The sequence below is a fragment of the Hyla sarda genome, chromosome 7 (assembly GCF_029499605.1).
Source record: "Hyla sarda isolate aHylSar1 chromosome 7, aHylSar1.hap1, whole genome shotgun sequence".
In the NCBI taxonomy this organism is placed as follows: domain Eukaryota; kingdom Metazoa; phylum Chordata; class Amphibia; order Anura; family Hylidae; genus Hyla; species Hyla sarda.
Window position 1 is genome coordinate 56,571,633 of NC_079195.1, and position 144,179 is coordinate 56,715,811.

The 144,179-nt window shown below is 44.7% G+C and overlaps 3 protein-coding genes across 5 annotated transcripts; 1 reads left to right on the top strand and 2 right to left on the bottom strand.

Moving 5' to 3' along the window:
* Positions 1–2,592: 2,592 nt before the first annotated feature.
* On the bottom strand, positions 2,593–72,070 carry CUZD1 (CUB and zona pellucida like domains 1). 3 transcript variants are annotated; one of them, XM_056529116.1, is made up of 12 exons: positions 71,851–72,070; positions 71,349–71,564; positions 30,396–30,593; positions 28,194–28,262; positions 21,322–21,451; positions 18,721–18,923; positions 13,057–13,204; positions 10,503–10,714; positions 8,906–9,078; positions 6,476–6,861; positions 4,310–4,575; positions 2,593–3,007 (listed from the first exon to the last, which is right to left on the bottom strand). In XM_056529116.1, exons 3-12 carry the CDS (start codon positions 30,589–30,591, stop codon positions 2,841–2,843), a joined length of 1,950 nt encoding a protein of 649 aa, XP_056385091.1. In that variant the 5' UTR covers positions 30,592–30,593; positions 71,349–71,564; positions 71,851–72,070; the 3' UTR covers positions 2,593–2,840. The 3 variants fall into 3 exon arrangements, with proteins under 3 accessions (XP_056385091.1, XP_056385090.1, XP_056385092.1); XM_056529115.1 differs by lacking the exon at positions 71,851–72,070 and adding an exon at positions 57,413–57,522 and having other exon boundaries at positions 2,595–3,007; positions 71,349–71,576; XM_056529117.1 differs by lacking the exons at positions 28,194–28,262; positions 30,396–30,593; positions 71,349–71,564; positions 71,851–72,070 and adding an exon at positions 24,548–24,629 and having other exon boundaries at positions 2,596–3,007.
* LOC130281662 (deleted in malignant brain tumors 1 protein) lies at positions 66,008–98,472 on the top strand. Its single transcript, XM_056529120.1, has 8 exons — positions 66,008–66,071; positions 69,028–69,054; positions 72,264–72,572; positions 75,655–75,687; positions 79,427–79,744; positions 88,072–88,101; positions 96,818–97,147; positions 97,985–98,472. Coding segments are annotated over exons 4-8 (684 nt in total). The 5' UTR covers positions 66,008–66,071; positions 69,028–69,054; positions 72,264–72,572; positions 75,655–75,686; the 3' UTR covers positions 97,990–98,472.
* A 3,121-nt stretch (positions 98,473–101,593) lies between these two features.
* LOC130283126 (alpha-2-macroglobulin-like) lies at positions 101,594–112,652 on the bottom strand. Its single transcript, XM_056532316.1, has 7 exons — positions 112,632–112,652; positions 111,732–111,947; positions 110,750–110,874; positions 110,526–110,616; positions 106,675–106,743; positions 105,508–105,610; positions 101,594–101,740 (listed from the first exon to the last, which is right to left on the bottom strand). Exons 1-7 carry the CDS (start codon positions 112,650–112,652, stop codon positions 101,691–101,693), a joined length of 675 nt encoding a protein of 224 aa, XP_056388291.1. The 3' UTR covers positions 101,594–101,690.
* Between the last annotated feature and the right edge of the window lie 31,527 nt (positions 112,653–144,179).

Genomic DNA, 144,179 nt, shown 5'->3' on the forward strand with positions numbered 1-144,179 from the left:
TTGTGTAGTTACAAAAGACCAAATCTAACAAAGAGTCACATGTTACATGGTGGCACAATGACAGAGCCTGGAGGTGGCATCAGTATGAGAAGACCATATAGTGTTTGACTGGCCCAGCCTGGAGTTGGCTGAATCATGAGGAACATGAGGGAACTTGCCAGCTTCAGTGCATAAAGAGGGAAACACATAATCATGTAGCAATTTTGCATATCCAGCGGCCTACATGATGATATGTTTCCCTCTTTATGCACTGAAGCTGGCACGTTACCTGAGTTTTTCCAGCAAGATGGTGCACCATCACATTATGGGTGTCAGGTCCGAGTATTCCTAGATGAACAGTTTCCTGGAAAGTAGATTGGTCGTCGTGGGCCAGTTGAATGGCCCCCAAGGTCTCCCGATCTGACGCCCTTAGACTTTTATCTTTGGGGTCATCTGGAGGCAATTCTCTATGTTGTGAAGATACGAGATGTGCAGCACCTGAAACTACGGATACTGGAAGCCTGTGCTAGCATTTCTCCTGCGGTGTTGCTATCAGTGTGTGAAGAGTGGGAGAAGAGGGTTGCATTGACAATCCAACACAATGGGCAGCACATTGAACACATTTTATAAGTGGTCAGAAACTTGTAAATAACTCATGAAAGAATAAAGTTATGTTAAAACCAAGCACATCATTGTTTTTCTTGCGAAATTCCCAATAAGTTTGATGTGTCACATGACCCTCTTCCTATAGAAAAAACAAAAGTTGGATTCAAAATGTCCGACTTCAAAATGTCCGCAATGGTCACCACCCATCTAGAAAAGTTTCCCCCCTCACATATACTAATGTGCCACAAACAGGAAGTTAATATCACCAACCATTCCCATTTTATTAAGGTGTATCCATATAAATGGCCCACCCTGTACAATGCGCTTCAGTACGCTAAAAAATTTATTTTTGTACAACACCAGCAGTACACACCAGTGCTGCAGCACACAGTCGCTGTGTACTACACCCAAAATTGCACTTTCTTTCTCAATCTCATGCTCTTCCCTATCAGTGATTCTAGGCAGGATTTGGGCTTGAGTTGAATTGCTGCTGTTCTGTGCAACTCACTGCTCTCTGTCCCTCTCTCTGTGTAATGTATGTAGTGACTGGGAGGTGAATCACTGCTGGAAGAAAGCTTTTCTGGCCGACACACAGCGCTGTCTGTCCCTATCTATCTCTCTGCAATGAAAGGCTGAAGTGACTGGCCGCTAAATGGCTGCCAAGTATATAGGGCTGTGACATCACAGGGGGGAATGGCTGGTCATAGGCTGCATGCTGCATGTGATTCAGGGTCATCCCGCCTACCCTTGTTCCCGCATTCCCAGGATTCCTTGCCCCATGTCCTCACATGTGAATCTGCCATTTTTGATGCCCTGGAGCCTGGACCACACTAAACGGAGTTTAATGAAGCGATTTGCGCTATCGAATCGTGGCGATATTCGCATTCGTTGCAAATCCAATTTTTTCCTGAAATTCGGAATGAATTTCGGATTTGTCAGATTCGATTTGCTCATCCCTATTTATGACATATTATGTAATCCATTAAGTTGGTCATAAATGCCCTGGTGCACTGTGCTCGTTTGTCCCAGAAGTTTTAGAATTCATCACTCACTGCACCAAAGTGGCAAAATTGCTAAATTTTTTGTACACATTTTTTTGGGGGGTTGGGGAGCTTGAATGTCGCTCACCTCTGGCATAGGGAATGATAACTTACCCCCTTAGTTTTTACTGTGCATGTAAGCAAAGGGGTAGGTCCCTGATCTGCATTTAGAGAACTGTCTTCCAGTTGAAATGGTGTTCCCTGTACATGCTCTTTGCCTTTATAGGGGTATTCTAATCTGGGACATTGGGGAGATGTGCAGATTGCTGAAATTGAAAGAAGCGATCTGATTGGTTGCTATTGGCAACTGCTCCACTTTTCCTCTGCACAGGTTTTGATAAATCTCCCCCATTGTCCACAAGATTTGCCAGAAATATGTGATAGATGCAGTTCCCACCTCTGGGCCCTGCACTTATCTTGATGTTAAAGGGGTTATCCACCATAAGGTAATTTTAGTGGTACCTGCCAGACAGTAATGGACATGCTTAAGAAGGATCTGTGCTTGGGGGTGTCTTGCGGCTAAATGGCTATGTTGTGAGATTACCATAAAGCTGAGGCTATCCTTTAGTGAACTGGCTATTTCCTGTTGGTGTTTGATCCCTTAAACTACAAATCCCATGATTCCCTGTTTGTAAGTGTGAGGTCACTTTTCTCCCTCCCACACATCAGCCACCCAACCAATTGAAACATGGGCTTTTAATTTCTTCAATGCAATAGACAAGTGACCAGGGTGCCTCCAGTTGTTGCAAAAACAGAATGATCTTCCTCCCAACCAGCGGTCCCTCCACCCATTGAAGCAAAGATAGGCTCCCTCTGATCACCTGACTAGTGATGTGATGTCTCGAGCCGCACTGCAACCTGAGAAAACCTGAGACGACACTCCTTTCATATGCTGTTAAAAATAAACCTTGGGGCAAAAATCACAGAATTGCAAGACCACCATAAAACACAGGTACAGACACTATATTATGAACTGCACAAATTTTCCAGCCCCTGTAGCATCGTCAAATGATAATAATAATCATTAAAAAAAAAAAATAGAATACCCCTTTAAGTACATATTAGACAAAATAAGTCTAGTGACAATTGTGTCATCTAGTATCTCGGCCACCCAGTAATTTATAGAGAGAAGTTCATGATTTTGTGCTTTTATTTTTGGAAGGTGTTCTGCCCCCATATAGAGCCTTGAAGAGCAGATTTGTTCGGAGGTGCGGGTTATTGTGTGGGAACTGGGAGGTATCTGTACTCTGTCGGTTCCTTTCTGTAATATCTCATCAGCACCAGAGCTAATATGAGAACATTGACCACCAGAACAGAAATGCCCACAACATACATGCTGCCCTGATCTGTCTTGACAACATCTTTAGTTTCACCGATGGAACCTGTATGAAGAACAAAAAATCTTAGAAGATATTCTTAGTAGTTGCATGTACATTACACAATACATTCTGTTTCTTCAATTTATAGGGCAACATAATGGGGGGATGCTGAGCACTTCTGGTTAACTGGCTCACTTTGGCTAAATGTTGCCCAAGATTTCTCGACATTAAAGCACAACTGTCATAAGTTTTTAGCCCCCCAGACTACTACTGTGTTGTTACAGTTGTCCATGAGTGTAATCATACCTTTATCACTTTTCCTCCTTCTTTTATAACTTATAAAATACATTTATCCAGTGGTCAGGCACAGTCGGATAGGCGTTGCTTGGGGTTCGCAAAGCCCCGCCGCCGCCATGCCTATCCTCTCCTTTCAATGCTGGGACCGCTGTGTAGTAAAACGCAGCGCATGCGCCCCTCCCTTCCTCTAGTACGCGGTAGTTCCCAGAACCAGCGCAGTGAGCACATAGGCAGCGGGAGCAAGTGCTCGCTCTGTCAATGCAGGGCGGTGGCGCGCGCACGTCAGGAGGGGCGCATGTGCTGTGGATGCGCTGTGTCTTACCACAGCAATCCCAGCGCTGAAAGGAGAGGATAGGCGCGGCGGGGCTTTGCAACCCCCAATCCATGCCTATCCGACTGTGCCTGACTGCTGGATAAATGTATAAGCGGAAGAAAAGCGATAAAGGTATGGTTACACTCACATTACTGACATCTGTAACAACATTGTAGTAGTCTGGGGGGCTAAAAACTCATGATAGTTGAGCTTTAAAGGGGTATTCTGGTGGAAAACAATTTATTTTAAATCAACCGGTGCCAGAAAGTTAAACAGATTTGTAAATAACTTCTATCATAAAATCTTAACCCTTCCAGTACTTATCAGCTGCTGCATACTACAGAGAAAGTTATTTTCTTTTTGAATTTCTTTTCAGTCTGACCACAGTGCTCTCTGCTGACCCCTCTGTCAATGTCAGGAACTGTCCAGAGCAGGTGAGGTTTGCTATGGGGATTCACTCCTTCTCTGGACAGTTCCTGACATAGACAGAGGTGTCAGCAGAGAGCACTGTGGTCAGACGGAAAAGAAATTCAAAAAGAAAATAACTTTCTCTGTAGTATGCAGCAGCTGATAAGTACTGGAAGGGTTAAGATTATTCAATAGAAGTAATTTACAAATCTGTATAACTTTCTGAATTAATGATGAAAAATAACTCAACACAAAAACATTGGATGGCAAAAACCCACTATAGGGTAGTTGGGTCACTTGGCTCAACACAAAGTTCTTCTGCCCCTCCCTGCTGCAGAGTATCTCACCTGCAGCGTCGGATTCACTGTGACGTTTCAGACGGATCGGTCCGAGCACAGCATTTGTTTTCCACCCTTTGGAGGACAGATCTCTGCGCTGACGGGTGATACATCCCTTGTTACAACGGGATCCTTGGTCATTGACGTCACATATTACAACCCGGCACTGGAGGTATACAGAGATATGCGCATTAAGGAACCTGAAGGCATTGAAGCTGAACCGAGCATATCCACTGCCTGAGGGGAAGGTGCTGTAAGTGTTGTCTCGTACACATCTGTAAGAGATAAAAAATAAAGTTAGCTGCATCTACACTTTGGTTGTAGGCTCCATCAACAGACCTCTTTATAAGACAGCCGTTGGCTGTCCGGGCATGCTGGGAGTTATAGTTTTGCAACAGCTGGAGGCACCCTGCTCGGAAAACACTGTCATAGGACAATGGGGTCAGGCATTGTGGTTTCTTTTTATGATGGGAACCACAATGCAAATGGCAACCTAGTCTTAGGATATGTTCACAAATATTTGTAGTAGCCCAATCAGTTATTTTATGCCCCATCTGATCAAAACTGATGCAAAAAGGTGTCATAGGGCTTTATTTTATCTGTTTTCCCAATAGGTGCTTTATAAAAACATTCTTCACAAGAAGTTCTTTTAATTTTGAATTTCCTTTCTGTCTGACCACAGTGCTCTCTGCTGACACCTCTGTTCATGTCAGGAACTGTCCAGAGTATGAGGAGCAAATCCCCATAGCAAACCTCTCCTGCTTTGGACAGTTCCTAAAACTGTGGTCAGACTGAAAGAAAATTCAAAAAGAAAAGAACTTCTTGTGGATCATACAGCAGCTGATAAGTACTGGAAGGATTAAGATTTTTTTAGTAGAAGTAATATACAAATCTGTTTAACTTTCTGGCACCAGTTGATGTAAAAAAATAAAAATAAAATAAAAAATAACGTTTTCCAGTGGAGTACCCCTTTAAATAGATTTGTAAATTACTTTCATTTAAATATCTTAATCCTTCCAGTACTTATCAGTTGCTGTATGCTACAGGATGTTCTTTTCTTTTTGAATTTCATTTCTGTCTGACCACAGCGCTCTCTGCTGACACTGCTGTCCATGTCAGGAACTGTCCAGCGCAGGAGAGGTTTGCTATGGGGATTTGCTCCTACTCTGGAGTACCCCTTTAATGCAAATATAAAAGCCCACATTTACCATTGCAAATGCGACAAAAAAAAAATGCCTTGCACCATATTTATTCAGAGTTTTAGACAAGTTTCCACCAGGTCCATCAAAACAGGGGTGGCCTTTGTAAGAGGGTGCGTGACCTAAAAAATCAGTCTTCTGATGCACCAGATTTACCAAGCAGCCTGATACAGTGTGAGAAATTCGGTGCATTTAAAGGGGTACTCCACTGGTCAGCGTTGGGAACATTTAGTTCCGAACACTGTGTGTGCACGCTGCGGGGGTTGACCACGCCCATCGTAACGTCATGCCACACCCCCTCAATGCAAGTCTATGTGAGGGGGCGTGGTCACGTCCCCTCCCATAGACTTGCATTGAGGGGGCATGGTGTGATGTCACTAGTGGGCATGGGCGTGGCCGACCCCGCAGTGTTCCACAGTGTTCCGAACACTGGCCAGTAGAGTACTCCTTTAAAGAGTGTCCAGACACAACTAGTGTTGAGCGTCATAGGCCACATTCGAATTTGATATTTCACGAAAATATGGACGAATATTTGTCATATATTCGCTAAATTCGCATATTCGTAATATTCGCGTTTTATTTTCGCATATGCGAAAATTAGCATATACAAAAATTTGCATATGCTAAAATTTGGATATACAAAAATTTGCATATGAGAAAATTCACATATGCAAATTTTTTTTCATATGCAAAAATCCGCAAAAATTACACCACACAAGCTGGAAGCAGAGAGGGGTGATCACTGTGATGTGTACTGTGAAAAAAAAAATAATATTCGTAATTGCGAATATATAGTGCTATATTCGTGAATATTCGCGAATCCGCGAATATGCGATATTCGCAAATGAAATTCAGATTGTGAATATTAGCGAGCAACACTAGACACAACCTGGTGGACACATCTGCCACTGTTGCTTCCCATATAAACCAACTATGAGCCATAAATCTTGGATGGGTTTGGCGCTTCCCTTCTTACCCATTTCTAATAAGATCATAGTTAGGTGTTTGGAAATCTGCTGTGGAGGAAGCAAAGCAAGTTTCTACAAAAACAGTGAGGTCTGGGTCCTGGGTCTTCACTGACGCTTGGAGGAATACTGTCTCATTGAGATCAATTAAATAAGGAGAGTCCAGCACCGGGTCGATGAAATCCTGTGTTGGGTAGAAAGCCAGGCTGACGTCATATTTGCCGCTCCCCTGTTGGTTATGGATGATGTCATTTGAGGTCATGTACATAATCTCTACTGTAGAGTTACTGTCCAGCTCACAGGTCACAACGAACTGCAGCTCCTTAAGCCTTGTGATCAGTGCACCACTCGGGTTAGCCTGGATGGTATTTGTGTAATAGATGAGGTTTTGGTCTGTCTGGGAAAAGGGAACAAAAAGATTGAATAAAAAAATGGAGCATTCCTTCTTTTAGCACTGATATGTTGATCTATTCTGATATCCCAAACTTAAAGCGGTACTTCGAAGGGAAAAAAAAAATGCTTCCAAATTAACTGGTGCCAAAAAGTTAACCAAATTTGAAAATTACTTCTATATAAAAATCGTAATCCTTCTAGTACATATCAGCTGCTATATGCTCCACAGGAAGTTGTGTAGTTTTTGTTCCAGCCTGACCACAGTGCTCTCTGCTGAAACCTCTGTCTTCAGTCAGGAACTGTCCGCTGCAGGAAAGGTTCGGTCTGGGGATTTGTTCATGCTCTGGACAGTTCCTGACATGGACAGAGGTGGCAGCAGAGAGCACTGTGGTCTGACTGGAAAGGACTACACAACTTCCTCTGGAGCATATAGAAGCTGATAAGTACTCGAAGGATTAAGATTTTAAATAGAAGTAATTTAGAAATCTGTCTAACTTTCTGCTACCAGTTGATTTGAAAGCTTTTTTTTCCCCTCCAGAGTACCCCTTTAACAATTACTCTGGCTTTGAAAAACTTATCACCTATCCACAGGATAGGTGATAAGTGTCTGATCATGAGGGGTCCGACTGCTGTGTCCGCCGCGATCTCCTGCACAGTGCCCCTGCTTTCCTCATGCACGGAGCAGTGATCGAAGCACCCTCTCCATCTCAATGGAAGAGCCGGAGGTACACGAGTACAGTGCTTGTTTATCTCCGGCTCTCCCATAGATAGTGCATGGAGGGGGTGCGTCAATCGCTGCTCTGTGCACAAGGAAAGCAGGGGCACTGTCCAGTAGATTGCGGCGGGCTCAGCGGTCTGACCCCCATGATCCTGTGGATAGGGGATAAGTCTTGTATCCAAAATAGCCCTTTCAACCTAAAATTGAATTGAAACAAATGGTAATCATGTCCATGGTGGCCTGCTAAAAATATAAGTTAATCTGACAACGTCTGGCCCCCCTCGCTGCTCTTTGCTTGTAGCTGCTCCCAATGCAACATGGTGGAGCAAGACCTGTCCAGAGAGGGGACACCGCTGGGGCCAACAACTGGCTGAGAGAAAGGTCCTGCTCCAATGTGTGACCCTACCCTTAAGGGACATGCAGAAAATCTTGCCAACTGACAGAGAGTCGTCTAGCAAATACAAGGGTTTAAGGGACTGTCTGAAGGACTGGATTATAAAAAAAATACACAACCTCACCAATCCCCTGCCATTGCTGCCGTCCTGACACTTAAAGGGTCCACACTGATCTACAGATCACGGTGCAAAAAATGAGCCCTTACACATTCCCGCATACAGGAAAATCTAAAAGTTATATGGGTTAGAAGAGAAACATTTTAAACATGCTAATTTTCTTACAAAAAGTTATACATTTTTAAAAAGAAGTAAAATAATATCAAACCCATATAACCTATACAATGTACAGACAGTCCAGATCTGCAAAACATGTCAGTGGCTGGAAGAACTGACCAATCAGAATGGGGTATTCACTGGTAAAACACCTGTATTACTGAAGTGTATGCACTGACTGGTGTCTGGTAGCGCCCCCTAAAGTACAGGGAGGTACTACATGTTCTGTACTACTCTTTACCTGTGCCAGGGTTAGCTGCTCTTTTGGACACCAGGTGAAGGCAGCTCCATTTTACCTTTTTTTAGGACACTGTGTGTTCTGTACAGGACCCTGAAGAAGCTCCTGTCCTCTACATAGACAGTGATTACAGCTCCCAGCAGATCTGTAAGGACTTGTTTTATCTGTATAAGTCATCTACTTATTTTTCTTTAATCCTCCCTTTTTCCTATTTTTGGATGACATTTTGGGGCTTCAGAACCAATTACCAGGTTTCCATAGAGTTATGGTTTCAACATACAATGGTTTTAACCTACAATGGTCGTCCTGGAACCAATTAATATTGTACTTTAGGGACCACTGTACTGATAACATTAGTATAGAGATAATATGAAATGACACACTTAGTGCTATGACCAATGACAGTGAACACTTTTCTTCTTACCTTTCTGATTGTGCCGCATCCATAGAACGGCACCTCGAATACTATAGGGTTGGCTGACTGGGCAATACAGGAGGAATTACTTAGCGTCAAGTCAGAGGCGCTATATCCCAGGGAGATAATATAAGCGGGATCGAGAACCACAGTCATGGAGTCACCCAAACAAGACAAGGCGGCTGCAATATAACAAAAATGACATAATGGATTGTGGTTTATACTTCAGGAGTCATGTGATTGGAATTTCATAGCTTCCAGTTATCGGAGTATTTTTCGAGAGACCTAAATAGCTGCTCTATACAGGGTTATTATAGAGCAAGGGGCTATTTACTGCTCTGCTGTCTGTGTTCATAGTTTTTTTTTAGGGAAAAAGATCATCCCTGAATAATAAAGCTTATAATACTTACATTATAATAGTTCACAGCAAAGCACTTAAAGGGGTACTCCCGTGAAAAACTTTTATTATTTTTTTTTTTTAAATGAACTGATGCCATAAAGTTAAACAGATGTGTAAATTACTTCGATTAAAAAATCTTAATCCTTCCAGTACTTTTTAGGGGCTGTATACTACAGAGGAAATGCTTTTCTTTTTGATTTCTCTTCTATCACAACCACAGTGATCTCTGCTGTCCATTTTAGGTACTGTCCAGAGCAGGAGAAAATCCCCATAGCAAACATATGCTGCTCTGAACAGTTCCTAAAATGGACAGTGGAGGTCAGCAGAGAGCACAGTGGTCGTGACAGAAGAGAAATAAAAAAATTAAAAAACATTTCCTCTGTAGTATACAGCCCCTAAAAAGTACTGGAAGGATTACGATTTTTTTGTAGAATTAATTTACAAATCTGTTTAACTTTCTGGCACCAGTTGGTTTAAAAAAAAAAAAAAGTTTTCCACGGGAGTAATCCTTTAATGCTATATGGCACCCATAGAGTCCCTATAAATCAGTGTTTTCCAAACAGAAGTGTGTCTCCAGCTGTTGCAAAACTACAACTCCTAGCATACTGGGAGATGTAGTTTTTCAACAGCTGGAGGCACATTGTTTAGAAAACACTGCTACCCACTCAAAATATAGAGGGTATACAATTTGCTAGGTAAGTCCCAACTAAATATAATGGGTGATTATTACAAGCAGTGAAGTAACAAACCTCAAGTCTAATTCCCAAAAGCAAAAACACCAGTCCCAACGCATTTCCTCTATGATACAGGGTTCACCAGGGGATATTATTGGGATAAGACAAACACCAGACAAAGAAAAGTGAAATAAAGACCATGATTAATTGTACCACTGACCCTAAATGAGAAAAGACATGATACCAAGGCTCATGAGACCTTTTCAGTTTAAGAGCCTTGTGCTTGGTATTATTAACCACTAACGGGGAGATTTATCAAAACCTGTTCAGAGGAAAAGTTGACCAGTTGCCCATAGGGACCAATCAGATTGCTTCTTTCTTTTTTGAGAGGCCTTTTTAAAAATGAAAGAAGCAATTTGATTGATGGCTGTGGGCAACTGGGCACATTTTCCTCTACACAGGTAGATACAGCTCCCCCTAAGGGATATTTTAGAGATGTACGATAGTTTGCACATACTGTCACTGTACTTACCGTCATTATCTTGAGGTACTGCTGTATAGGTAACAGAGAAACCAAAATAGGAGTTTGCGTAATCTGCGCTAAATAGCAAAGTCAATGAATTGGAAGTCGTCTCCAACTCAGCAACTCTGCGGCCACACAGTACATCCAGGAGAGGCGCGTTATTGTCAGGACCATCATAGAGAGCAATGAAGTCAAATCGACAAGCAGGATCAATTTCTACGCTATATTGGGAGAGCAAAGAAAAAAAAATTATAGCATTTAAAAACTGCAGCAAACTATATTTTATAGGCAGAAACCTGTACAAAGAGATACAGAATGATCATTTAATGGGTATGTATTAATTTATTGCTACGTTACTTTTATTGCTCCAGTGTTTCTAATCTAAAAAAAGTAAAGCAACTATTTAAAGTGGTCCATGTACCTAAAATGTAGGTGCACGGATCTTTAAAGAGGTATGTCACTGACCCAGCGTTCGGAACATTTGGTCCTAATGCTGGTTGAAGGCTGCAGGGTCGTAATGTCACGGCCACGACCATCATGCGTCATGACCACGTCCCCTCAAAGCCTTCCCAAAGACTTGCATTGAGGGGGCGTGGTGTGACATCACAAAGGGGCGTGGCCATGACATCATGACCCCCGCAGCCCACATCTGGGGCAGTGGAGTACACCTTTAAGGATAACACTATGATTGTGCCCTCTGTGGCACATATACGGCAACCATCTGTCCAAATAGGATGCATATACATCATAGACAGGCACAGACCCTATTGATTTCAGTGACCAGAATGTAGCCAACTGGTTACTATGTTTGGGTCCTTTTCCAATTATATGTGTGTTTATACATGGAGCACACCATAAGTCCTCGTGAAAACACGTGCAGGAAATTACCCTTACTTTGCCATTAGCTGACTACATTCTGGCCAAGTAAATAGGGTACATGCCTGTCTGTGCTTGTATACGTCGTCGCCCCATTTTGACAGATTGGTTACTTATACGCACCACTGGGGGGACAATCGTAGTGTTAACCCGGGCTGAGACATATCATTAAGATTTGAACAATCCTGCCAAAAAGTATGGACTCCCCAAATGGTCTCCTGGCTTTACTATATTTTATACAAATGATCAATATGTCACCACACAGTGGTCCAGAGTCTGCAACCTAGACTGAATCTGTCTGAGCCATAAAATTTCTGATTTGCCCATAACAACCAATCACAGCTCAGCTTTTATTTCACCAGAGCAATTTGGACAATGAGAGCTGAGCTCTGAACGATTGCTATAAAGAGAATTTTACTATAGGACCACATTGACAAATCTCCTCCCACTTTTTTTTTTTTTTTAAATTCCCACCATAATTTTTGAATTAGGTTAAGTTCTGGACTCTTTGCTGCCATCACATTTATGGTACTTGTTTATTCTGGGTTCACAAGTAGTATTTAGGTTATTATTTGGTTTATGTTAGAAGCTCCCTTGTAGCTTAACTCGAAGTGGATCCAAAACACAGAAAAAGGTGCAAATATTTCCATTATAGTTTTTCACAGCTTCGGTCTCACTCCTGGCTTTGGATAAAAATATTGACCAAAATACTATGGATAAAACCAGCCTTCTCTTTAGCCTACTGAAACCTTGTTTTCTTTTCGTCTGGTGTTAGTGTTGGTTTTCATTTTTCTTTTTCTATATGTAAATTCCTTTTTTATATGTACATTCTGCCAAATTGAATTAAAATTGCTTTATTTTGTATTTTGTATTTTCAAAGCATTATGCGTTGAGATTTCTATTCTGATGCTTTGGCATCTTCCTTGGCCAACCCATATGTTTTCTTTTATAATCTTAAAATGTTTTCTATACTTTTATCAAAATTTACACACAGCTGATTGGGAACAACCAACATCTTTTGACACAATCTGTTGTTCCATCTCGGGGGAATATTATAATTCTTTCCATCTCTGTATCCGACAGCTCTCTTGTTGGGGCAATTTTTTTTTTATCAATTAGCCAAATATGAAAGGTCTTTAAACACTTTCCTTCATAACTGCAGAATATTTCACATTTTTTAGACTTGTGCCGGGATTTGGTTTTGAAATGCAAATCACAAGGTAATTTCCATATTTCTTGAGGACTTTTTTCCTCAACATTGTGTTATCCCATAATTTTTAACTCTTTCTGATTCAACATCTGCCATTATTTTAAATATTTTAATATGTTTGATTGATGTCTCATTAAGTCAGAGTGTTCAGCTATTAAAGGGAACCTGTCATTACTTTCATGTTGACTTGAAGCACAAGTCATTAAAGTAGTATCTAGTGGCTTTTGCCTGTCCCACTAGCCTTGATCTCTCCCTATAACCAAAAGGGAGAGATCTATCAATAAAGGCTGGTGGGGGATGCAGAAAAGTGGCTGATGACACATGGTTCAGGTGGCATGAAAGTCATGACAGGTTTCCCTTATGCATATCTGTGATTTTTCTGCATTTGCTAGGAAGTAAAAGAAACTCTATGAGTGCATTTCCATAATTTTTCTAAGAGCTCTATTAATTTAGAAATTGCATATTAAAGACACTTACAAGATTTCAGTAAAAGACAGCTTCACTTTTGTGTTCTTTGGTACTTCTAGGTGCCACAAACAATACGCAAAGTCTGGATGGCGATCGGGATAATTGGGACTGGAGATGGTGCCTGAATAACCTTTGAGGTTTCCCCCACAGTTAATAGCTAAGGAAAAGCAAAGAAAAGGGAAAAATCAATACAAAATATGTGAGCAAATTGATAGAATATAGTCTTCAAGTCAGGAGTGACCACAACCCTAATAGCTGAACCTGTTTGGGCCATAAAGGGGTACTCCACTGCCCCAGCGTTCGGAACATTTTGTTCCGAATGATTGGTGCGGGCTGCGGGGGTCGTGATGTCATGGCCATGCCCCCTCAATGCATGTCTATGGGAGGGGGCGTGGCAGCCACCACACCCCCACCCATAGGCATGGATTGAGGGGGCGTGGTCATGACATCACGACCCCCGCAGCCCGCACCCAGAGTTCTGAGCAAAATGTTCCGAACACTTGTACAGTGGAGTACCCCTTTAAATGGTACCTGTCATATTGAAATGCAATACCTGATAAGTTGAGAAAACATAGTAACTTCGACCCAAGATGCAACAATGTGTTGTTAGAAGGTTTTCAGCAGGTGGTTGTTGATGAGGTGTGTAAAGAGTGGGATAATGAAAAATACAAAAAGAGATCAAACTTGAGTAAAAAGGAACGAGATGCATTAAAAAGTTTGCAGGAAGATGAAAGGATTATAGTGAAGAAAGCCGATAAAGGTGGAGCGAGAAAGAAGCCCTGACTAACAATTCTCCTAGGGTGCCCGTATTATATCAGCTGCCGAAAATGCTTGAGTCGGCCCCCGGGACGACCAATCGTGTCGGGGGTCGACTCAGTCCTTTATCCATTGGCCGTGTATGTAGATAACTATTTACAAAAAACTTGTAAAGAATTGATCAAACTGTTTGAGAGACACTAACGATTTTCTGCATAGGATACAGGAATGTGAGGTCACTAAAGAAATGTGGTTGTGTATTATGGATATAAAAAGCCTGTACACAAATATAACAACGGAGGAAGGAATGCAGGCGATCAAGGAGGAATTGATGAAAGATAGTGATCTGGATAATAGGAAAATTCGTTTTCTTATGGACTTGCTGGAACTGGTATTAAATAAAAATTATTTTCGTTTTGGAGAGGATTTTTTATGCAGCAACAAGGAACATCGATGGGGTGCCCAGTGGCCCCTAGTGTAGCAAATATTTTTATGAATAAATTTGAAAACCAACATGTACCAGCAAATCCACTAAGCAAACATGTCAAAATTTGGCTCCTATTCGTGGACGACGTGTTTATGTTGTGGTCGGGCACGCGTCCCGAATTGGAAGAATACGTCCGATATCTTAACAACTGTCATCGATTGATCAAGTTTACATGTGAGAGTAGCATGCAGGAAATACACTACTTGGATGTATGGGTTATGAAAAATGATGATAAAATTGAAACCTCTCTGTTTTCCAAGCAAACAGATCATAATAACTTGCTCCATAGAAATAGTGGGCATGCACCACAAGTGTTCAAGGGTAGATGGTAAGAGCGAAGAGAATTTGCAGTACCCAAGAGGAATTTGAAAAGAATAAAAAGAAGTTAGTAAATAAATTTACACAGAGAGGGTATAGTAAAAAATCAGTTGAAGAAGCAGGGAAGGTGGTGGGTGCAATACCAAGAGAAGAACTGAGAATGAGAAAAGAAATGGACATTCGAAGATGGTTAAAAATGTAATTTCGAAGTACTGGGGGATGCTGAAAGCAGACCCGAAATATGGTATATTGTTTAAGGAAAAACCTAAGTTTGTAAACAGGAGAGGCAAATTGATAGGTGACATGTTGGTAAGGTCGGACATAAAGAAGAAGCGTGTATCTAAACAAACATTTCTGAGAGCTAGGAAAAATGGTACATTTGCATGTGGTTTATGCCAAAACTGTAATGGGACCATAAAATGGTAACCCATCCAATGAGGGGAACGAAAATTCCCATACGGGGATGGTTCACTCGTAACACTGACCAAGTAATATATCTTATCAAATGCCCTTGTGGCAAGATATATATCGGGCAAACTGCTAGGTCTATTAAAGTCCATATTAATGAGCATAAAAGTATAATTAGGAACATGGCAAAAAAGAGTGTACAGGAAAAAGAAGAAAAAGGAAATTCTAAATATTGGGAAACGAGTGTCGCTAGAACCAACACCAGGTTTGCGATCTAAAATGGATGGTATTGAAAGAAATAAATGGGACAAGAAGTGTAGAAATAAAAATAGGTTATTGAAAAGGGAGGTATTTTGGATCATCAAGTTAAATGCGATGTCCCCAAATGGTATCAATGAATATTGCAATTTTAATGTATTCTTATAAATACTGTTCCGATGTAATTTTTGTGGATGTACAATCTACCACTATATTTATTTTATAATGATTTTAACTTTTACATATGAATTCTCGCGAGACTGAGGTCTATATAATGTGGTGTGGGTTATTCATGTCAGGCTTGAGAAAGGGAGTGATCCTGAAACGTCCCCAATCAAGCTCACCGGCTGGTGAGCCTTTTTTACGCTGGTCTCAGAAGAAAGCAAGGATCACAGCACTAATGGACATGTCCACATGGAGCTCCGACTGGAGCCGAAGAGGTCTGTTGTAATGCTGTGACCCCGTATCGGCGAATATGCACTGGGTGATTTTACATTGTGTTCAAGTACACTATTCCTGTATGAAAATAATCTTTGTATGAGAAAGTATTGGAAGTAAAAGTGTTAAAGTCTTGGAACACATCTGTTGTACGAGTGCTATTTATGCTGGACTGAAAATGCAGTCAGACCTTTAGGCCTCATGTTATAGAGTAGGAGAAGCTTTTATGTGGCAACTGTTCCAAGATAACTTGTCATTTATTTATGTACATATCTTCTCATTCTGGGCTAGGTAGTCATATGGGCGGTCCTACTTATTGATTTAGCTATATGGGAATTGATTTACACATAGAGAAAGAGCTGTTAATCCCTAGAGTAGGACCGTCCACTTGACTACTCTTCTGCCCAGAGTGATCAGAGATTTAGATGAATAAATGACAAGTTATCCTAAAACCTTTTCTAGAAATCTATACATTAATCTGCCCAGCTCCTCCTTCTCTATGACAAGATGGCTGCAGATTGGACTGCATTATCAGTGTCACAGGTCCTCATTTAAGGGATCGGGATTTTTGGCCAACATTGAAGTTCTTGTCCTCTCTGTGGGGTTTGCTGATGTGCTGTGCTGGTCTCAGTGCTATATATGGCACCAGGTGTTTGGGTCAGGACTTCACTGGAAGTGATGTCACTGGGGATTTATTATTTACAATTTGTCACAAATCCTTGTTTTACCATCCACCAAAATAAATAGAACTTAACTTTTAATGTCTCATTTTGATTAAAAAACTTCCCACCACGTCACTCACAGTGTTCTATATATCAGTGCAAGAACTATGCTTGCTACATATTTTTCATTTGTGGTGGTGTGGCTGCAGTCCACACACTACCGAACTGATCATAGAGTGATGCTGGAACTTGCTAAAATCACTGACGCAAAAACCGTCCGACGTTTCACCACATCAGTGGCTTTGTCAAGGGCAAGGGGAAAATGGCGTCCAAACATGCCTGTCCTGAGTTTTTATAACCTCCTACTAATGATGTCACATTATCCTTTGCCCAATTGTTACCTGTGCCGTAGTTTATTACTATATTATTGGTCAGCAATTGATTGACAGCTCTATCAGCCATACCTTTGTTGTCATTCCAACCTAACCGTTACTCCCATAATACATCTCATCTACTTCTGACAGGGATTGACACTCCGTCAGACCAATCAAGCCTACTCACGATCAAGTCTGTATATTATTGGTTCCTTGTCAGATGATGTGCGTACGTTATAACAGATAACTGTTAGTGTTACAATTAGCTACATAGAATTTACTGTGCAGTAGTGAGTTGTGCGAGTAGTTGGAATCCCGACGTTCTTATGTGAATGTGGTTTAGCCACACGACCACAAATGAAACAATATGTAGCAAGCATAGATCTTGTACTGATATATAGAACACTGTAAATGAATTGGTGGGAAGTTTTTTTAATCAAAATGAGGCATTAAAAGTTAAGTTCTATTTATTTTGGTGGATGGTAAAACAAGAATTGTGACCAATTGTAAATAATATATAGAATTGATCCTCCATCCACTGGTCCGTGTTTCGAGTGTCACTGGCGGTTTGACACGCCGATGGAGCGCAAAATGGAGCATTGTATTGAACTGTTTGGGAATTATTTATTTTATATGGACATTTTTTTTTAATGCTATGAACGTATGGGGCCTTATTTTAGGCAACATGACATGCTTTTTTGTGCAGTTTGGCACATGGATATAAAAAATGTATTTCAATTTATTTTTTATATTGCTCCCATTTTATTTACAATTGCAACTAAATAACATATTTAATACATTTTTAAGGTTATTATAATAACGTGGATGAGCTAAAAAAAATTATAGAAAATAATTGTTTTTCTTTAAAGTCAAAATATTTTTTATACTTTTCTTTTTATCCCTTTTGGAATTTTTTACGTTTATTTTACAATTAAAGTACATTTACATACCACTGTATTAAAATACATTATGATCTGTGTCACTGTGACACAGGCTGATGTTAGGACAACACTTTAGGCCACGTTCACACAACAGAAATTCTGCATGATTTTTCCACACGGAATTCCGCTCTAAATGTTTTGCCCATTCACTTGCTTGATGAGTAGCAATGCGGCGCTGACGTCACAGCCACATCACGATGTCATGAACCTTCGGTGCCACAGCTGCCATTCTAAACAAACGAAGGGGATAAGATGTCTAGGGGCGGAGTACCCCTTTAACTCCATTTGGGAAGCCAATATCTGCAACAAATCTGCAACATTTCGGTCTTGTGTAAAAGTAATCTTAATGTGTTCTGATTGTACAGACAGGTTTGGGGTCCTTTTTAGGTCCTAAGGGTGAAGGTATGTTCTCCCCCAATGACACCAGGAAATCTTGTGACCCCACTGAAGAGGGTAGTTTGTGGTCACGCCTGAACATAGCAGTCAAAGGATTGAAATATCCTAGTTAGAGCAGGAACTAGATGGTAGAACATATGTATTAAACGTCTTTAACAGATTAGAGGGTTTGTTCAGGGTTAAAAAAAAGGTTTTGTCCTGACTGTGTCAGGTATCACAACTATGCCTGATTCAGTTAAATGGGAATAAGCTGCAGTACCAGAAACAACCAGTGCACAAGTGTGGTGTTGTTTCATGGGAGTGGGGTTTGGGGCAATGACATTGCACCATTTCGAATGTGGCCATTGGCATGTTTTCAAAATTCAAAACAGCAGGTTTTGAGCCCATATGAATGTACACAAGAATCATACATGCAGTTTTTGGCTAACCAAAAAACTGACAAAAATTATATTTGTACTCAGTGTAATGTCAAATATGTTTGCATCTTCTGGCTGGAAACAACTGTTCTTTCCACTTCTCAGGAGATTTATCATTACAGTTGACTATAGGTCGTTACCGTTATACAACTGCAGAATTATTTGCCTTTTTGGTCAAGAGTTTTAGGTATTTTTTACCATGTGATGTTGATCTCTTACCATTTGCTGGGGTAACAGAATAATACAGGACATATGCTGTCCTCACACGTGCTGTGGAGTCAGTGGACACCCGAATATTCACTCTGCCCTGAGATTCATACACAGCGATCTGGGGAGAATTTGGGCACAGGACTCCCAAAACATCAAAGTTGTCATTAAAGATGGTGATGTTTTCTTGGGAGCAATCTGCAGATGGGTTCAAGCTGAGAAAATACAAAAAAAGTTATACAGGGTTGTAGACACGTGGTGTGAACCCAGCCATATAACCCCATACATACACTGAATACATACAGCTTTTGCCTACATAGTTGCCAGATGTACAATTGGTCTTACTCCAGTATGAACCATTACTGGTTGACCCTACATGACTATCAGTTCCAAGGCATACTGGTCATAGATGGCTTAAACACACTTATTATCCTTGCTCCAAGACCAACACTTAAAGGGGTACGCCGGTGGAATTATTATTTTTTTTTTAAATCAACTGGTGCCAAAAAGTTAAACAGATTTCTAAATTACAGTATTTATTAGCGGCTGTATGCTCTTTCTTTTTGAATTTATTTTCTGTTTGTCCACAGTGCTCTCTGCTGACACCTCTGTCCATTTTAGGAACTGTCCAAAGCAGCATATGTTTGCTATGGGGATTTTCTCCTATTCTGGACAGTTCCTGACATGGACAGAGGTGTCAGCAGAGAGCACTGTGGTCAGATAGAAAGGAAATTCAAAAAGAAAAGAATTTCCTCTGTAGTATACAGCAGCTGATAAATTAAGATTTTTTAATAGAAGTAATTTACAAATCTCAGTAAAAAAGATGAAGCGGAGCACTCACCAGACCTAGAATGCAGATGGATTTTATTGACCGGTTCGATCAAAGGTACATCAGGGGGGGAAGAGGTAGTACAGACAGGGGAGTGTGACTTAGAGACGCGGAGGATACCCCCACGTCTCTAAGTCACACTCCCCTGTCTGTACTACCTCTTCCCCCCCTGATGTACCTTTGATCGAACCGGTCAATAAAATCCATCTGCATTCTAGGTCTGGTGAGTGCTCCGCTTCATCTTTTTTACTGGAATTTCATATTGCCTATCAGCGTGGTAGCACCTGTATGTACCTCCAGCAGTTGCAAGGGGAGAAGCAATCAAGGGTCCTAGCCTTTCCCGTCCTTATCATATATAGAGAGTGGTGCCGAGCTCCCTTCGATACAGAAATTTACAAATCTGTTTAACTTTCTGGCACCAGTTGATAGAAAAAAAAACGTTTCCACCGGAGTACCCCTTTAATCTGTACGCCCTTCGCCCACTCCCTTTCTATAACGCGAGGCCACACCGCAGCCCTGCGTCATAGATGGTCGGGCCCGGCCTCCAGCAACAGCCGGGACCCGTGGCTAATAGCGCATGGCATTGAACATGGTGCCGCGTGCTATAAACCCTTTAGACGCGGCTTTCAAAGTTGATCGCCGCATCTAAAGTGAAACTAAACTGCTGCCGCGGCATCGCAAACAGCTGTAGGACACGAGGGTGGTCCCTCTACCTGCCTCACGGTGTTGGATCGCTGAATGACTGCTCAGTGCCTGAGATCCAGGCATAAGCAGTAAAGCAGCAGAATCATCGATCAATGATTTCCTATAAGAAAATGTAAAAGATCAGTGTGTGCAGTATTATAGCCCTGAAACCGCCCCGTATGCGGAAAAATAAAAAAGTTATAGGGGTCAGAAGAAGACATGTAGTTATGATTTTTTCCTGAAATACGACAAAATCAATCCTATATAAGTAGGGTATCATTTTAATCGTACGACCTAGAGAATAAAGAGAAGGTGTCATTTTTACCGAAAAATGTACTGCGTAGAAACGGAAGCCCCCAAAATTGGTCAAAATAGCGTTTTTTCTTCAATTTTGTTGCACAATGATTTTTTTCCGTTTTGCTGTAGGTTTTTGGGTAAAATGACTGATATCATTACAAAGTAGAATTGGTGATGCAAAAAATAAGCCATCATATGGATTTTTAGGTGCAAAATTTAAAGGGTTATGATTTTTAAATGGTAAGGAGGAAAAAACGAAAGTGCAAAAATGGAAAAACCCTCCGTCCCCAAGGGGTTAAAGTGTACCTGTCATCAAACCATATTTTCTAAACTAATTCAGATTATATTCCCTAATTACTCTTAACACTCCTCCTGCCCTTTAAAAAGCTGTGCATCATACCTTTCCCCTTGCTCACATTGTGTGAGCTCCCACCAGAAAGTAGGCGTTGCCCAGCAGGCGTGATGTCCCTGAAGTGTGTGAGAGCTGGGCCTCACCATGCCCTGCACCAACTTCCTGAGTTTGGACTTCTGCAAGTCTGGATGGAGGCCAAACTAACTGTTTGACTTGTGCAGGGAACAGAACAGAGCCACCTAGTGTCTGTTTTTTCAGTCACATTAAAAATATATAAAAGATTGAGAATTTTAACAGCAAGTAAATAGCAAAGTGTCTTATAAATACCTAAGGACAAATATATTAAAAGTTTAGTTTGGTGACAGGTAAACTCTTTAAGAACCTTTCCCCTGAATGCAAGCTACCAAAAAGTCTACAAGGAGACCAATATAGAAAGTGCAGGGTTTCTTACTCAAGTAAGGAGAAGATGACTCTTGTGGTTTCACTGCCCGTTCCTTCTATGTTATAGGTGCAATCAGAATCTTCATTTGCTTGGATTTGGATAGGTTTGTAAGGATCTGCAAAGCTGGCTCCACATCGTGCTGCATGTGTGAAGGAAAAGGCGAATTAAGATTTCTCTCTTTGGTACATTACCAACCTTTTAAAGGGGTACATTATTTTTTTTTAAATCAACTGGTGCCAGAAAGTTAAACAGATTTGTAAATTAAAAAATACACAATGTAGCCCGGACCTTCTAGGTGAGTAAATGAAAATGGATATACGCGGATCGTGCTTCAATAATAATCAATATTTATTATAAAATATGAATAAGATTAGGTACTTCTCACAGGGCCCTTGTGAGAAGAAACATATTAAAAGGCAACCTAACAATATATTTAAGCATATAATAGTTAAAACTATAATCCTGGCATAGGATAATAAAATAGCAGAATATGATCTGTACCAAACAAATATGTTAAAGAGTTGCTCTTCTGGGTATTTAGGGTAGATATGTCCCTTTTAGATACAGTAGCAAACAGTCTGTAATATTAGAAATTGTTACCGGTCTGTAAATGGTAACTCGCGATGGGTGTTGTTCCCGCAATGGCTGAGTGTCCGTGGTCCGCACAGTCCTCTGTGGGGCGCTTCCAATCGTGAGCCTGGTCCAGTATTGTCTGATTGAGAGCAGAGGCAGTGTCTAACGGCTGAGGCGCTGGCAGGTGCCGAAGATCGCAATAATGCCCGGGGACTGCTGGCGCTGGCGTGCGCTGGAGTTGGTATTCCTCACCGTTTTGCTGGTTGGTATACAGGACCGTATACTGGAAGGCTGGAAGTTCACCTCGTGTTGCCGGCGTCTGACGTCAGCTTTAGTCAGAGCCGGGATGGCTGCCCGGGATGGTTGCACCGGAATTGATCTGGACTGCTGGACCGGGTAGGTAGCAGAGTAAGAGCGCTGATAATGGTACAGTTCATAAAAGAGAACCTGGCGGACTCAACTCCAACTTCGAACTTTTTGGATTCTTATAGGGGATGCAATCGGCCCATGGGGACACCCCTATTTTGTCACTAAGAGGGTTGTCCCATCGGCTGACTTAATCCCCTATAGATTCATCTACAGTGATGTTATTTAAGTCTGATCATATGTTTGTTTGTTTTTTATATATTTTTCAATTTTCCCTGTGTTTATTTCATTATTATTTTTATTTTTATTTCTATTAGTATTATGATTTTTATTTTTATTTCTATTATTATTATTTTTAATTTTATTTTTATTTTATTTTTATTTATTATTTATTTTATATTTTTTTATTTTTATTTTTATTAAATTTTTTATTTAATTTTTATTTATTTTTTAATTTTATTATTATTATTTTTATTTTATTTTATTTTATTTTTATTTCTATTTTTATTTTTTGTTTTCATTTTATTTCATCCTTTTTATCTATCTATTTTCAATACGCTGTCTGTGATTTATTTTTATTTCTATTATCTCTCTTTATTTTAAAAAATACATCTGTTTTGGGAAAACGCATTGTTATACTTTTCCAACAGAATTCACACATGACTTTATGCCTAGTACTGCTCTCTAAGTGAACCGATCCATTGAATCCATTTATGTTTTTTATTATTATCTATCAATGTGTTAAGGGGTGGGATCTGTGCCTATATAAAATAACCGATGATTGATGGCAACTATCATGACTACTGAGGAAAGGGTTATATTATACAACCCTGAAACGCGTCTGGTCGTTTATGCACATTTATTGGCATAGTATTACCCTCGAAGAACTGTGCCCAAACCTCAAGGCCGGTTATCTTTTATGAACTGTACCATTATCAGCGCTTTTACTCTGCTACCTACCCGGTCCAGCAGTTCAGATCCATTCCGGTGCAATCATCCCGGTGCAGCCATCCCGGCTCTGACTACAGCTGACGTCAGACGCCGGCAACACGAGGTGAACTTCCAGCTTTCCAGTATACGGTCCTGTAGACCAACCAGCAAAGCGGTGAGGAATACCAACTCCAGCGCACGCCAGCGCCAGCAGTCCCCGGGCATTATTGCGATCTTCGGCCGTTAGCGACTGCCACCGCTCTCAATCAGACAATACTGGACCAGGCTCACGATTGGAAGCGCCCCACAGAGGACTGTGCGCACCACAGACACTCAGCCATTGCGGGAACAACACCCATCGCCTGAGTTACCATTTACAGACCGGTAACAATTTCTAATATTGCAGACTGTTTGCTACTGTATCTAAAAGGGACATATCTACCCTAAATACCCAGAAGAGCAACTCTTTAACATATTTGTTTGGTACAGATCTTACTTTGCTATTTTATTATCCTATGCCAGGATTATAGTTTTAACTACTATATGCTTAAATATATTGTTAGGTTGCCTTTTAATATGTTTCTTCTCACAAGGGCCCTGTGAGAAGTACCTAATCTTATTCATATTTTATAATAAATATTGATTATTATTGAAGCACGATCCACATATATCCATTTTCATTTACTCACCTAGAAGGTCCGGGCTACATTGTGTATTTTTTGGTTTTCCCTTTTCTAGCAATTAAGGTATAGTTGCTTGCCCAGTTTGACCTCGGTGCGTATTAGTTGTGAGCTGCACATACCTATATAATTTTCTCAGATTTGTAAATTACTTCTATTAAAATTTTTTTTACCCTGCCAGTACTTATTAGCAACTGTATGCTGCAGAGGAAACTCTTTTATTTTTGAATTTCTTTTTTGTGTTGTCCACAGCGCTCTCTGCTGACACCTGATACGTGTGTCAGGAACTGTCCAGAGAAGGAGAAAATCTCCATAGCAAACATTTGCTGCTCTGGACAGTTCCTGACTCGGACAGAGGTGTCAGCAGAGGCAGGGAGCACTGTGGACAAGACAAAAAAAGAAATTCAAAAAGAACAGAATTTCCTCTGTAGCATACAGCTGCTAATAAGTACTGAAAGGATTAAGATTTTTAAATAGAAGTAATTTACAAATCTGTTTAACTTTTTGGCACCAGTTCATTTAAAAAAAAAAAAAAAAAAAAAAAAAAGCTTTCCACCGGAGTACTCCTTTAAGGAAAACAATAGAGTCAGAATAAGAACCTATCGAATTGTGAAAATGTTGAATAATCTCATTGTAGACCCTGATTTATCTAACCAATTTTGAGGGTCCACAATAAAGATAATTACAGTTGTAGATGACCGCCCAGGATTTACAACACATCCATTGTAAGGAGTATTAGTAATAGTGGGGGAGATTTACCAAAACCTGTGCAGAGGGAAAGTTGCCCAGTTGCCCATAGCAACCAATCAGATCTATTCTTTCATTTTAAAGAAGGCCTCTGCAAAATGAAAGAAGCGATCTGATTGGTTGCTATGGGCAACTCAGCAACTTTTTCTTTGCACAGATTTTGATAAATCTCCCCCAGTATCTTTCATTAAAATAATTATGTATTAGAACTGTGTTAGGCTGGGTTCACACCACGTTTTTCAAATGCGGTAACCGTATACGGTTTTCCGCAAAAAAACGTATACGACCGTATCCAAAACCGTATGCATAGAGAATGCATTGTAAACCGTATTCCAAATGTTGTGTACGGTTGCATAAGTTTTTCCTCGGATACGGTTTTGCCGATTTTTCAACCGTAGGCAAAAACGCTTTCGACCACGTTCTTTTAACATTGTTGTCTATGAGAACCGTACACAGAATTTCAGAATACGGTTGCACACGGTTTTTCTAATACGTTTTTGGAGTTGACACATGCGCAGCTCTTTCTAGAATTCATCCCAGACACCCCACTCCCACATTCTTTGGAATTTCAGTAGAACAATAGTAACTTTATTAAATTGCAAAATAAATAAATTCCAACAAAATAGCAAAACCGTTGGCAAAAACTGACGCAAACGAATAGAACCGTACATACGTTTTGGAACCGTATACGGGGAAAAACCGTATACATTTTAATTTGGAGTCATACGGTTGTACACGGTTTCATACGTTTTTTACCATACGTTTTTTAGTGGAAAACCGTATACGGTAACCGTATTTGAAAAACGTGGTGTGAACCCAGCCTTATACAGTATTATTATTGTTACTACATATTAACATGTAACGTGCTGTTACTGTTGCCCAAATGCCATTGGTGAAACATGGGTCCACGTGCCCCTGTCCTGCCACTCCCATTGATTTGCCATACACTGATTAGCCACAGTATTAAAAGAGTAGTCCAGTGCAGAAAAACGTATCCCCTAAGTTTCAGATCGCGGGGGGGGGGGGAGTACCCCCCTGTAATCTTCTGCACATGGCCCTGGCTCGCTGGCCAGATAGTGGGTGTCGACCACTGCACGAAGCGGCGGCCAACACGCCCCCTCAATACAGCACTATGGCCAAGCTGCAGATTGCCGAAGGCAGCACTCCGGCTCTGCCATAGAGTTGTATTGAGGGGGCGTGTCTTCTCACGGGCTGCCGGGTCCCCGTACAGGAGATCGCGGGGTGCCCCAGCGGTCGCCCCCCCGCGATCCGAAACCTATTCCCTATCCTTAGGATAGGGGATACGTTTTGCAGCACTGGACTACGCCTTTAGAGAGACAAGGGGGGAGATTTATTAAAACCCGTGAAGAGGAAGAGTGGTGCAGTTACCCCTGGCTACCAATCAGATTGCTTTGTTCATTACCAGGCGCCTTGTGCATTACCACTTAAAAAAGTTGGCAAAAGTGTGAAGCAAGCCGTTACGGGGCGCAAGCCACCCTTAGGTAGTGGCTGCTACCTAGAGCGAATGGATAATTCGCTTATCAATCCAGCATGTGGATTACCAATCAGAAGAGACAGAACTGCTTCTAAGCCCAGGTTCCAGGAGACGGAGAAATCCAGTCCTGATGCAAGTCAGTGAAGGAGGAAGAAAATAACCCTTAAGAACGCTCTGCTGGTTCCAGCATGAAGTTGAAGCCAAACCAGAAGTATTGTCAAACACTGGATTGGTTTATTAGGTAAAAAAAAACAATAAAAGTTACAGGGATGACGCATTTTGGGGGAGGCACCCCCTTCCTCAGATCAGTATGGGTATAGCAAGTACAGACAGTGTATAAATATGTTTGAAACTGGCACCAATACACACAGGGGGAGGAGCCAGTGGGTGACATCAATGTACTTTGTAATGTCCCCCATTGGCTCTGCCCCCTTTGTGTATTGGCGCCAATTTCAAACAAATTTATACACTGTCTGTACTTGCTATACCCATACTGATCTGAGGAAGGGGGTGTCTCCCCCGAAACACGTCATTCCTGTAACTTTTATTGTTTTTTACTTAATAAACCAATCCAGTGTTTGACAATACTTCTGGTTTGACTACAACTTCTTACTGGAACCAGCAGCACCTTCTTAAGGGTTATTTTCTTCCTCCTTCACTGACCTACTCCCCATAATGCATTCAGTGCAGGTAAGTGGGGCACCTGCACCCTGTCATCCACATGATGTAAAAGAAAGCATGCTTCACCAGTGCAGGCCACGGAGTGGATGACAGGGTGCAGGTGCCCCACTTACCATTGATACTTGGTCTGGTTCTGATACATGCCCAATGTAGGCACTTTTTTGCAGTACACTGCCCCATATGCAACAAGCTACAAAGCACTATGTGTTCTGACCAGTTTTTTTTTAGAATATCCAGCATTACCGTTTTTAGCAGTAGTTTGTTCTACAGTAGCTCTTGTGTGGGATTGGACCTGACAGGTTATGCTTTACTCCCTAAATACATTAATATGTAGTGGTGAGCAGCAGGGGCCATATTCGAATTTGCGATATTTCGCGAACCTATTGATGATTATTCGCCCTATGTTCGCGAAATTCGCATATTCGCTATGTTTCTTACTTTTTTCCATGTGAAAATTTGCATAAAATTTAGCATGTAAAAAAAATATGAATATTCAGCATTACGAATATTCTAACTATTCTATATTCTAAATATTCGCATAAAAATTTGCATGTGAAAAAAAAAACAATATTCATCATTACGAATATATAGCACTATATTCTAAATATTTGCGAAATCGCGAAGTGCCATTATTCGCGATAAAAAAATTAGCATTACGAATATTCGTGCTCAACACTATCATAAGCCTTGAGCACCAATGATCCTGTTTGTCTGTTCATACAGGAAAACCCCACAAGACCACAAGATGCTCGGACACCTTCCGTAGCCGTCACAATCTGGCACCTTTCACAGTCATTCAGATCTTTACACTTTCCCATTTTTCCTGCTTCCTACTGATCATCTTCAAGAACTGACTGTTCACTTGCAGGTTTATTATATTCACCTGTCATTGACTGTAATGTTATGGCTGATCAGCGTACAGTAGATGTCCAAGATGGGAAAAAATCCCTTTAGGGTACATTCCCACACGGCGTATTTGCTGCGTATTTGCTGCTGCGTATTTTATTTTCTCTGTTGAAGTCAATACGCAGCACCAAATACGCAGCAAATACGCAGCAAATACGCAGCAAAATACGCCGTGTGGGAACGTACCCTTAAAGTGAGGAGTTGGAGCAGGAGCGTGCACTCGCAATGTCCTCAAAGGAAGCACCACTGCAAAACTCCAGGACTACCAGTATAAAGAGCAATTCCCAACCAATTTACCTAAAACACATAATAATATTAACCCCTTCAGGGTACTCCTACAAGTAAGAATAACAACTCTTGCCATTGGTGTTGTTCAGAAGACCACTAACCAAGGTTACAAGGAACACCGGATTTCCATTAAACTATGGCTAGTTATTTCTGGCGTAGAGTAATATTACAATATATAATGATTGGGTTTATAGTTTTTTATGGGTATTACTTACCCGCGGGTGCCACGGCTTTCTCTTGTGCTAAAGAAGTGGTGACTAAAAGGAGCAGGGTTACTAGATGCCCTGCAGAAGACATGTTGGAAGAAGGTGTTAGTCAAAAATCTTTGTGTAAAGGTAAGCAAATAATTATATATATATAGCAGCTTGTAGACATGCCCCGTCCTTCATAAGTTTTCATTGTGCCGCACCATGATAGTGACAGATGGCGATTCTCAGTGTATATCGCAGCACAGTTATTGGCACGTTACTGAAACCCACAGCTGCCGGGTTCTCATGGTTTGGTACAAACAGATAACATGTCTATACTTGATAAAGTACAATTCTAATAAAGTGGTGGAAGACAGAGCCATTTAAATAAAAATTCAGACCCTGGCAAAAAAAATGTCATTATTGTTATGTCATTATTTTAATTATTTGTAGTTTTTTCCTCAAGTCGAAAAAAAAATATGGCCTCAAGAAGTATTGCTCCAGATTGCTCCCCTCGGCTTTTATCATGAATAAATTGTAGGAGACTTGGATGGCACTAATGATAAACAATATGCTATCAAGCTGTTCTAGAACTTTGCCGGCTGGAATCTTGTTATGGACTGATTTTTTTTTTTTAATTGTGACCATACATTTTCAAATGTACAGTGGTCCCTCAACATACGATGGTAATCCGTTCCAAATGGACCATCGTTTGTTGAAACCATGTTGAGGGATCAGAGAAACCATATGTTGAGGGATCAGAGCAATGTAAAGTATAGGACAGTGGTCTACAACCTGCGGACCTCCAGATGTTGTAAAACTACAACACCCAGCATGCCCGGACAGCCAACGGCTGTCCGGGCATGCTGGGTGTTGTAGTTTTGCAACACCTGGAGGTCCGCAGGTTGTAGACCACTGTTAGAGGAAGTTGTACTCACCTGTCCCCGCCGCTCCGGACCGTCACCGCTCGTCACCGCTGCCCTGGACGTCGCCCTCCATCGCTGTCGCTGCGTCCCCGGCTGTCCCCGATGCTCCGGCAAGGCCTCTGCTTCCCCGGCATCCTCACCTTCCGTTGCCGCCATCACGTCGCTATGCACGCCGCTCCTATTGGATGACGGGACGGCATGCGGAGCGACGTGATGACGTCGATGGAGAGCGCTGACGATGCAGGGGATCCCAAAGAGGACGCGCCGGAGCCCCGAGGACAGGTAAGTGATCGTCAGCGGACCACATGGGGCACTGTAAACGGCTATCCGGTGGCAACTGAATCAGTCTGCGCTGCCGGATAGCCGTTTATGCGATGGCCCCGACATACAAAAGCATCATATGTTGATGCTGCCTTCAACATGCGATGGCCTCCGAGAGGCCATCGTATGTTGAAATGATCGTATGTCGGGGCCATCGTAGGTCAAGGGGTCACTGTATTAGGATTCAGATTGCTTGCTGTCCATTGAGGTCTTAGAAGTACCTGTGAAGACTCATGCGGCGATCTCAATCTCTGTGCGGCACTGTTGGGTGGGTCATTCGGTTACCCTGGCTGGCTGGCCTATCAGAGAGTTAGAACACCCAGCTAATCAGGTGTGGTACTTGTGTTTCACACTGTCGCATGGTGCCAGATTTAAACGGGCAGCTGCTGGTCACAGCCACCTGTCATTAGAGATTCTACTGCATTTTTGATCCTGTGCTGCTATTGTTGCCTGGATCTATGATCCCTGCCCAGGTTTTATTTATTTATTTATTTATTTATATTTAACAACTCAGATTTTTTCAATTTTATAAACAAGCAAGGAACAACAATAATGTTGCAGAATGCAATAATTAACATAAATTGGTGAGTAACGTTGTCATGCCCCCTCCCATAGACTTGCATTGAGGGGGTGGAGCGTGACATCACACGGGGCAGAGTCATGATGTCACGATACTCCGGCCCCTTGGTCATCACGCTACACACTTGGAGCCTCCAGTGCTGCAGAGAGCTCACAAAGGAGGGTGCGCAATGACAGATTGCAGGGGTCCCCAATGGCGGAACCCCCACAATCATACATCTTATCCTTAAAGGGACTGGAGTACCCCTTTAAGATCTTAGTGGACATAGACTGAAAATACTGTTTGTTATCCCCATTCGGAGCATAGCAACACGCAGTAGAATTTTAACACACCTCCCATTAGCATCCACTTCCTTAGACAGCACCACGCCACCAAAAGTCCTGTTAAGAAGAATCAGGGTACCTGCCTTACCACACACTGCTGGGGCCCCTATTATGTCCCCAACCCAAAGTTTAGACATATGGACCAGATCCTCGGAGGCCAGGGGGGTTTCTTGCAGAAAGACAATATCTGGATGGAGGTGCTTCAAATGACGTAAGATCTGTATTCTTTTATTGGGGGAGTGGATGCCCTTCACGTTCCAGGAGAGGATATGCATGTCTGAAAAGAAAGAGAAGAGAAAGAGGGAAGAAGGGAGAGAAAAAAAAAACACGCAAAAATCAAACACTCACACTACTCAATTGGAAGACAAAGATGTCCGCTAGGGGGAAGGGAAGCGACAAGACCCAAGCAGAAAGCAGGAGCCGCAAGGGCAAGTACAAGGACAAAACAAAAACAGGACTAACAAAAAGGCAAAGGACATACAAACACATAGTGTAGTACAGGCACTCAGGGAGCGCCTTCACATCGTGTTACTGACTTCACTTTTTTCTACTAAGCCAGCAAAGCATTCATATCAACATTAAGGGCCACAGTGGTGACCCACTAGCAGGGGCAAGCAGAAGAAACATCCATGTCTCATCCAGCCCATCAAACAAACAGGTATTATATAACCCCCCTCTGGCTAGTATGGAGAACAGTCCCCAACAGTCAGCCTCAGATCATCCAAATGGTAGGAGCATAACAAGGCAACAGTGAACACAGCACCCCGTAGAGTCCATCAAAGGCACTCCCATAGAATCATGGATGGGTAAGAACATCAAACAGGGTCCGTCTGGGGCATCACGCGGAGAACACATCCGTCCAGATGAAGGAGATAAAGGGTCGTCTCTAGCCGGGCGAGGGCCGTTATATGTGCGGACAGATCTAGCCGGGCTATGCATAGCCACCTCCGCTGGTGTAGGGCTATAAAACACTGAAGAAGTGCCATCTTCATGGTAAATGCGCAGCAAGGCAGGGTACTGAAGTTGGAATTTGACCTTGCGGCAAAATAGTTTGGTGTACAACCCGTTGAAACCCCTGCATCGCTTGGCAACTGGTGTTACGCCGAGCGCTCCGGGTCCCCGCTCCTCCCCGGAGCGCTCGCTTCACTCCCTCCGCTGCAGCGCTCCGGTCACGTCCTCTGACCCGGGGCGCTGCGATCCCGCTGCCAGCCGGGATGCGATTCGCGATGCGGGTAGCGCCCGCTCGCGATGCGCACCCCGGCTCCCCTACCTGACTCGCTCCCCGTCTGTTCTGTCCCGGCGCGCGCGGCCCCGCTCCCTAGGGCGCGCGCGCGCCGGGTCTCTGCGATTTAAAGGGCCACTGCGCCGCTGATTGGCGCAGTGGTTCCAATTAGGGTTTTCACCTGTGCACTTCCCTATATTACCTCACTTCCCTTGCACTCCCTTGCCGGATCTTGTTGCCTTAGTGCCAGTGAAAGCGTTCCTTGTGTGTTCCTTGCCTGTGTTTCCAGACCTTCTGCCGTTGCCCCTGACTACGATCCTTGCTGCCTGCCCCGACCTTCTGCTACGTCCGACCTTGCTTCTGCCTACTCCCTTGTACCGCGCCTATCTTCAGCAGCCAGAGAGGTGAGCCGTTGCTAGTGGATACGACCTGGTCACTACCGCCGCAGCAAGACCAACCCGCTTTGCGGCGGGCTCTGGTGAAAACCAGTAGTGGCTTAGAACCGGTCCACTAGCACGGTCCACGCCAATCCCTCTCTGGCACAGAGGATCCACTACCTGCCAGCCGGCATCGTGACAGTAGATCCGGCCATGGATCCCGCTGAAGTTCCTCTGCCAGTTGTCGCTGACCTCACCACGGTGGTCGCCCAGCAGTCACAACAGATAGCGCAACAAGGCCAACAGCTGTCTCAACTGACCGTTATGCTACAACAGTTGCTACCACAGCTTCAGCAGTCATCTCCTCCGCCAGCTCCTGCACCTCCTCCGCAGCGAGTGGCCGCTCCTGGGATACGCTTATCCTTGCCGGATAAATTTGATGGGGACTCTAAGTTTTGCCGTGGCTTTCTTTCCCAATGTTCCCTGCATCTGGAGATGATGTCGGACCTGTTTCCCACTGAAAGGTCTAAGGTGGCTTTCGTAGTCAGTCTTCTGTCCGGAAAAGCCCTGTCATGGGCCACACCGCTCTGGGACCGCAATGACCCCGTCACTGCCTCTGTACACTCCTTCTTCTCGGAAATCCGAAGTGTCTTTGAGGAACCTGCCCGAGCCTCTTCTGCTGAGACTGCCCTGTTGAACCTGGTCCAGGGTAATTCTTCCGTTGGCGAGTATGCCGTACAATTCCGTACACTTGCTTCAGAATTGTCCTGGAATAATGAGGCCCTCTGCGCGACCTTCAAAAAAGGCCTATCCAGCAACATTAAAGATGTTCTGGCCGCACGAGAAATTCCTGCTAATCTACATGAACTTATTCACCTAGCCACTCGCATTGACATGCGTTTTTCTGAAAGGCGTCAGGAACTCCGCCAAGATATGGACTCTGTTCGCACGAGGCGTTTCGTCTCCTCGGCTCCTCTCTCCTCTGGTCCCCTGCAATCTGTTCCTGTGCCTCCCGCCGTGGAGGCTATGCAGGTCGACCGGTCTCGCCTGACACCTCAAGAGAGGACACGACGCCGTATGGAGAACCTCTGCCTGTACTGTGCTAGTACCGAACACTTCCTGAGGGATTGTCCTATCCGTCCTCCCCGCCTGGAAAGACGTACGCTGACTCCGCACAAAGGTGAGACAGTCCTTGATGTCTACTCTGCTTCTCCACGTCTTACTGTGCCTGTGCGGATGTCTGCCTCTGCCTTCTCCTTCTCTACAGTGGCCTTCTTGGACTCTGGATCTGCAGGAAATTTTATTTTGGCCTCTCTCGTCAACAGGTTCAACATCCCGGTGACCAGTCTCGCCAGACCCCTCTACATCAATTGTGTAAATAATGAAAGATTGGACTGTACCATACGTTTCCGCACGGAGCCCCTTCTTATGAGCATCGGATCTCATCATGAGAGGATTGAACTTTTGGTCCTCCCCAATTGCACCTCGGAGATTCTCCTTGGACTTCCCTGGCTTCAACTTCATTCCCCAACCCTGGATTGGTCCACTGGGGAGATCAAGAGTTGGGGGTCCTCTTGTTCCAAGAACTGTCTAAAACCGGTTCCCAGTAACCCTTGCCGTAACTCTGTGGTTCCTCCAGTAACCGGTCTCCCTAAGGCCTATATGGACTTCGCGGATGTTTTCTGCAAAAAACAAGCTGAGACTCTACCTCCTCACAGGCCTTATGATTGCCCTATCGACCTCCTCCCGGGTACTACTCCACCCCGGGGCAGAATTTATCCTCTCTCTGCCCCAGAGACTCTTGCCATGTCCGAATACGTCCAGGAGAATCTAAAAAAGGGCTTTATCCGTAAATCCTCCTCTCCTGCCGGAGCCGGATTTTTCTTTGTGTCCAAAAAAGATGGCTCCCTACGTCCTTGCATTGACTACCGCGGTCTTAATAAAATCACGGTTAAGAACCGCTACCCCTTACCCCTCATCTCTGAACTCTTTGATCGCCTCCAAGGTGCCCACATCTTCACTAAATTGGACTTAAGAGGCGCCTATAACCTCATCCGCATCAGAGAGGGGGACGAGTGGAAAACGGCATTTAACACCAGAGATGGACACTTTGAGTATCTGGTCATGCCCTTTGGACTGTGCAATGCCCCTGCCGTCTTCCAAGACTTTGTCAATGAAATTTTTCGTGATCTGTTATACTCTTGTGTTGTTGTATATCTGGACGATATCCTAATTTTTTCTGCCAATCTAGAAGAACACCGCCAGCATGTCCGTATGGTTCTTCAGAGACTTCGTGACAACCAACTCTATGCCAAAATTGAGAAATGTCTGTTTGAATGCCAATCTCTTCCTTTTCTAGGATATTTGGTCTCTGGCCAGGGACTACAGATGGATCCAGACAAACTCTCTGCCGTCTTAGATTGGCCACGCCCCTCCGGACTCCGTGCTATCCAACGCTTTTTGGGGTTCGCCAATTATTACAGGCAATTTATTCCACATTTTTCTACCATTGTGGCTCCTATCGTGGCTTTAACCAAAAAAAATGCTGATCCCAAGTCCTGGCCTCCTCAAGCAGAAGACTCCTTTAAACGACTCAAGTCTGCCTTTTCTTCGGCTCCCGTGCTCTCCAGACCTGACCCTTCCAAACCCTTCCTATTGGAGGTTGATGCCTCCTCAGTGGGAGCTGGAGCTGTTCTTCTACAAAAAAATTCTTCCGGGCATGCTGTCACTTGTGGTTTTTTCTCTAGGACCTTCTCTCCAGCGGAGAGGAACTACTCCATCGGGGATCGAGAGCTTCTAGCCATTAAATTAGCACTTGAGGAATGGAGGCATCTGCTGGAGGGATCAAGATTTCCTGTTATTATCTACACCGACCACAAGAACCTCTCCTACCTCCAGTCTGCCCAACGGCTGAATCCTCGCCAGGCCCGGTGGTCTCTGTTCTTTGCCCGATTTAATTTTGAGATTCACTTTCGTCCTGCCGATAAGAACATTAGGGCCGATGCTCTCTCTCGTTCCTCGGATGCCTCAGAAGTTGATCTCCCTCCGCAACACATCATTCCACCTGACTGCCTGATCTCCACTTCTCCTGCCTCCATCAGGCAGACTCCTCCAGGAAAGACCTTTGTTTCTCCACGCCAACGCCTCGGAATCCTCAAATGGGGTCACTCCTCCCATCTCGCAGGTCATGCGGGCATCAAGAAATCTGTGCAACTCATCTCCCGCTTCTATTGGTGGCCGACTCTGGAGACGGATGTTGGGGACTTTGTGCGAGCCTGCACTATCTGTGCCCGGGATAAGACTCCTCGCCAGAAGCCCGCTGGTTTTCTTCATCCTCTGCCTGTCCCCGAACAGCCTTGGTCTCTGATTGGTATGGATTTTATTACTGATTTACCCCCTTCCCGTGGCAACACCGTTATTTGGGTAGTCGTTGATCGATTCTCCAAAATGGCACATTTCATCCCTCTTCCTGGTCTTCCTTCTGCGCCTCAGTTGGCTAAACAATTTTTTGTACACATTTTTCGTCTTCACGGGTTGCCTACGCAGATTGTCTCGGATAGAGGGGTCCAATTCGTGTCTAAATTCTGGAGGGCTCTCTGTAAACAACTCAAGATTAAATTAAATTTTTCCTCTGCATATCATCCCCAGTCCAATGGACAAGTAGAAAGAATTAACCAGATCCTGGGTGATTATTTGCGACATTTTGTTTCCTCCCGCCAGGATGACTGGGCAGATCTCCTTCCATGGGCCGAATTCTCGTATAACTTCAGGGTCTCTGAATCTTCCTCCAAATCCCCATTTTTCGTGGTGTACGGCCGTCACCCTCTTCCCCCCCTCCCTACCCCCTTGCCCTCTGGTCTGCCCGCTGTGGATGAAATTTCTCGTGACCTTTCCATTATATGGAGAGAGACCCAAAATTCTCTCTTACAGGCTTCTTCACGCATGAAGAGGTTCGCGGATAAGAAAAGAAGAGCTCCCCCCGTTTTTTCCCCTGGAGACAAGGTATGGCTCTCCGCTAAATATGTCCGCTTCCGTGTCCCTAGCTACAAGTTGGGACCACGCTATCTTGGTCCTTTCAAAATTTTGTGTCAAATTAATCCTGTCTCTTATAAACTTCTTCTTCCTCCTTCTCTTCGTATCCCTAATGCCTTTCACGTCTCTCTTCTCAAACCACTCATCCTCAACCGTTTTTCTCCCAAATCTGTTCCTCCCACTCCTGTTTCCGGCTCCTCGGACGTCTTCTCGGTCAAGGAAATTTTGGCTGCCAAAAAGGTCAGAGGGAAAAATTTTTTTTTAGTAGACTGGGAGGGTTGTGGTCCTGAAGAGAGATCCTGGGAACCTGAGGACAACATCCTTGACAAAAGTCTGCTCCTCAGGTTCTCAGGCTCCAAGAAGAGGGGGAGACCCAAGGGGGGGGGTACTGTTACGCCGAGCGCTCCGGGTCCCCGCTCCTCCCCGGAGCGCTCGCTTCACTCCCTCCGCTGCAGCGCTCCGGTCACGTCCTCTGACCCGGGGCGCTGCGATCCCGCTGCCAGCCGGGATGCGATTCGCGATGCGGGTAGCGCCCGCTCGCGATGCGCACCCCGGCTCCCCTACCTGACTCGCTCCCCGTCTGTTCTGTCCCGGCGCGCGCGGCCCCGCTCCCTAGGGCGCGCGCGCGCCGGGTCTCTGCGATTTAAAGGGCCACTGCGCCGCTGATTGGCGCAGTGGTTCCAATTAGGGTTTTCACCTGTGCACTTCCCTATATTACCTCACTTCCCTTGCACTCCCTTGCCGGATCTTGTTGCCTTAGTGCCAGTGAAAGCGTTCCTTGTGTGTTCCTTGCCTGTGTTTCCAGACCTTCTGCCGTTGCCCCTGACTACGATCCTTGCTGCCTGCCCCGACCTTCTGCTACGTCCGACCTTGCTTCTGCCTACTCCCTTGTACCGCGCCTATCTTCAGCAGCCAGAGAGGTGAGCCGTTGCTAGTGGATACGACCTGGTCACTACCGCCGCAGCAAGACCAACCCGCTTTGCGGCGGGCTCTGGTGAAAACCAGTAGTGGCTTAGAACCGGTCCACTAGCACGGTCCACGCCAATCCCTCTCTGGCACAGAGGATCCACTACCTGCCAGCCGGCATCGTGACAACTGGTTCCGAGAAGTCCAGGAAAAGTAAAACCTGACAGTCCCTGAGAATGAGAGGAGCATTGTGTCTCCGAAAGGCCTGGCGGTCATTGAATTTTAGCAGCTTGAAAATGACCTGGCGTGGTCGGTTCCGCTGTGAAGACTGTGAAAGTTCCGCATTGGTATCACAAATTCCAGGATTTGGCCCTAGCCTATGCGCCCTCTCCACCCTACAATAGTGATCCAGGCCCAGGGCATCAGGCAATTCCATTTCACAAATCCGCTGAAGATCAATTGCTTTCACCTTTTCCGAGAGCCCAACAATAAGTAAGTTATTCCGCCTGGATCTGTTCTCCAGGTTGTCCAGTTTAGCCCACAAGTCCACATTTTCCTGTTGAAGAGCAATCCCCTTTCAAGGGATTTAACATAATTTTGGATTATAGCAGCTGTAGCGTTAGTTTGCGCCAAATCAGCCCGCAACTTATCAAAGGATGCCTGCAGCGTCGCCTCCAAGGACTGTTGTATATCAGGTACTATGCGTGCCATCACCTCCGCTGCCAGAGATTTTAAAACAAAAAGAGGGGAAGTGGCTGAGAGGGCATGAGTTATGTCTGTATATGCAGGAACACTTGGGAGCAGGCAGAGTAAGGCATGAGCGCTGGGAGGAAGAGGAGGCAGGAAGGTCCCCTGGGTTATGGGTGGCCTGCAGTGTTCCCAGCAGGGAGAGGGAATTCACTCCAGGTGCCACACTGTTTGGGGGAGGCAGGGGGAGAGAGGAGATCATAGGCTGCACTGCATGCTGTTGCTGCCCGTGCTGCGCTGCCGCCGCCATCTTGGGCTCAGCCTCGGGGAGCGCTCTGTGCAGAGTTGAAGATTTCTGACTGCTCTGCAGAAGAAATTGCTCCATACAAGAGCGGGGTAACTGCCCGCAGGTCCGGGGAGCGCCGAGCCTCCAGGGGATTCACTTGCCGGTCAGCGAGTAAGCGGTGAGTAGCCAGGAGGTGTGGGAGCTCGCTTAGCTGCGACCATGCATGGCAGGGTAGGAACAGAGTAACTGATCCCTGCCTATTTCTGTGAGTTATCTATCCTGATGCTTTTTCCTTGGTCTACCTGTATGTTTTACTTTTACAACTTTCCGATTATACATGCACAAAATTTTACATACTGCTGACTGGGAACAACCAACATCTTATTCAACGCTAAGTGTTACTTATCATTTATATTGATAAAATAAACAGCTCTCTTGTTGGGGCATTTTTTTCTTTCAAATAACCACGTCTATAGCTTGACAAGATCTGTAAACACTTCCCTTTATAAATGCAGAACAATTAGTTGTTTTTTTTTTGCCAGTATTTTGTTTTAGAAATGCAAGAGAAACTTTAAGAGGATTTCATATTAGTTTCTCAACATTGAGCAATCCCCAAATCTTTCTTCTACTTGATCTAAAAAAAATTATAATAATATGCCATTCATAAAATAATCTCCCTTCATTTGTTTGAGGATTGTTGTATGAAGCCAGAAGTAAATAATCTACCATAGGTGAGCATCCGATAAGGGTGGGGAGTCCATTTTTTTTCCAGGAAGTGTATACTGTTATTTCTCAATGAGACCTTGACCATAGAAAGATTGATGTTTTTCTCAGCTGAATTCTGCCAAACCTTGGTGTAGTATTTACTTATGGCTTGTCACGTACACTGTGACATACAACAGGACAAAGTTTTTTTTTCTGAAGATCAAAACAAGGAGCTGAAGTTCATGTTTGGTTTTTACATCCTCTAAACCTTTGTTACTCTAAATATGGAGACTTGGGGATGCAACCGGACTGTCACTAACCAAAGTGAGACATCGTGTATAAGGGATCCTTCCATTTTTCACCAGGCACCCCTGCAAAGAGGTTTGGGTTCATCTGTTGTAATTGGCAGGCCAAGGTCTTCACAGTAGTCACTAGTTGGCAGTGGAGATAAGAATGATATGTATACAGGTGGATCTGTTGGTCAGAACAAGATAACTAACGAGAAGTGAAGGAGCACGTCTGGGTTCAGGTCAAGAGTCAAAGCCAAATACTTGGAGAACATCAATCCAAATTTCCAGTATCCAGTATGTCACGGTGACATTGTACTCATAGATGCCATTAGGGATGGCTCACTATATTTGCCAAAAATGCATAAAGCCTAGTGTGAACGGTAACCGGTATGCTAACTACTGAGGAAGAGACCAGTACCTCTACCATCATTAGAAAACAGACCACAAACCATACTGGGAATATCCGCCTGATCTCGCTCGTATACCACTTAAATCGTAACCTTTTGCATGTAGGGAGTAACAAAGAAGGACCATCCGAAGGTCCTATACAGCGCTGCAAATCAGAATGAAAATATGGCATTTTTGCTTAAAAAAAAGTGATATTCTCAGCATGCTGTGCATTGGTGTCGCTAGGGGGGGTCATGACCCCCCTAGATTAGGCCGTGCCCCCCTTGTGCCCCCCCAATTTGATATAAATAGGGATGTCCCGATACCGATACTATCAGTATCGAGGCCTATACTATCCATTTGCATGGTATTGGGGACTCGTTTAATGTCCCCGATACCATGTCTGATATCCGCTGCCACTCCGCTGCCCTGTTCTCCCATCCTCCCGTCCGCATCATAGTGTTCCATGGAGGAGCATGTGACACACACGTCACTCCACCTCCTCCACTGCGCCCAGCGTAACGCTACCAAGGAAGCAGAGTGATGTATATGTCACATGCTCCTCCACAGGACACCATGATGCGGTCGGGAGAACGGGGCAGTGGAGCAGCAGCACCCGATTGAGGGCAGCCGCAGGTGAGCTGTCTGCAAGGAGGGGGGCTGCTACTAATGTCTACAGGGGGGCCTGCTGTCTACGGGAGGGGGGGGGCTACTGCTGTCTACAGGGGGGCCTCTGCTGTCAACAGGGGGGCTGCTGCTGTCTACAGGGGGGCTGCTGCTGTCTAAAGGGGGGCCCTGCTGTCTTACAAAATCCCTCTGTCCTTTTTATTTGTGTCCAGTATATGAACAGTGAATTTTTTTATTGTGTTTAGAATGCAATTTTCCTATTCAGATATAATATTTGGTGCAGTGCTATGGCCGGCCTTGCATAATGATGATTTAACGTGCAGTGTAACTTCATCATTAAAATACGCCCTGGTTTTGAAGCCACAGCAAAAAAGCCCTGACAACTACTTATTTGGTCAACCTTGGGGATGAGGGGATGAACTTTAGAATACCTAGTATTTTTATTTTTTGTAGGTTTTGCTTTTCTATTTGAAATTGAAATCTGGTTTGTAGGGGAATGTCCTGTGGTTGCAGTTTAGGTGCTCATGATCTTTAGAGTTACCAAGATATAAATGCTAACATGTCAGTGAATATTCAAACCTGGAATAATCTAATCTAGATGTGAAAACTGCAGTAAAATGGCATAATCTGCCTTGATTGTTTTTTTTTTTTTTTTCTACATAAAATGCAAAATTCTTCAACATAGAGATTTTGTTAATCACCCCTAATTTGCTAAGAATTGTGCAATTTACTGTTAAGTGAATAAACCTGCTTCTTCTGTTTGGTTTGCACAGAGCTAATTCTTTATAAAACAAGTGTGTTTATGTACAGTACAGACCAAAAGTTTGGACACCTTCTCATTCAGAGTTTTCTTTATTTTCATGACTATGAAAATTGTAGATTCACACTGAAGGCATCAAAACTATGAATTAACAAATGTGGAATTAGATCCATAACAAAAAAGTGTGAAAATATGTCATATTGTAGGTTCTGGCCACCTTTTGCTTTGATTACTGCTTTGCACACTCTTGGCATTCTCTTGATTATCTTCAAGAGGTAGTCACCTGAAATGGTCTTCCAACAGTCTTGAAGGAGTTCCCAGAGATGCTTAGCACTTGTTGGCCCTTTTTTCCTTCACTCTGCGGTCCAGCTCACCCCAAACCATCTCGATTGGGTTCAGGTCCGGTGACTGTGGAGGCCAGGTCATCTGGCGCAGCACCCCATCACTCTCCTTCTTGGTCAAATAGCCCTTACACAGCCTGGAGGTGTGTTTGGGGTCATTGTCCTGTTGAAAAATAAATGATGGTCCAACTAAACGCAAACCGGATGGAATAGCAGCCGCTGCAAGATGCTGTAGTAGACATGCTGGTTCAGTATGCCTTCGATTTTGAATAAATCCCCAACAGTATCACCAGCAAAGCACCCCCCCCCCCCCAACACCATCACACCTCCTCCTCCACACAAGCACACCTGTGAAGTGAAAACCATTTCAGGTGACTTCTCTTGAAGCTCAACACTTTCCACCTAGAATGACTGCACTTGAGAACACTTTCCACCTAGAATTTGACATATTTTCAGTTGTTTCACACTTTTTTGTTATGTATATAATTCCACATGTGTTAATTCATAGTGAATCTTCAATGTGAATCTATAATTTTCATGGTCATGAAAATAAAGGAAACTCTGAATGAGAAGGTGTGTCTAAACTTTTGGTCTGTATGTCTGTGTGTGTGTGTGTTTGACGTCGAGTGTGTGTATATATATATATATATATATATATATATATATATATATATATGTATATATATTTACACACATACACAAGTGTATATGTACATATGTATGTGATGTGTGTATATGTGTAAATATATATACATACACAATGGCCCTCCTTTACTAACATGATTCCAACTCTTTTTGTCAGGTTTTGCACCTACATTCTCTCACACGTTGCGACAGAATGTGCGACAGAAAAAACACGACAGAATCTGAATCACTCAAAGTAAAAAAAGACCCTACAAAATAGGCATTGTTTTCGGGAAAAGGCTTGTCTTCCCTACATTGCAGCCAAAATCACTAATCTTTTCCTAAAACCACTCTGAAATTCATGTGAATTATCCGGGAAGAAAACCCAACACTTTAAAGCATGTATAAAGTTTCAGAAAGCGGAGTCAATTCTCTGGCTGTTTGCTCCTTTGCCTCCCTCGCTTTTTTCAAGCAATTCTTACTTGTAATTTTTAATTTTTTTTGCACAATTACATTTTTAAGTAAGGTTTTAGCTTTATTAACACTTTTTTCCCCCTATCATTTCAGTAATGATGGTGATTAAAAAAAATATTAATAATAAAAAATAAAAATATATATACTCATTTAATACATCTATCTATATGTGTCTACCTCCTTCCTCAGGTCCGAGTTACAGTGTGTGGATACAGTACTTTATATATACATATTTCCATGAATACATTAAACATTTGAAGTTTGCCGGGTCTGAATGCCATTGGAGGCTGAGTATGACGTCATCCTCCAAGGTCTATTGGTGGTGTATAGGAATGAATGGGCTAGATCTCTAACATTGTGATTTTTTTACCCATTGAACTCAACAGGCCCATTGTGGTCTATGGAGATCTTACGGCAAACGGGGAAGAAAGCTAAACAGCCAAGTCCTGGTAGTAATGTGGATGGGTTCAATTCCTGGGTTGATATACAGTGTTGGGATTATACTTTAATTAGGATAGACATATATGGGACAATAGATAGTTAAGAAAGTGTTTGAACCGTGTGAACTAGGTCAATTGGATGCCATAAAGGGGCAACTAGGTTAATTGAAACAGTAGGTAATGTGTGGTATCCAATTGAACTAGTTCCCACGGTTCAAAAAATAAAGTCTATCCTAATTAAAGTATAATCCCAACGAGGGGGCGTGGCCTGGACGCGCATGGCGGGGGTCGCATAATCCCTGTGCCCCGCTAGTCTCCGGCAATAGAGCGGCTCAACCCGGCTCATCTCTGCTAATTTAACTACCCCCGAGTTTGCTAACTCCTGCTGCACCGGGTGTGCGATGGCTTGGACAAAAAAAGCCAAGAAGAGAGCCCCCTGAAGCTTACATAATTCTTCCCGGCAGCTGACCTACAAGATGGCGCGGGCGGCCTGCCAGCTGCGAGCGCAGGAACATCTCCGAGAGCCGGGAACTCCCCTACCTCTGTGGGCTCCGGTCTTCCACGCGGACCTTCCTCCCCGGGCTCAGCTAGCTCGGTTTCTGGCGGCTCTACCCATCACTCTCCTCCGGCTTCCCCTGGAGTTACCTACTCTTCTCCTCAGCATACCTCTGTACCTGCTGGCGGATCTCCAGCTGGCCCTTCCTCGCCGCTCACGGAGGCCGCGTTAATGGCAGTCGCAGCGGACCTCATATCCACCATCCAAAAGAAAATATGTGCTGCCGTCTCCAGTCTCCAAAAGGAGCTCCACTTGCTCGGATCCCGCACTTCCCATGTGGAGAACAAAATGGGGGAACTTACCTCGGCCCACAATGCTGTAGTGGACAGAGTTTCCTCCCTCGAAGATGAGATTGCTGCTATTAGATCCAAAATGGCGGACATGGAGGATCGCTCCCGGAGGAACAACCTCCACATTAGGGGAGTACTGGAGGAGGTCAAAACGGAGGACTTGGCTGGCTTTGTGACGGACTACTTTGCCTCACTTCTACCAACTGCTTCTTTGCAAGATCTTCTCCTGGACCGGGTCCACAGGCTACCTAAGCCAAAATCTGTTCCGCAGGTGGCACCGAGGGATGTCATTCTGCGGGTGCACTTTTTTCATGTTAAAGAGAAGATTATGTTAGCAGCCAGGAACCCGCCTGCTCTTCCGACAAGGTTTACTTCTCTCTCTATTTTCGCTGGCCTCTCGCCCGCCACCATGGCTAGATGGCGGGAGTTTCCCAAAGGTACCAGCATGCTTAGAGCTAATGGAGTTCCCTACAAGTGGGGATTCCCCACTAAAATCATTGTCACTTACAACAGATCTAAGCATCTGGCTACATCTCCTTAAGACCTACTGGAGCTGTGTTCCACACAGCACCTCACTCACTGCCTCTTCACCTACTTCGCCACAGATACCTACAGAGGTCCCCACATCACCTCAACCACCTCCAGCGAAGATTACAGAGGACTGGACTGTGGTACAGTATGGAAAGCGAAAGTCTTCTTAATTTTAATTCTAATGTCATAGTCGGGGTATAGTTATTATATTGCTGGAGTGGCACATTTTAGATATGGGTATGGTTTCTCCTGTATCTCCCCCTAAATGGCTCTCTCCTGGAGTCATTTGTCACTCTGCATTCTGTTTTAGGGATTGTGTCCTGTTGACACATGTATGGTGTATGTCTGTTTATTTATGGTTCTGCACAACCCCCCTGCACGTACTTACAGTATTGAGAGCATATGTCCCTTTTTATTATAACTATGTAGTCATTGTCGTATTTTTGCCCAGCGATCCGCCTCCCTCTCCGCCATGGTAATGCAATTTGTCTCCCTTAATGTGAGGGGCCTAAATTCCTCCTTCAAACAATCTATGGTTTGGGCTGAAGCCCAGCGCTTGCAGGCGGATTTACTCTGCCTGCAAGAAACGCATTTACTGGAGACAGATTCTATTTGTCTCCGCCATAAAAATTACCCACATATTTTCTTCTCCCATGCGCACCAGAAAAAAAGAGGTGTTGCACTTGCTATCAGAGATACTATTGCTGTCTCAGACATGAGAGTGGAGGCGGATGAGGGCAGCAGATATTTCATTGTCCATTGCCTTCTTAATTTAGTTGAGTACTCTATTGTTGTTATCTATGCACCCTACACTAAACAACATGCTTTCCTCAAACACGTCCTGTCCAGGATGGCGAGATCCTCTCCAGCTGAACGTTTACTAGTTGTGGGTTACTTTAATGCCACCCTCTGGCATTCTATGGATTCTACTGCTGGAGGATACAGCATGCTGGCGAGCGAGATTTTTCATTTTTTTCCCACCCCCATAGTTCCCACACCAGAATCGATCTTTTCCTAGTTATCAACCCCCTTTTACAATCCAAATCCGCTCGCAGATTTACAATATTACGTGGTCTGACCATGCCCCTGTAACCATCACTGTAGAGGAGTCGTACTCTACATGCCGATCGTCACTCTGGAGGGCTAAGCCATATATCCTCCAACATCCCACCAACCTGCTATGCGCTCCAGTATTGACTCCTTTTTTTCTCTCAATAAGAGCTCTGTTTCTTCCGAGGCAGTTTTGTGGTGTGCCTTTAAAGCCACTACTAGAGGAACTCAAATTTGTCAATCAGCCCATCATACCAAACAGATTACCGCCAAAAGGCTCTCCTTACAAAAGGATCTTGCCAGCCTACACGGGCAAAACAAGGTATCCCCCTCGCCCTGCCTACGCTCGTGCATATCTGCGTTGACCACAGAACTTCACTCTTTAGATTTGCACAACTTCGACCTAGCACTCCGTCATCTGCAGCTCCAGACCTACTGGCTTGCCAAAAAACTGAGGAAAATCTTAGCTAGGCAAATCAAAACAAGGGCAGCCAGGAGCCGCATCCCATTTTTATCTTTATCTGATGGCACGAAAGCTTTCGACCCCCAGTCCATTGCCAACGCCTTTGCTTCCTATACAATCTCTCCTCCGAGCCCTCCTCAGCAGCGCCTACCCCTCACTCCATTTCTTCCTTTCTTTCTTCAGTTTCGCTACCATCTCTATCCCCAGACACTATTTCCTCTCTAACTCTACCCTTTTCGTCCGTAGAGGTTTCCGAGGCGATCAGGACATTGAAAGGAGCGAAGTCACCAGGACCTGACTGGCTGGTAAATGAATTTTTTAAAATCCACGCGGACGCATTAATACCTCACCTGACAGATCTCTTTAATGATATAGCTCAAACGGGTCAAATCCCACCTGAGATGTTGGAAGCGGTCATGCGCACCCTCCCCATGCCAGGGAAGCCCCCTACATCACCCTCCAATTTTAGGCCGATCTCTCTCCTAAATTGCGAACTCAAAATGTACTCCAAATTGTGGGCGACTCGCCTTTCGGCTGTTCTTCCGTCCCTAATCCACGCTGACCAAGTGGGATTTGTCAGAGGCCGTCAGTCCTCATATGGCACCAGGCGTTTTCTTAACATCATTGCAGCTGCATGTCGGGGTCGGACGTCTTCTCTTCTCCTTTCTTTGGATGCGGAGAAGGCGTTTGACCGTGTGCACTGGGGTTACCTCCGGGAGGTCCTTGCCATGTTTGGATTTCCCACTTCCATTATCACTAGCTTGATGGCACTGTACTCCTTGCTGTCCGCTAGGGTATTTTCCTCCAACGCTCTATCCTCCTCCTTCACCATATCGAATGGGACTAGGCAGCTATGCCCCCTGTCTCCCATCCTCTTTACCCTGGTTTTGGAGCCCTTTGCAGAACATCTCAGGTGCAATACCAGCATCACAGGCATTAAAGTAGGCAGCGAAGAGCACAAAATTGGACTGTTCACAGATGATGTCCTGATCCCCTTGTCCTCTCCTATGCAATCTCTACACAATGTCTTGAACCTTATCTCTCTCTTCAGTGTGGCTAGTCTTTATAAACTTAATACCTCGAAATCGACTATTCTGCCTCTCTTCCTGTCTCAGACTGATGCTGTACAACTTAAATCTATGTACCCCCTTCAGTGGGCTAATGAGGGCATTACATACCTTGGTGTCTTTCTTACACCTTCCTTATCTTCTCTCTTTTCCTCTAACCTTCTCCCTCACATTTACTTCTCTAACTGGCTGGCTTGGGTGTGGGGGGGGGGGGGGGGGATCGAAAGCTTGGGTGATATATGTTCTTCCACCTCTCTGCTCCCCTTTTCTACATTCGCACCCAAGTACCACATACCCCATATTGATTTTTACAAGTTCCTCCAACTTAAGCACTTAATTTCTTCCCACTCATGGCTTTCGGGTATAGGTGACACACTCTACACTTTGTACTTCTCAAGTAAAGTGGGGAATAAGGGAGGGGTGTCTAAAGCATATTTACATTTGTTACGATCCTCTGACACCTACCCCTTCCAACCCATGTAGGAAAGGGACTTGGGTAGGAGTATCTGGGAGGACCAATGGTTCTCTTTGCATTCTCTTCCATTTAAGCTCTCTAAATGTACCAACCATGCTGAATCTGCCCCCAAGCTTTTGTATCGATGGTACTATACCCCGGAACGCCTGTCTAAAATATACTCTGAAATGAATCCTGCCTGCTGGAGGTGTGGTGCTGATGTGGGGACCTTCCTTCATATTTGGTGGACGTGTAGTGCTTTAACACTCTTTTGGACTAGAGTACTCCACCTACTCCATGATGTTTTGGACATCGATATACCCTGGGGCCCAGACTTTGCCTTAATCTCCAATCACATCATTGACTTCCCTAGCCAATGTAGATCAATTGCATTTCACATTCTCACAGCTGCTCGTCTTCTTATTGCCTCTTCGTGGAAATCTCGGCACGCTCCGGACTTTGCCCAGTTACGTGCCAAGGTAACTTACTCATGTGAAATGGAGAGACTAATAGCCCGCAGAATGGGCAAAGAACAGGACTTTCTTCAAATGTGGGACAAATGGCTGCGGTATATTGCATGTAATCAACTGGCCGTTCAGTGAAGACATGCCTCATTACCGCCTTCCTTTAGGATTTTTACCTGGATGTGCTCCCCTAATACGGTCCATGTCAATCAGTCACTTCCTTATCCATGCTCCTTGGTTTTGACATTGTTCTCTATCATTTGACTACTGTACATTTTGGCATATGTGCCAAAGCACTTACTTTAGGGATTGTGCACCTTCTCCCTCCCCCCCATCTTCCCCTTGTTGGTACCCCTTGTCTGTATCTTCCCTTGCCCTTTCTCCCCTATCTGAGTTTTACGGGCTGTATTGTATCTTATGGGGTTTCTTGTTTACATGCTATGGCATGCCTGTTTTGTACTTTTATAAACTTGTAAAACTTGATAAAGTTAAAAAAAAAAAAGTATAATCCCAACACTGTCTATCAACCTGGGATTGAACCTACACCAGGGTCTCCCATCCACATTTCTACCAGGCCCCTGCTGTTTAGCTTTCTACCCCATTTGCTGCAAGATCTCCATAGACCACAATTGGCCCATTGATCTAAATGTGCAAAAAATCACAATGGGTTAATGTATTTAAGGAAATATGTATATATAAAGTACTGTATCCACACACTGTAACTCGGACCTGAGGAAGGAGGGAGCCCCTCAGAAACGCATAGTCCTACCATGTTTTGCCACTTTTTATGATTTTCAATAAAAAGCAGTTACGAATCTATACCTGACTCCTGTGTCACCATGCCAGTGTAGTGCTCCAGTGCCGAAATCGGATATTCACTGCAAGGTCAAGGAAACCCCTGCTGGGATTCCCACCTCCCACATCTGTACTTCTGTAGAAGAAACCCTGCGACAGAAATAAACCTGCCTGCGACAAAATTTACAGTGGGCCAGAAAACCCTGCGACAGAAATTACCGTGCGACAAAAACATGCAACAGAAATTACAGTGCACCAGAATTTTTCCCGGTGACTAAAAATATCGGGAAAAGTGCAACAGATTAGTAAATACCAAGTGAAAAAAAGGTTGAAAACACAAAAAAGAAACACAAACCGACACTCCACTCTTATTAAATGAGGGACAATGTGTCCTACTATGCTTACAGTATTGTTCCATTGTATTTTTTTTATTGTTCTTATTTAAAAAAAAAAAATAAATAAATAAACTATCGTTTTGTAATCATTCTGGCACTATGAGATTTTGTCAGATAGCAGGTAGACTGTAGCATATTTTACAATGTTGCTGGAAATCTGATTTTTTTTTTATTAAACATGTTCTGCACAGTGTGTGTGTGTATGTATATATATATATATATATATATATATATATATACACACACACACGCTTTAAAATCCCCCCCCCCACTTTTGTCACTGGCCCCCCATTTGCCCCCCCTAAATATGAATGCTGGAGACACCACTGATACTGCGATTTGGCTGTATCTCCGTCTCTCCCATAGAGATACATGGAGGAGGTGTCTCGGCCACCGTTTTGTGCGGGGGGTCGACGTAATTCTGTGGAAGAGCCAGGGTGCCAGGCAGGAGATCACTGGGGGGAGGGGGTCGAACCCCGATCGGACACTTATCCCCTATCTTTAGGTTTAGAATTTAGTTTTGTCCACTCTGTTTTCTGGTTTTTATGTTTCAACAAGGAAAACCACATTGGAAGAGTTTGGCAATTTCCTAGGGGAACCTGTTATAGCTAGAAGATGATATCATCTTATTCTCACACCTTTAAAACAGCTTTGATCTATTCAGTCTTCTGTGTTTGCAGTTTTCTCTTTCCTTCTTATTGTTGCCGTGTCCATAAGATCAAATGATAATATATTGTGTTTTACCAATTTATGTTATTCAGGAAGGGGATCAGGGAACAGTTAGTGGAAGCTCAGGGGACACCGTCTATTCAGACATCTTCCTGGGTTAAATTACCTCGTTATTGTGCTATTCAGACAAGAGAGAAGACCAGGGCACTCAGACTTACATGAGCTCTGGCTATGGGACCACAGAAGTGAAATACACAACAGGCCCCCCTACCATTTAAATGTCTAACCATGTGTGGCGTGGGGGGGGGGGGGGGGGGGGGGTGCAATGTAGGGCAGATGTTGTAACCCTGGGGGTAGATGTTATTAGCCCATGCCAGGGCGGGGTTTAGCCTTAACCACCCGATGGTAATACCGCTGGTCCTGGTCTAGGCACGGGGGCAATGAAAACACTGACGCCAAGTTACGGACAGCGGTAGCTTTACAGAGGGTAGACAGGTGATACAGTCTATACAGTACAGCCAATATCCCAAGGAGGTGACCAGGGACACAGGGGGACCTCGCAGGCTTGCTGGGACTTGCAGTATGTAGAGACACTTTTGTGCAGGCCACGGTGACTATATAGAAGACTTGACTTGACTGACTTGACAATTGACATGAAGATGACTTTGATCTTACTTGAGCTGACTTTGTGGCTGCAGACTTTAGGATTGAGGCCTCCAATGCTCTGGACAGATGACTGCACTGGACCTCAGCACAAATAAGAATGCTGGAAGAGAAAGATTGTAGATCCACCCCTGGTTTTATAGGGGTGTCCAGCAAGGAGCCCATAGGTCACTTGGGGGGGTCACCGAGTCACTAGTGCCTCCTGGGTAACAAGCACATGGTAACAGTAATTAAAGAAACATTAAACTTTTTATTACATATGTACATAGGGGATAACACTGCAGGGGGCCCTGGGGACATAAAGGGACTCTGCCTGACAGGGCAGGAGAAGTACAGGGACAGACCATCCCATACTGGGCCCCCACACATGTGTTTCCCAACCAGAGTGCCTCCAGCTGCTGTAAAAATACTACTACTCCCAGCATGCCCGGACAGCTAACAACTACCAGCATGCCTAGCAGAGGTAGCAGTCGCACTGGTTCCTAAGGGGGCCTAGAGGCACATCTGCCTCATAAGAGAGCAGTACAATAATTGGCATAAAGGACCCTGCTGCAGTTTTGCATCGGGGCCCCAAAGCTACAAGCTACGCCTCTGAGGGAGCCGTACAGGCCATGCAATGCTCCCTTCACAAAAAGCATGCAAAATAGCTTCTCTCCAAAAACCAGCTTGTTTTCTGGTGCCACCTACTGGAGGTAGCATCTCTGCAAGTCGGTGCTTGAAATGTGGCATAGGATTATTAGCCAAAATCTCCTCCAAAAGGAAGAGTAACTCAGTAGCTCTGTTCCTCAGTGGACCCAAAGGCCCCGCTACCAAAATAAAATAAGACATCAATATTATAAATAACATAGAGAAAGGGATGGGCCACATTACAGATCCATCCTTGGGGCTCCACGGGTATGCCTCTGCTCAAATCTATATATACAAAACTCAACGTGTGTGTGTATGTGTGTGTGTGTATGTATGTTCCAGCATCACGTCCAAACGGCTAAAGATATTAACATGAAACTTGTCACACATGTTACTTATATGTCAACAACAAACATAGGATAGGTAATTTAACCCTTACTCACCCCCATTTGCCAGAGGCAGGGTTTTTGTTTAACTAGGAAATGTAAAATATGTGTAGCTCACTTAGGATAAAAGGAATAATGTGCTTGAGGTTAAAGGTGTTGCCTTCACCCAAAAGGCCTAATGTAATATGTAGAAATTATAAATAAAAAATATTTATGTGAACCAGTCCTCAAAAGCACAGGGGAGAGAAAAAGGAAAAGACTAGTGGAGATGGGATCCAAGAATGGTCTTTATTATATAAAAAGGATATATATGACCAATCGCCTAGCAGGGCCCTTGCTAAAGGCGAATGGAATATACTGGGTAAAAAATAGATATAATAAAAAATACAGAATATAGTAGGATTAAAATGAGATAAATATGATGGGTAAGTAGCACCAAAGAAAATTCATTAATTAAATATCTGCTGCATATATCAGGAGAAAATGTTCTCAGTCCATATAATTCATAGGGATATTTCAATGAAAAATCCACAAGAAATGTCCAGAATGAAAAGTCACAATTAGTTTGGGTGTGTCCGGAGTAACGATATCTTCTTCTTTCCTATAGCTACTGAAGAAAAGGCCCGCGGCCTTGAAACGCGTCTAGCCCATTATCTGCACCTTATCCATAAGTGTATATCACTTCAAATAGACTGTATCTGCCATATTCCAATTGCAACAGCTGGATACCCCCGATTCCGGGACCACTGCTGCATGCGCGCTGTTAGCACCTTATTCATACGTGCAATCCGCACCACCTGTTACCTGCATCCTCTCACAGCCCCGGTCGGCAGAGTTACTCCTGGACATCATCCTCCCCAAGGCCGGACGCCTCCCGTGCCAGCCCAGGACACTCGGACCCCCGGAGATTCAGCCATTCACCCAGCATACCACCCAGGCTGGCATTGATATCCAGAGTGCCGGACTCAGCCGTGCCAGCCCGGACCTGAGGATTCCAAAGGAGGGTGAGTGGTGCTGTGCACCGAGACTTGACATCTTCATCGCTGACAGTGTTTGCCACATTGTCTGCATTACCTGTCCATGAATTTCCTATTGTAGCTATTGTCGCTACACTCACTACCATATATCGTTACTCCGGATACACCCAAACTAATTGTGACTTTTCATTCTGGACATTTCTTGTGGATTTTTCATTGAAATATCCCTATGAATTATATGGACTGAGAACGTTTTCTCCTGATATATGCAGCAGATATTTAATTAATGAATTTTCTTTGGTGCTACTTACCCATCATATTTATCTCATTTTAATCCTACTATATTCTGTATTTTTTATTATATCTATTTTTTACCCAGTATATTCCATTCGCCTTTAGCAAGGGCCCTGCTAGGCGATTGGTCATATATATCCTTTTTATATAATAAAGACCATTCTTGGATCCCATCTCCACTAGTCTTTTCCTTTTTCTCTCCCCTGTGCTTTTGAGGACTGGTTCACATAAATATTTTTTGTTTAAAGTCCCATACAAGTCTAAGGGAAATATATGTTACTGCAGAACTTCCAAACGGCTGGAGATATTTCGATAATACTTGGTCATATGTTACTTAAAATATAGGATAGTTAATTTAACCCTTAACTAGCCCCATTTGTGAGGGTCTGGGTTTTTGTTTAAAGTCCCATGCAAATCAATAGGAAATGTATGTTCCCACATAACTTCCGTACGGCTGGAGATATTTCAATACCTGGTACACATATTACAGGTCGGGATATGAGGACGGGATAGGAGGTCGAGATAGGAGGTCAAGATAGGAGGACGGGATGGTCGGCATAGGAGGTCGAGATAGGAGGTCGGGAAAGGAGGACGGGATAGAAGGTGGAGATAGGAGGTGGAGATAGGAGGACGGGATAGGAGGACGGGATAGGAGGACGGGATAGGAGGTCGAGATAGGAGGTCGAGATAGGAGGTCGGGATAGGAGGTCAGGATAGGAGGTCGGGATAGGAGGTCGGGATAGGAGGTCGGGATAGGAGGTCAGGATTGGAGGTCGAGATAGAAGGATGGGATAGGAGGACGGGATAGGAGGACTGGATAGGAGGACGGGATAGGAGGTCAGGATAGGATGTCATGGTATGAGGACGGGATATGAGGACGGGATATGACAATGTGGTAGGCCTCAGGGGTAGGGGTAGTACAGTCAGGGATTTGCTTTGGTATATCAGGGGTTAATGTTAACCCTATAGTTTGTGATGCCAGGCTGAGGGCTAGTATGCTGAGATGACTCTCCGGCCTATTGCCGCCCTTCCCAGTAACGATAGGTGCATAAGAATAAAGAGTGAAGGTCCACAAGGTAGTTGAATTTGAACTTGCATAAACTTTACTTAACGGCTTGCGGTACATCCACAGAGTAGTAACAGTCTCAATCAGACAGTCTCTCTATACTTCAATGACTGACAGATGTTGCGGACCTTGACTTTGGATAATAGTCTCTGAATTCAGGGTATATTGCGAAGATCTGTCCGGATTTAGGGGATAGATAAGGTCCGGTGGTCTTGCAGAGTGTTTTGGGATTGATACACTCACAATTTGGAATAGAACAGCCGTCGCCGCAAGGCTAAGGCCTAGACTCACTGATGACAGCAGCGCAGATCCTTTCTCGTCAACAGCCAGGAACCAAGAGAGAGATTAATGGCCGCTGCGCCCTTATATAGGCAGGGGGGGGGGGGCGTTTTTATTGGTCCAGCCATCTGTCACTCAACGTCACAAAGGAAATGAGTGCATTACGTCACAAGGACCTCCAAAGGCCCTCAAGCAGAAATACCATAGAGTTCACCCGATCACGTGACCCGCAGGTCCTGCTATGCTTCTCACAGGTAATTAACTATTTATGTACATTTTATACAGTTAAACTTCCACAAATAAGGAGCATAAGACTAGAGCATAACTCTAGGGGTGAGAGGTGACTAGGGGTGGACTATACAAAAGGACCCCGACGTCCTAGGGACTCTGGCTATGGGGACCTATAAACAGGTACCGTATAGGAAGCGGTACCGGGACACCACAACAACAATATATGGGGATGGGATATGAAGTCAAAAGCTTCCTCCCCAACAAGGATTATTAAGGAAAAACCGGGCAACGCCGGGTACTCAGCTAGTAGCCTGATAAAGTCCAATCTTCCAATCTGACCATTTTGACTTCCCTGATTGTGGGCTGTTTGTGGGTTATGTATCTCTGGCTAGCTTTATATGTGCAATATTATTATACATTTTCTAACTATAAGGCTTTTCTAACTATAAAGTATCTATTTTATTTATTTATTTTTTTTAAACGCCAAGAAAAACGCTAATTCTGCCGCATGGCGCTTTTTCGGCCAAAAACCGCTGCGGCCAGATGTTAGCTGTAAATCAATGAGAAATCGCTAAATTATTTTTCCACTTGGCATTTTTCAGTTTGGCTTTTTTTTTTTTTTTTTTATCCTTTTGGCGTTTTTTCACTCTTTTTTAGCGTCTTTCAGCCCCTTCTTGGTTTTGCAAAGTCGCAGCATGTTGAGCCACTGGCGTTTTTTCCCCTGAAATTGTGATGTTTTTCTCCCATAGAAGTCCATGGGAGTAAAAAAATGCAAAAAAATGCCAAAAAAACACCATGTGGGTTTTAACTTTGGCGTTTTTGCAGGTGGTTTTTATTCTCTTTTGGACTTTAGCGATCCAAAAAAGTGATGGAGATACCTTTTTAATAAAATTTCGTAGGGTAATATTAAAAAAAATTATAAAAAGATACAGTAGTGATGGAAAAAATTGTATTTAACAAAATTGATCTTTTTATAACAAAATTTGTATTAATTTTTAAACAGGGATCAATTTATTTGGGCGGGCAGGGCACTAAAAATGTAGCCTACAATAATAAAAATGTAGTTTGTGTGTTTTTCACTTTTTATTCTTAATTTTTTTAGGTGGTACTACTACTCCCAGCATGGAACACACACTATTCCATGATGGGAGTAGTAGTACCTGTACTATGTTATGGACGATCGCATCGGGCGATATGTCTATTAGTACAGGTACTACTACTCCCATCATGGAACAGTGTGTTACATGCTGGGAGTAGTAGAACTACCTAAAAAATGTCAAATAAGAGAGAAAAAATAAGTGAAACACACACTTCATTAAAAATGGATAAAAATTTTGTTATAAAAAATATAAATTTCGTTAAATACATATTTTTCCCATTACTACTGCATCCTTTTTTTTTTTTTTTGGTACCCAACAAATTTTGGGTACCAAAAAAAAAAAAAAAAAAACGCCAAAGGGGCCAAAAATGCTATTTGTTCACAAATGGAAAAATGCCAGAAAAAACGCGAGGAAATAGCACTGGCGTTTTTTCAGGCGTTTTTTCTTTTTTCAAACCAAAAAACCAAGTAGAAACTTAGCCTAAGAAGTGCTGTAAAGTCTTGGATCCTAAAGCTGGAGAGAGTTACAGGAGAACATTGATAATACAGTTTAATCTGAACCTCATGTTTTAGAGCAGGAGGAGCTGAGCGGCCTGATATATAGTTCTGTGGGATAAGTTCCAGGATAATATATCATTTATTCATGTAAATGTAGTGTCCCAGAGCGGTCACCTGTTGATACTCTAAACACTGTTTGGGTGGCGGTAGGTTTAACCCCTTAAGGACCCAGCCATTTTACACCTTAGGACCAGGGCGTTTTTTGAACATCTGACCACTGTCACTTTAAACATTAATAACTCTGGAATGCTTTTACTTATCATTCTGATTCTGAGAATGTTTTTTCGTGACATATTCTACTTTAACATGGTGGTAAATTTTTGTGGTATACATCCTTTCTTGGTGAAAAATCACAAAATTTGATGAAAAAATTGAAAATTTTGCTTTTTTCTAACTTTGAAGCTCTCTGCTTGTAAGGAAAATGGATATTCCAAAAAAAAAAAAAATTTATTCACATTTCCAATATGTCTACTTTATGTTTGCATCATAAAATTGACAAGTTTTTACTTTTGGAAGACACCAGAGGGCTTCAAAGTTCAGCAGCAATTTTCCAATTTTTCACAAAATTTTCAAACTCACTATTTTTCAGGGACCAGTTCAGGTTTGAAGTGGATTTGAAGGGTCTTCATATTAGAAATACCCCATAAATGACCCCATTATAAAAACTACACCCCCCAAAGTATTCAAAATGACATTCAGTAAGTGTGTTAACCCTTTAGGTGTTTCACAGGAATAGCAGCAAAGTGAAGGAGAAAATTCACAATCTTCATTTTTTACACTTGCATGTTCTTGTAGACCCAATTTTTGAATTTTTACAAGGGGTAAAAGGAGAAAATGTATACTTATATTTGTAGCCCAATTTCTCTCGAGTAAGCATATGCCTCATATGTCTATGTAAATTGTTCGACGGGCGCAGTAGAGGGCTCAGAAGGGAAGGAGCGACAAGGGGATTTTGGAGAGTACGTTTTTCTGAAATGGTTTTTGGGGGGCATGTTGCATTTAGGAAGCCCCTATTGTGCCAGAACAGCAAAAAAAAAAACACATGGCATACCATTTTGGAAACTAGACCCCTTGAGGAACGTAACAAGGAATAAAGTGAGCCTTAATACCCCACAGGGGTTTCACGACTTTTGCATATGTAAAAAAAAATTATAATTTTTTCACTAAAATGTGTGTTTCCCCCCACATTTCACATTTTTGCAAGAGTTAATAGCAGAAAATACCCCCCAAAATTTGTAACACCATCTCTTTTGAGTATGGAGGTACCCCATAAGTTGACCTGCAGTGCACTACGGGCGAGCTACAATGCTCAGAAGAGAAGGAGTGATATTTGGCTTTTTGAGAGCAAATTTTGCTCGGGGGGCATGTCGCATTTAGGAAGCCCCTATGGTGCCAGAACAGCAAAAAAAAAACACATGGCATACCATTTTGGAAACTAGACCCCTTGAGGAACGTAACAAGGAATAAAGTGAGCCTTAATACCCCACAGGGGTTTCACGACTTTTGCATATGTAAAAATTTTTTTTTTTCACTAAAATGTGTGTTTCCCCCCAAATTTCACATTTTTGCAAGGGATAATAGCAGAAAATACCCCCCAAAATTTGTAACCCCATCTCTTCTGAGTATGGAGGTACCCCATAAGTTGACCTGAAGTGCACTACGGGAGAACTACAATGCTCAGAAGAGAAGGAGTCATATTTGGCTTTTTGAGAGCAAATTTTGCTCGGGGGGCATGTCACATTTATGAAGCCCCTATGGTGGCACGACAGCAAAAAAAAAAAAAAAACACACGGCATACTATTTCGGAAACTACATCCCTCACGGAACATAACAAGGGGTACAGTGAGTCTTCACACCCCACAGGTGTTTGATAAATATTCATGAAGTGGGATGTGAAAATGAAAAATTGGATTTTTTTACACTAAAATGCTGGGGTTACACCAAATTTTTCATTTTCACAAGTGGTAAAAGGAGAAAATGTCACCGTAAGTTTGTAAATACATTTCTTTGGAGTAAGGACATACCTCAAGTCTGGGCGTAAACAGCTTGCACACTGGTCTGAGAGGAGCAGGTCACATTCAGGGGCCTTGAGCTTCTGCGTTGCGGCCTATGGAGCAAGAACAGTGGGACCCCCCTCAAGGGGCATTACATGGGGTAAATAACTTGGGTACACTAAATAACTAAAATGGGGTACAGTGGGACATAAAATTATAAAACAGGTTATGGTCCCAGAATGATGACCCAGAGCATAGCCAAAACTAAAAAATATGCCCACCCCAAACCCTATGCTCTGAATCATCATTCTGGGAATGTGACGTGTGTGGCCGCCCCTAACCTGTTGCCTCAAATGCGCACCCCGCTCAGGTGGAGAGAGAGCGCTGCGCATTTGAGGCAACAAAAAAAGTCCCCGATGATAGTGACTCAGTAACCCATGACCCAGAGAAAAAAGTACCCCAGAGGTCTCATCAGTTTTTTTTTCTTTAGATGAGTTTTTTTGGGCAATTTAGTGGTTTTATGGTGTTAAAATTTGGAATGTACTCTGGACTTCGTACATTGGGGTCAAATTATGGAAAATTAAAATGAAAAGGGAAAATTTAGTACTGCATGGAAGTGTGATACTCCCTGAAGCAGTTTTTAATGCAGAGGCCCGGATGATCGGGGCAAGTGTCACATTGAGTGGTGGTATCCTTCCGAATCCCCCTCTTGTTACACACTCTGCATTTTTTCTGGGATCGTCCCTTCTTTCCAGTGTGTGGGACTTCACCTGGAAAGTGCTGGCGTGTGACGATCCTGGCACCTATAACTCCAGTTCCTTGGGAAGTCCGGCCTGCTCTTTCCCGGTCGCCAAAGATCAGGATCTTTAGGACTTCTTCTTGGAACTGGAGGAATGTCCCTGTGTTGCCAGCGTACTGGGACAGTACAAAAGCGTTGTACATGGCAACCTGTACCAAGTAGACCGCAACTTTTTTGTACCATACCCGTGTTTTCCGCATGGCCATGTATGACTTGAGGACTTGATCAGAAAGATCAACTCCCCCCATATACTGATTGTAGTCCGGAATACAATCGGGCTTGAGGACCGGTGTTGTGGTACCTCGCACAGGGACAGTTGAGCTGCCGTTACCATGAATAGTATGAATAGTGGTCAGCATAAGGACATCCCTCTTATCCTTATACCTGACCAACAACAGGTTTTCATGGGTAAGGGCACGGGACTCACCCTTGGGCATAGGTGTCTGCAGAAAATTTAGAGGGAGGCCTCTCCGGTTTTTCCGCACGGTCCCACAAGCGGACGTGGATCTGGCGGCAAGGGATGTGAAGAGAGGAATGCTGGTATAAAAGTTGTCCACGTACACATGGTAACCCTTATCCAGCAAAGGGTGCACAAGCTCCCAAACGATTTTCCCGCTAGCACCCAGAGTGGGGGAACAATCTGGGGGTTCAATACGGGAATCTCGTCCCTCATACTCTCTAAATTTGAGAGTGTACCTGGTGGTACTCTCACAAAGTTTATAGAGCTTCACGCCATACCGCGCCCGCTTTGAGGGAATATACTGGCGGAAGATGAGTCCTCCCTTAAAACTGATAAGAGACTCATCAACCGAGAGCTCCCTGAGGGGTACGTAGGCCTCCAAAAATTTGGCCCCAAAGTGATCGATGACCGGCCTCACTTTGTAAAGCCGGTCATGGGCGGGATCACCTCGGGGCGGACATGCCGCATTATCTGCATAATGCAGGCATTTCCGAATGGTCTCGAACCGCCTCCGTGCCATGACCTTACTGTAAAGCGGGGTCTGGTAGAGGATGTCCCCGCTCCAGTACTGTCTGACACTTGGTTTTTTGACCAGGCCCATATGCAGCAAGAGGACCCAAAATGTCCTCATCTCTGCTGCATCAATGGCGTACCATTCATTGGGCCTGACCAAAACAGTGGCGGGTGTGTGTGTGTGGGGGGGGGGGGGGGGGGGTGAGTATGTAGTGTGTGGGATTGGTGTAACTAACTGTATGGGGGGGAAGCGCTGCGGCAAAAAAAAAAAAATGGCCAAATGCAGCGCCCTGAATCCCTAATAGGGCCCGGGTCACACTAAAAAAGATTGTTGCGGACCCTTTAGGTCCTATTAGGGGGTCAGGGGGGGGGGGAAATTTGAACTTATTTTTACACTTTTTTTTTTACTTTATTTTACTGGTTAACCCTACCTGTCCCTGGGGCTGTACTCTCTCCCTGCTCTAAGGAGGGGTCTTCCTCTGTGAGGGGCTCTGGCCGCTGAATGAACTCAGGGAGCAAGCAGAGCCGCGAGAAGGGGCCGTTAACCCCTCCCCTGCCGGCTGCTATTGGCCGGACGATCGTCCGGCCAATAGCAGCGATCCTGGGGGGTGACGAAATTGCCACCTCCCCATAGATACAGAGGGTGTTAGGGGGTGTATCCTACACCCCCGATCACCATGTATCTTCGGGTCAGCGGGTCACACATGACCCGCATCACCGAAATAGCCGAAAATCGCAAGTGTGAATTCACTTGCGATTTTCGGCGATCGCCTACATGGGGGGGTCTGATGACCCCCCTGGGCATTGGTGCGGGGTGCCTGCTGATCGATATCAGCAGTCACCCCAGTCCGGTCCCCGCCCGGCGCGCGGCAGGGACCGAAATTCCCACGGGCGTACAGGTACGCCCTTGGTCCTTAAGTACCAGGGAGCAAAGGCGTACCTGTACGCCCTTGGTCCTTAAGGGGTTAAAGGGGTACTCCACCCCTAGATATCTTATCCCCTATCCAATCTCCCTGCAGAATCCGGCAGTTCGTTTAGAACAGGAGGCTCATGATGTTGCAGCCACACCCCCTTGGGATGTCACGGGCACACCCCCACAATGCAAGTCTACCACACCCCCTCCCATAGACTTGCATTGAGAGGGAGGGCGTGATGTCATGATCGGGGTGTGGGCGTGATGTCAACGCCACATCGGTAGTCACCAGGCACGGAGCAAGGTTCGCTCTGTGCGCTGGATGACTGCTGTGCCTCAGCAGAAATCATGGGGGTCTCATCAGCAGGACCCCCGCAATCAGACATCTTTCCCCTATCCTTTGGATAGGTGATAAGATGTCTAGGGGTGGGGTACCCTTTTAAAGATTCTTGTTCTGTGCTAAGTCTACCTCTCTAAATGTATTACAATCCAAATATATTTTTTTGTGTCTTTACCCATTGATTTATTAAGAGTTTCTTTGTGGGTTTTAATTCCCTACAATTTATTTTCCACGGTATTTACTAAGATTTCCCTACATTTTCCACTTTCCCTACATTTTGCTTTTTTTAAACATGCTCTGATCTGTCTGGTTTTCCTCAGCTCAAATCCACCACATTTTCTGTGGAAACCTTAGTAAATATGTTGGGTTTTTGTGAAAATGTCATGAACACGCCCCTTTTCAGTGACCACGTCCCCTTCTCATGACGGGCACGCCCCTTTTTGGGGTTTTCAAGGTAAAATGTAGAGTTAGTTGGATTTTTTCAATTCAGATCACCACCTGGTGATCAAGAACGCGCATGCGTTCGAAACGCGTCCATAGGAGAAGTTTGCTGACTAGGTGAAGGTGCAAGGTGTGTGCTCTGTATTTTTAAGAAAAAGTTCAATAAAGGTTCTACGTTTTAAAGGGACTGCTGGACTACCTTTTCCTCATAACATGTACCCATGCCATGAGACTGGACTACAATAGGTGCAAGGATAAACATCTACAGAGGCCGATAATGTTCAAAGTTCCACAATAAATATTTTAATGTATTATAGCAGTGCTTGTAAAATCTAATTTTCTTCTAGTAAAACTTCAAGCCATAAAATAGGTTAAATATCACTTACACAATACAGAGTGTGGATGTTTTCACAATAGTATGAAATATTACCTGCATCAAAGAAAACTCAATTGTGATGTGTTTGTATGTTGTGTTACCAGTCATTACATGGATCTCTCTCCCAGGAGTCCTAGAGACACATGATCTCTCTTCAGTCTCTATATACACCCCCAGCCCTCCATACAAGGCTCAGTGAGCTTCCTCCACATTCACAGCAGTATAGGATGGATTGGTCAGTGGGATTACTGTGTGTGCTATGGATTCTGAATAACAGAGGTAAATTGTAATAGATTAAAGATACAGTATACTGTAAACCTGTTTGTATAGGTCTATAAGCCGGGAGCCGTCGTGTCATAGTGGGAGATGTGGTTTCACCATAGCGGGAGAGCAGCAGGACCCAGATATATCCTTATTGCATTCTTGTATCATTTTGACATAAGGGACATATGGGGGACTATATTATTGGGGGGTATGTATCAATAATAGTGTAGCAATGTGTGATTTTATGTATGTTTTTTGCGTCAAATGGAGCATATTTGCGCCAAAATTATCAATTGCCGTACGCAAGTTTTTAATTTTGGCACAAATGTAGCCCTACAAAAGGCGCAGACCCCAGAATTCCAGGCAGCAAATCTGACTTTGGGACATTCTATTGTTGTAGCTATTTTCTCTGTCACTTTTTTCATGGTGTAGATTTGCGCCTGAATGAAGGTATTTGTGCCTAAACTTGCGCCAAATCAAAAAAATCGCAATTAATGAATTCCAGACCAAAGAATGATTGTAACTGAAATCACGACTAACAAAGTGAAATCAGTGATTTTGTTCTAAACCATTTGGCACAATTGTTTGTCGCAAAAAGTGACATAAAAGGAAATTTGAGACAAATCACAGTCAAAAAAACAGGGTAAAATCCTTCATACATACCCCCCATTGTCTTTAGAGCTGTTTTGTGTGTATGTATATGTGTCGCACATTTGGTGCAGCGCTGAACCTTAGGCTATTTTTTGCAACTTTTTTGTTTGTTTACCCCTTAAAGACTGAGGGTTTTTCGGTTTTTGCACTTTTAAAAATCATAACCCTTACAATTTTGCACCTAAAAATCAATTTAATGGCTTATTTTTTGCTCCACTAATTCTACTTTGCAGTGACATTTTACGCAAAATGTACAGCGAAATGGGAAAAAAATCATTGTGCGACGAAATTGAAGAAAAAACGCCATTTTGTAAATTTTGGGGGCTTCCGTTTCTATGCAGTACATTTTTCAGTAAAAGTGACACCTGATCTTTATTCTGTAGGTCCATACGGTTAAAATGATACCCTACTTATATAGGTTTGATTTTGTCGTACTTCTGGAAAAAATCATAACTACATGCACAGAAATGTATACGTTTAAAATTGTCATCTTCTGACCCTTCTAACTTTTTTTTTTCTGCGTATGGGGCGGTATGAGGGCTCATAGGGGGCTATAACACTGCACACAATGATTGCCAGCACTGTTCACTGCAAAGCCATAGCTTTGCAGTGATCAGTGTTATCGGCGGTCGATTCCTCAAGCCTGCATCTCAGGCTTGGAGCAATCAATAGCCGAAGGGACACGCCGGAGGCAGGTAAGAGGACCTCCGCTCGTGTGCCAGCTGATCGGGACACCGCATTTTCACTGCAGTGGTCCCGATCAGCCCCGCTGAGCAGCCGGGCAGCTTTCACTTTTGTTTTAGACTTTGAACGCCGTGTCTAAAGGGTTAATAGCGTGCAGCACCGCTATCGCTGCCGCACGCTATTAGCCCCAGGTCCCGGCTTCAGATACATGGACTGACCCCATATGACGCGGGGTCACGTTATATCGCGGGAGCCGGCCAAGGACGTAAATGATCGTTAAGGGGTTAATGAATCTATCAACTGTGACTTTTTTTCTTAAGGTTGCAAAAAAGTAGCAAAAACAACCCCAAAAAAATTTGCAAAAATACAACAGCACTTAGCTTATCTTTTTGTTGTGTGTCTGTAGAATGAAATTCCAGAAAATGTGACCTGCACAAAATGTATGCGAACATTTGATATATTTGGTGCTCCTACACTGCGTTCTTGCAGAGTTGATTTGCACTAAATGGGGTCATGTTACGACCCCCAAATTACAGCAGCCACAAATGAATCCTGGATGGCATTATTACGTTTCTTAGGTTGTAGTCACAGCCACTTGTAGTTTGCAGTGCACTCTCATTTACTCCCATTAGCTGCACATTTCAGGGAGCGCAACATGGGGATATTTGGTCACGCAAACTGGGGGTCCCCATTTTTTATTTTTGCCCAGGGCCACATTTAGTTGAAAACCAGCCCTGCTCCCACACATTACCAGCACACGAAAAAAGGTGTATAAAAATGCCTCACCTACACCTACATTGATGAATGCCCCCCACAGTGAGCAGAAAGGATCAGACAGGAAATTATATTTTTCATGATTTAATAATTAATACATTTATTAATAATTAATTATTAGTACTTATAATTAAGGATACTTTCATTAAAGCGAGTCTCCTAATTCTACAAAGGAAACCCCTGTAGCCTATGATCTTGTAAATCCAGGTTCCGATGCAAAATCTGTAGCAGTGCCTCATAGCTTTAAAGGGGTACTCTGGATACTTATATACTTATATTTAATCTCTTAAGGACATCTGGCTTTTTATTTTTGCACTCTCTTTTTTTTTCCTCCTTGCATTCTAATAGCCATTATGCTTTTAGCTATCCACTTACAGACCCATGTGAGGGCTTGTTTTTTGCACCACATAGTGTACTCATTTTACCAACAAATCTATAGTGACACATAAAATATATACATTTGTGGGGCAAAAAAAACTAAACAAAAAAAAAAACAATTACATCATCCGAACTGTAAGACATGGTGGAGGGGGCATTATGGTTTGGGGCCGCTTTGTTGCCCCAGGACCTGGAAACTTCAATTATCAGGGGAACAATAAATTAAAAGATATATCAGAACATTTTCCACAAAAATACGGGTGATGCATGACGATGACTCACAAGAAGCATATATACATGTAAATCAACTAAAGAAAAAGAAGTGTGTTCTGGAATGGCTGGTTCAGTTTTGATTTTAAAGGGGCACTCCGCCCCTAGACATCTTATCCCCTATCCAAAGGATAGGGGATAAGATGTCTGATTGCAGGGGCCCCGCTGCAGCCACACACCCTCAATGCAAGTCTATGGGAAGGGGCGTGACGGCCTCCCATAGACTTGCATTGAGGGGGCTTGGCCTCCAACCCCGCATCACCAGTCATCCGTCAAGGAGCGAAGTGGGGTCACTGGGGTGCCGCAGCCAAGATTGCAGGGGTCTCCAGCGATCAGACATCTGATCCCCTATCCTTTAGATAGGGGATAAGATGTTTAGGGGCAGAGTACCCCTTTTAGCCTTGAGATGCTGTGACATGACCTGAAGAGGGCTGTGCATGCCAGGTGCCCAAAAAATTTAAAAAACTGAAACATATATGGAGGGAGGAATGGCCCAAAACTCATAAAGGTTGTAGAAATCTACAGGAACTACAGGAAATGTTTATGTTACATACGTACCTTGTCTGGGCTGCAGCGCAATTTTAGGAACTCCCTTGGTGTTTCTTATCATCCTGATCATTTTTGCCTGTGTACCCTTGACCTGGACTGTGCCATGCTTCTTGACGCCCCAGTACTTAGAGCAGCCTAGGGACAGTCACCATTTAGGTGGCCACTATTTAGGATGGATTTTTCAAGTAGGTAGTGTAGGGATTTCTCCCCGGGGATAGCTCTTAGCAACGTACTGCCTGCATCCTCCACCAAATATAGGGATTTCTCCCTGGGGATAGCTCTGGGATCATCCTTGACACCGCCACAGGACACGTTTCCACTTCAATTAGCAGACAAACAACAGTGTTTTATGCAAGTGTTTTATGCTCCTCACCAGCTTTATTAGACAGGTTGCAGGAAAAAATAAAAACGTAGGACAGGAACAAACAAAACCCTAGACCGTCTAGTCACTAACTAAACAATCCAGCATGCCCTGACTATCAACTGGTGGGCCTTTCCCGGCCAGTTAAACTTATGCCTCCTGCAACCTTCTACTCACTGTTCAGACACAGCGTTTGCAACCTCTTGCTGTGTGTCTCGTCCACATCACTCTTGGGGCCACTAACAGCTCGAGCTGTGTTTTCCTCACCAGGACCCCAGCCTCCCCCTACAGCCACCTTGCTGTCTTCTAGGGAGAGCCCCAACTATTCTGTCTGACTTCCTTTTAAACCCTTTCTGCTACCTCATTAATTAGGCCACAGGTGGAGGTTTCTCCAGGGTTAGCTAGGGAAATACACCCTTTCCTTGCCACAGTGTCACAGTAGGGACAGTGGTTGGGGCAAGATCCAGGTTTACACTTATACCTACCCAAGACGGAATCTCCAGGATATTACATTCACTTACCTTTTCCCTGCACTGTGGATGTTTACTAGTGCTCAAGTAAAGTCATGAATTATGCACTGTTGGTGTGGTTATGTTCAGTTACATTGTGTGTGTATAATAGTGACTTAGATAACAATCAGATTGCAGTTTATTAGTAATAAATGCAGAAATCCAGGTAATTACAAAGGAGTCACTTACCTTTTTTCAACTGTATGTATTATTGCTGCAAATAACTATGTATTTGTTGTCTATAAACTATAAAAAAAAGACTCTCGTAAAAAAAAAAATAATAATAACGTGATTACTATTGGCAAACCCCTTCTCTGTATCTATTCTATCATCTGCCCATTGTTTACCATTACTGTTATTTTCTTGTTCCACAGCCGCTACCAGCACCAGAACAAGAAGCCTCACTGGTACGTGACATTAGTGCAGATTGTTTTACAGGCTGACATGATGGCTGTGAATATATAAATGCAGGAGAGAAGAGTTTGTTAGTTGTCCAGCTTGTCGCGGCTGTAGCGTTGTGCTTTGAGGTGGCAATGTTAAAGGGGTATTCCGGCTTTATACATGTTATCCCCTATCCAAAGGGATTGGTTGTGACCCTGCAACAAAGACAGATTTCCTTTTAGACAGTAGAAACAAAGAGGGGTATGTATGAATTCTTTGACACTGTTTTTTTTAATGTGTTTTGTCGCTATTTTCTTTATAGGTTACTTTTTGTGACAAACAGTTGCGCCAAATAGTTTAAAATATTATCATTGATTTGACGGTGTTAGTCGTGATTTCAGTTGAAAACATGCCTTGGTAAGAAAATTCCTAAATTGTGACTTTTCTTTTTGGTGCAAATTTGGGCGCAATCATGTAGAAAGAAAGTAAGTGCAACAATAGAAGGTAGAACATTCAAACACAGACCAACCAAAGTGTGTTAAAAATTTTGTTTACATAAAAATATTTTGTTTTATACAATAATGTTTTTTGTTTGTTTTTTCAATATGCTTTATGAACGTCACATAACTGATTTTTTATATACCGTATTTTTCGCCGTATAAGACGCACTTTTTCTTTCCCAAAACTGGGGGGAAAAAGTCGGTGCGTCTTATACGGCGAATACACACCTATCGGGTCGGTCCCTGCGGCCATCAACGGCCGGGACCCGCGGCTAATACAGGACATCACCGATCGCGGTGATGCCCTGCATTAACCCTTCAGACGCGGCGATCAAAGCTGACCGCCGCATCTGAAGGTAAAGTGACACTAACCCGGCTGTTCAGTCGGGCTGTTCGGGACCGCCGCGATTTTACCGCGGGGGTCCCGAACAGCCCGATTGAATAGCCGGGTTAGTGCTTACAGGACACCGGGAGGGACCTTACCTGCCTCCTTGGTGTCTTCTCCGTTCAGGGATCCCCTGTATGGCTGGCGCTCTCCTTCCTCGTCATCACGTACGTGCGTCGTTGTGCGTAACGACGTGATGACGGCGACGGAGAGCGAGGATACCCGGCCGGCAGAAGAGACGTTCCGGAGCGACGGGGACAGTGATGGAGCGACATCCAGGGCAGCGGTGACGGGTCCGGAGCGGCGGGGACACGTGAGTATTACCTCCTATGCAGTGGTCTTCAATCTGCGGACCTCCAGATGTTGCAAAACTACAACTCCCAGCATGCCCGGACAGCCAACAGCTGTCCGGGCATGCTGGGAGTTGTAGTTTTTCGACATCTGGAGGTCTGCAGGTTGAAGACCACTATTGGGTTCAAAATCTTAATTTTTTTAGATTTTGCACCTATAAATTGGGTGCGTCTTATACGCCGGTGCGTCCTATAGGGCGAAAAATACGGTAAATTTTTAAACATACAAAAAGGACCTAGCTGTGTAAAATGTACCTTTGTGAACCTGGCAAAATTCAAAGGTCAGAATTAACACTTTTCAGCTGCTGCCACACAGCCAGAAATTTTTGTCTGGAATTCTGGGGCAGGAGTCTGCACCTTTTGCATTTGTGCCAAAAATTACAAACTTGTGTGCGATAATTGATAATTTTGGCGCAACTGCGCTCCAATTGACGCAAAAAAAAACCCATACCTAAAATCACACATTGCAACACCATTATTGATACATAACCCCCAAAGTGTGTAAGATTTTTTGAATCTGCATGAATATTTGTGGCTTGAAAATGCTGGTTTCAGTCAAAATCTGCAATTTTTTATTTAGAAATATCTACATATTCTCTACTAAAATCTGCAATTCAGTGTAGATCTGCCTGTGCAAATTTAAAGGGGTACTCTGCCCCTAGACATCTTATCCCCTATCAAAAGGATAGGGGACAAGATGTCTGATCGCAGGGGTCACCAGCATTCTGTGCCGGGCGCTGTCTCCGAGACAGGGACGTGACATCACGGCCACGCCCCTAGTGACATCATGCCACACCACTTCCATTCATGTCTATTGGAGGGGGGCGTGACGGCGGTCACACCCCCTCCCATAGACATGAATGGAGGGGGTGTGGCGTGACGTCATGTCCCCGTCTTGGAGGCAGCGCCCGGCACAGAATGCCGGGGGCTGCACAGAGATCGTGGGGGTACCCAGCGGTGGGACCCCTGCGATCATACATCTTATCCCTTGGATAGGGGATAAAATGTATAAAGCCGGAATACTTCTTTAATCCAAAATGCCGTAGATAACACATAGTGATATTACAAAAGAACAATTTCCAATAAACACCAGATTAGTGTTTCCTAACCAGGGTTCCTCCAGCTGTTGCAAAACTACAATTCCCAGTATGCTGGAAGTTGTAGTTTTGCAACAGCAGGAGGCACCCTAGTTGGGAAACACTGGGCTAGATGCTTCCACTTGTACTCCAGGTGCCGCCACCCTGCTGTGTGATGTTTCGGGAGAACCACATACTCTTACCCATGTGTCATAGTTTTATACAAGTGCAAGGTGCAATCCGTGTAGTTCTTCTAGTGCACTGTTTTCCAACCGGGGTGCCTCCAGCTGATGCAAAACTACAACTCCCAGCATGCCCGGACAGCCTTTGGCTGTCCGGGCATGCTGGGAGTTGTAGTTTTGCAACAGCTGGAGGCACCCTGGTTGGGAAACACTGTTCTAGTGACTGTTTTTCCACTGGTATATTTGGCCATACATTTATCGTGCACTGCCCACTACAGAGGATATATGGCATTACACATCTAGGCTAGGACTGCTGTAAATTGGGCCTCCTAGAGGAAATCATGCTGAGTAATGGAGAGCATAATTTTTTTCATATGGTCCATGACCAATGTCATACTTCATTATTTTCTATCGTCTCTTTGTTCCATTACTGTATTTGGTTTTGAGTTTTACATATTTTTCACATTAAATCTATTTATTTTTTTACAGAATCCAGAAGCACAACTGGCCAGGATGGTGAGTCTTTTCTGTATTATAGATTATGGTTGTATTTACACAATATCCTGCGCATATTTGAAGCACAGGATTTGAGGCCATGTTCAGGCATAAAATCTGCAGCCTCAAATCCTGCACATCAAATCTACGCAGGTCACTGTACTTGTGAATACCCCCTAAGGGCAGGGTCACACTGAGCGCATCCACAGTGTATGGCAGTCACAAGAGCGAGCTCCCTTATATGACCAGGTACCTCTGTGTGTGTCTGCTCGTAGCGGCAAATTTTCGTAGCGGCAGCATCTAATAGCAGGCACTCTTTCTACAGCGGGAAATCCGCCTTTATGAGCTGACATACAGAGCTACCAGGCCGCATCATGGAATTTGCTCTTGTGACTGCATATTACCCTACCCTGAGGGTACATTCACACGGATGGATTATCTGCGGATTTTCCGCAGTGTATTTGCTGCAGAAATTCCGCAGGGGATTTTGCTACCATTGATTTCAATGGGTCCGGAGGAAAATCTGCAAATCTGTCTCTATTGTGGATTTTCTGCTGACCCATTGAAGACAATGGGGGGTATGTATGAAGGATTTTACCCTGTTTTTTTGACTGTGATTTGTCTCAAATTTCCTTTTATGTCACTTTTTGCGACAAACAATTGCGCCAAATGGTTTAGAACAAAATCACTGATTTCACTTTGTTAGTCGTGATTTCAGTTACAATCATTCTTTGGTCTGGAATTCATTAATTGCGACTTTTCGACTTGGCGCAAGTTTAGGCGCAAATACCTTCATTTAGGCGCAAATCTACACCATGAATAAAGTGACAGAGAAAATAGCTACAACAATAGAATGTCCCAAATTCAGATTTACTGCCTGGAATTCTGGGGTCTGCGCCTTTTGTAGGGCTACATTTGTGCCAAAATTACAAACTTGTGTATGACAATTGATAATTTTGGAGCAAATATGCTCCATCTGACGCAAAAAAACATACATAAAATCACACATTGCTACACCATTATTGATACACCCCCCCCAATGGTAGCAAAATCTAATGCGCATTTATTTCGGCACAGCACCTTTTCCCTAGTCATACCTGGGGATGCCGCACAGCCAGTATTTTGGTCACCCTGCCGGTATTTATCCAACCAGTCCTCCAACTCCCAGAATGTTGCAGCCAACAGCTGTCCGGGCATGCTGGGAGTTGTTGTTTTGCAACAGCTGGAGGCACCACTGGTTGGGAAACACTGACCTATACTATATACTACCATATAGTCCAACATGCTGGGAGATGTAGTTTTCGTTTAGGACAGCTACTGAGCCACAGGCTGTATCGGGGCATGCTGGGAGTTGTAATTAGTAACTAACTGCAACTCCCGAATTTAATTAAAAAAAGCTATCAAAAAGTCACATCAAAACAAAAATGATACTGTTAAAAACTAAAGATCGGTGGCACAAAAAAAGGAGCCCTCATACAGGTCTGTATAAGGAGAAATAAAAAAGTTATAGCGGTCAGAATGAGACAAAATTTCCCCTGAATATATGTATCCTGTGATGTTTACGCATATATAATTAATTATGCAAATTAGCATAGCCGGTATGCTCGTCATACCCCAGAGTTACACATATTCGGACAGGAACCCCAGTCAACAGGAACAGACACATGCAAGACATGCTCATACATGCATCCATCGTTTTCTATCTACATGCCCAGGGCCGCCTTTAGTTAAGAGTGGACTCTGAGCAACCATTTTTTTTTGCCCCCACCCCTTAGAAAAGGTGATGAAAGATAAGTATATATACACACAAGGGATGATTTATCAAAACCTGTGCAGAGGAAAAGTTTACCAGTAGCCCATAGTAACCAATTAGATTGCTGCTTTCCTTTTTAAATAGACCTCTGAAAAATGAAAGAAGCAATCTGATTGGTTGCTATGGGCAACTGCTCCAGTTTTCCTCTGCATGGGTTATGATAAATCTCCCCCACAGAGTATATACACACAGGGGGAGATTTATCAAATATTTTAGCAAAGGTAACAAAAGTTACCACCAGGCACTGCTACAGCTCAGTCTTAATGTGCATTGGACTGGTGGGCACTGGGCCGCCTAGGGCTAGGTGCCACGGACTGTGTGGTCGGTGTTAAGGAGTTAGGCAGGGGTTAAGGTGAGCCCCATTACATGTGTTGGGGGATAGATAAGGTTCCCTATAGGTCAGAGTTATAGCCAGTAAGGAGAGTTGTTGGTGGTAGGTGGCCAGAGAGGGTGGGCTAGCTGGGTATTTAAGGAGGGGATCCCCCCTCCCACTTCCTCTTACCGGTTTCAGGGCCAGGGAGAAAGCTCTGCTGTGATGGCTGAAGAATTAATGCGGTTGCTCCAGGAGCAAGTGCGGGAGGACGGTGGCTTTTTGGCCCGCGTTGCTGCGGATCTGGGGGCCCCCATCCCGAGCTCCTCGCCGTGCCCACCTGTAGAACCGGAGTGGTAGCGTACTGCTGTGATGGATTCAGTGTGGGGTGCGTCTTCAATGGAACAACTGAACATATAATCCAATGTAAGAGAGATTTATCAAAACCTGTGCCAAGGAAAACCATCGTATGTTGAGAGACCACTGTATATACAGACAGGGGGAGATTTATCAAAACCTGTACAGAGGAAAAGTTGCCAATAGCAACCAATCAGATGGCTTTTTTTCATTTTTAACAAGGCTTCTGCAAAATGAAAGAAGCGATCTGATTGGTTGCTATGGGCAACTGGGCAACTTTTCCTCTGCACAGGTTTTGATAAATCTCCCCCACAAAGAAATCTCTAGGGGGGTTGACCTAAAATTGCAGGTCCTCTCCTCCTTCTGTAAAGCACATGGCCCTCTCCAGCAGTGCGTCCCCGTTCTATATTCCTACTCCACAGAACAAGTGAAGTTCTGGTCCGACAGTGCAGCTGACTCAAGGGGCAACTGCTTGGGCCGCCCAGAAATGACTGGACCAGGGCAGCTGCCCCTTTGCCCTGCCATATAGACAGCCCTGTACATGCAACTGCAAGCTCCTAAAGGCGGCATTGTACACAAGGCTGGATTTCCTGGTGCCATCTAGAACTGTAGCCAACTACACACAAAATAAGTGCTATGTAAATGCACTAAACACATGCAGCAACTATTAGGGCTTTAAACACAAAACAATAATGTTCAGAATTCTCTGCCTGTCATCTTGTTGATCTGGTGTTTTGTCTTGACATGCAGTCCCGCTGGCACTTCGCTTGGCACAGGGGGAGCATGACTGTGCTGGTCGTGTGGAGCTGTACTACAGAGAAGCATGGGCCTCAGTATGTGATGATGGTTGGAACACAATAAATGCAGTAGTGGTGTGCCGACAGGTGGGTTGTGGCAGCCCTATACTGCCCCTCACTAGCTATGGACCGGGCGGTGGGAATACCATCCTGGATGATGTCAGCTGCATTGGAACTGAGCAGACACTCTGGCAGTGCCCACATCGCGGGTGGTATGTTCATGACTGTGACCCTGTGGAACATGTAGGAGTCATATGCTCAGGTAATTTTTAGCCTGTTCTTTGTATATAAAAAATGATGAAGAATCTGAATCCATTACAGAAACAAATACAGTGATCCCTCAACTTACAATGGCCTCAGCATACAATAGGTTCAACATACAATGGTCTTTTCTGGACTATTGTAACTTGAAACCAGACTCAACATACAATGCTACAGACAGTCCAGATCTTTGAAACGTGTCACAACTGGAGGAACTGAGCAATCAGAATGGGCATTTTACTGGTAAATCACCTGTATTACTTAAGTGCATGCACTGAATGGCTGTCTGGTAGCGCCCCCTACAGTACAGGGAGGAACTACAAGTTCTGTACTACTCTTTACCTGTGCCAGGGTTAGTTGCTCCTTTGGACACCAGGTGGGGGCGGCTCCATTTGGGACATTGCGTGTACTGTATAGGACCCTGAAGAAGCTCCTGTTCTCTACATAAACCATTATTTCCCAACCAGGGTGCCTCCAGCTGTAGCAAAACTACAACTCCCAGCATGCCCGGACTGCTAACGGCTGTCCGGACATGCTGGGAGTTGTAGTTTTGCAACAGCTGGAGGCTCCCTGCTTGGGAAACACTGACATAGACAGTGATTTACAGCTCCCAGCAGATCTTTCTTACTTTTATATGTAAGGATTTGCTTTATCTATATTAGTTATCTACTTATTTTTCTTTTTTCACCTTTTTCCTATTTTTAGATGACATTTTGGTGGCTTCAGAACCAATTAACAGGTTTCCATAGAGTTATGGTCTCAACATACAATGGTTTCAACATACAATGGTCGTCCTGGAACCGATTAATAGTGTAACTTGAGGGACCACTGTATACAATGTTACATGTTGCAACCTTCAGCAAACCACTTAATATTTCACTTAATATTCACTTAATATTCTATAAACCCTTATTTACATAGGACATACATGTACTTCCTGGTGCCCTCGCCCTGTACGCACCAGGATGTACTTTTATGTCCCATATATGAAGTGAGCGCAGGAGCTGCTATCAGCAGCCATGGACCCACCGGTAATGTCAGACATCAGTGATCGCGCTGATATCCGCCATTGACCACTCAGATGCTGTAATCGATAGTGATCACGGTATCTGCAGCAGTGCGGCACTTGCAAAGAAAGCCATGGTGGGGACAGAATGGGACCAGAGGGGCCCCATGACAGGGGTATTATGTGGGCAGGTAGGGGTTAAATGAGAGGAGGCTAGAGGAGGGAGCTAGGGAGCGCGGGCTTTTAGTGAGGGAATGGGGAGGAGTTAGGGGAGGTATATAGGATAGGGGATCTCGTGTGGGGGCCACAATCTGCATGGCTGAAGAAGTGTCCCACCCGCCCGCCCTTATTTTATTTGTCACAGTGGCGGGGTCAGGAGAGGAATCTGGCGAGGCACCAGTGGATGGGCATGGTATGTTGGATGGTGTGGAGGTGGGCTGGGAGCGGTTCCCAGCCCGAAGGTGGAATTCAGGTTGGTGGGCTTCACAAAATGGTGCTCCTGTGCAGGTGAGCTACGGCTAGGAGCAAGTGAAGATCCCATCACCTTTGGTCTGGTAACGGTGCCCCTCAGGTTCTTCTCCTGCGCTAATAGACATCCTAATGTTAGGACAGGTTATATTGTTATGTATGACGTTCATACATCGGTTTACAATGTTGTAATTGATTATTTATGGTATTTAATAAATGGGTTGCTGTGGCCTTTGTTTAACCAACACGTCTTATGTCATTTATGGGAAGGGGAAAGTTAAGTTAAAGGTAAAGGTGGTAAATAATAGATGGATTAGTGGGGGTCATAGCAGCTATAATATCCCCTAGTCATGGCTGATCTGGTGTTCGTAGAATTCCGATCAGCCACGATGGCTTTTGGAGGCCTCCTCTCCTTCCTCCACTGCTCTCACAGAGACCAGAGAATAGATCACCAGGTTTGTGAACAAGCCCCTTCCTCAATAGAAATTTGAATTCCCCTTTTTCCCATTATACCTCAAAAAGCGTAAAATAACTATCAGCGCATGCGTAAATGTTTCAACTATAAGGGTTCGTTCACACATACAGGGACCTGCGCAGATTTGATGCGCAGGATTTGTAGCTGCCGATTAGAAGCTGTGCTCAGTCATTTAATTTACATTGAACTCTGCAGCAGAAAATCCTGTGCATCAAATTTGCGTAAGTGTGAACGTACCCTTAAAATACATTGTGAATGTTTGGTGATCAGCGTAAAAAAAAAAAAAAAAAAAACACAAACCATTTTTTGGTTTTGCCCTACATTTTATGGTAAAATGAGTGATGTCATTGCAAACAACAATCGATTGTGCAAAATATAAGCTCTCATATGGGTCTGTGGGTGGAAATATGAAAGAGTTATGGATTTTAGAATGCAGAGAGCTAAAAACAAAAATGCAAAAATAAAATTGGCTGTGTCCTTAACCCCTTAAGGACCAGGTCCATTTTGGCCTTAAAGGGAACAATCATCAGATTTTACCCTATATAACGCTTGGTAAAGCATTATATAGGGTAAAATCTTTATTTTCCCCATTCCCGGGGGACGCTCCTGCCCCCAGGGATGGTGAAGATATGAAGTTATAAACTAGTCACCGCCACCGCCGTAAGTAGTCACCTGGGCGGGGAGCTCTTCTCCCCTACTCCCGTTCTTCGGCCGGGAGCGACGCCCCCTCCGCTTGATTGACGGGCAGCGTCATCGCTCTGCTCCGTCTGTTCAGTGAGCGGAATAATGACGCGGCCCATCAAGCGGAGGGGACGTCGTGGAGTTGGCATTTTTCCTAATGGTTCTAGCTCTGGCATGTTCTGCTGGCGCCTGCTGTCTGCCGAGTGTTCAATATTTAGTGAAGAAAATCTCATTATGAAGAGTGAAGGTGCTGTCAGAGATTAGAAACACCAGCACTCCTGTCTATGAGTTGTCTCACAATCACTTCATAATTACGTCAATTACTACAATACCAGGCACAGTCCGTGACCAAAGTGGTCTGGAAAAGAAGCAGAATGTTGTTGTTTGTAGTATGTTTGACAGTATTGTATTATTTGTGAGTTGTTCTTAAACATATTTTCAATTTTATTTAAGCAAATTCCAGTTTTCCAGTACCTCAGCCTCAGAGTGAGTATTCAATTTAGTTCTTGATTAATTACATTTCACAATTCAAAATATTCATTTTCTGAAGCTGTTTTCTATATTTCAGAGCAGCACAACTTTTTTTTAACTACCATAATCATTTTGACTTTATTTTTCTGTGACAGTTTTTGTATAAAAGTAAAAGTTTTATAAATTAAAAAATATAAATCTCTTTTTTTTTTTTATATATATGCTAACACAAAGGACCTTTTGTACTATTAGATTTCTGTGTAAATTATGGGGAAAATGCATTTCACTCCATTTATTAACATCTAGTTTTTGTCACTCATTTTTAGGAAATTTTATAAAAACTATACCTCTCAAAAAAAATAAAGGGAACACTAAGATGACACCCTAGATCTGAATGAATGAACTAATCGTATGAAATACTTTCGTCTTTACATAGTTGAATGTGCTGACAACAAAATCACACACAAATTATCAATGGAAATCAAATTTATCAACCCATGGAGGTCTGGATATGGAGTCACACTCAAAATCACAGTGGAAAACCGCACTACAGGGTGATCCAACTTTGATGTAATGTCCTTAAAACAAGTGAAAATGAGGCTCAGTAGTGTGTGTGACCTCCACGTGCCCGTATGACCTCCCTACAATGCCTGGGCATGCTCCTGATGAGGTGGAGGATGGTCTCCTGAGGGATGTCCTCCCAGACCTGGACTAAAGCATCCGCCAACTCCTGGACAGTCTGTGGTGCAATGTGGCGTTGGTGGATGGAGGGAGACATGATGTCCCAGATGTGCTCAATTGGATTCAGGTTTGGGGAACGGGCGGCCAGTCCATAGCATCAATGCCTTCCTCTTGCAGGAACTGCTGACACACTCCAGCCACATGAGGTCTAGCGTTGTCTTGCATTAGGAGGAACCAAGGGCCAACTGCACCAGCATATGGTCTCACAAGGGGTCTGAGGATCTCATCTCGGTACCTAATGGCAGTCAGGCTACCTCTGGCAAGCACATGGAGGGCTGTGCGGCACCCCAAAGAAATGCCACCCCACACCATTACTGACCCACCGCCAAACCGGTCATGCTGGAGGATGTTGCAGGCAGCAGAACGTTCTCCATGGCGTCTCCAGACTCTGTCACGTCTGTCACATGTGCTCACTGTCAACCTGCTTTCAGCACAGGGCGCCAGTGGCGAATTTGCCAGTCTTGGTGTTCTCTGGCAAATGCCAAACGTCCTGCACGGTGTTGGGCTGTAAGCACAACCCCCACCTGTGGACGTGGGGCCCTCATACCACCCTCATTAAGTCTGTTTCTGACCGTTTGCGTGGACACGTCCACATTTGTAGCCTGCTGGAGGTCATTTTGCAGGGCTCTGGCAGTGCTTCACCTGCTCCTCCTTGCACAAAGGCGGAGATAGCGGTCCTGCTGGGTTGTTGCCCTCCTTCAGCATCCTTTACATCTCCTGAAGTACTGGCCTGTCTCCTGGTAGCGCCTCCATACTCTGGACACTACGCTGACGGACACAGCAAACCTTCTTGCCACAGCTCGCATTGATGTGCCATCCTGGATGAGCTGCACTACCTGAGACACTTGTGTGGATTGTAGACTCCGTCTCATGCTACCACCAGAGTGAAAGCCCCGCCAGCATTCAAAAGTGACCAAAACATCAGCCAGGAAGAATAGGAACTGAGAAGTGGTCTGTGGTCACCACCTTCAGAACCACTCCTTTATTGGGGGGGTGTCTTGCTAATTGCCTATAATTTCCACCTGTTGTCTGTTCCATTTGCACAGCAGCATGTGAAATTGATTGTCAATCAGTGTTCTTCCTGAGTGGACAGTGTGATTTCACAGAAGTGTCATTGACTTTGAGTTACATTGTGCTGTTTAAGTGTTCTCTTTATTTTTTAGAGCAGTGTAATAGTATAAAGTAAAGGAAATAGTAAATGAGTGCCAAAGTGTACGCTTGGGTGCTGGTGTGTGGTGTTTTTTTTTTTTTTACTGTCACGCCCCCTTCCCATAGACTTTGGTTGAGGGGGTGGGCGTGACGTCACGAGGGGGCGGGCGTGACGTCACGAGGGGGCAGCCTCGAACACGGAAGCCCGCATGCAGCGTCCGGAGTAATAAACTTCCGGACACTGCGAGCGGAGCTCTGGAAGACAGGGCAGTGGAGAACCCCTTTAAATAGAACCGGACCCAAGATTGACCCCTGTGGTCCCCACTAGTAAGTCACCCAATCAGAATAAGTACCATTAATAACAACCCTCTGTTTCCTATCATTGAGCCAGTTATTCACTTGCACACATTCTCCCCCAGCCCAATCCTTCTCATTTTATGCACCAACGTTTTATGTGGAACCGTATCAAATGCTTTGGAAAAATCCAGATATACGACATCCAGTGATTGCCCCTGGTCCAGTCTGGAGCTTACCTCCTCATAAAAGCTGATCAGGTTAGTTTGACAGGAGTGATCCCTCATAAATCCATGCTGATATGGGGTCATAAATTAATTTTTATCAAGATATTCCAAAATAGCATCTCTTAGGAAACCCTCAAACAATTTACTTACAACCGAGGTTAAACTAACAGGCCTATAATTCCCGGGATCACTTTTGACCCCTTTTTAAATATTGGCACCACATTTGCCATACGCCAGTCCTGGGGAAAAGTCCCTGTTACCATAGGGTCCCTGAATATTAAAAATAGGGTTCTGTCTATTACATTACGCAATTCCTTTAGAACACGGGGGTGAATGCCATCTGGACCTGGTGATTTGTCTATTTTGATTTTTTGTAGGCGGTACTGTACTTCTTCCTGGGTTAGACAGGTGACCTGTACTGGGGAGTTTACCTTATCTCGCTGTTTTTCACCTGGCATTTCATTTTCGTCGGTGAATACAGTGGAGAAGAATTTGTTTAATAGATTTGCTTTTTCCTGATCCCCGTTTATAATTTCTTCTTTATGGTTTTTTTAAAGGGCCTACACTTTCATTTTTGACCTTTTTGCTATTTATATAGTTAAAGGGGTTCTCCGGTGCTTATCGTGATAGCTATCACACCCCCTCCCGTAGGTTTGCATTGAGGGGCGGAGCGTGACGTCATGCGCAGGCGTGACGTCACACGCCGCCCGCCCTGTGATCGCCTGTAATCAGACCCGGAGCGAACACGCTTCGGGTTCTGATTACAAACGGGGTGCCGTGTGCAAGATCACGGGGGTCCCCAGCGGCGGGACTCCCGCGGTCAGGCATCTTATCCCCTATCCTTTGGATAGGGGATAAGATGTTTAAGCACCGGAGAACCCCTTTAAAGAACATTTTGGGGTTAGTTTTACTCTCTTTGGCAATGAGTCTTTCTGTCTCTATTTTTGTGGCTTTTATCTGTATTTTTTTACATTTTTCTCTATAGCTTTTTAATGCTTCCTCATTGCCGTCTTCTTTTAGTAGTTGAAATGCTTTATTTTTGTCATTTATTGGCCCCCCTAAACGTCCATTTGACTGATTCCCTGAATTGTCAGACAAACTATAAACCCTCATATCTCAGGAATGGAAGGACCTATCAAAAAACTGTAAAAGGGTTCTTAATCAGGGAACGCTAAACTATTTAACAATAAGGCAATCTCATATTTTGGAGGTTTGGCCACATGTCTTCTCGAAGTGTATATCTGTAGTTGTTGTTTCTCCCACATGTCTGATATATCAGTGAAAATGTTGCTGTTGAATTTTCCATTATTAACATTGAATAATTTGTGTTTACCTCTCTCTAGTGTTTCCTGAGGAGCTGCGCTTAACCAATGGGTGGCACCGGTGTTCCGGCCGCGTTGAGCTATATTACAATAATTCATGGGGCACTGTATGTGATGACCTTTGGGACATCAATAATGCAATGGTTGTGTGTAGACAGCTGGGGTGTGGCACGGCTGTTTCTGCCCCTGGATTGGCACAGTTTGGTGAAGGAACTGGAAATATTGTTTTGGACGACGTACATTGTGCCGGATCTGAATCTGCACTGAGCCAGTGTCTTCATCGGCCATGGGGGACTCATAACTGTGTGCACAGCGAGGATAGTGGTGTTGTCTGCTCAGGTAAAACACTTTTAATGGGTGGATTTATTATTTTATATTAACAGGACCCTTATTCTTTCCTCATTTTCATAAATTCAGTTTAACCATTTGTGACAGTGTGGCAAGGGAAGGGTGTATTTCCCACTTGATCCTGGAGAAACCTCCACCTAGGGCCTAATCAATGAGGCAGCAGACAGGGGAAGTCTGTTTAAAAAGCAGAAAAACAGAATAGTCTGGGCTCTCCCTTAGACAGAAGTGGCTGTTAGAGGGGGAGACGTGTCCATTGCCAGGTGGGCACAGCAAGGGCTGCAAAGGACACAAGCGTGGACTCCCAGAGTGAGAGCAGTGGCTCTGGTAACATACAGCAGGTGGCTGTATGAATGTTACTTTATGTTCAAATGTGAACTGTATCTTATAAGGCTGCAGGACTTATTGGGGGGGGTATTTATCAAAGGATTTATGTGGGGTTTTTTTCACGTAACTTTGGCGCAATACTTTGGCGCAGTGTCTTTTTGCGCCAAAGTTTGGCGCATCTTCTCCACTGTCATTTTTACAACTTTCTCAGAATCACACCGTCCTGTGTGTGATTTTTACTTTAGTCAGTAATTCATAATTTAGGCCAATAGATCTTTGGCGCAATTTTGGCGTAAATCCCGGGTTTTTTTTTGCGCAAATCCCCGCCAAGAAATGTTGCACATGGAAAACACACTTAGCAATGTCAGAAAATGTAAAGGCGTCAAAGTTCATTAAAAAATTTTTTTGTGAAAGCAGCGACGCCTCCAGGGCTGCTCAATACTATCCTGCGACATAGTTGTTTCTGAGGAACCTTCACCCTCCGTTGAGCCAGCAGTGTACATGGCCACACAGGTTCAGGAAAGGTAAGCACTAAAGCAGTGGTCTCCAACCTGCGGACCTCCAGATGTTGCAAAACTACAACTCCCAGCATGCCCGGACAGCCAACGGCTGTCCGGGCATGCTGGGAATTGTAGTTTTGCAACATCTGGAGGTCCGCAGGTTGAAGACCACTGCACTAAAGTAATAAAAAAATTAAAAAATAAAAACTGTCCTAGTTGAAAATAAAATCCATTTCACATGGTGGCTATAAACCCCACAAAAGAAAATACCTCATGTCGCTTGCTGATATACTGCAGGAGGGACTCCGAAATGGCTGCTCTACAGGGTAAAATACGCGTCCTCTGTGGCGGTAAGTTCTGTGTAAAAGGCGCTGTGAACGGCTGATTCCAACATTTGAGCCAAAATTACTAACAACTTGCACCAAATGATAAATTTGGTGCATGTGCACGAAAACCAAAGTGAAAAAAAAAGGGTAAAAAGAAACTGTCAACAGGCAAAATTGATAAATTGGGGGAGATTTATCAAAACCTGTCTAGAGGAAAAGTTCCTGAGTTGCCCATAGCAACCAATCAGATCACTTCTTTCATTTTTCAGAGGCCTTTTCAAAACTGAAAGTAATCTGATTGGTTGCTATGGGCAACTTAGAAACTTTTCCTCTAGACAGGTTTTGATAAATCTCCCCCATTGTGTTTAAACTGGCGAGGAAAAGCCCCCTAGTTAATAGTCAGGGCATGCTTCATGTGTAGTGAAGAGGCTAGACGGCCTAGGGGTTATTTTTATGTTTTGTTTATTTTTGTTTATCCTGCTACCTGCTTAATAAACCTGGCGAGGAGGCAGAATTGCAGAACTTGCTGTTTGCTGGTTTATTGCGAAAAAACATGTCCTTTGGCTACAGCAGACTGTTGAGACCCAATTAGCTCCTAGCAGGCTAGAACTACCCCTCCCCCTTACTACAATAATTAATTAAATAATAACTGACACAACAACAATTCAACTTTTTTATGGGTGAGGATCGGCCACAGCTTTATTTATAAAATTACTTATATAAATAACAATTTAACTGTAACAAAGACACCGATTGGCTTCTTGGCAACCCGAGAGGTGCTGCCACACCGTCCTGTGTGGAGGTCTACCCCGGGTTGACCCCGCTTTCACCGTCTTCTTACCACCAAGCAGTGACTTACAATAAACAGAGATACAAAAAGGGAGGGAGGGAGGGCAAAACTCCAGGTCCTGGGCAGATTGATGGGGGAAGGGAGGCACCACAGCTATAAATACCCAGGGGAGGGCCCCTGAAAGCCCGGGAAACTATTAAACCCCTGATTGGTGCACTCCTTCCCCCCCACCCATGGGACATACCACTAGTTACCAACAAGTTTTTACAGGCGGGGGAGGGGGCTAAAAAACCTTGCCTGTATATTTCTTAACCCCTTAACTGCTCACCAGTCAGGGGGCAAGCTAGTTATGCACAGCTTGCCCCTCCAGACTGTTGAGACCCAATTAGCTCCTAGCAGGCTATAACTACCCCTCCCCCTTACTACAATAATTAATTAAATAATAACTGACAACAACAATTGAACTTTTCCGTGGGTGGGGATCGGCCACAGCTTTATTTATAAAATTACTTATATAAATAACAATTTAACTGTAACAAAGACACCGATTGGCTTCTTGCCAATCCGAGAGGTGCTGCTACACTGTCCTGTGTGGAGGTCTACCCCGGGTTGACCCCGCTTTCACTGTCTTCTTGCCGCCACGGAGGAGACCAGTTAGCCCTACACTGGGCTCCGACCCCCACCCAAGAGACACTGGATAGCCAAACACCTCGGGCCAACTCAGCCCCCCGAACACACCCAACACATTTCCTCTCCAGGAAATTCGCCCAACACAATTCCTCTCCAGGAAATTCGCCCAACACATTTCCTCTCCAGGAAATCCGAGGTACTTGCCGCCAGGACCTATGTTTTTGCATTTCCTTTTTTTTTTTTTGTATTCACTAACTCTTGTGTGAACTCATCTCTCAGACTCGCCCATACACCGAAGAGTGCCGCAGCACTCGCACCACCTTGCGGAAAGCCGGTCGCAAAACAAAAACACATGTGGGAAACATCAAACTGGGCGAAAATAGCAACATGCAGATCGCCCGCGCCCCACACGCTGCGCTACCCTCTCCGGAAACCAAGCCCTCTCCGCCGACACCGATACAAAAAGAGAGGGAATCCCAAACTCACAACACCCCATCCTACAAAGAGAAGCCAAAACCCAAAATAGACAATCGAGGGCGGGGAGCAAAAAAGAAAAAAGGGGGGGGGGGGGGAAGGCCCCCACCACAGTCCAGTCAACAAAAGGATGACAACCGGAAAAAACAGTCATTCGTGGACCCTCATGCAGCACAAGCTGTGTGTCCCAGATCGCCTAAGCAGTCTCGGACCGACGGACCTGAAAACGCACAAAATAGGCACCCAAAAAACACATCAGACACCCAAGTGCCATGGAAGGAGACGAGGAGAAAGAAAGTGCCCCATCCACCTAGCCCCGAAAAAAGCCAGCGCAAAACCTCGGATCAGAAAAAACGACGCAAAAGCGACAGCCAAAAATACGACCCACAGCCGCCACCAAGCGACCCAAAAACTGATAGGAAAAAAGGGTCGCCGACAGCAAGGCCACCCGCTCGCGGGCCCAGCCCCTAGGTATACACCAACATCCCACCAACTGCAAAGCAGAAAAGAAAAATCACCCCCCGCCATGCGGCAACCTCACCCCACTGGATCACAGCACAGCGGGAAAGCACCCTTTTTTTTTTTTTTGCATTGAGTAGTAGGTGATTCACACGAACAGGTGAAGATACCCAGCGTCACATACTAAGAATGTTAATTGGATACATGCAGAATACAGCCCAAATCTCGAACCTCCTTGCATAGGAGACACAGCAGTTAACTTATTTTATCACAGCCTATCAAACGAAATAGGAAATCAAACAGCAGAACCTTGTAGGTACAAAAAACAAAACCCCTATCCACAGACACATTTGGAACCTTTGGGACCCTCCTCGACTGTAGACATCCCGGCCTCCACACCAACCCTAACCACTTGCAAGCGCCTCACCGTGAGTGCGACCAAGTCGCAGGAGCCACCAAAGCGGACCAAGAAATACACCACTCTCCATGATGACCCACAGGCCGAAAATTTAACCACAACTGTATCACTCAGTCCTACCCCGGGACCCGAACCCGAGGTGGTCTCCCATTCCACAGCCACATGAGCAAACCTTCCGACTCCACCCGAGGGAGCAACCTCCGGAACCACTGCCAGAGAACGGGACAAAGCTTCAACACCCAATAGTGACCCCAGGGAGTACAGCCGCAAAATAAACCTAATCTCCATACAGCGAAGCACTAGGTGCAACAAGCCGAGCGCAGGAAGAAAGCCGAAAGAAAGAAATAATAGCAGTGACAACGCCCCAAATGTCAGACCGACAAAACGCCCCTGATCACTCAAATCACACCCAAAAAAGAAAAGCATCACCAAATTAAAGCGCAACCAAGCGCAGGGGCCACGCCAACCCACACAGTACCGTTACAATTCTAGAACATGAGCTGCCGAAGCAAGCACCCAAAGTCCCACAACCAACACCAAAGGAAAAAGCGCAAACAAAAAAAACCAAGCATGGCAGAAACCCACTGACTACCAAGACACCCAGTAGTAAACCACCCTGCAGCACCACTGGAAAACCAAAATGCCACACCAACAACCAACCAAACCAGCCACACCTGGGAACAGAGCGAGCTCCCCATGAGCTGCAACGGGGGACTGAAAGCAGGCCTGTCCACTGCATTACGCCTGAAAAACCCCAACCAACCGGAACGTCAGCCCTTAGCGCACATGGGGCACATATGCGGGGGCACAGATACCACACACCCTCGGCGGCCAGAGACAACTTGCAGGAAAAAACTCCACCCAGAACCACATTCCACGTGGAACATTCAGTAAACCAGCAAGGACCGGAACCGGGGCACCTAGCGAGCCCCGAAGAAACCAAAACAGAGAAAACGCAATCACTCCCTGACCATAGGAAAGCAGCAAACTAACGCCAACACGGCATGCGGAAGACATGCTAATCTCCTCAAAATCGTTCCAATTTTAACATACGTGCTGCCGAAGCGAGCACAAAATATGGACGCTTCACAAATTTGCATGTCAGCCTTGCAGCAACAAACCTCACCCCAACAAGTGTAGAGCACAGGAGAATCACCCTCCGGAATACCACCATGAACAGAAGAACCCACACAGGCAAGACAAACGGAGACACAAGCTAAACCTACCCACCGCCACATCAGCCAAAGCACCCAGCATGACATACAGGAGTCCCATGCCTACATGAGATTGGGCGAAACAGGAAAAAACATCAGACAAATACACTAGGACAATGGAGAAGCGGAGAGAGACTACAACTTAAGATGGAGAGATAAACCAAACAAAAGGGGAGAAAACCCAAAGAAACAAAACCGTGACTGGGTGGCAGCCACCGATTCAGGAAAAGGAACAAGCCTAGGGAGCTAAGTCAGCAAAACCCCGGCCGCCTAGAGCGTAAGGCCAAAAGACCACTCACCCAAGCGCGCAGCGCAGAAAATGATACCCTACCAAAGCACCCCGTCAAGAAGAGACGTACCCAACTCACAACCAGAGACCAACACAGACATACACCCATATCCGAGACCCAAACTCAACAAACACACGGGAACAAAAGGACGAACACTACACAGAACGTAGCCATAAGCACACAAACCAGGGAAGGGGCCAAGCCCCACATCAGAACACTCACCAATTCCAGAAAATGGAGAAGCACAACAGAGGGAGGAACCACTTCACCACCGCCGCAGGCGTGGGACAAGGCATGCTGGAGACCGCCGGGTCGCGGGCACTCGGCAGCCGCCCGGAACGGCGCCGGAAACCACGCCGGGAAAACAGCAGTAGAGGACTCCGAGGGAGAACCTCTGCGGGAAGAACCGAAACACCTACTCCCCGCAGGTGAGCAGAAGGCCCAAAAAACACCGCCTGTGCCGCCTCCCAGGGCCAGAGCGAGAGCGGCAACAAATACGTCTATGCTCCCATCCGGCCCCAGAGGGGGAAGAGCAACACGAAATCAGGGGAGCACTCCCTACCCCTCCATGGGGGGCATTGGAGAGGCAGGAGGAAGGAGGACAGCAGCGGCTGCAGGGGGGGGGGGGAGGGGGTGGTTGGGAACTCGGGGCGGGGAGGCGTGGGGGGGGGAGGCGCAGTGGCTGCAAGAACCATGGGGAGCACTGGAAGAGCACGAGGAAAAAGGGGGGCAGCAGCAGCCACGGCAGCAGTGGGCAGGGGGAGAGTGCTAGTGTGGTGGGGGTAAGGAGCCGGGCAAAGGAGTGGGGACGGTATGAGGGCTCATATGGTTGGCGTTGTGATCTGAAGCTGTCCGCAGTACCATTGTCGTTTTGATCAGAGTTTGAGATCGCTGTTTTTTCATATTTACGGTATAAAAAGGGATTAAAAATACGCTATTTTGGACTGTGAAATTTATTTATTCAAGTAATATTATTACTTATTTATGTATTTTATTCATTGAATTATTTAATTTTTTCTTTTTTTTTTTTATACTACGGACATGTACGCACGCGGCGATAGCACACATATGTATGTTTGTTGTAATATACAGTATTATTATTTTATTTATAGATCTAAATTTTTTATCATTACTATTATTATAATTTTATTTATTTTTTTTATAATTATTATTATAATTTTTTATTATTTAAAAAAAAAAATTTATTTTTTTTATTTTTTTTTGTTATGATGGGGAAAAGGGGGGTGATCAAACGTGTAAAATTGCAAATGTTAAAGGATCTTTATTAACTTAACTATTCAAATACTTCACTATTCAAATGTGTACAGCTATAACACTGTACACACTGAACCTGACACCGATCACTTGCCATGTATTAACATGGCAATGATTGATTGCTCAAGCCTGAATTTCAGGCTTGGAGCAATCAATTGAGGAGCGGACGCGCAGGAGGCAGGTGAGTGACCCTCCTGCAGCGTCCCAGCTGACCGGGACATCGCGATTTTATCGCGATGGTCCCGATCAGCCCGCTGAGCAGCCTGGATGCTTTCAATTACATTTTCAGACGTGGCAATGACTCTGATCGCAGCGTCTGAAAAGGTAATGCCGGACATCTGCCAGATCGGCGATGTCCGGCATTAGCAGGGGTCCTGGTTGCTAATAGCAACTGGGACCCAACAGCTATAATGCGCGCTCACCATGTGAGCGCGCATTATAGCTGGGGACGCGCAAATGGACGTTACTAAACGTCCATTTGCGCAAACGTTAAAGGGGTTAAAACAACAGCAGCCACCCAGGGGCCGCCACCTCCAGAGCGGAGGGGACAACAGGGGGGAGGGGGGGTGGTTATGGTAAGGAGATGAAGGGGACCGCAACAGGGGGGGGGGCAGACAAAGGGGACCGCAACAGGGGGGAAAAAAGAGACGGACGGGGCAAGGAGGAAATCAGAGCCTGCTCAAGGAGCACGCCGGAGGAATCAAAGCACAGGCAGGGGAGAGGGCAAAAGAACGGGACAAGGCTCACAGGGATTACAGTGGGAAAGGAGGGCAGGACTGATAAGAGGTCCGCCAGCCTCCCGAACCCGCCTCGGGTGCAACAGGAGGGGAGGCCAGCTCAGCCATAAGGGAGCATGCCAGCCCCCACCCTCCTGCTCCATCCAGGCCACAAATAAGGGGCAGCAACATACCCACCAGCAGCCAAAACTCCGGGTCCTGGGCAGATTGAGGGGGGGAAGGGAGGCACCACAGCTATAAATACCCAGGGGAGGGCCCCTGAAAGCCCGGGAAACTATTAAACCCCTGATTGGTGCACTCCTTCCCCCCCACCCATGGGACATACCACTATAGTTACCAACAAGTTTTTACAGGCGGGAGAGGGGGCTAAAAAACGATCCCAGAGTGAAACCACTATACAGTATTTAGCTTAATCTGGAATACTATGACTCGTTGTACCAGCGTTTCCCAACCAGGGTGCCTCCAGCTGTTGCAAAACGACAACTACCAGCAAGCTTGGACAGCCAAAGGCTTGCTGGGAGTTGTAGTTTTGCAACAGTTGGAGGCACCCTGGTTGGGAAACACTGCACTCTACTCTTTCATGGCTCTATCAGCTGAACAGCACAATTCCTAGGCCATTTTGACTTTTTAAAGTTAGGACCTGTAAATGTGCGACCCGTAGATAAGGTGACATATTTAGATACATTTTAATGGCAAATCTGTCCAGTTGTTTATACAGTATAATGGCTGCCATTAGTAGTTGTCACCCTCTGAAATGTCGCAAGTGGTAGACCAGAATAAAAATATTGCATGGAATATTGTCAGGTGGTTTCCAATGTTTGGTGGCACAACTATAATGTATACTGTCCGGTTAGAATCATTTGTGTTCTTTTCCCTCACAGCCGCTGGTTCTCAACCAACAAAAGCCCCAGGTAAATCTCATTTTTAATTTTCGATTCAGATTCTTTACATGTCTTTTTCATGTGTCTAGCTTCTGTGTTTGGTAAACAAATCCCTCTGAACTGCTGCTAACTTATTCTGACATCCCCTGCTCAGGAAGGGGCATGTCTGAGGCAAGCGCTGAGCCTGCCCCCACTCACCATGAATTCACTTCCTTACTGAGTCTGCTGTTCTGTGTCTCTTCATCCAATCACTGCAGGCTGCTCTGTAAGCCAATCCTCTCTGTTTTTCATGTTGCAGTCTGATAGGACAGGAGTAAGCACAGAGTAGTGCTAGTCCCACTCTCATTTAGGCTGCATTCACACTACGTTTCGTCCATATGGGGACCAGTTCCGGCTGGGGGATGGGAAAACCGGGCACTCCCATATCACAGCTGGATCCGGCCCCCATATCATTAATTTGAATGAGCCGACCGGAGTCAGATAGTGACTCCGGTCGGCTCATTTTTGCCCCGTATCCAGTTTTCGGGCTGGACTGCGTGGTATGAAAACCAGATACGGGGCATAAATGAGTCACTATCTGACTCCAGTCGGCTCATTCAAATGAATGAGATAGGGGTCAGAAAGCCCTGGAGGGGACAGAATGGGAACGGAGGGGCCCCATGACAGGGGTATTATGCGGGAAGGTAAGGGTTAAATGTGAGGAGTTTAGAGGAGGGAGCTAGGGAAGCGCGGGCTTTTAGTGAGGGAGTAGGGAGGAGTTAAGGAGGGTATATAGGTGAGGGCATTGATACGGGGGTCACAATCTGCGTGGCTGAAGAAGTGTCCCTACCTGTGCCATGGCAGACATGGAAGCGATTCTGCGGCGCGTGCAGAATGAGGTCCTCCGGTGCGGCTCCCAGTGGCTGGAGGACGCGCTCCCATCCCTCACCGCCTCTCCGGTGCTTTCGGCGGGGGAGTCCGGGCCCCGTTCTAGCGGTCGGCGCTCTCGCCCGCCGGAGCGCCTGTCACCTGCAGCTTCCCCTGTTCCCAGGCGCCGACGGGTGAGTCCTTCTCCGGCCGCTTCCTGCCGTGGGTCCGGAGCGTCGGGCGGGGGGGCGGTCCGGTCAGGCACCCCTCGGTCGGCCTGTTGTGAGGAGCGGTGCGGGGCGTGCTGTCGGCGCGCCCCTGGGCTTCGGTGAGGGACCGGTGCGTGGTGCAGCCCGCTCTGGAGGGCGGGCCCGGCGGAGATCCGGAGCTGCTGTTTCCTCTGCCCCTCGGTCGGGGGGGCAGTCTCCTGCAGGCCTGGTTGCTACCCGGGCCGTGATTCACGTTGCGCCCTCTGCTTCCTCTTCCAGGGGGAGCAGGAGGGCTGGTTCTGCAGTGTCCCCTGCTGCTGCTGCTGGCAGGGGGGCGGTGCTTCTGGGAGGAGACGAGATCGAGGCTGCTCTCAGTGAGGTCAGTGAGGATGATCTGCTGCTGCTGGCTGGAGATTCTACAGAGACCCTGGACCCGCTGTCTTGTCCCCTGCTCCCCTCCGGGGTTGTAGCAGGTGTTGGCGTCAGCGGGGTCCGGTCGCCGCCACTGTCCGTCCAAGCCGCTGGTGGGGCGAATTCTGCTGCTGCGGAGTCGTCGGACGGGGTCCCCCCGGTCCTTTCCTTGGAAGATGTGTCTGTCGCCCGTGATGTCCGGAGTCGCCCTTCTTCTGGAGTTACGGCCGCTGGTTCCGAGCCGGTGAGGTCGGGTGAGTCTACCACTGTCTCCAGTCTGGGGGGTTTTGGGGGGGGGGGGGGGGGGGGGCGATTTACAATTGTTTTTTAATGGCTTGCATGCTTTACTGCGGGGGAGTGGTCTGGGGGCGGGGGGGGTCCCAGGTGTCTCCCGTACCTGTTTGGGGGGCTGGGGGGGTGCAGCTGGCTGGGGGCGGTGCTGGGGTGTCGGGACCGGTTGGGGGGACTGGGTCGGGCTCGTCGGTAGGGGCCCCTGTGGTGGCGGCGTCGGGCTCTGGGGGAGGTGTTCGACTAGCGGATGCGGCTAGGGGGGAGATTTATGTTTGTTTTGAGGGCCCATTGGGCGCTCATCTCAAGGCGGAAGTCCGGGATAAAATTTGGAAGCGGGAGTATGTCGACATTTTTTCGCTCCTGCCGCTGGATAAGTTCAACTTGGACAGGGTCCGGCCGGACGAGTCTAAGCGGTTGGAAAAGGTGGAGGAGGAAGAGCGTCGGCGGTATCGGCTGATACCGCGGACGTTCTCTAATTGGCTTCAGGCCTTCGCCATTTTGGCTAGCGTGGTGGGTGAGAAGGCGCCGGAGTCCTGCTCCGGTCTCTTCTGCTACATGGATGCGGTGGGGGAGGCGTATCGGATTTATGGGGGCTCGGCGTGGCTTCGGTACGACGAGCAGTTCCGACAACGCATGGCGGTGCGTCCGGATCTGCGTTGGGAGCATAAGGATATCGGTTTGTGGATGCGGCTGATGGCGGCTCCTCGTAGCGGGACCGGGCCGCAGTCCTTTCGGGACGGTGTCGGGGGTTCGGGTTTGGGGTCAGGGCGGTCAGGGGGGGCCGGGCGTGGGGTTTGTTGGCAGTTCAACGAAGGGAGCTGCAAGTTCGGGGCGGATTGCCGGTTCAAGCACGAATGTTCCGGTTGCGGGGGTGGGGGACACGGTTTGTCACGCTGTTTCCGGCGGGGGAAGGGTAAGCCGGGAGAGGCTGACCAGAAGAGGGGTGACGCCGGTGCGGGTGGAAAGGATGTTGCCTTTCCTCGCGCTTTACCCAAATAGGGAGGCGGCGGAGCTGTTGCGTTTGGGTTTCGCGGAGGGTTTTCGGATCCCCTTTTCGGGGGGGTCGGCGGGTTCGGGGGGGCAGGTGCAGAATTTGGTTTCGGCACGGGCCCGTCCGGAGCTGGTAGAAGAAAAGCTTTTGCGCGAGGTGGAGCTGGGGAGGATGGCTGGTCCTTTTGCTGGCTCTCCTATTGAGGGTTTGCGGGTGTCGCCTTTGGGCCTTGTGCCCAAAAAAGAGCCCGGCAAGTTTCGCCTCATTCACCATCTCTCACACCCTGAAGGGGGATCGGTGAATGACGGCATTGACCCGGTTTTGTGTGCGGTGTCGTACACTTCTTTCGACGCTGCGCTGGTGTGGGTGCGGCGTTTTGGGCAGGGGGCTTTGTTGGCGAAAACGGACATAGAGGCAGCTTTTCGCCTGCTGCCTGTTCATCCTGACAGTTTTTACTTGTTGGGTTGCTGCTTAGGTGATAGTTTTGATACGGGGGTCACAATCTGCGTGGCTGAAGAAGTGTCCCGCCCGCCCGCCCTTAATTTTGTCACAGTGGCGGGGTCAGGAGAGGAATCTGGGGAGGCACCAGTGGATGGGCATGGTATGTTGGATGGTGTGGAGGTGGGCTGGGAGCGGTTCCCAGCCAGAAGGTGGAATTCGGGTTGGTGGGCTTCACAAAATGGTGCTCCTGTGCAGGTGAGCTACGGCTAGGAGCAAGTGAAGATCCCATCACCTGTGGTCTGGTAACGGTGCCCCTCAGGTTCTTCTCCTGCGCTAATAGACATCCTAATGTTAGGACAGGTTATATTGTTATGTATGACGTTCATACATCGGTTTACAATGTTGTAATTGATTATTTATGTTATTTAATAAATGGGCTGCTGTGGCCTTTGTTTAACCAACACATGTCTTATGTCATTTATGGGAGGGAATAAGCTAAAATTAAGTTAAAGGTGTTAAATGATAGATGATCTGGTGGGGGTCTTAGCAGCTATAATATCCCCTAGTCATGTTCTGGGATACGAGAGCGCCCGGTTTTCCCATCCCCAAGTTGGATCCCCGTATGGACAAAACGTAGTGTGAATGCAGCCATATTGGTCTTTGTCCCTGCTTGTGCTTCAGCTGGGACAAACATGTGGTCTTATTTATAAGCCATGATTTCTATATAAAAGGAGATACATTTTTTTATGAAGCATATAAGAAAGGTCCATATTTTGCGTATATGTATACATTAAACCTTTTTTCTGGATGTAGTTTAGTTTTCCTGTAGTCTAATTCGGGAGTCACTGAACTCACATAACATTGATTTTCAGACCAAGTTTTCATAGAAAACATTACCCGTTCCTTCTTACATGTGTTACCTGCTTAAAAAAAGTCTCAGGGTCAGTTTACAAAAATCTATTTATTTCTAAGAGTTTGTAGCCTTGGGAGCCCCAAATATAAAGCTGTTTCCAGTTTGTTACTATACTTCACAATTCTCTAGATATAGGGATTTTACTATTTGGGTGACTATCTGCACTTTCCCTGGAGGGCAAGAACTTTATATATAAAGTTGATCAGCAACTAAAATGACAAAAAGACAGCACCTCTTGGGGGGGAGAATTTATCAATGCTTACACCGGAAATCTTGCAAAGACACAGAAAAAACACACACTTTTATTTTTTTAACAAATATTGTTTGCTTGCACAAAATGTCTTGCTTTTTTTTTACACCAGAAAACGGTCGTGCAAGCCTTGGTAGATTCTTCCTATGAGTCCCTTACCTTCTGATCTTGTGCACATGTTTAGGCGATCCTCAGGCCTCAGGCTGTCAGAGATGTCATGCCATATCCATACATGAGTACTGTAGCCAAATCATTGGTAATGCCGGTCAGTATGCCAAGTGGCCACTGATTGGCTGCAGTGATCACATGCCATTACGATGCGCTATTACTAAAAGCCTGTGATCAAAGACTGGCCTAATCATCTTTGCTGAAGAGGAGAGTTCTATCCTTTAGTTACTTTAGGACAATTGCTGTTCTCTTTTTATTCATTCCATTCATTTCTGTGCGTGTAATTCCAAGAACTTAGATCCCCTACTGATTAGTGGCAGAACTACTCTTAGGCCATATTCACACAGCAACATTTTTGAACAGAATTCAGCACAAAAATTCCACCCACAAATTCTGTTGCAGCAGAGTCCCATTGTTTTTTATGGGATTCTGCAGCACCGTGCACAGGCTGGTATTTCCATGGTGGAAGCATCTACCGTGGAAATTCCGATTATGGCCTCTCCTCCACAGAAAAAATTAAGAATGCAAATCTTTATGCGGAATCCATTTGGAAATGCAGCTCCATTTATAAAGACATTTTAGAGTGCATTTCTGAGCGGCTCACTGTTTGCGGAATTTCAGCAAAAAAAAATTCTGCCATGTGAGCACAGCCTTAAAGGGGTACTCTGCTGTTAGACATCTTATCCCCTATTCAAAGGATAGGGGATAAGATGTCTGATCACTGGAATCCCTCCGTTGGGACCCCCGCAATCTCCACTCAGCACCCGGCGTTCTGAACAAAGCGGCAGTGGTCATGACGTCATGGGAGTGGGTGTGACACAGGTGCTATGCGGAGATTGGGGGTCCCAGTGGAGGGACCCCTGCGATCAGACATCTTATCCCCTATCCTTTGGTACTTCATCAAAGTGTCAAAATGGGACGCTGATGTTTCCATGCATACACAGGCATGGGCCCCATTGACTTCAGAGGCCCAATGTAGTCAGCTAGTAAATAAGTTTGGGCCACTTTTTGTATTTTTGTTTTGTTAAAGGTTCAAAAGTGTTGTTCATTGCACAATAAACATATAGGAAAATGACCTGTATGTAGTCACTAGCTGACTACATTCAGGCCATTGAAATCAATGTGGCCAATGTCTGTCTGAGCACACATATGCCGCATCCTGTTTTGAAATATTGCTGATGTCTTGGTGCCAAGGAGAGCACATACACGATGTGAACCATAGGCGTGCGCAGCCTATTGCATTAGGGTGTGCACCCTAAAGCACAAACTCACGCCGTGTATATGTCCGCCATTACCGGCGGGTCCCTGGCTGCGATCAACAGCCGGGACCTGCCGTACATGATCCGGGCATCGCTCCGATGCCCGCGGTTATGCTTAGGACGTAAATGTACGTCCTGGTGCGTCAAGTACCACGTCATCAGGATGTACATTTACGTCCTTCATCGTTAAGGGGTTAAATGGAACTTAATAAAAGGTATATTTTATCATATGGAAGGTCCCTATTCAAATCAGTGCCTATAAGGTATGTAGGTTGGTTTTTAGCTAGCTAGGCCAGTTGGTAGCTAGGTGGATTGATAGCTAGGTAGATAGCATGTAGGCAAAGTCAGATCACAATACAGTGTCACTTCACACTTTGTATGTTTAGTTCACTAATAGAGCAAATGATAGAGTCACTTCATACAATCATAGATGCAGAGCCTCTAGTGTTATTCAAAGTGCATATATAATTAGGTGTTACTGTTTCACATTTTGTGTAAACTGCGCATTCATAAACATAAGATGCATAACTTTGCCTTGATGTCAGGACCCTTGTATAGTTGCACAAAGTCCTGTGTATTACTCCGGGTCCCTATATTAGCACCAGGTAATGTATTCACTGTTCACTTTATTGCAAATGTCCCAACACTGCGCTATTGCATTAGTGCCCGTCACTGGTGGCCCGTGAAGCGATATTAGAAGAATACACGCTACAACGTGATCCCTGATTAATTAAAGCATGTAGGATCACCTATGGCAATGTGAACGGAGCCCAAATACTTGAAACCAGCTACCACTAGGAAACAGCGAAGTGCAATGGCATAGTGTTATACAATCTGCAGCCAATGCATAACAAAGGAAGCTGTGTACATATGTGGATTAGGAAATGGAGTGACGGGCACTAGTGCAATAGCGCAGTGTTGGGACATTTGCAATAAAGTGAACAGTGAATACATTACCTGGTGCTAATATAGGGACCCAATGTAATACACAGGACTTTGTGCAATTATACAAGAAGGGTCCTGACATCAAGGCAAAGTTATGCATCTTATGTTTATGAATGCGCAGTTTACACACAAAAAAAACAGTAACACCTAATTATATATGCACTTTGAATAACACTAGATCAGTGGTCTTCAACCTACGGACCTCCAGATGTTGCAAAACTACAACTCCCAGCATGCCCTGACAGCCGTTGGCTGTCCGGGCATGCTAGGAGTTGTAGTTTTGCAACATCTGAAGGTCCGCAGATTGGAGACCACTGCTCTAGAGGCTATGCATCTATGATTGTATGAAATGACTCTATCAGTTGCTCTATTTGTGAACTAAACATACGAAGGACATTAACTCACATATAATTGGACTGCAAAATAAAGAGCAGTAATAAAAATTCATAGAAGTAACTGCATAATAGCATGTCTATGTGAAAAGGGTCCAGTAGAGCAGTGTTTCCCAACCAGGGTGCCTCCAGGTGTTGCAAAACTACAACTCCCAGCATGCCGGGACAGCCAAAGGCTGTCCGGGCATGCTGGGAGTTGTAGTTTTGCAACATCTGGAGGCACCCTGGTTGGGAAAAACTGCAGTAGAGTAAGTGTGAAGTAACACTGTGTATTGTGACTAAAAGCCCCCCCCCCCCCGCAGCGATCTCCAGAAGAGCCGGGCCGCGTTCTCTCTTCTCCACAGTGCAGGCGCTGATGATTGACGTCATCAGCGCCTGCGTCTGGGAAGGGGTCACGGCCTTCTCTGAACTGTGTGCGCACACAGTTCAGAAGCTCCGGCCGTGAGTGAACAGCTATAAATGCCTCCCTGGGTTAAATAGACCCAGGGAGCATATAATGCAGGATATTCTGCAGGCAGAACTGGGGAGGATTACCCCATGATCTGTCCACCTGCATGATTTTCTGGGGGGATGTGTCCCCCTAATTCCTACGCTCCCTGGATATCCCGAATTTGACGGGAGCCTCGGCTTGATTAGGGTGTGCCCAGGCACACCCGGCACACCCCGTGCGCACGCCTATGATGTGAACCTAGCATATTATTCCCCACAAATGGTATTACGTTGGACCATTCTTCGCTAGCTGGCAAAATTGCTTTTTTCCCTAAATGGAACTGTGGTGAGCCACGGGGGTGCAATGAGGTGTATGGGGCAAATGTTATAGCCCAGGGGCAGATGGTGTTAACCCCTAAATGTTTGTGACGCCAAGGCGTGGTTTGTACGGTTAACCAACCGAAGGTAGCTCCGCTAGTCCTAGATAGGCAGGGCAAATAAGAGTCCAAGGCAAGGTCAGGGTTAACGGTAGCTTTACTGAGGTAGACAGATGGTAACAGTCTTTACAGCTAGGCCAGGATCCCAGAGAGGTGACCAGTAACACAAGGGACCTCACATCTTCCTGGGACTTGCAGTGACTTGACAGACTTTAGCACAGCCACACTGACTATAATAGACTTGACTGAAGATAGTGACAGCAGACAGAGATGATTTGACTTACTGACATGTGGCTGTAATTTAGGCTTGAGGCCTCCAGATGTGCTGGACACCGGCTCTGAGACGTCTGGACTGGACTTGACCTCAAGATCTAAGAGCAATGAATGATCAAAGAAGAAAGATTGCAGCTTCTACTATCCTTATTAAGGGGGGCTGAGCAAGGAGCCCATAGGTCAAGCTGCAGGTCACCTGGTCACCTGGTGCTCTCTGGGTAACAAACATGTGAATTGAACATGTGACGACATTATCATGTGACTAACTCAAAGGTCCTTTATACATAAACACTATTGGGGAGACGCTGTAAGAGAGCCCCTAGGACACAGAGGGACTCAACCTGAGTACTGTACGGGTCTATATCCCATACTGGGACATCACAAAATGGTATGAAATAAAATATGAAAAATAAGTCAGACTAGATCTCATGTATATAGAAAAAAAGAGTGGTGTGGCCCATAGATGTCATGTTTATTTTTTTTTCATCCAGTGTCTCCAGAGATTCTTCTCACCCTAAGTCTCATAAATGGAAGCCATCGGTGTGAGGGACGTCTTGAAGTATTGTACCAGGGTGCATGGGGAACGGTGTGTGATGACCTATGGGGTCTGTCCTCAGCTGTGGTGGTGTGCAGGCATTTGGGCTGCGGACGTGCTCTAGAGGCTCCCACGTTGGCGCATTTCGGACGTGGAAGTGGAAGCATTTTGCTGGATGATGTGAACTGTATCGGCACTGAGCCTGTCCTGTGGCAATGTCCTCACCGGCCATGGAGAGATCACAACTGTGACCACAGCGAGGATGCAAGCGTAGTGTGTGCATTAGGTATAAGTATCCTTCCTGTACTTCTCATGTTTATATTGCTTTAGTCTAGTGTAGTGTTTCCCAACCAGTGAGCCTCCAGCTGTTGCAAAACTACAACTCCCAGCATGCTGGGAGTTGTAGTTTTGCAACAGCTGGAGGCACAGTGGTTGAGAAACACTGGTCTAGTGTATACAACCATCTGTAACATTGACGAGTACAACCATCTATAACAGCTCCGTATTGTACACAGTTAAGAGAAAATACTCTACCATGCACCGGGCTTATTTTAGGGGATATAAAACCTTCACCATTACACAAGACCCCTGTATTTCTAGGGGGGCCCTGATATCAGGAACCCCAAGGGCAATGTAACCTTTTAATATATTGTTCCTTATGTAATTATAAGACACTTTGCTATTTACTTGCTGTTAAAATTCTCAACCTTTATATGTTTTTTCGTGTGATTCATAAAACAGCCACTAGGTGGCTCTGTTCTGTTCCCTGACGCAAGTCAAACAGTTAGTTTGGTCTCCTCCCGGCCTGGCAGGAGACCAAACTCAGGAAGTGTGTGCGGGGTATGGCGAGGCACAGCTCTCGCAAGCTTCAGTGACGCCGTGACTAATGGGGAACGCCCACTTTCTCCTGCTGGGAGCTCACACAATGTGATCAAGGGGAAAGGTATGATGCAGAGCTTTTTAAAACACGGGATTTTTTTTAGGAGGGGTGTTAGGAGTAGTTCGGGAATATAATCTGAGTTTGTTTAGAAAATATGGTTTAATGACAGGTAATCTTTAAATGACAGACACATTCCAATTCTGATCCTGTCCTGTAATGTGTTTCCTATTCTGTGTTACACAGGTTAGTACTACGGGAGGACTTCACTTTGCAACGTGACACTGAGATGCTGGGTCTCCAGTGGGAGCTGGTCATATTTTTGGGAAGAAATCCATGGATACTGAGAAATAACCACAGCTTATGTCTAGAACTATATTTTTTTGTTCCTATATCCATTTTTACGTAGATAAATAGACAAACCAAAACAGACAGCAAAAAGTAATTGTAATCCACGTGACCTTCATCATCATCACCTCCATAATCTTCAGTTTGTCTACACACATCTATAGGCCGGGTTCACACACAGTATTTTGGTGAGTCTTTATAACCAAAACTAGGAGTGGATCCAAAATACAAAAAAAGTGCCAATCTTCCCATTCTAGTTTTTTCTGCATTGGTTCTACACTTGGTCTTGGCTAAAAATACTGACCAGAATATTATGAATCCGACCTAAGATAAATTTGTATTTGCGATGTCTTTTCTTTATATAAAATAAAAGCAGACTTTTTGCATTATGGGTATCAATTTTTTTTGTTTGGGTCAAAGCCAAAGTGCATTTACTCATAGTTGAGCTTGACTGTAGCTGCATCAGGTTATGTAGCTTCAGTTCCAGCTTTTTACTAGCCGCTCTTGACCTCCTAGCCCGTCCTTATATCCCAACCTCATATTCCATCCTCATATACCGTCTCCATATTCCGTCCTCATATCCCGTCCTCATATCCCGTCCTCATATCCCGTCCTCACATCCCGTCCTCACATCCCGTCCTCACATCCCGTCCTCATATCCCGTCTTCATATTCCGTCCTCATATCCCGTCCTCATATCTCAACCTCATATCCCGTCCTCATATCCCGTCCTCATATCCCGTCCTCATATCCCGTCCTCATATCTCAACCTCATATCCCGTCCTCATATCCCGTCCTCATATACCGTCCTCATATCCCGTCCTCATATCTCAACCTCATATCCCGTCCTCATATCCCGTCCTCATATCTCGTCCTCATATCCCGTCCTCATATCCCGTCCTCATATCCCGTCCTCATATCCCGTCCTCATATCCCGTCCTCATATCCCGTCCTCACATCCCGACCTCACATCCCGTCCTCACATCCCGACCTCACATCCCGACCTCACATCCCGACCTCACATCCCGACCTCACATCCCGACCTCACATCCCGAGCTCACATCCCGAGCTCACATCCCGACCTCACATCCCGACCTCACATCCCGTCCTCACATCCCGTCCTCACATCCCGTCCTCCCATCCCGTCCTCACATCCCGTCCTCATATCCCGTCCTCACATCCAGTCCTCACATCCCGTCCTCACATCCCGTCCTCACATCCCGTCCTCATATCCCGTCCTCACATCCCGACCTCACATCCCGTCCTCACATCCCGACCTCACATCCCGACCTCACATCCCGTCCTCACATCCCGTCCTCACATCCCTTCCTCACATCTCATCCTTTGTACTTTCTAACTTGGAATAAGAGGAAATAATATAAGATTTAGATGTTAAGTAACATAACATTTTTCCTCAGCATTGTCACATTGCATCCCAAATTCTCACACTTTTTATTTACCCTAGAATGACGTCAATATCTTCAAGGTACGATGACCGACAAGCTGGTATACAATATATGAATGAAGAGAATTGGCTAAAGCATCTCAGTCTTTAGTTTCAGACACATTAAAGGGGTTCTCCGCTGCTCAGCGTTTGGAACAAAATGTTCCGAATGCTTAGAGTCGGCACCGGGAGCTTGTGACGTCAAAGCCCCGCCCCTCATGACGTCACACCACCCCCCCCCCCCCCCGCCCCCTCAATGCAAGTCTTTGGGAGGGGGCGTGACAGCCTATATACTTGCATTGAGGGAGCAGGGTGTGATGTCATGAGGGGCGGGGCTATGACATCATGAGCTCCCGGCGCTGGCTCTAAGCATTCGGAACAATTTGTTCCAAACACTGAGCAGCAGAGTACCCCTTTAAAGGCATATTCCCATCTCATCAATTGGGTTTTCTGTCCACCCCTGGCCTGTCTGCAGCCACTGGAGGTGGTCAGGAAAGCCAAAGCAATGAATTTGCGTAACCTTCATTGACTTTATTGGGAATTATGTATACAGCATAGCCCCACGAGCAGCACTGGAGTCACATAAAGAGTAGTAGTGCACCCAAAATTAAAATTCTGGGCCGAAACCGAAAATTTAGAAAGTGCTGAAAACTGAAACCAAAACTGACCCAAATCTCCCAGCAGGTTGTGCTATAGATCAATAATATGCAACCTGTGGCTCTGTAGCTGGGGCAGGAGTAAAACTCCCAGCAGGCAATGATAACTACCAGCAATGCAAAAGGGGCAGTAACACAATAAAGTGCATGTACCACTATAGTACACCTTTGGCTGTCAGGACATGCTGGGAGTTGTTGTTTTGCAACAGCTGGAGGCACCCTGGCTGAGAAACACTGGTCTATGGAGCCTGTCTAGTGCAACTGACCAGAGACCACGGCAATCTGAGGAGTGAAGCACATAAACACATTCTTCTCCCCATCTGTTCTTAAAGGAAAACTCCAGTGGAAAACATTTTTTTTTAATCAACTGGTGCCAGAAAGTTAAACAGATTTGTAAATTACTTCTATTTAAAGTGTACTCAGGTAGAAAACAGACATGGTGCACATCTACAATCTTGTGCAATGATCCAATTGCTTCTCAGCATAATATCAAAACTAACAGCTTGTTAGTAAACGTTTTGATCAAAAAGTACAAAGCCCCCTCGCCACGTCAAGGCCACCTATTTAGAGTGGGTCCCTAACGTCCCTAGCATAAAATGGCGTAGCACTGGGCGGCGACCACCACCGCTGCGACACCAGTGCCCACAGGGGGAACGACCCACTGGAAGAGCGGCCCCAATGCCACTCAAACCAGTCTATGGGTCGCACCTCCCTGCAGACACGGCACCACTGTGTTTTCTATCCCCTCATTTTTTAGTTTGAACATGTGTCTGCACTCTTCCCCACCCCCTCAGCCCAACCCTATATAAGTAGTAGTTAGCTACACAAGGGCCATTTCTTTCCTAGCAGCCTCCCAGTCTGACTGGGAGAGCATGGTAAGTGAGCTATAACATCTTGTTCCCATTGGTGTGGTGCTGTGCGGCGTCCGTTGCTGCCGTGGCGCCGTGTCTGCGGGGAGGTGCGGCCTATAGACTGGTTTGAGTGGCGTTGGGGCCGCTCTGCCAGTGGGTAGTTCCCCCACGTGGGCACTGGTGTCGCGGTGGTGGTGGTCACCGCCCGGTGCTGCGCCATTTTATGCTAGGGATGTTGGGGACCCACTCTGAATAGGTGGCCTTGACGTGGCGAGTGGTTGTACTTTTTGATCAAAAATGTATACTAACAACTTGTTAGTTTTTGATATTATGCTGAGAAGCAATCAGATAATTATACAAGATTGTAGATGTGCACCATGTCTGTTTTCTACCCGAATTCATACTTCTATTTAAGCATCTTAATCCTTCCAGTACCTATCAGCTGCTGTATGCTCCACAGCAAGTTCTTTTCTTTTTGAATTTCTTTTCTGTCTGACCACAGTGCTCTCTGCTGACACCTCTGTCCAGTCAGGAACTGTCCAGAGTTACATCGTTTTTTGCACCATTTTCTTTCTAGATACACTGGCCCAGTAAAAATGCTAACAAACCTGCACATATAATGAGTTTTGATTGTTCTTGTTACCTTGATTTGTATTAGTTTTGTCCAATGCAAGGGGAATTGTATTCTGCAACTGCATGTTCATCTGAAAGACAAGAAAACAAATGAATAACTTACGTTTATTAAAGGGGTACACTTTGGTCGAATTTTTTTTTTAAATCAACTGGTCCCAGAAAAATAAACAGATTTGTAAATTACTTCTATTTATTAGCTGCTGTATGCTCCACAGGAAGTTATATAGTTATTTTCTGTCTGACCACTGTGCTCTCTGCTGACACCTCTGTCCATGTCAGGAACTGTCCAGAGTACAAGCAATTCCCCATAGCAAATCTCTCCAGCTCTAAACAGTTCCCAACATGGACAGAGGTGTCAGCAGAGAGCACTGTGGTCAGACAGAAAGGAAATTCACAAAGAAAAGAACTTCCTGTGGTGCATACAGCAGCTGATAAGTACTGAAAGGATTAAGATTTTTAAATATAAGTAATTTACAAATCTGTTTAACGTTTTGGCACCAGTTGATTTTAAACATTTAGTTTCCACTGGAGTACCCCTTTAAAGCCGACAAATCTGCAGCAATGTTTGATGTCATCTTGTCTGTGTGAAGCTAAATCTCTGAGGAATGTTTCCAGTACCTTGTAGAAAGTATGCCATAAAGAATGAAGGCAAAAGGGGCTCCAACCCGGGACTAGCAAGGTGTACCTAATAAAGTAGTCAGTGAGTCATTGCCAAATGTTAAAGGGGTGCTCCGGTGGAAAACTTTTTTAATTTTTTTTTATCAACTGGTGCCAGAAAGTTAAACAGATTTGTAAATTATGTGATTACGAGAGATGTCAGCTCACCCGATCCTCCGCACGGCAATATGAAGCCTCCAACTTAAGAAGAAATGTGCAAAAAGCCAGCGGTATGCAAAACTTCCCCTTTATTGAATTCCAAGATAAAACCTCGACATGGAAACGTCTCAAATAACAATCGATAAAACCTCCTGGACAAGCAACATGACGCGTTTCAGGTCATGTGACCCTTCATCAGATGCATGATGAAGGGTCACATGACCTGAAACGCGTCATGTTGCTTGTCCAGGAGGTTGTATCGATTGTTATTTGAGATGTTTCCATGTTGAGGTTTTATCTAGGAATACAATAAAGGTGAAGTTCTACATACCGCTGGCTTTTTGCACATTTCTTCTTAAATTTGTAAATGACTTCAATTAAAAAATCTTAATCCTTCCAGTCCTTATTAGCTGCTGAATACTACAGAGGAAATTATTTTCTTTTTGAAACACAGAGTTCTCTGCTGACATCACGAGCACAGTGCTCTCTGCTGACATCTCTGTCCATTTTAAGAACTGTCCAGAGTAGGAGAAAATCCCCATAGAAAACATATGCTGCTCTGGACAGTTCCTAAAATGGACAGAGGTGTCAGCAGAGAGCATTGTGGTCATGATGTCAGCAGAGGCTCCGTGTTCCAAAAAGAAAATAATTTCCACTGTAGTATTCAGCAGCTAATAAGTACTGGAAGGATTAAGATTTTTTTTAATAGAAGTAATTTACAAATCTGTTTAACTTTCTGGCACCAGTTGATTTAAAAAAAAAAAAAAAAAAAAAAGTTTTCCACCGGAGTACCCCTTTAAGATTCCTCCCTCTGATTTCCCAGAGGTTATAAGATGCTCATGCTCAACATATACAAGGCATCTTTGGATTCCCAATGACCAGTGTAGGCCCCTTTATGCCTCAAGTACATTCAAATCCTAATAGATTACCATACACCACTGAGGTTCACATATGGCATACTTGTACCTTTGTAAAAATTACATATATTTTCCTGTTATTCTTCCAATTTTAAGCAAGGAACCAGTGAGACTACCACTAATTTAACCCTTTCACTGCCAATATTTTATCTTTTATTTTTACATAAATATAAAACTTTATTAAATGTTTTGCTGACATTTTTCAATACACACAAGTATTTCATTAAAATGAACTTTTACTATAAGGGCAATCCAAAGAAAATAAACAATTCTGCCATTTCTTGGTCCCTTAGATGAACCAAACTAGAATTTGTTTTTAATATCATGTATACATATGTCTGCCCTTTAAGGCTATGTGCACACACAGTATTTTGAGACTCGTTTGGCTTTGGAAAAGTAAATTTTTACAGGCAAATATAAGTATGAAACCTTCAGACATTTTTCTAGCATAGTGTGTGAACATAGCCTAAGACACTGTAGGACTTTGTATAACACACGCTTGCTTTCCTTTAGGGTAGGGTCACACATAGCACATCACAGCAGGTTTCCCGTAGCTTAAATTTTGCTTGCAAATTTTTTTGGTTGCGAAATTACGTAAGCAGAATTTCCTCCATGGAAAAACGCAAGTGGAATTTTGGCTGCGAGAAACCTGCTGCGGTTGTGCTAAATGTGACTTGCCACATAGGCTGGGAAACCTATAGATCTCATATATTTCTGTATACTCAGTTCACAGGGAGTTAAAGGGTTGCTCCATTGGAAAGATGGGGGTTTAGTGGAGAAAAAAATACTGCATGACCAATCTTTTTATTCCGCTCAACTCCCCAAAAATACGGTACATCTGATGGACCCCATTCTACTTAATGGGATTAAATCTGGACCTGGCGGTGTCAGTTGTGCTCCGGCCCGTTTAGGGTCCATTTTACGCAAAAATAAAATTAAAAAAACCCGAGCAGACCCTGAACCAGTCAGAGCACAACAGGCAGTGTGAGCCTAGAAAGTGTTTATCCATGTAAGGATCCACATGAAATGTACAAGAACCAACAAGATGAATAGAAGAAATTGAAGGGTTCTTCTGAACGTTCTTCACGAGTTATAGAGTATGTCCCACGATCTTGTTAAATTTTATAATCCCCCCAGTTCTCTGCCCCCATCATGATAAACCACCCCCTGCCTTTATTTTTATTATTTGTTAGTTTTCCACCTTGATATTCCTCTGTATTTTCTGCTCAGTCTCAGTCAGATTCACAGACTGGGAAGGGGCGTTCCCCAGCAGGCGTGACATCATATGAAGCCATACAGGGGAGAACTTCCTCCCTCACTCTGCTACACACAGCCCAGAGCAGTTCAGTGTGAGATGGGCTATGATTGGATAAGGCTACACACACCCCCCTCAGCATTCCAGACAGCATTTTCTTATTTTTGACTTCTGTCAGGCCAACAGAAGTTCCAACTTTGTGCATGAGAAGGGGGGGGGGGGGGGGGGGGGATGTGCTTTGGACAAGTATGGAGACACCTAGTGGCAGCTTTTCTAAACACAAAATAAAACACAGAAAACTTCTTTTTTTTTTTTTTTTAAACAATGTAGAAAAGATTTAGAAAGATTTTTTTTATTTATCATAAGGAGTGCAATAGCAAAGATTGGTTTTAATGAGGTGCCCATATAAAGCCCATTTGGGCATTCAACTTTTTGCTGCTATAAGGGTTTGGCTTAAAGGGGTACTCCAGTGGAAAAAATATATATATATATTTTTTTAAATCAACTGGTGCCAGAAAGTTAAACCGATTTATAAATTACTTCTATTTAAAAATCTTAATCCTTACAGTACTGCTGTATACTCCAGAGGAAGTTCTTTTCTCTTTGGATTTCTTTTTTGTCTAACCAAGGTGCTCTCTGCTGACACCTCTGTCCGTTTTAGGAACTGTCCAGAGTAGGAGCAAATCCCCACAGCAAACCTCTTCTGCTTTGGACAGTTCCTGACATGGACAGAGGTGTCAGCAGAGAGCTGTCCGTTGGCTGTCCGGGCATGCTGGAAGTTGAAGTTTTGCAACATCTGGAGGGCCACAGTTTGAGACCACTGTCTTACAGTTTTCTAATCCCATCTTACCTGTCTCATAGTAATCGTAGATTTTCACTATGGCTGGTTTCAGGTCCTCGACTTTATTATCTTGTTCAACAAAGAATGAAAGATTGACAGAGTCTTGTCCCAGCTACAAAGAAAAAGATGGTGAATATGGCTGATCTGGAGTCAGAAATCCATTGTGTTAGCTATACCTCAAGGTGGGAAAATGGTTGCATAACAGCACATTTAAGGTAGGTTTCTACACAGATTTTTTTATGGCGTTTTTTGGATAACTTCCACTGCATTTTTTCAGCTAGAAGTGGATCCAGTAAAACAGAGAAGTATTCAGTGGTCCCTCAAAATACAAAATACGACGGTAATCCGTTCCAAATGGACCATCGTTTGTTGAAACCATCGTATGTTGAGGGATCCGTGCAATGTAAAGTATAGGACAGTAGTCTACAACCTGCGGACCTCCAGATGTTGCAAAACTACAACACCACAACAGTTTTGCAACATCTGGAGGTCCGCAGGTTGAAGACCACTGGTATAGGAAGTTGTACTCACCTGGCCCCACAGCTCCGGACCATCACCGCTCGTCACCGCTGCCCCGGATGTCGCCGTCCATCGCTGTTGCCGCGTCCCCGGGGTGTCCCCGACACTCTGGCAAGGCCTCTGCTTCCCCGGCGTCCTCGCTCTCCGTCGCCGCTATCACGTCGCTACGCACGCCGCTCCTATTGGATGACGGGACGGCGTGCGCAGCGACGTGATGACGTCGATGGAGAGCGCTGACGATGCAGGGGATCCCGAAGAGGACGCTCCGGAGCCCGAGGACAGGTAAGTGATTGTCAGCGGACCACATGGGGCACTGTAAACGGCTATCCGGTGGCAGCTGAAGCAGTCTGCGCTGCCGGATAGCCGTTTATGTGATGGCCGCGACATACAAAAGCATCGTATGTTGATGCTGCCTTCAACATGTGATGGTCTCTGAGAGGCCATCGTATGTTGAAATGATCGTATGTCGGGGCCATAGTAGATCGGGGGGGGTCACTGTAAGTCCTTCCTTTATATGTCCTATTCCTTTTGAATCCACTTCTGGCTTTGGCTCAAAAACTGCAGTGGAGGTTCTCCAAATATATATATATAATATAGACAAGCATTAGCAGTACTTATCAGCTGCTCTTCTAGTGAATGTCATGTATGTGATCTCACCTCCTGCAGATACAAGGTCACCATGTCAATCTGGATTTCACTTCTTTTTATCAATTTCTCCTTTTCTAACTGTGAAGAAAAAAGGATCAAAGTTCAGGTTATAGTTAGAGATGAGCAAACCTTCAAAAATTCTATTATTCTCGAGTAAGGATCGACCGATTATTGGTTTGGCCGATATTATCGTCTGATAATCACGATTTTGGACATTATCGGTATCAGCAATTGCCTCCCCCATCCCCGGTTTTATAATTACCTGTTCCCGGGGGCCAAGGTCCACACTACTTCTGGCTCCTGCTGCGTCCTGCGTTACGCTGTGCGCAATGACGAATGATGTGACGCGACGTGATTTCACCGTCAGTGCGCACAGTGACAGCTCAGGAGGACGCCACCGGAGCCAGATGTAGAGTGGACCCCGGGCCCGGTAATTATTAAACCGGGGATGGGGGAGGCAATGGGGCCGATATCGGTCAATCCCTATTCTCGAGTCTATAAAATAATCGCCCTGACTTACTGCAAGTCTTCAACTTAGTCATCCATCTCAACTCTAGTATGATATCACTGGAGACTATTACAACTTAAAGGGGTACTCTTTTTTTTTTTTTTTTTTTAAATCAACTGGTGCCACCAAATTAAACAGATTTGTAAATTACTTCTATTTAAAAATCTTAAACCTTCCAGTACTTATCAGCTGCTGTATGCTCCACAGGAAGTTGAATTTCTTTCTGGAATTCTTTTTAGTTTGTGCTCTCTGCTGACACCTCTGTCCATATGAGGAACTGTCCAGAGTACAAGCAAATCCCCATAGCAAATCTCTCCTGCTCTGAAAACTTCCTTAACTGTTCTTCCTTATGCCTCTGATTTTACAGTATATACATATAGTCATACACATTTTTTTGTGGCATTCTCTGTATTAAAGTGGTACTCCGCTGAAAACATCTTATCCCCTGCCGCTGGGGACTCCCGCAATCTCCGCTGCAGCACCCCTGTCATTTGGTGCCCTGACTGGTGATGCCAGCTGCCACACCCCCTCAACTCATGTCTATGGGAGGGGGCACACTGCTGCCGGCCCTGAGTTCGCGGGGATAAAATGTTTTCAGCGGAGTACCCCTTTAACCCCTTAAGGACGCAGGGTTTTTCTGTTTTTGCATTTTCATTTTTTCCTCATCACGACGCTTTCAATTTTGCACATAAAATTCCATATTATGGCTTATTTTTTGCGCCACCAATTCTACTTTGCAGTGACATTACTCATTTTACCCAAAAATCCACGGCGAAATGGAAAAAAAATTAATTGTGCGACAAAATTTAAGAAAAAATGTAATTGTGGAACTTTTGGGGGCTTCCGTTTCTGCGCAGTGCATTTTTCGGTAAACATAACACCTTATCATTATTCTGTAGCTCCATACGATTAAAATGATCCCCTACTTATGTAGGTTGGATTTTGTCGTACTTCGGGAAAAAATCACAACTACATGCAGGAAAATGTATATGTTAAAAATTCTCATTCTAACCCCTATAACTTTTTTATTTTTCTGTGTATGGGCCGGTATGAGGACTCATTTTTTGCGCCGTTTTCTGAAGGTTTTATTGGTACCATTGTTGTATTGATCAGACTTTTTGATCACTTTTTATTCATTTTTTCATGATATAAAAAGTGACCAAAAATACACTATTTTGGACTTTGGAATTTTTTTGCGCATACGCCATTGACCATGCGATTTAATTATCAATATATTTTTATAGTTCGGACATTTTTGCACGCGGCGATACCACATATGTTTATTTTTATTTACACGTTTTTTTTTATGGAAAAAGGGGGGTGATTCAAACTTTTATTAGGGGCTAAATGACCTTTGTTAACTTTATTTTTTTTTTTTCACTTTTTTTTGCAGTGTTATAGCTCCCATAGGGACCTATAACACTGCACACACTGATCTCCTATGCTGATCCCTGCAGAGCCATAGCTTTGCACGGATCAGTGAGATAGGGGCTTGATTGCTCAAGTCTGTAGCTCAGGCTTGGAGCAATCAATCGACGATCGGACGCCGCGGAGACAGGTAAGTAGACCTCCGCCTGCGTCCCATCTGATCGGAACATCGCGATTTTATCTGACTGACTGAGCATCCGGGAAGCGTTTACTTTCGTTTTCAGATGCGGCGGTCAACTTTGATCGCCGCGTCTGAAGGGTTAACAGCACGCGGCACAACGATCGATGCCACACGCTGGACCGACCCGGTGTGATGCGGGGTCACGGCATGAACCCGTTTTAAACACCGGGACCGGGGGTAGGGCATACAGGTACGCCCTACGTCCTTAAGGAGTTAAAGGGGTACACCCGTGGAAAACTTTTTTTTTTTCAAATCAACTGTTGCCAGAAAGTTAAACAGATTTGTAAATTGCTTCTATTAAAAAATCTTAATCCTTCCAGTACTTATTAGCTGCTGAATACTACAGAGGAAATTCTTTTCTTTTTGGAACACAGAGCTCTCCGCTGACATCATGACCACAGTGCTCTCTGCTGACATCTCTGTCCATTTTAGGAACTGTCCAGAGCAGCATATGTTTGCTATGGGGATTTTCTTCAATCTGGACAGTTCCTATAATGGACAGAGGTGTCAGCAGAGAGCTCTATGTTCCAAAAAGAAAACCATTTCCTCTGTAGTATTCAGCAGCTTATAAGTCCTGGAAGGATTAAGATTTTTTAATAGAAGTAATTTACAAATCTGTTTAACTTTCTGGCACCAGTTGATTTAAGGAAAAAAAAAGTTTTCCACGGGAGTACCCCTTTAAGCTGTAATTTAGAAGGAAAGTCTTCATGAGTGTTCACGTACACAGCCATGAGCCATACCATTTTTATTTAGGTCCTATGGTGGGATACCCTATTGAACCCCATAGGTAAAGATATATTCTCCCTAAAAGCATTGCTGCAAGGAGAAAATATCTCACTGTATATGAAGTCTAATTGAGCCTTTACAGCAGTGAAGTCTATATGGCGTGGTAGTAAAGGAGCTGCCAAGGCTATGTGCTCTAGAAATATGACGTATACAGTGATCCCTCAACCTACAATGGCCTCAACATACAATAGATTCAACATATAATGGTCTTTTCTAGACCATTGTAAGTTGAAACCAGACTCAACATGTACAGACAGTCCAGATCTGCGAAACATGTCAATGGCTGGAAGAACCAACCAATCTGAATGGGCAATTTACTGGTAAAACACCTGTATTACTGAAGCGTATGCACTGACTGATGTCTGGTAGCGCCCCCTACAGTACAGGGAGGTACTACATGTTCTTTACTACTCTTTACCTGTACCAGGGTTACCTGCTCCTTTGGAAAACAGGTAAGGGCGACTCCATGTTACTTTTAGGATATTGCATGTACTGTACAGGACCCTGAAGAAGCTCCTGTCCTCTACATAAACCAGTGTTTCCCAAGCAGGGTGCCCCCAACTGTTGCAAAACTACAACTCCCAGCATGCCCGGACAGCCTTTGGCTGTCCGGGCATGCTGGGAGTTGTAGTTTTGCAACAGCTGGAGGCTCCCTGCTTGGGAAGCACTGACATAGACAGTGATTACAGCTCCCAGCAGATCTTTATTACTTTTATATGTAAGAAATTGCTTTATCTATATTAGTTATCTACTTATTTTTCTTTAATCCTCACTTTTTCCTATTTTTGGATGACATTTTGGGGGCTTCAGAACCAATTACCAGGTTTCCATAGCGTTCTGATCTCAACATACAATGGTTTAAACCTACAATGGTCGTCCTGGAACCAATTAATATTGTAACTTGAGGGACCACTATATTATGGTATATGACAATTAGGGGGTAAACCAGGAACTTACTTTTCTCACTGTGCTCTTTATTGGAATGTATCCCGACAGCATCTTCACATCTATAACAACCATGTTGGATATTTCCCGAGAACCTTTATATCTAAGTAAAAATACCAAAAAGTCGCCCTTATTTTACAACAGGACAAATTGACATAGGAATAGAAAAACATTCACATATACAGTAGATTGTATGATATAGCGTAGACATGTATAGGACAGCGGGGGATACGCACTGAGCAGTGATTTGGATCTCCAGCTTTGTCACTGGGTCTTCTACACATCCACTCGATTGAGCCTCCACTTTAATTGCAAAGGTTTCTTCTTGTCTCGGTGGAGGAACATTGTATCTCAGGACTGTCTGTTAGATTAGGAAAATGGGTTCAGATACAAAAAAAAAGACTATAGATCAGTGGTCTTCAACCTGCAGACCTCCAGATGTTGCAAAACTACAACTCCCAGCATGCCCGGACAGCCGTTGGCTGTCCGGGCATGCTGAGAGCTGTAGTTTTGCAACATCTGATGGTCCGCAGGTTGAAGACCAGGGGTCAAGTCCTCGGGAAAAAAAGTGTGGGAACTCACTTAAGATTTCCACTTAAAGGGGTACTCCGCCCCTAGACATCTTATCCCCTATCCAAAGGATAGGGGATAAGATGTCAGATCGCTGGGGTCCCGCCGCTGGGGACCCCCGGGATCTACCATGCAGCACCCGCCTTTAGCGGCTTCCGGATCCGCTGGAGGTCCTCAGCTTGAGTCCATCTCGACCACGAGGACGGAGCATAGTGACGTCACGGCTCCGCCCCCGTGTGACGTCACGCATCCACCCCCTCAATGCAAGTCTATTGGAGGGGTGTGACAGCTGTCACGCCCCCTCCCATAGGCTTGCATTGAGTGGGCGGAGCGTGACGTCACACGCGGGCGGAGCTGTGACGTCACTATGCTCCATCCCCATGATCACCAGTAATCAGACCTGGAGCGAACACGCTCCGGGGACTGATTCTAATGGGGTCCTTTGGATAGGGATAAGATGTCTTAGCGCTGGAGTACCCCTTTAAGGGCTGGTCCTGCAGGACTCCTGCTAATGGGAACAGGGTTCCTGCTGTGGAAAAAGTGCAGGAATTCCGTTCCCATGCGTTCCTGCAGGACTTGAGCCCTGTTGAAGACCACTGCTATAGATGGTAGATCAGTAAGGAAAGATGAGGGGAAACGTTAACTTACTTGCACGTAGACACAACCGCTCCCTGAAGATCTCACTATATACTCTCCAGGTACAGTCGGTAGTGATTCACTTTGCAGAAGGAGCCGGTTATTGTTATTTACATGGAACTGTTTAGTAAATTCGGTCCTGGAAGCTACTGTCACCGTTACATCTCCTTTGTCACTGAATGTGACCTCTGCATACTTAGCCAAAGCTTGAAGAGCCACCACCGTGTCCTGAGGAAAAAAGTGTGTTAAAGGGGTACTCCGGTGGAAAACTTTATTTATTTATTTATTTATTTTTAAATAAACTGGTGCCAGAAAGTTAAACAAATTTGTAAATGACTTCTATTAAAAAAAAACAAAAAAAAAACAAAATCCTTCCAGTACTTATTAGCTGCTGAATACTACAGAAGAAATTCTTTTCTTTTTGGAACACAGAGCTCTCTGCTGACATCACGAGCTGCCAGAAAGTTATACAGATTTGTAAATTTCTTCTATTTAAAAATCTTAATCCTTCCAGTACTTATCATTATAGTTCTTTTCTTTTATAATTTCTTTTCTGTCTCACCACAGGGCTCTCTGCTGACACCTTTGTCTATGTCAGGAACTGTCCAGAGCAGGAGCAAATCTCCATAGCAAACCTATCCTGCTCTGGACAGTTCCTGACATGGACAGAGGTGTCAACAGAGAGCACTGTGGTCAGACAGAAAATCAATTAAAAAGGAATGAACTTCCTGTGGAGCATACAGCAGCTGATAAATACTGGAATGATTATAATTTTTAAATAGAAGTAATTTACAAATCTGTTTAACTTTCTGGCACCAGTTGAATTAAAAAAATGTTTTCCACTGGAGTACCCCTTTAAGGAATAATTTTTCCAATTTCGTTTTTTCCTCCTGAACTTCTAAAAATCCTAACACGTTGAATTCTGTCCTTCATATAGGGGCTTGTTTTTTGTGTCACTAATTGTACCTTGTAATGAAATCACTTATTTTATAATATAATTTGCAAGGGAAAACATTTTTTTTTGTGGGGTGAAATAAAAAAATGCCATTTTGCAACTTATTAGGGCTTCCAATTCTATGCAGTGCACTTTTCGGTAAAAAGACACCTAATCTTTATTCTATAGGTCCATACGGTTACAAGGATACCCAATATATGTAGGTTTCATTTTATTTTACTACTTTAAAAAAAATTATATCTACATGCACCAAAATTAGGATGTTTAAAATTGTCATATTTTGACCCCTATAACGTTTTTATTTTTCTGCATATGGGGCTATATGAGGGCTCATTTTTGTGCCGTGGTCTGTAATTTTTATTGGTACCATTTTTGTTTTGAAGGGACTTTTTGATCGCTTTTTATTAATAAAACTGATACCAGTTGGGACCCACTGGGTTTGAAGCGTCCTCCGCTCATGAGAATGCTTTAAACCCCGGTAAAGGGACTCAGGGCATACATGTACGCCCTGAGTCCTTAAGGACTCGGGTTAAGGAACGTACCTGTATGCCCTGCATCCTGAGCTGGTAAAAATATCCCATATGTGGCCCTAGAGCGTTACGTGCCTCACACAGGCCTCAGACATGACGGAGCACCTATTGGATTTAGTTTTTTCCTTTTATTTGGGATATTTTATAGGCATCATATCAAGATACAGAGGCCTTGGGGTCCCAAAATATTTTTGCAAGACAAATTGATGTTTTCATTGGTACAATTTTGGTGTACACGTAACACTCTGATCTCTTTTATGCAATTTTTTATTAGGTGGTATGAATAAAAAAATCTGTTCTGACACTATTTTTTTATTTAGTTTTTCACTGTCATTCCCAATACAATATAAAAGGCATGTTATCTTTATTCTGTGGTTTGTAGGATTACAGTGATACCTCATTTATATACTTTTTCATGGTTTATCCCATTTATGTCACTATATTCTGTAACTGTAACTTTTTTTTTTCCCAATACAGTTGTGTGAGGGCTTGTTTTTTGCAGGGTAAGTTGCGGTTTTCAAAGCCACAATTTTTCGGTGTTCACCATGCAGTATAAATTACATGATTATTTGATTCTGTAGCTCAATACGATTATGGTGATACCTTATTTACGAACTTTATTTTATGTTTTATTATATTTATACTATAAAAACAATTTGTTGATTACAAAAAAAAACTATGTTTACCAATCACCATTTTCTGAGAGCCATTTTTTTATTTTTAGAAGTTGATGTTTTTAATGGTACTACTTTTGGGTACATGTCATATTTTGATGATTTTTTATTTTAGTTTTACAGAGGCGATATTAACATAAAGCAGTACATTTGGCAAGTTTTTTTAATACATTTTTTATAGCGTTCATCATTAGTGTTAAATAACATGAACATTTTATTTATTGGGTTGTTACGAATGTAGCCATACTAAATATATATATATATATATATATATATATATATATATATATATATATGTGTATATATATATATATATATATATATTTATTTATTTATTTATATATACATATATTTTTTTTTTTTTTTTTTTTTACTAAAAACATAATTCATTTTGGGCAGAATGTAACTTGTGTATGTTTATGTATTTTGTATTTATATGTGCAGTTTATTTTAACATGTATTTATTTATTGATTTGTTTATTAAATTTTTAGCTTTTTAACTGTCCCACTAGGGGACTTGATACATATAATACATTGCAGAACAGATAATTAATGCAATGTATTATTCCTAGCAGTGTTACACTGACAGGCATAGTAGCAGACAAAACCAGGAACCCAGAGGTTGTTCTGAGGTCTCTGGTTGCCATGGCTACCATCAGGACACCAAGTTTGCATTACGGGGTCCAGTTCACCCAAATCAGTATGACTTTTATTTACCATCACTAGACTGATTTCAATGTACAATGCTTTGCCTATTGCAAAGCATTGTGCAGTGTGATGTGGCAGGAGGCAGGTAAGGGGACCCTCTTCTGCCATTTTAGCTGATCGGACCGAAGAGCCAACTGAACTAGCCAGAATGTACGATTTAATTATTTGATCCCGGAGTCACTAGTGTTGAGTGTTTGGTGCTCATAGTAGCTGACACTCGACACTATAAAATGAGCGCAGCTCCTGTGCTCACTTCAAAGTCACTTAACGCTGTAGGGCGTACATTTATGCTAGGTTGGAGATTCCATAGATATTCTCGTTGTAATGACTCTGTAAATTAACCTGTGTGGTATTGGAAATACATAATATTTCCCATAGTCTTCCATTTGCTCAATTGCTCCCTTTGCTTTCTTTCAGGTGGGCCTAGCATCAGTCCCCGGCCGAAACAACTACGTCGCCATCAAAGGTATCACCAAAACAGCAGACAATGCAGCAATCCTACAGAGAGAGCGACGGATACTCATGCTGGCCCGAGACTGCCCGTTCCTGTGTCACCTGTATGCTGCACAGCAGTCTCAGGACCATGCCTTCTTCATCACCGAGTACCTGTCCGGCGGCAGCTTGGAGGCTTTACTCACAATGTGCAGCAGTCTAAACATCGAAATAGTAAGATTCTACACAGCAGAGATTGCATGTGGCCTCCATTTCCTTCACAGACAGAACATCGTCCACCGGTAAGTATAAACTTCCTTGTCATGTTGTGAATAAGGAATAGGAAAGAGGCCTCCAATACCAGAGAAGATCCAGTACTCAGGTATGGGTTAAAAATCTTCCAGCTTTATTTTGAATATATTGAAATGTCCAGTGGGCTACAAATTAAATAAAAACCAACGCGATTCGCTGATGTCTTTTTCAAGGCTTAAAGGGGCACTGTCATTTAAAAAAAACTTTTTATATTTTGTAGTACTACTGATAAAATGACTTTTATTAAAAATACATTTATTTAAAAAAATAAAAATGTTACTAAAAAATAAAAAATTAACATAGCCGCCACTAGAGGTCATCTATCTTTATGCAGACAGACTACTCTGTATTTTGCAGCATACTAAATACCATAAAGCATGTTGGTATCCAGTATAGGAGATCACTGCTGCACCACTGCAGCCTTCAGCTGTTCTGAAACTACAACTCCCATGATCGAATTTGTAGTTTTGCAACAGCTGAAGGCACCACTGCTCTAACACAGTGCTTTAGAAAAAAAAAAAGTTCCAGCTGTTGTAAAACAACGACTCCCAGCATGCTTGAACACCCAAAGCTTTTTTCTGACTCCTGAATGACAAAGAGGCTGATCATACATTCATGAGTATGTGAAAGCTGAATGACACATATAGTAACAGCTATGTTGATTAGCATCCAGCTTTACTAGGAACAGATAGAACATATGTGCATAAAAACTACTGTGCTTTTATCATTGAAATTCTTGCACTAATTTATAAAGATCTATTTTTAAATTTACACATTTAATATTGTATATACTCACCATAATGTCTTAGGAATACTGCAGGCAAACTCCAATAATCTTCCTCTCTGTGTAACATGTACAGCATGAAACCAGAGAGGAAAGGGTTACAGGAGGGCAGTGATTTGCAGACTGCCAGGCTGCTCCCAGACTCAGAGCAGATGCCTCATCCACAGTGAGAGAGAGAGACGCCCCTTCCCCAAGGCAAGAAGACAAAGGAAGTGAGCAAGATATGAATGCTACTTGTTAGGGATATATAGGTCCTAGACCCATAACATTTATAAATGTTTATTATCAGGATTAGGTACTGAGTAACATTTTTTATTTTTTTGGCACAATGACAGGTACGTTTTAAAGTAATGGCCCTCGACACGATATAAATAGTATATAAGAAAAAAGAAAAACCTTTTTGTTTGTGCACCTGTGTAATCACCGACACTTTCAAAGATACAAAAAAATAACTCCTTATTGACTAACATCATTTTGCAATAAATAAACAATAAAGATAAACAATAGATAAGTATAATATAATGGGATACCATGATATTAATAATAATTTAAATGATAATAATAGTATACATAGATAACATAAATCCCACCATATGAACTAATGTTATAAATCCTGTAATATAGTGGCAGGAGTAAAAAGGCAGCACACAAGAGAGATCCAGCGAGGAGGTTTAATAGAAATACATTATGTCACGCCCCCCTCCCACAGACTTGCATTGTGGGGGCGGGGCGGGACATCAGATGGGGGCGGAGTTGGGACATTACAATACTCCGGCCCCATAGTCGTGACCCAGCAGACTCGGAGGCTGCAGCGCTACATGCAGCTCCCAAAGGTGCATGCGAGTTGGGACCCCCGCAGCGGTGGGACCCCCGCGATCAGACATCTTATCCCCTATTCTTTGGATATGGGATAAGATGTCTTAGGGCCGGAGTACTAGTTTAAGACCATTGGGAATTCTAGTATCCATTTTTAATATCCACAAGACCTCCCTTGGACATCCCATTAACCGGTTACATCTAGGTGGTGAGCTGTAAAAAAATCATTTTTCCTTCTTTATTGTAAATAATCCACCCAACTTTCCATCAGTGAATTTTGAATTATTTTACTATTGTTTTTTATTTACCAATCTTTTTTCTTCTTTAATTGCAGAGATGTCAAGCCAGATAACATCATGCTAGATCGAGATGGACACATCTGCATCATAGACCTCGGACTTGCCCAAGATGGCGTCACCTCCTCCAACAAGATCCAAGGAGTGACGGGCACATTACTTTACATGGCCCCAGAGGTGCTCCAGAGGAAGAGTTACTATGCAGCGGTTGACTGGTGGAGCCTGGGGATTGTTGTATCCCGGATGTCAGCAGGACGTTCCCCATTCTACTTTGGCTGCAACAGAGAAATGGCTCGCGATTCCATCACCAGAGAGAAGCCTAATATTCCATCTTGGCTCCCTGCTGACCTGAAACATCTGATCAAACAACTGCTGCACAAGAATCCTGAGAAGCGGCTGGGTGTGAACAGGAACATCAGAGACCATCCATTCTTCACCACCATCAACTGGGAGGAACTGGAGCAGAAGAGAGCACAGCCGCCATTTACACCATTCGAGGCAGCTCTGAAGAAGGGAGACCTGCGGTGGTCAGAGGTAGAGACAGCTCTTCACCCCTTGGAAGGATTCTCTTTCATAGCTCCAAGCTGGGAATGGTAAGATCAGCCCACGGCCCAGAGCTCTGTACCATCTGAGTGCTGCACCCAGGAGCGGCCTGTGCTTGTAACACCTCAGCACAGGCCGGTAAGTATCACACATCATCACACATACATTAGGATCACACACATACAGGTAGATAGAAATATACACACAGGTACATATATAGATAGTATAGACACATACACACAGACACACACAACAGATAGGGGTAGACATCGGCTCTGATCCTGGGACTTGTTCCGATCGCCATATTTGGGGTCAGGAAGGAATTTTTCCCCTTTGAGGACAATTGGCTTATTCCTCAAGGGTTTTTTGCCTTCCTTGGGATCATCTCAGCCATAAATAGGTCAAGTACGATAAATTTTTAATTTATTACTAAATATTCCCACAAATAAAATAATATAAAAATAAATTATAAAAAAAAGGTATAGCATATAAAGTATTTATAACATATAGTTTTCCATATTAGATAGGTCAGGTACTGGCTTTTGATCCTGGGACTTGTTCCGATCGCCATATTTGGGGTCAGGAAGAAATTTTCCCCCCTTACATAAGGATAATTGGCTCTTTCCTCAAGGGGGTTTTTGTCTTCCTTTGGATCAACACAGTATATAAAAATGCTTTACCTATACATATATATTTCACACATAGCAAAATAGAACATAACACACATTTCTATGCCTCGCAGTATCCCCAGTATACCCTTCCTATAAATAAAAAGTCCTTTTTTCCTTTTATATCATTGTGTCTGTGTCTTTATTTTCATTGGATGGTCATGTATTGTTTTAATAAAAAAATAAAAATAAATTGTATTTAACCCCTTAACGACCAAGGACGTATATTTACATCCTTGGCCGGCTCCCGCGATATAACGTGGCGTCACGTGGTGACCCCGCGTCATATTGGGTCGGTCTCGGCATGTATCTGATGCTGGGACCCGGGGCTAATAGCGCGCGCCAGCGATCGCTATTAAACCTGCCCGGCTTCTCAGCGGGGCTGATCGGGATCACAGTGCGGTGTCCCGATCAGCTGGGACAAGAGCGGAGGTCCTCTTACCTGCCTCCGGCGTGTCCCCTCGGCGATTGATTGCTCCAAGACTGAGATTCAGGCTTGAGCAATCGACCACCGATAACCCTGATCACTGCAAAGCTATGGCTTTGCAGGGATCAGGGTAAAAGATCAGTGTGTGCAGTGTTATAGGTCCCTATGGGAGCTGTAACACTGCAAAAAAAAAAAGTGTAAAAAAAAGTTAATAAATGTGATTTAACCCTTTCCTTAATAAAAGTTCAAATCACCCCCCTTTTCCCATAAAAAAAAAACACCATGTAAATAAAAATAAATATAAACATATGTGGTATCACCGCATGCGTAAATGTCCGAACTATAAAAATATATCATTAACTAAACCGAACGGTCAATGGTGTACACACAAAAAAATTCCAAAGTCCAAAATAACGTATTTTTGGTCGCTTTTTATATCATGAAAAAATGAATAAAAAGCGATCAAAGAGTCCGATCAATACAAAAATGATACCGCTAAAAACTTCAGATCATGGCGCAAAAAATGAGCCCTCATACCGCCCCATACGCAGAAAAATAAAAAAGGTATAGGGGTCAGAAAATGACAATTTTAAACATAATGTTTCCAGTGGAGTACCCCTTTAAATCTCCACACGTCAGAAATGGAGAGAACTTACCCCTTTTGCCTAGGTGACGGGCCTCTCACCAGGCAATTCAGAATACCTTTACCTACCTCTAGAGATATGCACAGACATTGTGGGGGGCAGGTCCTTAAGTGCACTTTTTCCAGTGGCGTAACTATAAATTTGGGGACCTCCTTGTAAGAAATACTGAGAGGTCCCCTAAGCTCCTCCCCCACCAGGTATGCAACGCTCATACCAATATACCCCACACATATGACCTGCCAACAGCCGTATAGTCCCCCTCCCAACATGTTGTTACCCCCTACACAAACTCTCATCCCCCCTTTACACAGCCAAAGTTACATTAATCCTTAAGGACACAGCCCATTTTGGCTTTAACCCATTAACTACACATGACGTAAATGTATGTCCTTGTGCCCTGTTACTTAATGCACCAGGACGTACATTTATGTCCTGTATATGATGCGAGCACTAGACCCCTGCTCACATCATGCACGGCAGGTCCCGGCTGCTATCAGCAGCCAGGGACCCACCAGTAATGGCGGACATCAGAAATCATGCTGATGTCCACAATTAACCCCTCAGATGCCGCTATCAATACAGATGGGTGATCGGATCGCCTGTGGCACTGTCACGGGTATCTGATCATCCATAGTGGCGGACGGCGGTCCCTTCACGTGCCTTCGTCCATCTCCCAGGGTCTTCTACTCTGGTCTAAGAGCGAACAGACCAGAGCCGAAGATCGCCGATAATACTGATCAGTGTGTGGTGTCCCGGTACAGGACCATGTCCTGTCCCTTTGTCTAAAGTTCCCTCAGCCAGAGTCCCTCCATGTCAAGAGGGCTCTCCTGTAGGGCTATCCCCTAGTCGCCTCATATAAATGGTATTTAATGTATAAATATATATATATATATATATATATATATATTTAATATGTTATAAAGGAATACCTCTGTATAGGACCTTAGAGGTCACGTGCTTTTAAGTAAATTGTATTATGGTTTAACCCCTTAAGGACCATGGATGTACATGTACGTCTAAGCACCCTGGTAGTTAAGGACCAAGGACGTACGCATACGTCCGTGGGTATTTCGGTCCCTGCCGCGCGCCGGGCAGTGACCGAACCGGGGTGACTGCTGATATCGATCAGCAGTCACCCCACGCAAATGACCAGGGGCGGTCATCAGACCCCCCCATGACGGCGATCACTGCAAATCGCAAGTGAATTCACACTTGCGATTTGCGGCTATTCCGGGTCATACGGGTCTATGGTGACCAGGTGACCGGGAAAATAAGGGGGATCGGGGTTGTCCAAGACACCCATGATCGCCCTGAAGGGATAGGCGTGAGGTGGCAGGGGTGCCACTCCTCCTATCCCTGCTATTGGTCGTATAGACGCGACAACCATTAGCAGATAGGGGGCGGGGGGGTTAACTTTCGTTTTCCCCTTTCTGCCCACCCACAATAGGCGGGGCAGAACGGGGAAACCGAGGAGGACCGGCGCGGAAGTCCACTTACCCTGCGGGCGAGGCTGCGGGCGACGATCGGTGTCGGAGATCAGCGGGCGGCGATGTCGTGCAGCTGGATCCTACGGAAGCCGGTGAGTTGCCTAGCAACATCTGGAGGGCTACAGTTTGAGACCACTATACTCAACTACTCTTATTAGGGGTCCGCTTATCCAGGTCTGCCATCCAGTGAAGGTCCAAGCTAAACGCTAAGACCTGGTTCACACCTAACGGCCGCAGTGCCATGCCAGAAATAGGTGCTGCCTGTTGTAAAACATTATTTGTTAAGTCATAATCGTTCTCCAACTGCCACACACTGTGCCCCTGGTATAATACTGCCACACACTGTTCCCCTGGTATAATACTGCCACACACTGTGCCCCTGGTATAATTCTGCCACACACTGTGCCCCTGGTATAATACTGCCACACACTGTGCCCCTGGTATAATACTGCCACACACTGTGCCCCTGGTATAATACTGCCACACATTGTGCCCATGGTATAATACTGCCACACACTGTGCTCCTGGTGTCTTACTGACACACACTGTGACCCTGGTATAATACTGCCACACACTGTGCCCCTGGTATAATACTGCCACACACTGTGTCCATGGTATAATACTGCCACACACTGTGCCCCTGGTATAATACTGCAAAACACTGTGCCCCTGGTATAATACTGTCACACACTGTGCCCCTGGTATAATACTGCCACACACTGTGCCCCTGGTATAATACTGCCACACACTGTGCTCCTGGTGTATTACTGACACACACTGTGACCCTGGTATAATACTGCCACACACTGTGCCCCTGGTATAATACTGCCACACACTGTGCCCATGGTATAATACTGCCACACACTGTACCCCTGGTATAATACTGCCACACACTGTTCCCCTGGTATAATACTGCCACACACTGTGCCCCTGGTATAATACTGCCACACACTGTGCTCCTGGTGTATTACTGACACACACTGTGACCCTGGTATAATACTGACACACACTGTGACCCTGATATAATACTGACACACACTGTGACCCTGGTATAATACTGACACCCTAAATATAATACTACTACATGCTGTGCACCTAAATATAATGCTTTCAAACACTATGCCCCTGATATAATACCTCCTTTCACCCTGTTTCTGAGTATAATACTGACATTTAAGCCTGCCCCCATATGAACTGTGCCATGATGCCTCTCCCCCATATAAAACTATGACACTATGCCTGCCCCCCTATGTGACCTCTCCTGCTATTGCAAAACTACAACTCCCATCATGCAGGCAGAAGAGCATGATGGGAGCTGTAGTTGTAAAACAACTGTAGAGTTAAAGGTTGGGAAATACCTGTAATAAACTTACTTCCAGGGCTGGACTGGAACCAAAAATACGACTGGGGATATTAGACTATGCAGCCCATTTTTTTTTTATGGTGGGGGTCGCATCAGTCAACACCCATTAAAATAAAATGAGCTGCTTACTCTAAAATCACCTTGGTTTAAGTGGCTCTCCAGCTGCTGCAAAGCTTCAGGCATTATGGGAGTTGTAGTTTTGTAACAGTTGGAGACCACAGATTGGGTTACAGTGTCACCCATCATCACTGCAGAAATTACAAGTGACTCCAGCTCTGATGGGACAGTCAGGAGAATACACAACTGTATAATGACTCACAGGAGACGTCTTCTCTGTTGTCTTTACTTTTCTTCTTCCTCTGGTCTTTATCTTCTTTCAGCTCCATCTTCTCTGCAGAGTCTGATGCCCGGACATCATTGCTTACTTTGGTAGTAGATCCTCATCCTCTGTATAAAGACAATAATCATTATAACCCTGCCAGACATCATGACCCCTAAAAATAATGCTGCCAGATACTGTTTCCTCTGTTTGTCAGAATCCCACCCCTGTATTCCCCCCAGACCCATTTTCCCCTCCTCCTGCAGACCCCTAAGGGCTCCTCCACACTGTGGACATTTAGTTGGCAGAATGTCCGCTTGCTGCAGGCTCCACAGAAGCCATTGGCGATACAACTGCACGGATGTGCGCCAACTCTATAGATGACAATGCAGTCCAGGGGAAATCCACCAGCAGAATGGACGTCCACCTAAAGAATGAACATGTTTGTTCTTTGGGTGTACGTCCATTCTGCTGGGGGAATTGCACTGTGGCGATTCTACAGTATGCACAGAGCAGCAGAAAACCATTAAAACATTTGGACTCTGCTGCAAGCAGATTTTCACCAGAGGAATGTCCTCAATGTGAATGGGCCCTCTTTATTCTCCTGCAGACTCCTCTGCCCCCCAAGACCCCTGCATTACTTATCTTTACGCTTTTCTGTCCCCCCAGACCCCTCTGTCCCCTTCTGCCTTAACACTCCCTTCCTGCATCATTCATCCCCCCCCCAAGAGCAGACCCCTGCATCATTTATTCCCCCCAAGACCAGACCCCTGCATCATTTATTCCCCCCAAGACCAGAGGCCTCCATCATTCATCTTCCTCCCTCCACACAAAGACCCCTGCATCATTCATCTCCCCCCCAAGAGCAGACCCCTGCATCATTTATTCCCCCCAAGACCAGACCCCTGCATCATTCATTCCCCCAAGACCAGACGCATGCATCATTCATCTCCCCCCACCCCAAGACCCCTGCAGCATTCATCTCCCCCCCACCCCAAGACCCCTGCAGCATTCATCCCCCCCTCACCCCAAGACCCCTGCAGCATTCATTCCCCCCCTCATCCCAAGACCCCTGCAGCATTCATTCCCCCCCACCCCAATACCCTTGCAGCATTCATCTCCCCCCTCACCCCAAGACCCCTGCAGCATTCATTCCCCCCCACCCCAAGACCCCTGCAGCATTCATTCCCCCCCACCCCAATACCCCTGCAGCATTCATCTCCCCCCTCACCCCAAGACTCCTGCAGCATTCATCCCCCTCACCCCAAGACCCCTGCAGCATTCATTCCCCCCACCCCAATACCCTTGCCGCATTCCTCTCCCCCTCACCCCAAGACCCCTGCAGCATTCATCCCCCCCACCCTCAAACCCTTGCAGCATTCATCTGCCCCCCCCACCCCACTACCCCTGCAGCATTCATCTCCCCCCTCACCCCAAGACCCCTGCAGCATTCATTCCCACCCCAATACCCTTGCAGCATTCATCTCCCCCACCCCAATACCCTTGCAGCATTCATCTCCCCCAGCCCAATACCCCTGCAGCATTCATTCCCACCCAATACCCTTGCCGCATTCCTCTCCCCCTCACCCCAAGACCCCTGCAGCATTCATTCCCCCCCCCACCCCAATACCCTTGCAGCATTCATCTGCCCCCCCACCCCAATACCCCTGCAGCATTCATCTCACCCCAAGACCCCTGCAGCATTCATTCCCCCCCTCACCCCAAGACCCCTGCAGCATTCATTGCCACCCCAATACCCTTGCAGCATTCATCTCCCCCACCCCAATACCCTTGCAGCATTCATCTCCCCCACCCCAATACCCTTGCAGCATTCATCCCCCCCACCCCGATACCCTTGCAGCATTCATCTCCCCCCCGCCCCAATACCCCTGCAGCATTCATCTCCCCCCACCCCAAGACCCCTGCAGCATTCATCTCCCCCCACCCCAAGACCCCTGCAGCATTTATACCCCCCGCCCACCCCAAGACCCCTGCAGCATTTATCCCCCCCCCACCCACCCCAAGACCCCTGCAGCATTTATCCCCCCCACCCTAAGACCCCTGTAGCATTTATTCCCTAACAACCCACCACACTCCAAGACTCCTGCAGCATTTATCCCCCCACCCACTCACCCCAAGACCCCTGCTGCATTTATTCCCCCCCACCCCAAAACCCCTGCAGCATTTACCCACCCCGCACACACCCACCTCCAGAGCCCTGCAGCACTTATCCCACCCCCACGCCAAGACCCCTGCAGCATTTATCCCCCCCCCCACCCCAAGACACCTGCAGCATTTATTCCCCCCCAAGACCCCTTCAGCATTTATTCCCCTCCACCCCAAGACCCCTGCAGCATTTATTCCCCCCCACCCCAAGACCCCTGCAGCATTTATTCCCCCCCAAGACCCCTTCAGCATTTATTCCCCTCCACCCCAAGACCCCTGCAGCATTTATTCCCCCCACCCCAAGACCCTTGCAGCATTTATTCCCCCCCACCCCAAGACTCCTGCAGCATTTATTCCCCCCCACCCCAAGACCCCTGCAGCATTTATTCCCCCCCCACCCCAAGACCCCTGCAGCATTTATTCCCCCCCCCACCCCAAGACCCCTGCAGCATTTATTCCCCCCTCCCACCCCAAGACCCCTGCAGCATTTATTCGCCCCCCCACCCCAGGACCCCTGCAGCATTTATTCGACCCCACCCCAAGATCCCTGCAGCATTTATTCCCCCCCCCCAAAGACCCCTGTAGCATTTATCCCCACCCCAAGACCCCTGCAGCATTTATCCCCATCACAAGACACCTGCAGCATTTTTCCCCACCCCTGTCTACATAATAAGGGAAGCGCTGGCCGGGCAGGAAACAGAGTGCTCCCTCGCTCCGGCGGCGCTCAGCTATTCATTTGTATCGGTGTCTTGAAGACCCCGATACATATGAATGTCGGGACAGCGGGTGCCTCCTCCGGCTGGTTCAGGTTCGGGTGCCTGGCGGCCGCGGTGCGGATTTGGACCGCGGTCCGCCAGTTGAGTACCGCTGCTCTATACTGTAGCACTCCAACTGTCGCAAAACTACAACTCCCAGCATGCCCAGACAGCTGTTTGGGCATGCTGGGATTTGTAGTTTTGCGACAGTTGGAGGGCTACAGTTTGAGACCACTATACAGTAGTCTCTAAACTATAGCCCTCCAGATCTTGCAAAACTACAACTCCTAGCATGCCCACACAACTGTTTGCTGTCTGGGCATGCTGGGATTTGTAGTTTTGCAACATCTGGAGGGCCACTGTTTGGAGATTACTGTGCAGTGGTCTCTATTCTGTAGCTCTCCAAATGTTGCAAAACTGCAAATCCCAGCATGCCCAAACAGCAAACAGATGTCTCGGCATGCTGGGAGTTGTAGTTGCGTACCGCCAGCTGTTGCATAACTACATCTCCCAGCATGCCCTTCGGCGATCAGTACATGCTGGGAATTTTAGTTTTGCAACAGCTGGAGGCACAATGGTTGGAAAATACTGAGTTAGGTAACAGAACGTAACTGAAGGTTCTCCAACCAGTGTGCCTCCAGCTGTTGCAAAAGTACAAATTCCAGCATACACGGTCTGTCAGTACATGCTGGGAGTTGTATTTTTGAAAAAGCTGGAGGTTTGCCCCCCCATGTGAATGTACAGGGTACATTCACACGGGCAGGTTTACAGTAAGTTCCCTGCTTTAAGTTTGAGCTGCGGCTAATTTTTCACCGCAGCTCAAATTCCTAGCAGGGTACTCACTGTAAATCTCTGCCAGTGCGAATGTACTCTAAAAACACTACACTACACTAACAAATAATAAAGGGTAAAACACTACATATACACCTCCTTACACTGTCCTCCCAATAAAAATGAAAAACGTATTGTACGGCAGTGTTTCCAAAACGGAGCCGCCAGCTGTTGCAAAACGACAACTCCCAGTATTTCTGGACAGCCACTGACTGTACAGGCATGCTGGGAGTTTAGCAACAACTGGAGGCACCCTGTTTGGGAATCACTGGCGTAGAATACCCCTATGTCCACCCCTATGCAATCCCTAATTTAGTCTTCAAATGCGCATGGTGCTCTCTCACTTCAGAGCTCTGTCGTATTTCAAGGAAACAGTTTAGGGCCACATATGGGGTATTTCTGTACTTGGAAGCAACTGTGTTACAAAGTTTGGGGGGCTTTTTCGCCTTTTACCCCTTATGAAAAGGAAAAGATCGTCTACACCAGCCTGTTAGTGTAAACATTTTTTTTTACACTAATATGCTGGTGTTGCCCTTTACTTTTTATTTTCACAAGAGGTAAATGGAAAAAAAGACCCCCAAAATTCGTAACGCAATTTCTCCTGAGCATGGAAATACCCCATATGTAGGCGTAGAATGCTCTGCGGGCGCACAACAAGGCTCAGGAGTGAGAGCGCACTATGTACACTTGAGGCCTACATTGGTGATTTGCACAGGGGTGGCTGTTTTACAGCGGTTCTGACATAAACGCAAAAAATAAATACCGACATGTGACCCCATTTTAACTACACCCCTCACAGAATGTAACAAGGGGTATAGTGAGCCTTAACACCCCACAGGTGTTTGACAAATTTTCGTTAAAGTTGGATGGGAAAATGAAAAAAATATTTTTTTTCACTAAAATGCTGGTGTTACACAAAATTTTTCATTTTCACAAGGGAAAATAGGAAAAAAAGCCCCCCAAATTTGGAACCCCATTTCTTCTGAGTAAGCAAATACCCCATATGTGGATGTAAAGTGCTCTGTGGGTGAACTACAATGCTCAGAAGAGAAAGAGTGCCATTGGGATTTTGAAGAGAAAATGTTTCCAGAATTGAAGGCCAAAAGTGTTTACAAAGCCCCTATAAAGCCAGAATAATTGACCACCCACCATGTGACCCCATTTTGGAAACTACACCCCTCATGTAATGTAATAAGGGGTACAGTGAGCATTTACCCCCCCACAGGTGTCTGACAGATTTTTGGAACAGTGGTCCGTGAAAATGAAAAATGTAATTTTTCATTTGCTTAGCCCACTGTTCCATAGATCTGTCAAATGCCAGTGGGGTGTAAATGCTCACTGCACCCCTTATTAAATTCTGAGAGGGGTGTAGTTTCCAAAATGGGGTCACATGTGGGGAGGGTCCACTGTTCTGGCACCACGAGGGGCTTTGTAAACACACATGGCCCCTGACTTCCCTTCCGAACAAATTCACTCTTCAAAAGCTCAGTGGCACTCCCCCTCTTCTAAGCATTGTAATTTGCCCGCAGTGCACTTGACATACACACATGGGGTATTTCCATACTCAGAAGAAATGGGGTCACAAATTTTGTGGGTAATTTTCTCCTATTACCCCTTGTAAAAATGTAAAATTTGGTGAAAAACCAGCATTTTTGTGAAAAAAAAATTTTTTTTTTCATTTACACATCCAAAAGTTGTGAAATACCTGTGAGGTGTTAAGGCTCACTGTACCCCTTGTTACGTTCCTTAAGGGATGTAGTTTCCAAAATAGTATGCCATGTGGATACTTTTGCTGTTCTGGCACCATAGGGGCTTCCTAACTGCGACATGCCTCCCAAAAAACATTTCAGCAAAATTTGCTTTCCAAAAGCCAAATGTGACTCCTTCTCTTCTGAGCATTGTAGTTCGCCCGCAGAGCATTTTCTGTCCTAACATGGGGTATTTCCATACTCAGAAGAGATGGGGTTACAAATTTTGGGGGGCATTTTCTCCCATTACCCTTTATAAAAATGGTAAATTTGGGGGGAAAAACTGCATTTTAGTGAAATTTTTTTTTTCTCATTTACACATCCGACTTTAACGAAAAGTCGTCAAACATCTGTGGGGTATTAAGGCACACTGGACCCCTTGTTACGTGCCTTGAGGGGTTTAGTTTCCAAAATGGTATGCCATCTGTTTTTTTTTTCTGCTGTTCTGGCACCATAGGGGCTTCCTAAATGTGACATGCCCCCCAAAAACCATTTCGGAAAAACTCACTCTCCAAAATCCCATTGTTGCTTCTACCCTTCTGAGCCCTCTACTGCGCCCGCCGAACACTTGACATACACATATGAGGTATTTTGAGAGGATTTTTCTCCTTTTACCCCTTGTAAAAATTCAAAAACTTGGTCTACAAGAACATGCGAGTGTAAAAAATGAAGATTTTGAATTTTCTCCTTCACTTTGCTGCTATGTCATTTACTGAATGTCATTTTGAATACTTTGAGGGGTCCAGCTTTTATAATGGGGTCATTTGTGGGGTATTTCTAATAAGAAAGACCTTCAAATCCATTTCAAACCTGAACTGGTATATGAAAAATTCTGATATGGAAAATTTTGTGAAAAATTGGAAAATTGCTGCTGAACTTTGAAGCCCTCTGATGTCTTCCAAGTAAAAACATGTCAACTTTATGATGCAAACATAAAGTAGACATATTGTATTTGAGAATCAAAATATAATTTATTTGGAATGTCTATTTTCCTTACAAGCAGAGAGCTTCTGTAACGCCGAGCGCTCTGAGTCCCGCTCCTCCCCCGGAGCACTCGCGGCGTTCTGTTCATGCTTGCAGCGCCCTGGTCAGACTCGTTGACCGGGAGCGCTGCTCTGTGTCCCCCGGCGGGGATACAATTTGCGTGGCGGGACGCGTATGCCCGTGGGTTGCATCCCGAACATCTCACCTGCCCCGTCCTCCTGCTCAGTCCCGGCACGCGCAGCCCCGCTCTCTAGGGCGCGCGCGCGCCGGGTCTCTCAGATTTAAAGGGCCAGTGCACCATTAATTGGTGCCTGGTCCAATTAGTTCCTAATCACTCCCCACACATAAAAACCCACTTCCCCTTCCTGTCCTTGCCGGATCTTGTTGCCTTGTGCCCTGAGAAAGCATTTAGTGTGTTCCCTTGCCTGTGTATTCAGATCTTCTGCTGTTGCCCCTTACTACGAACCATTGCTGCCTGCCTTGACCTTCTGCTACGTCTTACCTCGCCTCTGTCTAGTCCTTGTGTACCGCATCAGTCTCAGCTGCCAGAGAGTTCGAGTCGCTACTGGGGGACACGACCTGGTAGGTCCCGCCGCAGCAAGTCCATTCCGCTTTGCGGCGGGCTCTGGTGAACACCAGTAACTACTTAGAACCAATCCTCCAGTACGACCCGCGCCATCGCCTCACTGGCACAGAGCATCCACCTCCTGTGTCCTCACCAGCCGCCAGTCCGGATCCTGACAGTAGATCCGGCCATGGATCCCGCTGAGGTGCCGCTGCCGAGTCTTGCTGATCTCTCTACCGTTGTTGCCCAGCAGTCCCAGCAGATCGCCCAACAAGGACAACAGCTGACGCAGTTGACCGCCATGCTCCAGCAGCTTCTGCCTGCCCAGCGTCAACCATCTCCTCCGCCAGCTCCAGCTTCTCCTCCACTCCGAGTTGCTGCAACTACCTCTAGACTCCGCTTGTCTCTCCCGGAGAAATTTGATGGGGACTCTAAGATGTGCCGGGGATTCCTGTCCCAATGTTCCCTACACCTTGAAATGATGTTGGACCAGTTCCCCACAGAATGGTCGAAGGTGGCTTTCGTGGTCAGTTTGTTATCTGGAAAGGCCTTGTCCTGGGCCACACCGCTGTGGGAACGCAACGATCCTGCCACTGCTTCTGTCCAGTCCTTCTTCTCCGAAGTACGCAGCGTCTTCGAGGAGCCAGCCCGGGCTTCCTCTGCCGAGACAACTCTTCTGAATCTCGTCCAAGGTAGCTCTTCAGTGGGTGAATATGCTATCCAGTTCCGCACCCTCGCCTCTGAGCTAGCTTGGAACAACGAGGCCCTCTGCGTGACCTTCAAGAAAGGTTTATCCAGCCACATCAAAGATGTTCTGGCAGCACAAGAAATTCCTGCTACCTTGCCTGAACTCATCCAGTTAGCCACCCGCATAGATATGCGTTTCACGGAAAGACGCCAGGAGCTCTGCCAAGAAAAGGATCTTGTTCGCACCAGGCGGTTTCCTCGCTCGGTACCTCTCTTCCAGAGTCATCTGCAACCTACCCCTGTGCCTCCCGCCGAGGAGGCTATGCAAGTGGACCGGTCTCGCCTGACCCAAGAAGAGAGGACTCGCCGCCGAAATGGAAATCTGTGCTTGTACTGTGCCAGTACTGAACATTTCCTTAAAGACTGCTCTATTCGCCCCCCGGGTCAGGGAAACGCACGCACCTAGTTAACGTGGAAGAGGCATTACTGGGTGTGAATTCCTCCTCTTCACGCCTGACTATTCCAGTGCGGATTTCTCCTTCCGCTAACTCCTCCTTCTCTACGGTGGCCTTCCTGGACTCTGGTTCTGCAGGAAACTTTATTGAAGCCTCGTTCATCAACAGATTTAACATTCCAGTTACCCGTCTCATCAAACCCTTCTTCATCTCATCTGTAAACGGAGAGAATCTGGACTGCACCGTGCGTTACCGCACAGAACCCTTGCTCATGACCGTTGGAGTACTCCATCAAGAACAAATTGCATTCTTTGTTTTGCCGAATTGTACCTCGGACATTCTGCTTGGCTTACCCTGGCTCCATCGTCACACTCCTACCCTCGACTGGACCACTGGGGACATTAAGTCCTGGGGGCGCTTCCTGACACAAATGTTGTCTTAAGTCAGTACCAATCAGCCAAGTCCCCATCGCTACTCCTTTGCCTGGCCTACCTAAGGCCTACCAGGACTTTGCTGATGTCTTTAGTAAAAAGCAAGCGGAAGTCTTGCCACCACATAGACCTTACGACTGTCCTATTGACTTGCTCACTGGTACCACACCGCCCGGTGGCAGAATTTATCCTCTCTCCGCTCCAGAAACCAAGGCCATGTCTGAATACATTCAGGAAAATCTTAAGAGAGGTTTCATTAGGAAGTCTTCTTCACCAGCCAGAGCGGGGTTCTTCTTCGTTGCCAAGAAGGATGGTTCACTACGCCCCTGCATAGACTATTGTGGCCTCAATAGAATTACTGTAAAGAACTGCTACCCTCTGCCTCTCATCTCTGAGCTCTTTGACCGTCTGCACGGAGCAAAAGTTTTTTTTACAAAGCTTAACCTCAGGGGTGCCTATAACCTCATCAGAATTCATGAGGGAGATGAGTGGAAAACCGCTTTTAACACCAGAGATGGCCACTTCAAATATCTCGTCATGCCATTTGGACTTTGCAATGCCCCTGCCGTCTTTCAAGATTTTGTCAACGAAATCTTTCGGGACTTACTGTATACCTGCATAGTTGTCTACCTAGATGACATCCTAATTTTTTCCTCCAACCTTGAGGAACACCAGCTCCATGTCCGTCAAGTGCTCCAGCGCCTTCGTGTAAACCATCTTTACGCCAAATTAGAAAAATGCCTTTTTGAACGCAGTTGTCTTCCTTTCCTGGGATACCTGGTCTCTGGAAAGGGTCTTCAAATGGATCCTGACAAGCTCTCCGCCGTCTTGGATTGGCCATGCCCCTCTGGACTTTGTGCTATCCAGCGCTTCCTCGGATTCGCCAACTACTATCGTCAGTTCATTCCCCACTTCTCCACCATCGTTGCTCCTATTGTGGCACTGACGAAGAAAAATGCGAATCCGAGGTCCTGGCCTTCCCAAGCGGTAGTCGTGAAATAAAACAGAGGAGGTTGTATCTGACCTGAGAACTTGCCAGGTCATGACAATAAACAACAATGCCGATTGCTCTGAACGAGTCAGTAGCAACCGACATTGACCCCTTAACCTGAAGAGGAGTCAGGCAATAGGGCCATGTAAAAACTACGGGAGCATGTGTGTAGTGTAGACGCTATGGATGAACATGCAGAATAAATACCATTACTCATGTACAGTAAACACTATGGATGTTAGTGCAGAGAACATAACAGAATGAATGCTACATGTACGCAGAATAAGTACTACAACGTGTCAGCAAAATAATTACTACCATCATATGTACATAATGAATGCTACGAATGTCCGTGTAGTGTATTGCTACAATTCTATGTGCAATATACATGACGTAAACATGACTGTGGTATGAATACAACGAGCGTGTATGTGGTATAAATGCTATGAGTGTATAGTGGTATGATACTCTGAGCAGTATAATGCTATGAGTATACTTGCGGTATCAATGCTAAGAGCGTATGTGCCTGATGTAGGCCATGTGTATGTGCAGTATAAATGTTACAAGTACATGTGCAGTATAAGCGTCGAGCATATGTGCTACGAATTAATATGTGGTATGACGCTATGAGGTATGAGTACTATGAGCAAGTATAATGCTGTGAACATGCTATGAGCGTGTGGCCACAACTGCACGAAACAGCATAACACTATATGTGAGAACCGTATGAAACCTGCGTGTATGAATGCGGTGAACGTGTGAATAACAAAACCATGACCGCGTAACCAATATAACTGCCATGAGCGTATGAACCGTATGAACCCTGCGTGTATGAATGCGATGAACTTGTGAACAACAAAACCATAATCGTGTGACCAATATAACTGCCATGAGCGTATGAACTCTGTGTGTATGAATGGGGTGAACGTGTGAACAACAAAACCATGACCGTGTAACCAATATAACTGCCATGAGCGTATGAAACCTGCGTGTATGAATGCGGTGAACATGTGAACAACTTAAGAACCGTGAGCGTGTGACCACTATAACTGCCATGAGTGTATGAACCGTATAATTGCTATAGGCAGTATACTGCTGTAACCAGTATGAAATACCATTAACATATGAACCGAATGATACTTTGAGCGTATGAACCAGTGATGATTACGAGGTGTTTGATTGCCATGAACGTAACATGGTAGAAAGAACGTAAGACCGTGAACATTCCAAAAATATGTGAACAGCATAAATGTCAAGTATGTGGACCATGTAAAACACCAGCGAGTGAGAGAATAACCATGAGGTGAACAGCATAAACGAATTTGCACAGTATAAATGCTGTGAATGTATCGTCAGTGAGTATATGTACCGTATATAATGATATTAGCACATGAAACTGTATACATACTATGCGCGTACGAGCAGTGTGCCATAAGCGTAAGAATTAACCATAAGTGTAAGGATGATAAGAAACTCATGGAGTTATCAAACCGTGAAGATGCTCTACTCGTGTGCCCCTTGTACCAGTAATGCGTGTATGCCCATTATAAACCAAGCGTATGAACCGTATGGATACCATGATCGTGTAAATAACGAGTATTACACTGTGTATACTATGATTTAATTAGATGTAGCCTATGTTATATCTCTACAGAGTATTGCACCCTACTGTATACTATATTGAAACAAGACACAGCATATGCTACCCTGCAACGTGATTCTCTGCAGAGTATTGCACCACACCAAGCAGTAAATGCCACCCTGTGTTGCAACAAGACCCTTCGCAGAGCATTGCACCACACTGCACATGCTAACTGTAAAGACCCTCTGCAGAGCATTGCACTGTGCCCTATATAATATGTTATATTGAAACCATCCCATCTGCAGAGAATTGCACTAACTGTATAAAGTTTGTTTATAATGAGACCATCTGCAGAGTATAGCACTATACTGTATATAGTATATATTATATTGTAACAAGACCATCTGCAGAGCATAGCACCATAGCTGTATATCATTTATACTATATTGTAATGAGACCATCTGCAGAGCATTGCACCTTAACTATATATCATGTATACTATATTGTAACGAGACCATCTGCAGAGCATATCACCATATCACCATAGCTGTATATCATGTATACTCTATTGTAACAAGACCATCTGCAGAGCATTGCACCTTAACTATATATCATGTATTTTTTTGGGATGAAGAAAAAGAGCAAGGTCCAGCTCCCAGGAAAAACGAATAAAATCCAAAATTTTTATTCAAGCCATTAAAAAGTGAGTGAACAAAAAGAGGGGGGGGGGGGGAATAAAATCGTAGCAGAAACGCCATATCATATATCATGTATACTATATTGTAACGAGACCATCTGCAGAGCATATCACCATAGCTGTATATCATGTATACTATATTGTAACGAGACCATCTGCAGATTATTGCACCATAACTGTATATCATGTATACTATATTATAACGAGACCATCTGCAGAGTATTACAAGATAACTGTATATCATGTATACTATATTGTAACGAGACCATCTGCAGAGCACTGCACTATACCGTTATACAGTACATGTTATATTGTAACGAGACCCTTTGCAGAGCATTACACTGTACCGTATACCCCGTAGAGCACAGCAGCACACAGCAAAAGTTATATTGAAACAACTCTTTGCAGAGCATTTCACCACACTGTATACAGCAAACGTTATACTTTAGATTAACGATAGCAGACAAGTTGACAGGTCCGCCTAACGAGGACTGGGCAGCTGCCGCAACCTGTCCCAAGGGCATAGACAATTGTAGCTGTGCGGGTGGCGGGCGGTCCACATGTCGCCATGAGGCAGCTAGCGGGCTGCGCAAAATGCTGAGGCCGCACCACCCCCAGCACCGATTTAACTCACCTGCTTGCCGCTCCTGGCCCCCACTACCGCTGCGGGCCGAGCCAGCCAGAACTATACCTGCCCAATATTACCTTATAATCAGAGTGAGACACAGCATCCCCAGATAAGACAGCCAGCGGAGCTGCCCGGAATGCCGCGCCTGCACCCCCCCCCCCCAGACTCATGATCAGCGAGGCCTCCGCACCGTGAGCAGCAGCTCTGAAGATTTTTGTGGGAGATTCAAACACCAGACTGCCACAGGAAGCAGAGATTCCACAGACGACACGTGCTCCGCCCCTGTAGGAGAGGGGGGAGTTATATACACACGCCCCCACCTGTTCCCAATAAGCCCCACCTGGAAGGGCAGGGAGCGATAATTACTTCCGCCCCTCGCACAAATACAGCCCATCAGGCTTTATACTTAATGCTTGTTGTCACTAAGGATTGGTAAATCTATTTGGGAGGGGATTTTGGACTATTGCATGCAAGGACATGGAAGAGTACATGGGAAAATGATGATATGGCTTTCAATAATTATCAATATAAACTTACTCCATTTTGGATAATTCATAGAAGTTATTGTTCCCCCCTTGACTTTACATAAAAGGTTTATCAATGGAGCTTCAGTATGTCCAAAATCCCAGGAGCAGAACGCAAATTATCTCTATATAATCTGGAAATGTCCTAACATACAAACTATATGGGGGAACATTTTCTATGAGCTAGAGCGAAAGGTCAAATAATGTTTTATTTCTTGCCAGATTAATGATGATTGATTTCTTTTGTTAGTGCCCAGCTGAAGACTCGGACTCAACATGGGCTGTAGTAGGAAGAGAAAGAAGAAGACATCTACATAGAAGGAAAGGAGAGAACAAAAGAAGAGAAGGAGGAAATTACTCCAAAGTGGAGAGCTACCGAGAGAGGTGTCGACCTGCAAGAGGGATGCAGCCAGGTGACTGCAGGTAACCCAATCACAGTGGCCTTGTGGGGTCAATGGAACCGGATTATTGCATATCTAAAACAGAAAAGGAATAAGACCATGACCAAAGCAAAGGCCCGGATTAGGACTTCACCACCTACAAAACTCCATCAGGAACAACATGATGGAAATCAGGATACAGGATACAACCTAAGATCAAGATAAGGACAAGACACTGGATTCACTGGAAGAAACGCAACCTGCCAAGGATCAAGGAACATGGCTAGAAAAGAAACATGGCCAGAAAAAGGGAACCGGAACTCGCCTTTACTACATTAGGGAAGCAGAACACAGTCATCTCTGCTACATTGAAATACAGTGGGAAGAACAAGTATTTGATACACTTCCGATTTTACAGGTTTTCATGCAGAGGTCTGTAATTTTTATCATAGGTACCCCTCAACTGTGAGAGATGGAATCTAAAACAAAAATCCAGAAAATCACATTGTATCATTTCCTTAAAAATTTATTAGCATTTTATTGCATGACATAAGTATTTGATCACATACCAACCATGGATTTAAATTCTGAGGTGCACGCAAGATCCCCCTGCTCAAGTCAGTGCATGTCCAGGCCCCTCTGAAGTTTGCCAATGACTATCTGGATGATCCAGAGTTATAATGGGAGAAGGTCATGTGGTCTGATGAAACAAAAATAGAGCTTTTAGGTCTAAACTGCACTAGTCTTGTTTGGAAGAAGAAGGAGGACAATTACAACCTCAAGAACACCATCCCAACCATGAAGCATGGAGGTGGAAGCATCATTCTTTGGGACTGCTTTTCTGCAAAGGGGACAGGATGGCTGCACCGCATTGAGGGGAGGATGAATGGGGCCAAGTATCGCAAGAACCTCCTTCCCTCAGTATGAGCAATGAAGATGGGTCATGGCTGGGTCTTCCAGCATCACAACGACCCAAACACACAGCCAGGGCAACTAAGCAGTGGATCACTAAGAAGCATCTCAAGGTCCTGGAGTTGCCTAGCCAGTCTCCAGACCTAAACCCAATAGAAAATCTTTGGAGGAAGCTGAAAGTCCGTATTGTCCAGCGACAGCCCCAAAACCTGAAGGATCTAGAGAAAGTCTGTGTGGAGGAGTGGGCCAAAATCCCTGCTGCAGTGTGTGCAAACCGGGTCAAGAACTACAGGAAATGTATGATCTCTGTAATTGCAAACAGAAGTTTCTGTACCAAATATGAAGTTACAGTATGCTTTCCTGATGTATCAAACTCTTATGTCATGCAATAAATTGTAAATTTGTCTGGATTTTTGTTTTAGATTTGGTCTCTCACAGTTGAAGATACCAGTGATAAAACTTAGAGAACTCTACATGCTTTGTAAGTAGGAAAACCTGGAAAATCGGCAGTGTATTAAATACTTGTTCTCCGCACTGTGTGCATATATATATATACAAAAAAAGAGGATTGCAGCAGCACACATTGGTCAAAAAAACTTGAGGCTCTTAGCGCACTTTTTGATCAAAACGTGTCCCCCATCCACCACGGGGAGGTGGCCTCATTTAGGATGGGAACCTAGCACAAATTCTGAGCCTAACACTCAACTATCCACTCACCTCTGCTGGGCATATAGCCTCTGACTGGGTGACATGCTGGATCCATTTAAAACTCCACCTGTGAGAAAGGGGGAGGGGTGCACAGCTAAACAGGGTGCCATTACCCCCTGAATTGTACATACAAGAAAAAAGAAAGATAGCCGGCACAACAGCCTAATACACGGGTGCACACTGCCATGGCAACAGAGTATACAAAAAAAGAGGATTGCAGCAGCACACATTGGTCAAAAAAATTGAGGCTCTTAGCGCATATATATATACTAGCTGAGTACCTGGCGTTGCCCAGTTTTTCCTTCCTAATCCTTGTTGGGGAGGAAAATTAAGGAGGAAGCTTTTGACTTCTTATCCCGTCCTCATATATTGTTGTCCTATCCTAACCCCATATCCCGTCCTCATATCTCAACCTCATATCCCGTCCTCATTTCCCGAGCTCATATCCCGTCCTCATATCCCGACCTCATATCCCGACCTCCTATCTCGACCTCCTACCACGTCCTCCTATCTCGTCCTCCTATCTCAACCTCCTATCCCGACCTCACACAACTCACACAACTGTAGCCTTCTACACTCTCCGCTGTGGGATAGATGACAAATGAGGATCCTTAAAATCCCTGCAGCAGAGAGTGTAGCAGGCTGGAGATGTGTGAGCCTTCACTGCATACACTCTATTTGAAATGTTTGTGTTCCTGTGTAAAATAAAGATTTTTTTTTATTTTTGTAACTTGGTTGGTGTGTGATATTCTATGACTGCTTGTTCTTTCCTCTTTATGATTGTCTTGTTTTTTTTTGCAGTCAACACACATGATCACTATAGTCCAAGTATGTCTGTGCACAAGATGTGTGTGTACGATAGATGTGTTTATATGATGTATGTATGGTAGATGTGTGCATGTATGATAGATGAGTGTGTGTATATGAATGATGTATGTATGATAGATGGATGTACATGATAGATGTGTGTTATAGATGTGCGTGTATGATAGATGTGTGTATGTATGATAAATGTGTGTATGTATAATAAATGTGCATGCGTGATAGATGTGTGTATTTGTATAATAGATGTGTGTGTATGTATGATAGATGTGAGTATGTATGATTGATGTGTATATGTGTATGACAGATGTATGTGTATATGATAGTTGTGTGTATGATGTATATACGATAGCTGTGTGTCTGCATGATAGATATGTGTATGTATAATTGATGAATGTGTATGTATGACATGTGCATATGTATGATAAATGTGTGTATGTATTATAGATGTATGATCTCACATACTTACACACATCTATCATACATGCACACATCTATCACACACAAATCCATCACACACATACACAAACATCTATCATACATAAACCATAGATACACACATTATACATACCCACATATATCATATCCATTGTGCACCTCACTGTCTCTCCTTCCAGCAGTGCCTAGCACTGGGAGTAGGTGAATTAAACCCTCCATGACTGGTCTCCATAGGTACACGGCGCAGCCATGCGTCGGGTCTATGAAGCGAGCTCAGGAGCTGAGCTCTCTTCATACTGGCTAATGCCAGACATCACCGATCAGGGTGATGTCCGGCATTAGCCATTTAGACACCACAATCAAAGTTGATTGTGGTGTCTAAAATGCCGAAAACAAGTGCTGGTAGCTCAGTGGAGCTGATCATGACACCCGTGGCAAAATGCTGCATGGTCCCGATCAGCTGAAAGGATGGGCGGAGGTTCCCTACCTTCCTCCCTCCCATCCAATAGGCGCTCCAATAATGCAGGCAGCCTCAGCAGCTTGTAGTACTGGAGCACCTATAAAACTGATCAGTGCTGTGCTATGTCTCCTATGGCACAGCATTGATCAGTGTCTGCAACCACAAGATTGCAAGTAGTAGTCTCCATAGCAGTGTTTCCCAACCAGGGTGTCTCCAGCTGTTGCAAAATCCCAACTCACAATTATGCAACTAGAGACAAACTGTTTGGAAAACACTGCCCTAAGGGGACAAAACATATGAAAAAAATTGTAAATAAAAAAAAAAAGGTAATAAATGTTAATAAGCCCCTCCCAAAATAAGTTTAACTCACCCATTTTTTTCCATTTGGGCTATGTGAAGGCTCATTTTTTGCGCCGTGATCTGTTGTTTTTATCAGTACAATTTTTGCTTTGATGGGACTTTTTGATCGCTTTTTATAATTTTTTCTGGCATACAAAGTATAAATATGCAATTTTGGACTTTGATATTTTTTTATGTATACGCCAATATCACATATGTTTATGTTTAAAGAGGAACTCTGGTGGAAATCAATTTTTTTCATATCAACTGGTGCCAGAAAATTAAAGAGATTTGTAAATTATTCTACTAAATAAATCTTAATCCTTCCAGTACTTATCAGCTGCTGTATGCTCCAAATGAATTTGTGTAGTTCTTTTCTGTCTCACCACAGTGCTCTCTCCTGCCACCTCTGTCCATGTCAGGAACTGTCCAGAGTAGATACAAATCCCCATAGCAAAACGATCTTGCTCTGGACAGTTCCTGACATGGACAGAGGTATCAGCAGAGAGCTCTGTGGTCAGACGGAAAAGAACAACTCAACTTCCTCTGGAGCATACAGCAGCTGATAAGTACTGGAACAATTAAGATTTTTTAAATAGAAGTAATTTACAAATCTGTTTAATTTACTGGAACCAGTTTATTTAGATTTGTTTTTTCCACCTGAGTACCCCTTTCATTTTCTGTACATATATATTTTATGGAAAAAGGGAGGTAATTCAAACTTTTATTAGGTAAAGGGTTGATTCACTTTTATTAACTTTTTTTTACACTACTTGGATTGCATACACCGTTCAATGCTATGCCATAGCATAGCATTGATCAGTGTTATTGGTGCTCTGTTGCTTCCACCTGTCATGGCTGGAGCATGAGATCATTGATCGGACGGCAAAGGAGGCAGGTAAGGGCCCTCCCACCATACTCTCAGATGATCGGGACACCGCGGTTTTACCCCAATGGTCCACATCAGCTCCACTGAGTTGTCAGGACTGTATTACTTTTATTTCAAAGATACCGGTGATGTCCAGCATTAGACACGGGTCCTAGCAGGTGTTAGCCGCCAGGACCACCCCACTATGACACAGGGTCAGCTCCTGAGCCTGTGTCATGTAAGAGGAGTGGGCGCAAGGTGTACAGGTACGCCCCGCGTCTTCTGGAGTTAAATTTCAACATTAATGAAACCACACGGTCAATGGCGTAAATGTTAAAAAAATATATATTAAAAAGTGGTAAAAAAAAGTCCCATAAAAACAAAAATGGCACTGATTAAAACTGCAGATCGCGGAGCAAAGAATGAGCCTCATACATCCCTTGATGTAGAAAAATAAGTATTATGGGGGTCAGAAGAGCACAATTTTAATCATACAAATTTATTTTTTCACAAAAGATAAAATTTTTAGGTAGTACATAAAAACAGAATAAAGAATAATGATAATGTCATTTTTTATCAAAAAGTGCGCTGCCTGGAATCTACCCCCCCCCCTCCCCCCCCCCCCCCCCCAAAAAAAGTTGCTAAATTGCATTTTTTTCCAATTTCTCCCCAAAATTATATTGTTAAAAATTATCTTTTGTTTCACTCTAGATTTATTTGGTGTTAAAGTGAGTCAGGTCATAAAAAAGTATAAAAGTGTTATGGCTATGAGAAGGTGAAGTGGAAAAAAACTACACCCCCTCCTCCCTTCCTGCTCCCTCCTATTTCGCTGTACTGCACCACAGAGCAACGCAACAACACCGGAGCGGGTGGAGACTACACTAGACCAGGCAGGTACTCCCCCGCTAGACATTATCTCCTATTCAAAGGATAGGGAATAACATGTCTGATCATGGGGGTCCGGCTGCTGGGGACACCTGCAATCTCCACCGCAGCACCCCAGCCATCCGGTGGACGGAGCGAATTCCACTCCATGCCAGATCACTGGCGATCACAGCCACCACACCCCCTCCATTCATGTCTATGGGAGGAGGCGTGACGGCTGTGTACTAGACGGCTGCTACTCCTAGATCAGACATCCCTGATTCTTTGGAGAGGAGATAACATGTCTAGGGGCAGAGTACTCCTTTCAGCAAATTTCTCCCCATTTCATATCCAATTCCCTCCATTTTATGTTTAGTTAGTGAACATGAAATTGGGGGGAGATGGCTATATAAAATAGGGGGATTGGACATTAAATAGGGGGGAATTTCACCATTTGTTTATAATATCGAAATCACAATATTTACCTCCATAAACACAATCACACATATTGTGCAGCCCTAATACACACACATACACACATGTACATACACAAACACATATACACACATATACACACACAAACACATACACACAAACACATACACACATATACACACAAACACATACACACATATACACACAAACACATACAAACACATGCACACATATACACACAAACACATAAACACATATACACACAAACACATACACACAGACACAAACACATACAAACACATGCACACATATACACACAAACACATACACACATATACACACAAACACATAAACACATGTACATAAACATACACATACACACATATACACACAAACACATACACACATATACACACAAACACATACACACATATACACACAAACACATACACACATATACACACAAACACATAAACACATGTACATACACATACACATACACACATATACACACAAACACATACACACATATACACACAAACACATACACACATATAGATACACACGCACATATACACAAACACAAACACACTCATATACATCCCTCTTGTTATTAATAGTCTTTTTTAGGTCTTGGGAGGAGATTTACATTGTTCTATTTGGGGTTTGGACACAGTTGGGTCGGTAGAGAATATTTCTATGGGGTAAAGTGGATCATAGAACAAATGCAGCTATTTTTTTCATAATTTTTTTTAATGAAGTAAACGAGATAAAGGTAAGCAATGACTTTTCCTCAGTTTAAAGCGCGGTCCTCATCGGCAGGAAGCAGTGAGGAGGAGGAGGATGACGGAGGTTCTGATTCCATCTCTGCTTCTTTTTCGTCCCTCTCTATATATAGGGCCGTGGCCATGAAGAAGGCCCCTCCTATGACTGCCATTATGGTGCAGGTCATGAGGGCATACTCCAGGCTGCGGTATTTCAGAAGAGGGGATTTGGCATATCCTCGTTCGTAGGTGTCAGATATCAGGCCGATGAGGTACGGGCTGCCGGCGTCACCTAGGAGGTGATAGATTGTCATCTGCACGGCCAGGGCTGAAGATCTCCTCCACGGAGTTACTACTTTTAGTATAATGTCAGATATGAGGGTAAAATTTACTGACAGAAGCGTCTCTCCGATGAAGATGAAGATGTTGGTGGCAACGAGGCTGATGTTGCCAAAAGTTAATGCCAACAGAAGAAAAGGGGCGGAGAGCATCATCGCGCATCCACACACAAGCGGGTCTGCCCGTGGGTTGGATTTGCGATATCTTTTACTTATCTCCGTCCCTGCTACAACTCCCAGAATGCCAGAGACGACTGTAACCACACCAAATATTAGGATGTCGTGATAGTCACACGGTTCAGCGCGGCAAGGGTCCTTCTCTTGTAGGAGTGTTCGTGCGTGGGTCAGGTATGATGGACCCCATACACCTATGGCTCCCACTATGAAGGATACAGCCGTCGATCCCATGGTGGTTAACATGAAGCTTCGATTTTTAAATAGTTTTTTCAGATCTGTCGCCCATTTGGCAAACTTCTGGGATTTCTTGTTCTTCTTCCCGTTTGTAGTCGTTCTTGGAAGCTCCTTTGTGACCAAAATCATCAAAGCCACAGCTATGAGGCCCAGGCCAGGGGTGACCCGAAACGCCCAGTGCCAATCACCCCTTGCTGCATCAGTCACTTTGGGCCCGATGATGTATCCTAGTCCGCAGCCTACAGGTATGACGGAGTAAAACACGTTCAGCATGCGGGTCCGCTGGTCACTTGTAAAAAGGTCTGCAATGATGGAGGGGGCGATGGTGCAGAAAGTCGCCTCTCCGGCTCCAACCAGCCCACTCGTCAGCAGGAAGAGCAGGAAGTACCCGTCAGGGATGAATGACAGGGTAAGTGTCATGCTCAGCCAAACGATGACTCCTGCGCAAACAGTATATTTCTTATTACAGTGGTCGCCCAAATATCCGGCAATTGGTGCGACCAGCACGTAGCTTCCAATGAACAATGTATTCAATAAGCCGGACAGACTAGCATTGGTGTCATATGCTTTCTGTATATAAGGCAGCACCCCCGCCACGCTGGAGCGATTTGCATAGATGAGCAAATTAACAAAGGCGAGGATCACTACGGTGATGATGGAACGTGCCGTGGACATCACGCTTAGAGATGGCAGGTTCTGCCTCTCAGGGATATCGCCCT

Coding starts and splice junctions, on each gene's coding strand:
- CUZD1 (XM_056529116.1), bottom strand. CDS start 30,591: ATGCATATCCTCTCCTGGAACGTGAAGGGCATCCACTCCCCCAATAAA. Junction 28,263..30,395: donor AGCAGTGTGTGGTAAGGCAG/GTACCCTGATTC, acceptor TGTCTTCTGCAG/GGCATCTAGTAACCCTGCTC. Junction 3,008..4,309: donor CAGTGAATCCGACGCTGCAG/GTGAGATACTCT, acceptor TTCTTCATACAG/GTTCCATCGGTGAAACTAAA.
- LOC130281662 (XM_056529120.1), top strand. Junction 79,745..88,071: donor TAGTGGTGTTGTCTGCTCAG/GTAAAACACTTT, acceptor TTTCCCTCACAG/CCGCTGGTTCTCAACCAACA. Junction 88,102..96,817: donor TCAACCAACAAAAGCCCCAG/GTAAATCTCATT, acceptor TTTTTCATCCAG/TGTCTCCAGAGATTCTTCTC.
- LOC130283126 (XM_056532316.1), bottom strand. CDS start 112,652: ATGAAGGACAGAATTCAACGT. Junction 111,948..112,631: donor TGAAGGACAGAATTCAACGT/GTTAGGATTTTT, acceptor TTTTTTCCTCAG/GACACGGTGGTGGCTCTTCA. Junction 106,744..110,525: donor TAAAGAGCACAGTGAGAAAA/GTAAGTTCCTGG, acceptor TTTTCTTCACAG/TTAGAAAAGGAGAAATTGAT.